The sequence below is a fragment of the Nelumbo lutea genome, chromosome 4, assembly GCF_056320005.1.
Source record: "Nelumbo lutea isolate HS-2025 chromosome 4, American lotus-T2T, whole genome shotgun sequence".
NCBI classification, from domain to species: domain Eukaryota; kingdom Viridiplantae; phylum Streptophyta; class Magnoliopsida; order Proteales; family Nelumbonaceae; genus Nelumbo; species Nelumbo lutea.
This window is the reverse complement of record NC_142687.1, coordinates 90989166-91112049: the sequence shown is the minus strand read 5'-3', so window position 1 is coordinate 91112049 and position 122884 is coordinate 90989166. Positions and strand designations below refer to the sequence as shown.

The following is a 122884-nucleotide window of genomic DNA, read 5'->3' as shown; positions in this document are numbered from 1 at the left end:
TGTTCATTCCAAGTTCATCCATCCAAAAACCACATAGAATATCCTATTCTTATCCATTGTTTCTCAAATTACATAATAGCTTTTATCAAATTATTACTCGACTTTGCTTTGTCATCCCACATTTATTCCAAAATTTCAATATTTTTTTATGTATTTTTATGTAATATATATTTTTTGTACCAATGCACATTGGTCTGCTGCAACTATGGCCACAGTGAAATATTGTGACCTCAAAATAACTCATAAAAAATACTAAGGTTGTGTTTGGTTTGAAGGAAAAAGTAGAGAAAGGCAAAGAAACTTTTACAAACCTTGTATGGGTTTCCCTACCTTTTCCTTCAAACCAAACATAACCTAAAGAGATTCAACTAAAAAGCAATACTAGGTGTCATGAATTTAGAACAAACAAGGATTGTGTTGGTGGTTGCAGAGTTTGTGGTTACCATGCCAGCTTTTATTCACAGGAAGAACTCTTGTTAGTTATAGGAGAAAGTTGAGTTGAGTTTCCTTTGTCATGATGATATAGATGGGAAGAATGACAAAATAAAACAAGAGTCTTCTATATTTTTCTATGGGGAGTGTCTCTCTCTTCTTTCTTTTACATTGTGTTTGGTTTGAAGGAAAAAAGTAGGGAAAGGTAGGGAAACTGTCACAAACCTTGTATAGGTTTCCCTGTCTTTCCCTTCAAACCAAACATGGCCTTAATGTGGCCTAAGCCAAAATCAATTCAACCTTTTAGATAGCCTCCATACAAATGACTTGTGTCATCAAACAGAGAATGGGAAATACAATCGAGACGGTTTGAACACCAAACAGTAGGAGAAGTCTTATTGAGTGGAAGACGTTTAAGTAGACCTATTCATGAGGCGGGCTTGGGCTTAGCTTTTGTCAAAATTTGAGTGGGCCTGTCTTGAAGCCTGAGCCCCAAACAATGTAAAGCCAAGCCCGAAGCCTGGCCCATGAATAGACCTATACGCAAAGCTGTGAATTACTTAATTTATTACTTAATCATTTTTCTTTTTTTAGAAAGCCATTTAAGTGGGAAAATGCATTTGGCAAAATCAATTCAACCTTTTAGATAGCCTCCATACAAATGACTTGTGTCATCAAACAGAGAATGGGAAATACAATCTAGACGGTTTGAACACCAAACAGTAGGAGAAGTCTTATTGAGTGGAAGACGTTCAAGTAGACCTATTCATGAGGCGGGCTTGGGCTTAGCTTTTGTCAAAATTTGAGTGGGCCTGTCTTGAAGCCTGAGCCCCAAACAATGTAAAGCCAAGCCGGAAGCCTGGCCCATGAACAGACCTACACGCAAAGCTGTGAATTACTTAATTTATTACTTAGGCATTTTTCTTTTTTCAGAAAGTCATTTAAGTGGGTAAATGCATTTGGCAAATGTTTTCTGGGAAACGCTTACCTGGGTAAGTGCGTTTATCAGCATTCTTTTATTTCCTAGGTAAAACTAAACAATGACCGTTATATCCATAAAAAATGTCATTATTAAAGGGACAATCTTGTCTCATCATGTGCAAGGAATTTTTCCCACGGGTAGAAAAGTTATTTACCTAAATGGGCGGAGGGTAATACTTATCTAGGTAGTTGTTGTGTTCAAGAATCATTTATTTTCCATGAGACTCACCAATACTAAAAAATAAACTTGGATAAATTGGTCAACTCGACACCCCTGTTTACCAAAATGAAAAATTTCTTACACTACCCCTAAGTTTTAGAATATGGACTAATACTATCCCTACAGTTTGCAAAATCCCTTTAAATTATCCTCAAGTTTTCTGATAGATGACTAAATTTACCCCCACTGTTATGATTCCTTCACATTCCATCAGCATGTGATTGCATGTGATTGTTGTAACTTTTTAAAACCCAATTTTGCCCTCACTGAGAAAACTACATAAACACAGACACAAATTCCGATTATTGGTTTTCAATTTAACTAATATTGCAACTCATGGTTTTCTTGCTAAATAGTAATTATTTCCATTACCACCCAAACATCCACAACCAAACTAATCTTTCTTGTTCTTCCACCATCTCTATCTAAAAATAATTAAAACTATATAGAATAAGAGGACCAAAGGGAAGTTTCCAAATCCCAAAGAATGAAGATGATACAATAGCAACATCCAACGTCTTTCTTTCTACCACTTACATCAACTTATGCAACATTTTCTGAGAAAATAATGTCTTTTTTTTTCCTGTTTGGAAACATTACTACTAGGTAGGATGTTTCCTAGAGAAACAACAACACTTTCTGTTTGGTACTAATGCTCCATGTCTATTTTCAGTACTGGTACTCATTATAGTAAATCGACATCACATCTTCATTGGTAGCAACGAGTTGCAATCTGAGAAAACGCCAAATTTGTCGTTGCTCTAAATCATGCCTTCTCAATTTCCAATGCATGGTTTGGAGCACCATTTTTTTATGGGAAAACGGTTCCAAACAAACAAGCATTTCCTGGAGCACTGTTTTTTCGATGTGACACTAATGTATCACCATTTTCTGGAGCAACGTCATCGATGCTGATGAGGGCAGATTTGGCCCTATAGTGGAATTGTGACACGTGGCACCTCATGCCAACTAAGTATGGCCTCTTGGCAGCTCGCCATAAGCGGCTTGCCACAGGCAGCTCGCCACAAGCAGCTCGCCACAGGTAGCTTGCCTTAAGCAGCTCGCCATAGGCAGCTCGCCACAGGCAGCTTGCCACAGCTCACCATAAGCAGCTTGCCACAGTCAGCTTACCATAAGCAGCTTGCCACAGGCAGCTCACCATAGGCAGCTCGCCACAGGCAGCTCGCCACAGCTCGCCACAGGCAGCTCGCCACAGCTCGCCATAGGCAGCTTGTCACTTGTAGAGAAGCTCGTACAGTAGTATCGCAGGAAGATCTCCTGCCTGACCACCTGGCCTAGACACTGACCCGCCGACTGACACGTGCACTGACCTAACAACCTGGCCCAGATACTGACCCGCCGACTGACACAGGCGCCGCCTTGACAATCTGGCCCAGGCGCCGACCTGACCGTCTGACACAAGCGCCAGCCTGACGACCTCGAGGAGTTCACCACCGTACCCCGGTTTTGACGGGATGTGACGAGTCTTACCGTTTGGAGGCTTTTCACCCACCTAACCCGCGAGGCTCCAATATATAAAGACCTCACCCCCCAAAGGGGAGGGGGATGGAAAAAATGGAGGTAATCCCTACTCTCTAGCTCTCTCATTTCTCCAATATTATCTTCAAAGATCTCTACAATCAGAGTGCTAACTTAAGCATCGGAGAGCCCCCATCGGGAAAATATCACCGGGACCTCTGATTCAGTTCTTGCAAGTCCCTCAGCTCCCGCCGCCTACAAAGAGGAGGAAAAGATGGAGTTCTCACAGGTCCCTCAGCTCCCGCCACCTACAAAGAGGAGGAAAAGATGGAGTTCTCGCAAGTCCCTCAGCTCCCACTGCCTATAAAGGAAAGAAGACCACCTCATGCTGAGGGCAGTCGGGTTGCACCGCACCAGGGAGCTCCACCATTCTCTAAGTCACAGGCCGCCTAGTAGGGAGTTCGCCACCAGGTAGCTCTCCACCAGGCACTTCGCCACCAGGGAGCTCGCCACCAGGTAGTTTGCCACCAGGCAGTTCGCCACCAGGCAGTTCGCCCCCAGGCAGTTCTCCACCAAGCAGTTCGCCACTAGGCAGTTCGCCACCAAGTAGCTCATCACTAAGGCACGTCACCACCGGGTCAAATAATGAGATACTTAGCCAAAAAATTTTTACATCACAAAACATTGGTACGTGGCCATAAACGGTTACATCAGATGCCAAACAGACACTATATATCTTTGGTTCAATTTCCCCTCTCCTTCCTTCTCTCTATGAAACTTATTATAGACAGAGCATGGAGCAAGAGCTCCGGTTGAAACCCCATTCAAATAACAAAAGAGATACTACTACTGCACCCGTTGACGTAGATGGTAGATCAACTTATGCAAACTGAGTGCTTGGATCAGAAATGGTGATTGCATCCCTTGTTTCTGTTTCTTAGGCTCAGTTTGGAAAGAGTACAAAAATAAACATGTACAGTATAAATGCATAAAAAATAACACAAAATACAAGGTTTTTCACTCTACATATCTATATTTGTACGTACTGCTTCCAAACTGAGCCTTACTAAATTTGATGTGCACAAAATGGCGTTTGTAGCATTGTTTTTAGTTTGAAATTTGAGAATAAAAATGGAAGAAAAGCACCATATTTTCATTAGATATGGAAAAAATAGATCATCGTAGTTTCTAGTGCCCAGAGGTTTGTTTTTGTGGGGTTGTTCCTTGATGGGCTCCCAACATCCTAATGACGATGTCAAGATTGGGGGCTCCACCGAGTGCTTCATGGTTCCCAATGGACCTCCGGTTTTGTTATGGACTGTGTTTAATTTGAAAGAAAAAATATGGAAAAGAAAGGAAAGGAAAGGTAGGAAAATCTTTATAAATCCTGTATGGTTTCCTTACCTTTTTCTTTTCTTTCTTTACCTTTTCCTTCAAACCAAACATAACCTAAGGGTTTTAGCTGATGCCATGCCAGTGGAGCATCAATGAGCATAGTTCTTCTTAGGGATTAATCCTCTTGTCCGTCTTCATTTTTTGGGATCCAACAGTTTCTCTTTGATTCCCTCTCTTCATTACCTTAGTTTCTTCAACTGGACACCCAGACACTGTTGTTATCTCTATTTGAAAATTTGAAGAATAATGAAGGGTAAAATAGTCATTTCAGTATTTTTATTAATATTTAACAATGACATCAATTGTTAGAAAACCCAGGGGCTATTTAAGGGACTTTATCTATTTCCCAAAATTTAGGGGTAGTTTAAGAAATTAAAGGTTTCAAAGAAAGATAAAAGTGGCTTAAAAAACAAAAACAAAAACAAAAAGAAAAATAAAGCTCTCAAACACTTATCCTATACGACCCTCATCCCAATCTTATTCTGTTAACCACTGTGGCTCAGTTTGAAAAAAGTACAAATATAAATATGTAGAGTGCAAAACCTTATATTTTGTATTATTTTGTATATATTTGTATTGTACATATTTGCATTTGAAAGAAATACAAATACATATAATAATACAAAATATAAGATTTTACACTACATATTTGTATTTATACTCTTTCCAAACTGAGCCTAATGGTTACCTTGAGGGTTAGAAGAAGTATAGTGATATAGGGCCTCAAATACTAGGTACAGCATGTTATTGTATATTTAAGGGAGCAATAGCAACCAAAGGACAAATTATATGCATCAAGTGCCTATTTGGGAGGCTTTTGGGAATTGGGGTGAGGCTTCTGTGTTTCAATTTGGGCTGCTCCACACAAATGACAGAAATCACATAAGCTGTATTTGGTAAAAATCAGAAAAACCAATGTTGGCATTCTGAATACTAGAAATGCAATTGTACAGTCCAGATCTGCTATTCACAGAGTGCTCGTCACATCGATCTCACAGCATGTTTTAACTGTATGTCAAGAACATCTTCCATACTTGCATGTTATTATTCATGGAAAATGTTCCCAATACACTGAGATGTGACTGTGAGGTTCTTATGAGGAGCGCTCTGTGAGGAGTGGATCCCAATTGGCAACTGTAACCTAAAGCTACTTTTGATAACTTTTCTGGAACACGGGTGCCTAATGACCATGAAATCTCCAATGCAGAAATCACACCAAATGAGCTCCTAATATCACTTTGCCCCAAATCCTAGATATTGCCTTCAGATTTCCATTATTAGAAGGTGCACCAACAGCACCAATTTAGGTGTTATCTAGCCAAGATCACATCTACGCACCACAAATGCCTTATGTACACATCTCAGTGTGCATTGAGAATATCTCCCAAAGTTGTTGGTGGGAGATGTTCTCAATACACAGTTAGGATATACTATGGGGCGCAGATATGAATTCCATCTAGCCTCATCCCTAGATGTTTGTTGTTTGTCATATTTTGCCAGGTGGCTATTGTTTGGCACGCAACATTTTCTTCACATAAAAATTGCCATCCCAAAATTTTAGTTGACACATATCATTGTTTTTAAAACTGACCCAGAGACCGAACTGGTCAGGGGTCCGGTTGTTCATTCGACTTGAATGGTTGGTCCATTCTGACAAAAAAAATTAAAATACTGTCAAAACCATTCAAGCGGTTCAAATGGTAAAACGCCTGGTTCAGCGGTTTACTGACCAAAATTAATGTTTTTTCTTGAGAAAATCTGGTTTTGGGGGGAAACAAAACCGATCACCCGACTGGTTTTTAACTGGTTCCCGGTTTTTTGGTCCGGTCTGATTTTGAAAACAATGCATTAAATGATGGAAAAACATTGCATGGAATAGCATTTAATTTGTTAATTACATTGACGGTAAGATAGCAAATCAAATTAAAGAGTTAAAGAGGGGAATCAATTATTGCATTAATAGATATTTGGATAAGATAATATTTAACGTACTATTTACTTCAAAGGGCATAGTCATGTAAGGAAACCAATGATAACACTAGTGAATTGGATGGGCAAAATAATCTTTCAAAATTCATGACTCAACTAATTGATTAATGTTGGTTGCATTCATGCTCCTATCATTAATAAGTAAAAACAACTTAAATCTTTTATTTTGAATTAAGAGGTGGCAAAATTACCCTTAAGTATTTGGTGTGACAGAGAGAGAGAGAATTGAGGAAAAATTTTTCACGTATTTCACAAATTTTACTAAGAGCTTTCCCTCAACTCTGTTCCTTATTTTTTATTAAATTAAGTATAACTTAAATTTCTCCTATTAAAAGGTTATACGATCTATTTCCGTGGAGGATTAATATTTTAGGTTTTAGCATGTAGTTAATGGGTCAAACAGTTTGACGATCCAATTCAACTATTCAACTCACTCATATTAAAATGCAAAAATAAAAAAGAAAGAAAAATATAGAATGGCTCCGAATTATCTTTAAAGATTAGAATAAATAGAGTTTGTTTCCTTATAAATTTTAGGTGAGTTAAAGGCAGCCCTCTTACCCATGCATGATTTAAATTAGTGGTTTTGAGTTGCATTTTAAAGAATAGAATAAAAACATGGGATAAATGTGCAAAACCACTAAAACATGAGGCACTGATACAAAAAGTCTTTATTTTGCACCTTATTCATGTTGCCTCTATATTACATAAAACTTCATCCTTACCTTGGTCACTATTTTGGTTATGAAAATAATTTTTCGTTTATATTTTGTTGCATGTTCTGGTTATAAAAATTAAATTCAAATACCATATGTCATATATAGTGTTAATATTTATACACGCATGTAATATTTGCTCTTGCAGTAGTAATTATAAGGTCTTGTTCATTTATCCAATAAGTTCACTTACCCATGTTTTTTTATTTACCAAATAAGTAATATAAATATCTTTTTATCCATAAAAAGTTAATGTCAAAATGGGTAAACTTATCTCATTATGTTTTATAATTTTTCTTTTGTGTGGGAAAATAAGACCCTATTTGGTAACATTTCACACGTTCTTGGTGTTTTCACGGAGCAAAAATGCATTTCGTACAAGAAAAAAAAGGTGTTCTTGCATGAGAACAACACCCAAAGAACGCGTTCTTTGGGAGTGAAAAATCGATGCTCCCAAAGAACGCATTCCCAAGGAACGTGCAATTCCCACGACATTAACCCCAATTAACGAACACGTGTTAACGACTCTCACGTGAGAGAAGGGGTATTTTGGGTACTTCACACTAAATGATAGAAAGAAGCCCTAATAAGCATTTTCATTCGATAGTGAATTCCTCCAACTTGTCGCTACAAATCTCAAAGGAAAGAGGGATTCCCTTAGCTCCAACAGAACAGAAAGCGAACGGTAGAAAGCACCAACGACGATTCCGATCAGGAACGCGCCAATAGGAATGTTGTCTCGTCATGTACCTAGTTTTGTATCGTGTGCTCTATTTTAAACTCACCTTTTCTCCGGCCAGATTTGCCTGAAATCATTTTTGCTCCCACCGCGAAGATGAGTTTTAAACAATCTCTAACCAGTGCAATCTGAAATCGTTTTTCTTATATCATTTGGTTTGCATTTGTTATATGTTATGCCGAATGAGTGTAGTTTCTTCTCTAATCCCATTGTTGTGTTTTGTCATGTCTTTTGTTATATGTTGAATATCATCAAGATTGTCCTTTGTTATGTGTTATGAACCTTTGTCCATGTGTTGGATTGTTATGTTTTTTGTTATGTATATTGTTACCAATCTGATACAGGATGAACATTTTAAATTTGAAAAATAAAATAAAATAGATAAAAGAATAAAAGAATTAGCAGATCTATATGAATGAAAACACAGGGAAACTACTACGAATCGACAACTCATATTAAAGAAGCAGGTCTGGTATTCATTGTGTTTCACTATCCAAACTCTATTTTTACTCTTGTAGAACAAAAAATCGTTCTCAAAGAATAATTTGCCAAATGCATTTGCTACTTTTGAAGAGCAACAAATAAAATTTTTATTTTGGAACATGAATTTCTAAAAGAACAAGAATGGAAGAGAACATTGCGAAACAGGGCCTAACTTACCCATTTGAGAGATTGATAAGTTTTACCCAGGTAAATTAGCCTCTCTTTATCGCGGGGCCTAGAAGTTAACGCAAAAAGAATGTTGTAACCCCCTAGGCCTAAATGTAAAACTTGAGCATTGATTATGGGACTGTTTGGTATTATTGGTGTCTAAGGCATGATGCTGCAACATCAGCACCCCATAAAAGTTTTGAGTTCCAATGCTCAATGTTCCAGTTGTTTGGACTTTGGAGATGTTTTGGGTTAAAACATTTCACATAAAAATCTGTGTTAGGGATTGTTTCAAAAAACATCAACACTCTGACCGACAAAGTAATTGACTGTCTTTTTTTTTTTTTGTATTTTAGAAGAAAAATCATTCAGACTGATGTGGTGCTGATATGTATGATAAACACACATTTCTCATCAAATGGGATTTATATTTCAAGTATAAAATGGTGTTTTAACTCAAAACATTATAGAATGAAACACCATCATAGCTCCACAACCTGGTCTACCATTCCGGATTGTATACGGATTGTCGTGCTCAATGGGATGTAATTTCAAGTGAATGAAAACTGCCTTCGTTCTTTAGAAAAAAAAAAAAGAAAAAGAAAAAATGAATGGACACACTTACAAATTTGTTCACTTATATGGTTTCACCCTTTCAAATGTACTATATAGAAATGCAACTTGGTAGGGGTGTCGATTAGATTGGATTTGGTCCAATCCAATCGACCCAGTCCAATGTGAGCCCGTTACAAATGAATCGGCTCTAATTCAATCCAATATAATTTGGACCATTTTGGATCAGTCCAATTCAATGTTCGGACCATCCAATTTGTTCAAATTCATTTTAATTTAGATTGGTTTCAACAAAAACCCGGTCCATTGACACCTATATTCTTATCTTATATCAATGGACCGGATATTGGCTTAATCCAACCAAATCCAATATAAATTTATTACGGACGGACCAGGTCCGGTCCAATCTAATAAATACTTTGGACTGGATTGGTCCAATCCATTGTCTTTTTTATCTGTCCAATCCATCCAAATTGATTTTGGATCATCCAAAATCGGTCCATTGTGAAGGAAGGGTTACGATTTATCATATGGACGGCCGAACTATGCTAGATGATTGGGAGAAATTTCAAAAATTTCCTAATACTTTCAGGAATTGAATTCCCTATGTTTTAAAAAAATTGCATTTTTCATGATCGGTTTTGCACTGAACTGGACCAGATTTGAAACCAACCAAAAAGGGAGATGTATACTTGATACGGATACCACAAATGCAGATCCCAAGGTGGAAGTTCACGCCCAAATCAGTCATAAAACCTGCCTCCACTGAATATGGCACAGTGTACTCCTGAAGTCGATTCAACAACACAATTTTCAACAAAACTACAATCCAACTATTTGGGTCAAACTGGGGAGGTGAGTACGAAATTCCTCTGGATTTTTGTTGCAAAAATCAAAAGAAAATTAATCTCTATCAGTCCCTAAATAGCTATGGTCGAACTAGAGTATCTTGGGAGACAAAAGAATAAGAGATAGCACAATAGAGAGGTGTTATAGTCTAGTTCGCCCTTTTCTTCTTTTATCTCTTTATGCAACATTTCTACTAATCAAATTAGGAGATTATCCAAATTTAATTTGAATCTGAACTCTATTAAGAGATAAAGTCTTATCCTTTCAAGATGATGGGTGCTCCATACCCATTTCTAAACTCAGATTTGCCCCATGTCACATGATAAGTTGTCATGTGACAGCTTAATTAATCATATTAATTATGGGCCTTAGGCCCATAAGCTATAAGGCTCACAACACAAAGGTGTTGCATGGCCAACTTAGGCATGATTTGTATGGCGTGGGACCCCACAATGACCTCACATAAGTCCATAAGGGTCCAGTCTAGCCTTTGTAAAAAAAAAAAAAAAAAGCTTGGCCAAATTCACTGCTAAACACAGTGAACCCCTGAGGACATCATTATGGGATCAAAATGGGCCCAACATTTACACTTAAATGATTATTGAATTCAGCCATCTTATGAAGACCTAATGATAATGGAATTAAGTAAGATAAATTCCATCAGGTAATCAGCTTGTAATGGTCTTTTACACTTAACATCTTGGCCCATAATGATCAAACACTGCATGATAGGGAAGGACCTCTCCCCTAACTGCAAAGTGCAATGTCACACTCTCTACTCGATGGATTTTGGGAATTAAAACATTTTGCAAACATTTTTCATAAAACATATCATATAAATATATTTTGCAAAACCAAATCTCAAACACGATTGAAATCCACTGCCAATAGTTTACATTTCCATCAGAGAGAGTGTAAGTGTTATAATTCACTTTGTTTGACAAAGGGGCCGATCCTATCACTATGATCACCCATTTAAGTGAATTCATATACTGCCCCAACATACCTAAGCTTTGACCCTCAATGGATCTCACTGATTAGCATACCAAAGACAACCCAATCCGACACTTAGTGCAATACTATAATCAAGTCTAGGGGTTATATGTAACTTTTCAGTTTTGAACATCAATCTCCAAGGTGTAGGGCATAACTAGAAAATTGTCCAGGTTCAGTGTTTCAACCAAACACACACTGCATGTGCTTTGGGTCTAACCCTATTAGCTGAGATAAGCTGCCCCAACTTCTTTGGCAACACATCAGTGTTAGCCTTGGTAGGATAAACTCTCCAAGTCTATCCAATGACTGAGAACATTCTAAACTAACACGAGTCTCATAAGTGTATAGTTTAAGGGGTAATTTCACAAAAATATACCAATCTCAACATGATACAATAATGTACTTTTATTCATTTACAATAAATGTATCTATACATATATCCGATTGGAGCTAAGGGCATACACTACCTAACACATTGACACCCTTACAACTTGGCATGGGTCAACCCAAAACCCAACTGGCCCAATCTAATATTATGTTGGGTTAGATTGAGGTTTTTAGAAACTCAACTCAAGTTAGGATGGATTAGGTTAAGATTGAGGCTGCACGAAAATTGTATATAAACACATATTATGTATAAATTACATTTTAATATTTTAAATATTATTTAATATTTATATATTTATTTTTAAGGAATTTAAAAAATAACTTCACATATACAGTATTAAGATTTTATCACGCACTTATGTGATTAAGCTGACCGAATTATTTAAATTGAATGGTCAGGGTTACATTAGGGTTAAGAGTCAGGTTGTCCGACTTAAAGAATTTCAACTACATGGTGCTTGAAGTCGGATTTGGTCCTCACACCTTCCTCACAGCTACAAGGGGCTATGAGGATGGCGTTAGGGCAGTCTTGTGCAGTCTTCTCGATTGGATGTCCTTTTGGTGGGAACAGAGTATAGATAATCCAATGGATGATCTTGGTCTTTTTAGTAAATTTGCTATAATCCTTTGGCATTGTTGGAAGAATAGATGCAAGAAGGCAATAGAGGATAAATCTTTCAACCCAGTTGAAACTATTTCATTGGCCCATGCATAGATTGAAGAGTTGGCTTCACTAAAAAGGAGGGGGAGCATTCTCGCCTCTCAAAACAACCAAATGATCAACAACCATTGTATATGGTCTCCTCCCTCTCACCCATTCTTAAAGATTAATGTCGACGGTGCAAATACAAATTCTTTTTTCTGGGCTTAACATTATCTTGAGAGATCACAATGGAAGTTTTGTGTTTAGTAGAGCCATTTGCATAGAAATGACGGATTCTAACATTACTGAGGCGCGCGCTTTCAGAGCTAGACTCCAAATGGTGAAGGAACTCCACCTCTCTCATATTCATGTTGAAGGAGATGCGCAAAAGATAATAGATATCTTGTTGGACGCCTGTTGAGACATCCCTTGGTGACTTCACGTAGTTATTGCTGATTGCAGGAATCTTTTGCAATAATTTCATTATGTTTTAATCTCCTTTATCCCTGCTACAGGTGGGTTGCCCATATAATTGCAAAATTTTCTTGTCATGTGTGTAGGATCACTACTTGGTCCTTACCTCCTAACTTTCTTATTCCTATAATGGAAGAAGATTTGGTACAATGAATTTAGCCTAATGGTTGTTTCAAAAAAAAATTGACAATTTTCTAATCAAAGCTGCACTCTTGGGTTATATATTCTAATATTAGTTTGGGCTCATTGGATTTAGGGTCAAGTTAGGGTTGACCGGCTATTTTCATGAAAAATCTCTTTTTGGGCCTTAAATTGCAAATTTTAATATTTTTTATAAATAAAAAAATTAAAAAATGAATTAGGAAAACATAAATTAAATATAAAAATACATATAACATATGTACAAAATAATTATATATTATTTATTAATAAAATATATATTTATACACACACACACACACACACACACACATATATATATATATATGTATGTGTATATAAATATATATATGCAACTTAATTACATGTGGGGCGATTTGACCTATTCGACCCGAACGGTCAAACCGATGACCCGTGACCTAGAGGCAAAAACAGTTTGGCCTCCAGGTTGGTTTTTAAAACATTTTGTTTTACTTTTTTGGTCTGATAATTTGAAGAGATGTATCTTGTTGTTGTTCTTCTTCTTAGGGTTATTTTTAGGTTTAGTTTTAGTCCACCGTTCAAGGCCCAAATAGCTAAGATCAGCATTGGGTAATGTCTCTTTATAGGGCTCCCCGAAGATGATATCAATGTTTTTTTTTTCTTTTTTCCTTTTTGTATTTTTAAACATTAAAAAGTAGATTTGAGAATCATATTGAAGAATAGTTTTTTTTTTTGTTTTTTTTTGGGTAGAAAAGAATAGTGATTTGAAGAAAGAGATGGTTGTTGTATAGGCATGGGTCTATTAAAGGTTAAAAGTGATTTAAAAAATGTCAAAATTTCAATGCTATAACTAGTGATAGGTGTTAGGGGTGAGCAAAAAAATCAAAAAACTGAACCGACCAAAACCGAACAAAAAAATTGGTTAAATGAACTAATCGGTTTAGTGTTTTTAAAAAACTAAAGGTACATGTTCATGTTTGGTTAACCAATATAAAAAACCGGTGGTTAACCAAACTGACCGGATACATGTTTTTTTATATATTATATATATATTTTAAATTAATAAATATGCATTATATATAAATATAAATATATATTTATAATATATTATATATTATTTAAAATATAATATTTTATATGTATTTATATTTTTTTATTATATATTTATATATATTTTTATAATAAATATTATAAAAACAAAAAAATCAACGAACTGAATCGACGGTTAATCAACGAGTCAACCGATTAACTGGCTGGTTTTGGTTCGGTTCTGGTTATTGGTTTTCCAAAATCCAGTACTACCGGTTTCGTTCACAAAAAAGGCCCACGGTTTGGTTACCCAAACTGTGAGCACCCCTACTAGGTGTCAATACACACCCAAAAACACACTTGTTAGGTATTAGATTTTCCCGATTGTTAGTTTGAAATTGAGTCAATCATGACATGGTTTCATCATCTCCACCTATAACTAAAGTCTTAGAAAAAGTTTTGGTGGGCAGCAAAGGATCCCCAAAGTATAATGTGGGCCAAGGTTTTTAAAATCGAATTGGATAATGAACCAGTCAGGGGTCCAGTTCCCGGGCTGAACGGTCCGACTGTTCAAACCAAATGGATGGCCCGTTTTAACAAAAAATACAAAATAAAAAATGACCAAAACCATTGGATGATTCGAATACCCGGTCAGTGGTTTGATGACCAAATCAACGGTTTTGACAAAATAACGATTCTGGGGTAAAATGAAACCGGTCATCGGTTTTTCTAGTCTGACCATTTGGTCCGGTCTGGTTTTGAAAAGTGAAAACCATGATGTGGGCGGATCCACCCCAGGGCATAAGTTGAGAGATGACATTATCAAGGATAAAATTTTCCATTACTGATGCATGCCCTATTGCACAGAATCCACAAAGGAAACAATAGTCTGAAAATGGTTAGGCTTGGCCCACATGAGCTTCATTGTCACGATTGTACTTCAAAATGTCATTAAGACCAATCAAGTTATTGCCTATTTATCCTTTGGAATCTTTTTACTCTTCAACGACCAAAGAAATTTTTTATCATCTATATGGACAAAAATGTAGAGTAAAAAGTATACATAATTTTTAAATGAGAAGTAAATAGTTACATTTGTATTTTAAAAGCCCTTTGACACAAATCCATCTGCTTTGGCTTTGGGGGTTTAAAAGTGTTTTGAGTTTTGACCTCAGGTAATAATGTTTTTAGTAGGGCTGTCCACGGTTTGGTTAACTGAACCATGACACTTTTTTGTAAACTGAACCGGTGGTACTGGTTTTTCTAATTCTCCAAACTGAAACCGAATCGGTACCATCAGTTTTAGTTTTTGACCGGTTTGGTTCTTCGGGTTTTTGGTTTTTTATATTTATAATATATATTATACAAATATATGTAAAATATTATATTATAAATAATAAATGATATATAATATATTATAAATATTTGAAAAATATATAATATATAATATATTTATAAATAGATCATTATAAATATAATGTAAGTATATATTTGTATATATAATGAATATATATCTATATTTAATACATAGAAAATATGTGACATATTAAAATTATATATAAAATATACATAAAAATATATATACCGGTCGGTTCGGTTAACCATTGGTTTTTTTGTAGGTTAACCGAAAACCGAACCGGTCCTTTGGTTTTTCAAAAATCCCGAACCGAAACTGAACCGATTGGTTCGATTAACCGCATTTTGTGTTTTGGTTTTCTCAATTCGGTTTGGTTTTTTGGTTTTTTGGTTTTTCATGGACACCCCTAGTTTTTAGAAGCAATTCTTTGCTAGACGCTCAAAATACTTTTTAAAAATGACCTAGAATTGGAATTGTTTTGGCCATTAGTTTTGGGGTCGACAATTCGATTGTCTAGTTTAAATGGATAGTCTATTTTAATAAAAAATAGAAAAATAATTACAATAAAAAAGCGTCCACAAACCATTGAATGGATCAAACAGGCCAACATTTTGATTGCCCAAATCAGCAGATTGTTGATTAATTCAACAGTTTCTGGCCAAAGACTAGGCTTTGGGTAAAATGGAATAAGTTGTTTGAACAATTCTTGGGCTAAATGGTCCAACCATATGGGCTAATGGCGGTTCAAAAACATTGGTCCAAAACTTAAAAGTAAAATCTTATCCAAATGGAGCCCAAGTTTAATGGTATTTGGACAGATTCAGATGTTGACCTAAGATATTTTGATAAATGGATGACGGTTGAAAAGGCAAATACGTGTTTGGCTCCCCACTTTCCATTCAATGTGTAGACTGTAGATAGAAAAAATAGAAAATCCTGAAGGGAAGCAAATCAATCATGAAAGGTTAGGGATGAGAATATTAGACACGGTTCTCTCTTTGTGATCAAGGTTCAAAGTATCGGTACGATACACGTATTGGAAATATTGCATCGGTACTTAGAAACGCCCGAAACCCTTTTTTTTGTTGTTTTTTTTGGGAAGCTAAAAATAGGTTTTTTTTATTAAAAAAAGTTAGGGTTCCGAAACACCTGAAAACAGGCATTTTAGAGCATATCGTTTTCAAAAGATACAATACAATATGCCCAATACGGGGCGTATCATATCAATACTTTAAACCATGCTTACGATTAGAAATCTGAACCATACATGAAAACCCCATTTGACAGATTGGGCTGTTATTTTTATTTATTTATTATTTTGAAGGCAGTTCCTCCCCCTAATCATAATCCCTACAGTGAAGGCATGACAGGATCTATTAAAAGCAAAAAGCATATAAAGACACTTATAATATGGATTCCAACCACACATTGAGAGCATTTCCCCATGAATTTAGCATACAAGTGTCAAAGATGTTACTGATGTGTGACAGGATGCTGCTCTCTTGGTGTGTTGGTACACTTTTTGCTTTCAGCAGTTCCAATCTCAGTGGAGGTGGGGTTAAATCCTAAATCTCCTGAGATCGAATCAGCTCCCCACAATGTCCCACAGCACATTCCTGCTACGTATTGGGAACATCTCCCAATGATGACATCATCATTCCTGGTATTATCATCGGGAGATGTTCCCAATATATGGCGGGGATGTGTTGTGGGATGTTACGGCGGAGATGTTCTCAGCTACAACCAGTAAAACCTTACAAACTATGAAACTAAGCCAATTAGCACCTTTTAGGCTAATGAATTTAGGGAGTTTTCTACAACATGAATGTTTTTGTTTTTATTTGTTTTTTGCAATCATCATATTAGTAAAAAAAGCCATGTTCTTCAACACTGTTTTTTGTTTTTAAAAGCAAAAAAAAATTGAAATAATGGTTTTTAAAACAAAAAAAAATTATAGTATAGAAATTATATGATTTGTGAAATATGACATTAAATAACTAGATGAAAACATGTTTTTGAAATGGGGAATTCAAGAACATATTTTTTATTTCAGTTTTGAAAACAAAAAACACATATACAACCAATAACATATTTTTTATGATTTTGTTTTGAGAAACAATTTATCTGTCTTTCAAACTAGATGGTTTTTATTTGTTTTTGAATCCGACAACAAGAAAAACAATTCATGTTGTTTAGTCGGCCAAAAATTCCCCATTTTACAATAGATTGTAGCCTCGTTTTTTCTTAAAAGTAATTAAAAAAAAAAACATAAAATTTTGAGGGGATGAGAAAAAACGTGAGGAGAGAGAATAAGCTGAAAAAACTGTGTATAGAAACAGATATTATCTGGGTCACACTGGCCCAATTGCAATATTATGCCAACCACTACCAGGTCAGCTAATTAAGAATAATAACACTACTAGGTAGGGTTTCTGATTGGGTCAGCCGGTCAGGCTGGACTAGGGCTACTCGACCCCTCAACCCAATCCTAGCCTAAATTTAAGTCCGACCAAAATTTCTTCAAAACTTGAGCCCAATCAGTAAAATAAAAAGTTCAGGAATGGGTTGAATCGGACTTGGGTTGAAATAGAGGGGAAACCGAGCATCCAAAATCAATCCATGACCTTGAGTAGGGGTGTAATCGAATTCAGTTTTAATCAAATAGGTTCGGTTCGAATTTGTTGAGGCTTGCTTCAAATTTTATGCTAGTTGAGTTTAAATAAAACTTTATTAACTTGAATTCGAACGAAAAAACATTTAGGCTCAGTTTGGGAGGAGTACAAATACAAATATATAAAGTATAAAACCTTATATTTTGTATATATTTGCATTGGTACTCCTTCCGAACTAAGTCTTAGAAGCTCATGAGCTTTGGTTCGACTATGATGCCATTAAAGAAAACTTACAACCAACCCACCGATATCATAAAAGCAGCAATCAATCAGGTGAGTTTTTATCAAAATTCATGAAGGGTTGTGATTGGTTAAAGCATTTTTGGTATATGATTTTTAGGCGAGATTGACTTCCATCATGGTAGAGGTATCAACGGTATTTGAAAATCCGATTTTGAATTTGAGATTTGATATATAATCGAATCGAATTCGAATAATTCGAATATCTAATCGGTTGACTTTGAATATACTATTTATACCGAATAGTTAATCGGATTCGAATTTGGATATCACCCGATTTGATTTGATAAATATTCAAATTCGATCGATTATTTAATTCTTATATATAATATATAAAATATTTAAATGTCTTATACAATTTATATATATAATAATTAAATTATATAAATAATTTGTATATTTATATACTTTATAAAAAAATATTTATTTTATATATTTATTAATTACTTAAAATAATTAATTATTCAAATTCAAATTGAATATTCAAATATTTAATTGGCAAATTCGAATATTAATTTTTAATATCCATCGGATATCAAATCTAATTCAGATTTTGAAATTTTCTAATCAGATTCGAATTCGATCCATTCCCACCCCTACATCATGGCAAACCTGTGCCCACACCGTATTAACAACCTTTTGCAACCATGCGTTAGGAATATCTCCCCATGAAATAAAGCACACAAGTACGAAGATATTCTCAATCATGGTTTTTAAAAATGAACCGGCCAGGGGTCCGATTACTAGTTCGAACGGTCCGACCATTCATCCTAAACGGTCGGCCTGTTCTGACAAAAAATTAAAAAAAATTGGAAAATGATCAAAACCATTCGAACGGTTAACCGACCGGTTCAGCGTTTTGTTGACCAAAATCAACGGTTTTAGAGAAAGAAGCGGTTTTGGGGGAAAACAGAACCAGTGACCGGTTCCCAATTTTTCTGGTCTAACTATTTGATCCGGTCTGGTTTTGAAAACCATGTTCTCAGTGCAAGGCAATAAAGGTTGCTCTAATGGGGTTTGCCTTGACTGAAGCCGAACTCCTTCGGCTGTGTTTGGAAATGATGCAAATGGAATGTAAATCCTAGTTCAGGGTAAATTTGCATTCTATTTCACTTCTAAATGTGTTTGACAGCATTACATTTATGCATTGACAAATGACAGATTAATGCATATTTACATTAATAATATGTAAAAGACCACCAATAAAAAAGAAGTAAATTTACATTCAAGTGGACTTTTGATAAAAAAAAAGCATATGTTTTATTGGAATTCATGTTTGCATCCATTATAGCTAAAAGTTTGTTTGGTAAGAAGGTAAATTTGTCTGTGCAAAACTAACCCAATTTTGCAATTTATATGAACCATTTTACACTCTACATATTTAAATTCACACTTATTTGAATCATTTCCAAATGCAGCCTTTCTAGCATCATAATTTTTTCCATATATCAATATTTCTATTTCTATATCTATCTAAAAAATATAAAGATAATAATGTATTATAAAAATATTATATATATTGATGTGGGTTAGCTTGGCCCAGCCCACTAACGTCCGCTAACGTCAGCAACAATAGGAGGGACAGAGCCAATCACATAACTATTTGGCATACCGTCAGGGCCTGCAGCCTGACCTTGTATGACTCTCATCTGAGGCATTCATCTTCACCTACCACCAGCATGCTCAAGTATAAATAAGAGGTAATTGCCCCTTATAAGGGGCGGGAACAGAGTAACTCACATATCACTCACTCATTTACTTCCTGCACCTACGTTATCTACCTAGCATTAATTCAAGGAGATCTGGTGCATCCAAGGACTCTCCAAGAGCACTTTTGTACTACCCCCTACTTTATACCTCATACTAACTTGAGTGTCGAAGCCTTCGCCTCGGGTATCCACCCCGAGGTCTCTGACACTCTCTATCTTGTAGTGTCCCCGATCACCAAGGACTTCGCCTCGACTTGCAGTCCTCGGCTACCATAGTCCTCAGAAGGAGTACTTCACCTCAGTTTGTTGTCCTCGGCTTCAGTCAACCTCTTTCGAGGCACTGAGGTCTTCGGCTACCGCTCGAAACTCAACGAGTGAATTTACTTGGTTACCCTCGGCCAATCCGCGCGGAAACAATTGGCGTCGTTTGTGGGAACGTGGTTGCTAAGACGACCCCCACTCCAGGATAAACAATAATAACACTCTAGATCCAAAACCCCTTTAAGCTCAGAAGTCATGGTGAGGAGAGCTAGGAACAATCCGAACCTAGTTACGTACAAACTGTTTTAGGCCATCCTCGATCTCTTGGATCGCCTCACCCAACGAATGAAAGAAGTCTACCCCTAAGCAGGAGGTCTCTCTCAAGGCAACCGCCCCGCTGGGGTGTCAAAAGATCAGGGCTGATGTGAGAACATCGAGGTACCGACGCTCGGCCATAGTAATCCGCTGGCTAAACCATTAGAATCGGGCAATAATTGCCTCCCCGACTCACCTCGAAGGAATTTTTGTCCTCCTAGCCAAAGGGAGAGTGTGCCCGCTTAATTCGAAGACAATCATCAATCTTCGGAGAAGCACCACCGCCATCATAAGGAGGCCCCCTAGGACGATGGTGGGCAGTTCGACCGCCCTGGAGTTTGTTCCCGAGGCGAGAGCCAACGCCATCTCACTCCACCTTCCGTCTCAGACCTTAGGGATGTTTTGAATGACCATCATGCCCACAGAAGAGCACACGACCCTGTCTCAAAGTATTCGGGAGTCCGAGATGACACCCATTGGGTTCAAGAAAAGAGCAGGGCCCATGCCCATGCTGACCCAGGGGTTGCCAAGTTGTGAGCCGAGATTGGGGCCATCAAGGAAAAGCTCCACCTGGTGAAGGAGAGACAAGCTGACGCCTCAACCAATCACGGAGACTCCGCCGATCACATGTATGCATTCACCCAGGAAACCATCTCGGAGCCTCTCCCCCCACACTTCAAGGCTTCCACACTGGAGACATATGATGGAAGCACTGACCTCAATGACCACTTGGAGGGTTTCAGGGCGCTCATGATACTGTACGGTTATTCTGACATCTTGATGTGCTGAACCTTCTAAGGCTACCTTCATGGGGGCGCTCGCCGCTGGTTCTCCAGCCTTCCTCCTCAATCAATCAGCTCGTGGGAGCAATTTACAACTCTGTTCCTTGCCTGATTCATCAGTAGCACATGATGCTAGAAGAGTGTAGTCTCTCTGATGTCGCTCAAACAGGAGCCAGGTGAAAGCATGTGGTTTTACATCAACCACTTCAAGAAAGAAGAGCTCGAAGTGTGAAACCACGACCCTATGGTCTCCATGCACGCGGCCATCAACGGACTCTGCCCTGGCTTGGCTCTCAAGTTCTTAGTTGCCAAGACCCCGTCGAAGAATAAACTTGAATTTCTTCAAAAACCCCCCCCAAAAAAAACGTTGCGGCTGAAGAGGCTTTGGCCTAGGATGACCAAGAAAGGGCAGCTGAGCTCAACAACGGATCCCCAGAGAAGAAGAGGAAAGGTGGAGACCAGCGCCACCCTGGCAACAATGGCGGCAAAGACAACAAGAAGCCTGCCACCCTAGCCTACAAGGACTGCATGCCACTCAACTCCATCCACACCCAGATACTGATGCAGATAGGGGAAGAGAAGTTCGTGAAGTGGCCAACGAAACTGAAACGGAACCCCAAGAGGGGGAACCCTACGATGTACTACAAGTACCACCGTGACACCGGGCATGACACCGAGGACTACTAATGAAATATAGTCTCTTATTCGCTAAGGACACCTCAAGTAGTTTGTCAGAGGAGAGGCCGACGCCTCGTCATCCCAACAGCAGCAGTAGCAACAACACCAACCCTAGTAAGTGGCAGGTGTCATCGATGGGGGCATGGCCTCGGGTGGAGCCTCGGCCTTGGCTTGAAAAGCCTACGCCAGGCTGCTCAACATCTAGGAGCCTGCCCCGAAGAAGCAGAAGTACCCGGACGCTCCGTAGAGGCTGAGTTGTCCACATGCCCTCGTCTTCATCGATGAGGACTTAGAGGGGGTTACTGTCCCCCACTATGATGCCCTCGTGGTCACAAACATCATCTCTAATTTTATGGCAAAGATGATCTTAGTGGATAGCGGCTCGTCAACCGATATCAATTTTTACGACACCTATGAGAGAATGAAGCTTGCCAGAGTGACTCCAGCTATATGACGCTCCCCTCGTCGGCTTCTTTGACAGTGTCACCAGGCCAGAAGGAAAGATTACCCTACCCATTAATGGTAGGGACAATGCCACACTAGGTGACTTGGATGCATGAGTTCCTAGTGGTGATGGTTGCCTCTCCCTACAACACGATAATGGGAAGACCAACCCTTCATGCACTAAGGGCAGCCATGTCCTCTTATCATCTAATACTTAAGTTTCCCACTGAGCACGATGTCAATGCTACATGTCGGCGCTAAAAGGAAAGAATAAGGAGGCCTTATCACTAGAGGGCCTCGACCCCCGAGAAGAACCAACGAGCTAAGGACCTCGTCTCGATTCTCCTGGATGAGTTAGCCCTAGAAAGGATAGTCCGCATCGGGTCCAAGCTCCCCCCTAAACGCCTATTTGAACTGGTAAGTTTCCTCAGAACTAACATTGACATCTTTGCTTGGTCCGCCGCTGACATGCCCGGAATTGACCCTTCGGTCATTACTCATAGGCTGAGCGTGGATTCGAGTTCTAAGCCAGTTTGGCAAAAGAAGATGAACCTTGCATCGAAATGATGGAAGGCCATTGGAGAGGAATTTGATAAGCTACTCGACACCGGCTTCATTCGTGAGGTACATTACCCCAACTGGCTGTCTAATGTGGTTTTGGTAAAGAAAGCTAATGGGAAATGGCGGATCTATATTGACTTCATAGACCTTAATCGAGCCTGCCCAAAGGACAATTTTCCTTTGCCGAGGATAGACCACCTCGTCGACGACACTACTGGGTATGAACTACTCAGCTTCATGGATGCCTTCTCTGGGTACAAGCAGATTCAAATGCACCCCGATGCCGAGGAGAAGACATCTTTTATCATTGAGCACGGCACATATTACTACAAAGTAATGCCATTCGGCCTTAAGAATGCAGGGGCCACTTACCAGCGTTTCGTCAACAAGATTTTCAAGAATCAGATGGGAAGGAACATTGATGCCTATGTAGGCTGAAGCCTACGTGGACACATGAAGCTCAACCTAAGCAAGTGTGCCTTCGGGGTTACCTCGGGGAAATTATTAGGCTTTGTCGTCACTCAAAGGGGCATTGAAGCCAACCCAAACAAGGTACATGTCATACCAGACATGGCACCCCCTCGGTCATTAAACGAGACTTAGAGACTCACCGATAGGACAGTTGCCCTCAATTGTTTCATGTCGAAGTTGGTAGACCGCTGCCTTCCCTTCTTCTGCGCCATCAAGAAGTTGAAAGATTTCTAGTGGATGGAAGAGTGCTAGCGTGCCTTCGACGAGCTCAAGCTATACCTCGCGTCACTCCCTCTCCTCGCCTGGCCAGTATTAGGGGAAGCCCTATATTTGTACCTATCAGTCGAAGGTGAGGCCGTCAGCTTGGTCCTAGTGAAAGATGATGGAGTTCAAAGACCTGTAACCTATGTCAGCAAGCTCCTCAGTGACGTTGAGACCTGGTACCCCGAAGTGGAAAATCTAGCTTACGCTCTCGTCACCTTGGCCAGAAAGCTTAGATTGTTCCAAGCCCACTCCATAGTGGTCCTCTCAAAGCAGCCCCTTAAGGCCATCTTCACCAAGCCAGAGACTTCTGGACGCCTGTTTAAGTGGGCAATAGAACTGTCGGAGTTTGACATACAGTATCAGTCGAGGCCCGCGATCAAAGAGCAAGCCTTGGATAACTTTGTAGCAGAAAGCACTTTTAGTAGGCCCCTCGGTCGGGCTCGTGAAGATGAGCTAGAAGAAGCACGATTGGCCGAGGAGGTCCCCCCACGTGAAGACTTTTTGTTGATAGTTCATCCAATGCCAAGGGGAGTGGAGTGGGCCTCATTGTCCTCACCCCTGACAATGTCGTTGTAGAGTATGCACTGAGATTCGAGTTCCTTGCATCCAACAATGAAGCCGAGTACGAAGCCCTCTTTTGGAAGAACATTATTTGCCATTTTGGCCTCCCCCACATGCTGGTCACGAACAACAGAAAATAGCTCGATGACGTTAAATTTTGAGAATGGTGCACCTCCCTCGACATCAGGCAATAGTACACCTCGATGGGCTAACCCCAGACGAATGGCCTGGCCATGGTCACAAATAGAACCATCCTGGTCGAACTAAAGACCAGGTTGGATAGACCTAAAGGCATGTGGGCCGATGAACTACACAGCGCCCTCTAGACATACCGAACCACACCTCGGACAGCAATGGGAGAAACCCCTTTCGGCCTAACCTACGGCATGGAAGCAATGATCCCAACGGAGATTGGCCAACCAATGCTTCGGATCCAAGGGTATACCGCACCCGAGAATGATGAAGCGCTCAGAGCAAACTTAGACCTTTTGGAAGAAACCCGAGAACAAGCACAAATTAGGATGATTGCCTATCAGCAGCGAGTGGCCCGCTACTACAATTCCAGAGTGAAAGAAAGGCATTATAGAGAGGGAGACCTTATCCTCAAGAAATTCATGGTTCCCGAACCTGGAGTAGGGAAGCTGGCCCCCAACTGGGAAGGCCCCTGCCGGATTAAGCAAGCTCTTGGCCCTGACACATTTCGGCTAGAAAACTTAGATGGAAGACCCGTCCCTCGGACGTGGAACTCAGAGAACCTTCAAATGTACTACAGACGAATGTAATTTTTGGATGAAAGTAATGAATGAATGAAGCAAAGTTCTTCTTCACTTCACCTCATCACCTCGGAGCGTGGTGACCCCCTCGGCTATCTACACTTACCGCAAAGAAAGTAACAAGGTAGAGCCCTCGGCCTCCCTTGAGAAAACACTTGGTAAGAACAAGTTAGGGGAGTTGCACCCCGATGGTGCTACTCTATCGTGGCTCTTCATCCACCCAAGTAACATGGTGGTATACTTCAGCCCTATACCTCGGCTAGGGTGCCATGTCTCTTCGGCCTTGCCTGGGATAACACGGGATTTGGAGGCCAGGCAAGCCCCGCCTCGGGCGTATGACTCCACCTCAGCTCTCAATATCCTGACAAGTCGAGATGAGCATGCAACTAAACGAATACTACGACTAAATCATGTGTGCCTTGTGTATCATGGTTTCGACCTTTTGGAGGGGCAAGGACCTCTCACAAAAAGAGAGAGAGAGAGAGAGAGAGAGAGAGAGAGAGAGAAAAGGAAAGAGATAACATGCACGAAACATAGAGACAACATGCACGAAACACAGTATACACAAAAAATGGCTTCATTCACTATTCAATGTTGGTCTTTGTATTGCCTTCAAAAAAAATAAAATAAAAACAACAATAGATAGCAAGTATTATATCAATAGAACAAAAAGGAAGGGGGAAAGTCTACGCCTGTGCCTCGTTATTGGCAAGAGAGGGAACGACGTCTTCGGCTAGTTGGGCCTCAGTAGGAGCATCACGGATCACTTGTAGTCCCTCGACATCAAAGTCTGGCAGCACCAATAGGAGTGCCTTCTTGGTATCTTCAATGCCGTCGAGGTAGGATGATGAAACATACTCTGCCAGTGCATCCAGGTAGTCGGAAGACTTTTTGTACACCTTCACTACCTCCGTCGCTGCCTTCTTTGACTCCTCTACCAAAGCTAGGGCTTTGACGGCTTTCGCCTATGCCTCGACAGCTCTCTTTTCGACCTCGACAGCTCGTCTCTCTGCCACAATGATGATGCTCTCCAACCGCACCCGCTCCATTTGCTCTTTGGAGAGCCCTTGTCGCGCCTCCTTCAGTTGAGCCTCAAGGCGATCCCGAAGCAATTGTTCGTCTAGAAGCGCTTTTCGAAATTTCTGGTGCTTCTCCTCGATGGTGGCAGCTGCCTTTTGGAGCTTCTCCCTTTCCGTTTGGAACTTCTCCTCCACGACCTTCTTCTCCTTCTAGGCCTTGTCGGCACAACTCATGGCTAGCCTTGCTCGGTCCCCTAAACCGATGAAGTGCAGACAGGCTTGCCACAAAACTGATCCGTGAAAGTAAAAATAAAAGTACAGACATAATGAAATATTGAAGAACGTCTACCTCAGCCAAATGATACAAGCCGTCGTCGTAAATGGACTTGGGGTCGCTTTGTAGAAGGTGGTAGCGATCCCTTGGCATGATGGATCCACTAACCAGCTCCTGGCTGACCCCCTTGTTATGGATGTTGTCCCCCTCTCAAAGTTGCCATTGGGGGTGAAAATTCTTACAAGCCCCTTCTGTCCTCTCTGAGAGAGGAGTTTCATTGGGCTCCCTTGATGACGCCAAGGCAGCGCTTTCATGGGGAGAGTCATTTCCTTAGTGACTTCCCTCGGCACCCCCCGAGGCTAACCTCTCTCTCAAAATGACCACCTCCCGTCGATGGAGGACTACAACTAAAGAACCTGGAGAAGACAAGGGAGAGGGGGTTGCAGGAGAGCTCCCTCCCGAGATGTTCGGGAGTTCATGGCACTCGGGACCAAAGTTTGAAAATGACATGTTAAGATTACCTAAAAGAGGGTGGAATGTCCCGAAGAAGGGAAGAAGTAAAAAAGTTTTGGAGACTTGAGAGTTGGGGAGTTGCGTTCATTCGAGAGAAAGAGCGTATAAGTTCAAATAGAGAAGAAAGTCACTGCTAGGGCCCCTATTTAAAGGAAAATGAACGGCCTGGATTTCTTTAAATCCGACGGCTGAAACTAATCCACTCCTACCATCCAATTGTGACGCGGCACCTAGCGCAGACCCTTGGAAAACGAAACGACGCCCAAAGCAACAGTTCAGATCGGTGTGGATCCAACGGACACGGGAGCCCTCTGCTCCTGTGAACCAATCTCACCTTACCTCCTAGTGCATGCCTTCGGAAGGCAAAATGACACTGGGTGGACCACGAAGATCGCCCATGGCAACCCGTCGAACGAACCGAAAGGCCCACTCATCACGGACCACCAGGTGGACTGTCCAATCCGACAAACACAGGACTCTTGGTACGGCCGTCCCCCACATGGTAGCCCTGCTAGCATGATCTGCCCGTGCGGGATATGGGGCACCCCCGCCAAGCCGAGGCATCAACATCGCTCGCGCTTTCAAACTGAAGAGTGGCAGTGCGAATGACGAAGGCATAATGACCACTACTCCCAATGATCGAAGCCGAAACCTCACTTCGATTATTACCCTCATTACGGGCAAAAGTCAAGGCCTCACCTTGGTCTCAGGAGTGGGGGCAAGTGATGTGGGTTAGCTTGGCCCAGCCCACATAGGGCTGGGAGGCCCAATCCACATAGGGCTGGGAGGCCCAGTCCACTAACATCTACTAACGTTGGCGACACTAGGAGGGAGCCCTATTGCCTTCGTATGGAGCCAATCACATAACTGTTTTGCGTACTGCCAGGGCCTGCAGGTTGACCTCATATGGCTCTCAGTCGAGGCGTTCATCTTCACCTATCACCAATATGCTCAAGTATAAATAAGAGGTAACTGCCCCTTATAAGGGGCGGGAACGGAGTAACTCACACATCACTCACGCATTTACTTCATGCACCTACGTTATTTACCTAGCATTAATTCAGGGAAATTTAGTGCATTCGAGGACTCTTCAGGAGCATTTTTATACTCCCCCTGCTTCACACCTCATACTAACTTGAGCATCAGAGACTCCACCTTGAGTATCTACCCCGAGGCCTCTGCTAGTCCCTGTCTTGCAGTATCCCAGACCACTAGGGACTTCACCTCGTCAATCATCGGCTACTATAATTCTCAGAAGGAGTACTTCACCTCGGTTTAATATCCTCGACTTCGGTCAACCTCTTCGGAGGCCCCGAGGTCCTCGACTACCGCTCAAAACTCGATGAATGAATTTACTTGATTGCCCTCGGCCAACCCACGCGACAACACTTAATATATTTATAAAATGTACAAATATACTAATTTTTCAAACTTTCCAACCAAACTTAAACTCGAATTCGAATATAGGTGTATTTTACTCGAACATAGCTAAGACATGCTGAACAATAGGCTTTTTTATATAAAATTTTGCATTATGATTATAATCAATCACCCGACATCATTAATGTGGTAATCAATGTGGATTTTCATCAAAATTCATGGGAGATTTGATTGGTCAATGGCTTCATAATTTTTCGGAGTTCGGCCATGATTAAAATCAACGTTAAGGGTATGTTTAGTTTGTAAAAGGGTATAGAAGGTTTGTAAAGGTTTTCCATCCATTCATCATCTCCAACATGGCCCATCGACTAAAGATATTTCGGTTTTACAATCAACTAGGATGAGCGGAGCGGAATGGTTGGTACATCAAGTTTCTAAGTATGTTATTCATACAAAATTCTCCCCTTCAGAGAATTATCATAACAGAAGCGAATAATTATTATTTTTGGTTGAGAAAGAAATGAATAAAAAATAGGTAAATTATTTATACCTCCCTTACGTTTCGATCAAATACTGAGACATCCCTTTGGGTTTACCAATTTACTTATAACCCCCTCGTCCATGAAACTAGAGGGGTTTTATTAAAAGCACGTTGTTAAAATAAAGTAGGTATTTTACTGAAATACCTTTGTTAATAGAAATATATTTATATATAAACATCAAATACAGTTTTATCATCTAAAATTTTTATTTTATTTTTTCAAAATTTTGTTTTCATCTTTTGTTTTGGAAATTTCACCTTTATATTATGAAAAAAAATTGTTTCATCATATATTTTTTATCCATATTCATTTATATTGTGTAGACTAGGGTAAAGATAAAGTTGACATTCTACAATATATGACTGCATCAAAACCAAAGAAAGTATCTACTTAATAGTATAGATAAATGAAAGAGGGAAAATGGGATATGCTCCTCAAACCCATCTCACATAACATCTGATTGTAACATCTCCCCATGACATACAAGTATGGAAGATGTTCCTCATGTATAACAATAACATCTGAGTGGTGGCTTGGTTGGTACATAAACCGGGTAATTCAGACGAAATATAGTTTCGAGTTCCGCTATTGGCTCTCACCACCTTTGTGAAGAGTTATTAATATTGCTAGAAAAAATATTGTATATGCCAAAGAGAATTGAATTGCAGTTCCCAAAGGCAAGTAATCAATACCAAAAAAAAAAAAGAAGCAAAGAGGGAGGCTAGTAGTCCTCTCACCTTAGTGCTCACAAAGACCACCACCTCCTCTCATTTTTAATACATGTAATTATTTGTTTTTAGTGAAATTATTAAAAATATAAGAAGTAATAATAATGCACCTCTAAGGTCTTGCTTTTTGATCTCTAATTTAATTATTTTTAATCTCTCTCTCTCTCCAATAGTCAATACTTGCAACATCTCTCTCTTGTTAAATCCCTCAGTTTCCTCTTTAAATGGGTTGGGTCGGGTTGAAGGCCAATCCAAGACCGACCCTAAACATGGACCCTGGCTTGATCCAAATTGATGTCAAAAGTCAAAACTCCAAATTGCAAGTCCAAACATATCCAAATTTATATTCAATCCCTTACGTAGTCACATTGTATGGGTTAAAAAAACAAGGGAAAATTGTTTGGTTAATTGACTAACTCTATCTTTAACAATTGACTAATTATTCCCATATTGTTAGGGTTCTGGTGTGTTATATTTTGAAAAAATGATAATAATACCCTTGTCTTCACCCTCGATGCCGGTGTTGGTCGTCTGAAATGTAGGGGTGCCGGTTTTCAGGTTCACCATAGCCTCAGGCCAATACACACTCTTTGGACCCCAAAGCCGGTCATGCCATTGTTGAACTTTGAAGCTGGTGATCATGAGGCCGAAGCTGGTGGCATAGGTTTGGGGGAGTTGGTGTTGGTGGTGCCATCGTCAGGGAGGATAGAAGCAGTCATCTGACTTGGGGGTTTGGGCGCGTGAGGGCACCCCTTTTAATCCCCCTCTCTTCAACCACTACTATGAAGGTGGAGAGGGAGAATGAAGAGGGGAAGGGAGGCGGAGGAAGAAGAAGATCACCGCCGCTCAAGTCACTTCTTGAGGCCTTGCCACAGGAAGGCTTCTCTCTCTATTCTTTTCAATTCTAACGGCCTTCATTTTTTTTAGAATTTAGGTGAGCCTCGTAGTAATTTCGCCTCATAAGAAGATAAATGAGAGGAAGAATAGAGAGCAGAGGTGGATGTCGACGGGCAGGTGTTCTCGTGAACAGAGAGAGCTAGAGGAGCTGAGAGTGAAGCCCTTGTCCACGTCGACAACTTCAAGACGGATGTTGGTGCCTGCGCTAAAAGTGTACTCCACACTTGAGCTACCCAACGAGATGGTGCTAAAAGGGGCGACATTGTTCTTGGGTTTCGAACATTCAACCTTGAGAATAGGCGGCCTGAGAATGACATAGGCAGGGGGAAGAGAGGAAGAAGAAGGGGAGGGAGGGAGAGAGAGAGAGAGATTCGAAAGTTTTGGAACTCGGAGATCTCCAACCTTTTTCTGCCGATCTTGGGAAGCTTGAAATAGGGGCCTTCTCGACCTTCTTCTCCTCTACTGGCTTTTTCTTCTCACTGTCGCACCGTCGTCTAGAAATTGCAACGATAAATGTCGTAGGCGAAGGCGATGATGCTCTGACGATGGTGATCACACGTAAATTGAACTTGACGGCAAAATGGACATTTCACCCCTTCCATCAGTATTTAACGACACTTGGTAATTTTCCGAAATAGTAGGGGTGTACTTAGTCAGTTAAGGTTAGTTGAAAAAAATTATCAAAAAACAACAAAATGATAAAGGGTGGAAAAGTAAATGGGGTAAAGCTGAGGGGGGGTTTCGCCATTTGACTAAAATCTAGGGGTACCTATGCATCATTTATCCTAAAATACAATCTCGGAAAAGTACAAAGAAGAAGAAAGGCGACGGCTTGTCCAGATTCAAATCCAACCTGTATTACTGAGGGAGTTACGACCACAGATTGGTTCGTCCAGAAACTTAACGATCGAACCCACAAAACCCAAATTCTGAATTTTCGAGTCTTTTTGGTTGCCACTCAAACTCTAAAACCTGTAATAATTCTGGTTTTAGAGGGCTTGGGGATGGATAAATTCATATAGTTTTCTGAATCCCTATAAAAAGAGGATAGAATTCGGATCAGAAATTCATTTTCTGAACCGGGTAGATTTCTCTCAGACATGGCTGAGCTTTGTCTCATGGCGTCTTCCATTTACCCTCCTGGACTGTTTCACCAAGAACAGGGATTGTGCAGGGTTTCGAAGGTGACTAGCTCCGTTGAATGCGTCGATTCGATTAGTTGTTTTGTTGATTTGTATGGGTTTTAACCATTTGTGGTTGTTGCTTAATGTTGTGGTTCAAATTCCTGTTTATTGGATTGTTGAGCTTTTGCCTTTGAACTATTGATGGGTGTATTGGTTTTTCCTTTTTGTATTTCTTTGTTCCCTTTCTTTAGAGTTTGTGCTGATTTGCATGATTATGATTCTGGTTTGAATTCTGTATTGATCTGTTACTGGTTTTTACTTTTTTTTTTCTATTTTTATTTGTCTTATGGGGATTTCTTGGCTATGTTTAGGTATATAATTGACAGGTTGGCTTTAGATTCATTATTTACTGAGTGTTTGCGCTGGGAATCTTACGTTGGGAATCTTACAGTGTTTAGGTATTTGTCAGATTTCGAAAGATTGCAGATTTTGTTGCCTCCATTGCTGTGTGAATAGAGGAATTCTAGTCCCACCTGATATGCAAGGTTGATAATCTTCTATGTTATTAGTTAGCAGATTTCTTATTATTTGTTATCAACGTTATTTCCTATCTGCAATTTTTTTTAGCAGTTCTGTATTAGTAACTCTTGACGTACGCAGGAATATTAGCTTCTCTGCTGTCCTCACCGTTTTTTTCCTACTTTTGTCTCCTGAGATACTTATCTTTCATATATCATTTTTTTTTCTACTTTAATTAATCATCTTATTCTCTCTCTCTCTGGGTTACGGTTTTCAAGTGCAATTGTTTGGTTACTCAGTTCCACAGTTCCCTATTGGGTGATGCTTATCTCCTTAAATATTGTATCAGATCTTTCTACTAAACCTCAATCCCATCTATATGGGGTTTGCTTGCCATTTCCCCCATCTGCCAATAATAAACTTTTTCCATCTTTGGTCGGTGCAGGAGTTTCAACCTTTTATACCAAGTCCTGGAACAAGACATGTCTGCGTTCATACAAGACCAATTCAGCCTGAGGATCCATGGAAGCTGACAAGCTGGTTCTCTGAGTCTAACCAATCTGAAAAGCTTGATTTAAGTATTAGGAGGCCTGTGCTTGTTGATGTGCAAGGTTCAAAGCTCATCGTCCCTATCTTTTTTAAGAGTTGAAAATACTGTGAACTCTTTCTTTCACAAACACATACATATATTTAACAATTATCATAATTAATATTTTAATGACATTGTGCTTCTCTATTGGGTTTATTTGATGTTGTGTTATATAAAATGCTTTTATAGTCATGTTTAACCCCTTCTATTTGTTAGCAGACAGTCGCCCTCACTCAGTACTCTTTAGCTTTGGGATTGCTGAACAATGCACAAGACATGAAAAGATATTGCAGTTCCTCTCATCTGGGTCAAGCAAAGCAGAGACAGATGGACTAGATCTTGCCCTATTATCTGATTTGATGGGGCTTCAAATGGCAATTGACTTGCAATCACTCCCATGTCGTGTTGGTTCTTCAGATGGTGATTTTTGTCTATATGAGGTTGGGTCTGATGCTGTTCAGCCTTTCCTTGTACACCCAAGCAAGGAATTCCAGAAGCCTCTCTTGGACTTCATGGGGGATTTAACCCATAGTTCAAAAATTACTGTTAACCCTGATGGCAAAGTCTTACTTACAGGCAGCAGAACTGAGATGAAGGATTTACTTTCTATTGTTGCAGAGTTTTACATGTCAAAGAACTTGACTGAACAGAGGAAACTACCACTGCTTGTACCACACTTTACTAGGTATTTGTCCATTCATGCTGGTTTAAATCCCCCATAGCGCAAGGATCATAATTCTTGGCTACTTCAGTATGCATAGGATGACAATTTTGAAGCTTGTGCAACTTGCAACTCTTTGCATCATACTTGTCAGTGATGATATCCATTGAATACTATTTTGGATTGTCCACCAACTTGTGGATTTTAAAAGATGCAAATGATATCTGTTTGTTCAAATTCAAATTCAAATTATGATCTGAGTTCAACCGTTTATGATTGGATTAAATATGGATCCACCCCTATTTGGTCTGACATGTTCTGATATGATAATATTTAAATATATATGCTTATATCCACTTAAAATTTTCATTTTATCTATTAGGAAAGTTGGTTTGGATGTTGTATCAATGTTATATCTTTACTAAAGAATCATAGATTCAAGAAGACAAGAAGTTTCATATAAGTTATTTTCAATTTGTTCTATTCATTACATACAATTATTACTGGTCATTTTAGTTCATTTTATTAATATATAATATTCTGATCATTTTTAGTTTAATAATGCTATTTAATATCTGAAATCAACCTGAATCTGATGGATAAGATTCCATTAAATCTGAATATTAGAAAAATTATTTTACATCTAGGTATATCTGATTCGATCCTTCTATTTGCAGCCCTCTGGATTTTGTCCTTTAGATCAGTTTGTCCCCTCTTGGATTGAGTATGATTCTGGAGGTTCAATTCTGATTGATTGAACATCTTGTCCATTTAATGCATGGATCTTTTGCCATCAATCTAGTTTTATCTTTTGTATGCCCATTTAGTTCTAGATTTGATGATTGAGATCTTCCAGTTGGTTCAATTTTTGGGCTGTACTCATTGACAATTTGGGACTTGGTCCACTGTTTGATTGGTCTTGATGATGATTTGTTGGGCCACCATAAGAGTAAGTTTGATTTTGATGGGTGTATTTATCTTGGTCAATTGCCATTTTCTTGTAATGATTCTTGACAGTTCATTTATTGTGATACTTCAATGTGAAACTTAGCAACCATTGGACTATCTATTTGTGAATTTCTTTTTTCTCTTGAAAGCCATTCCTTCTTGGAGTTGCATTAACCCGTTCCGCAATACTTGCATCTGGATGTAACTGTCACTGAGAATCATGTATTTGAATGATAAAAAAGTATAGTTACAGAGCTTGAGTCTGCTCCCCCTTCAGAAAAGATGGAGCAATACTTTGTTTTATGTTCAGGTCCCATTGGGCATGGGTATTCTAAAAGGAGAACTGAATGTTATGCTTCAGGGATTAAGATTGGCTAGGTCCTTGAACATCAGAAACCTTGTGGAGGGGGATTCTAGGGTTGTTAAAGAAATAAACTAAGGGCACGTTTGCTTTGTGGGAATAGGGGTCTGAAATTGGAATTGGAATGGGCCATTCTGATTCCAACTGTTTGGTTGGGTGGAGCCGGAATCCCATTCCCATTCCTAGTGGAATGACATTCCCCCATTTGAGGGAATGGCCATTCCCTCCCCCTCCCTTGGGAATGAAATCCCATTCCAGATGATTCCAATTCCCATTCCAATTCCTATCTGGACCAAACAGACTATGGGAATAAACCATTCTGATTCCGATTCTGATTCCAACTTTAACCAAACGGACCCCAAGGTGCCATGGAAATATTGGAACATGACGAAGGAAATCCAGGAATTAGGTAGGGAAAGAATCAGTAGCTGTGAGTGGATACATAAATCATCCAATTATATGACTGATGGTTTACCTAGACCAGGTGTAAACAGGAGTCAACCGTTTTGGTGTCAGCTAAGGGACTTGAATGGTAAAAATCATAGAAATTTAAGGGTGGGGTTAGGTGGCCGATTTAGTAGCCTAAGTGTGTGGTGTTAGTTCTGATTGTAACTGATTCTTTATTCTTTATTAATATTTAATAAATGTTCAGTTATTCCTAAAAAGGTGTTGATGTCAACATTTTCATGACGTAACTGTAGGGATCCAGTTTGTTTTGTACCTCCTGAGAACAACAGGTTCACTGAGTCTGCCTCAACCCTCTCTGGGGATTGTGGAATAGCCGTATGTCTCAAATTTAACTGTAGAGGTCTTTTAATCAGTTTCAGCATCTGTGGTTCCAGTTGTCTTCGTAATCTTCTTGTATTCTTACAGTCAACTGGTGCCATCAAATGCTGTCGGTGTCATCATATACAAATTCTGCCTCAGGAACTATGCTGTTATGATGAGAGACGAGCATCCACTTGTGCTGTTGGGTTCCTGGCCCAGGGGCTCAATGTTATACTTGATTTCTATATGTATCAGGCTGGATTAGCAATTGTGTGCTGGTTTCGTCAGTTCTTTTGTACTTTCTGAGTATTCTATTGGTGTGTAAGATTTTCTCTGTACTAGTTAATTTGGGGCTCCTGCTTTATCATTACATACATGCTATATATATTTATATATATAGTGATGGATAATTAAAAACTTTTATTGAATAACAAGAAAATTTGGAATATTTACAATGTTGTTACAACTCAAGTTGTACATTACAATTGTGCTGAATACAACCTTTCTCTACTCACACCCTGTTTTTCCAATGCATCAGTCAAGTCATGGGTGCTGGAATACACCTTTTAATCGTTCTTGGTATGGAGATTTTCTAGGTTAGGAATTGGATGCTCTTATCCTTGCAGTATTTCTAGACCACAGACTGTATTTTCCTGACTGTGTAAATGTGTTCAATAGATCTTATAGTTCAAATAATTTGATATGGGATCTCAGGTTTATAGAAGAGATCTAGTAGAAACACAATAAATAGGGGTGTTCTTGAAACTCTATCTCTAATTCTCTACTGAATTGCCTAATGTTAGAAGTTCTTTTTGTTGTTTTATAGAAGTCATAGTTTACATGTGTGTGTTTTGTGAATGCTCCCAGAATTAATGGAACTTTCTATTGTTAATGCTTGCAGTTAGTTTTGTTCACAATGAGCACTACTATAAATACTTACTGCCAGTTTCTGTACTGACTTAACATCATCATTTTATTGTCAGACTGGAAAGGAGTGAAACAAAGACTAGTATCCATGGGTCTCCATTGAAGCTAGAAACAGTGACGGTTGCTCCTCTAAAGAGGTATATTTCATTGAAGACTGTGTCACTGATTTTTATTTCTTGTTGCACTCACTGTTTAATTGGGATTATGATTTTCATTGTTAGTACAAATTTTATTGTGAAAAATCCCATATGTTTTTGACTTCTTGTAGTTAAAAAAGTCAATTCTAGTTTTAGTAGTCATACTGAGAATATTACTCACATTTGGTTGATGGTCTCTAGCATGGTTTTCAAAACCGGACCGGACCGGATGGCTGGACCAGAAAATTGGGAACCGGTCACCTGACCGGTTCCGTTTTACCCCAAAACCGCTTTTTGGCCAAAAACCGTTGATTTGGTCAGCGAACTACTGACCCGGGTGGTCGAACCGTTGACCTGGACAATGGTTTTGGGCCTTTTTTGCTTCTATAAATTTTGTTATTTTTTCTGTCAGAGCGGGCCATCCATTCGGACTGGACGGTCGGACCATTTGACCTGGGAAATGGACCCCAGAATGGTTCCCTGTCCAGTCCGGTTTTAAAAACCTTGATCTCTAGCATTTTCTTGACTACCTAGCCAAAATTTATTTGAATACAGCTCTCCTTTCTTTGGGGAACTAGCTTCATAGCAATTTGAAATTTGAACTTGTTATGTTTGGACTGTAATGTGTGGAACATATAATCTTGAAAGAAGCTTCATCTTTCTAATAATGCCTATGCTAATCCATGTACTTATCCCAGGTTTTAGATTTTGAATTTTCTACTCTGTTCTTTGATTCAAGTTATGATTTTATGATGACCAAGGGAAAGGAAAAAGATTGGAGAATTATGGAACCCATGTCTTTACTTCTTTGCCTTCCATGGCAGGAACTAGATGAGCTTTCCCTTTTAGGTGATCTTTACTGGGTTTTAAGTTTTCACTAAATGGCAAGCACCTCAGATCATAACTTGATAATCCTTTTGTCTTGTCCATACACATGTTATCATCAAATAATCTGCTGCTGTGTATTTCATGTGAGGTTTACTGATTGATGAACCCAACCTGTTAAATCTGTGAGCCTCTTGGCTTGGGGAATGAGAATTCCTCTCCACCCTTTTGTTAGTTGTTTTAATTTGAAAATTTCCACCATTTACATTGCTAGCTTTTATGTCTTGATGCGTGAATTTATCTCATGCTCCCTAATAAGATCAACTCTAAATCTTCTTGGAACCAAGATTTCTATTTGTCACATGTAGTTCACGTGGGAATAAAATATGCTTCACTTTTTGGTTAAAATTGTGTTAAATTTTCCGGCTCTCTAAAATGATCTCAGCCCTGAGAAAATCAAGATGAAGCCATCACCAAGGAAGAAACAAAGCAAAAAAGCAGGGAATAAGAGTGATCTCTACCGGAGAAACCATTTCCATGCATGTGAGATCCTTCTATCCCTTGTCCTAAATAGAAGGCAAGGGAAGATGGCAATACTGTCACTGAAGAAATCTGGCTCTGAACTAGCTGGGCTTCTGACCCAATTATCTGCTGGGATTGCTGGAACTGGTCTTGCTGTTCTCTTCTCTGTTGTATGTAAAGTTGTTGGAGGGAGAGTGCCCTTCTGTGCATCGAAGATATTGAACACTGGGTTTGGTTTTGCGCTGGTTTGGCTTTCTTGGGCAGTGAACAGACTGAAAGATACAGTTGTATATATCAGCAAGAACTCACACAAATTGGGGTTGAAAGAGGAGGATATAATGAAGAGAGTGGACAGGAATATGAATGAAATTCTCTTCAGGGCTGTAACTTTAATGACAGTGGCACTGCTAAGACTTGCTTGAGCAAAGAAGGTAGGGGAATAGTTTGAAGGGAAATTAGGTCTTTTCATTCTTTTTCCTGAGCTATAGTTTGGAAAATTTGAGTTGCGGTAGATGACCAAGCTTTGTTTTTCAGGTATGATATACCGAGAGCTGGAAGTAACATACTATAAGTAGAAAGAGCTTTGTAACATACAATAAAGCTTTGTATATGCAATGAGCTAATTATTTTTGCTTACAGCCTCCTGCATGTTTCTCTTCAGCAATTAGCATGTTTGTATTGGGGAAAAAGGTAGCCTAATTGGGTCGTCTCTAGAAGATCCAAAGCTATTTATGATGAGTGGAGTCGTTTGGCTCAATCTCAACTCTATATGGCTGTGTAACCCTCATGTTCACTCCCCATGCCCTAGTCTCCCATTTCTTATGGAATTTCTCACTGGTATACTGATATCAACCTCCAGAGCCTATGAATTTAACTGGACAATTACTTTTTGGGCTTTTCCCGACCTTTTACTAATTCTTCCTCATCTCCTGGATAGTGATGGCAACGGGGAGGGTTTTGTAAATTCTAGACTTTTCCTGTCTCCTTAAACCTCCCAACCATACCTGCTCCAAAACCCATAGCAGTATAGATTTTGAGAATCCAAATGCTACGGCACATGAAAAGGCAAAACCCTCCCTGACTGCTGACTCTACCCTCTTTGCATTCTAAGTAGGATGGTTTTACAACTTGCATCTAACTTTTTATAATTTCTTATTATATATAAGTAATAAATAAATAAAATAATATGAACAAATAACAAAATTTTTAATTATGTAAAAAATACATAAATTATTAATATCATTCACGTAAAATTTAAAATATTATTAAATTCAACACCTAATACATAAATTTTATATACTTTCCAATAATATGTGGGTTGGGGATGATCAGATTAACTTAACACCGCACCTACCCGTACCTGTACAGATTATAGAATCCCAAAACTTGTCTCTGCTCTAAGATAAAAACCCGTCCCATATATATATAGGCATTTACCAACCTAATGATGCTTTATTGAACCAATCCGGTCCAAAATATTTATTAGATTGGAGTGGACCTGATCCGTTCGTAACAAATTTATATTGGAATGGGTTGGATTAAGCCAATATCTGGTCCATTGATATAAAATAAGAATATGTCTCAATGGACCAGGTTTGGGTTGAAACCAATTTAAATCAAAATGAATTTGAATAGATTGGACCGGGTTTGGGTTGAAACCAATCTAAATCAAAATGAATTTGAATAGATTGAACCGACCAGACATTAAATTGGACCGATCTAAATTGGTCCAAAACATTCATTGGGTTGGATTGGACCTGGTCCATTTATAATGGATTCACATTGTACTGGATTGGATTCGACCAAATCCAGTCCAATTGACACCCCTACCCTGAAGGGCCCTTTCTGACTAGAAGAACCTTCCTCGTGTTTGATCCACTGTATCGTCATCACTCGTACACATGGAGGAATAATATGGGCTTGCCAATCCATTAGACGGGCCATGCAAATTGAGTTGGACCAACCAGAGCCTGGCCCACCTAATCTGAACTTCGCCTCTTATACTTTGTCCCTAAAAATCAAAACACCCGATCAGAAATTCAGAATTAAGTTTGTGTTGGGCTCAGACGGGGGGAATTTCCAATCCAGACCATCCATGAGACAAGTCCTATGGAATGACCATATATTATTCACTGCGGCTGCAAATTGAGTTGGACCAATCTGAGCCCGGCCGAACCTTTTACTGGTTTAACTTATCAAATTACGACATTGTATTTCGAGCCAAACCCATCAAACCTTAGCCCCAGGAAAGGACTCAATGTAGCCATGTGGATAATTTTACCCCATAAATCGCTCAGAATGAAAAAAACAGGGGCCATTTTAGATGCCTATTGGGCAAGGTTTTAAAATCATCATTGATTTTTAAAACATCACGGGCTGATCCATTTGAACTGAACTACATGGTTTAACTGAAGGCAACATCGTTAGGACTTAGGACTAGACCTTTTAAGTTTTCTAAATTTCTTATTGAATTTATTGTAGAAAATAATATATATTTTAAAGCATAAAATCTTGATTGAACCTAATTAAACAGGCTGTTTAATTAATTAACTGATCAAAACGTGTTAATTAACCCATGAAAGTGGCATCCATTTGAAGCCTCTCGGCCCAAGTTTCCGTCTTTCAGAGATAAAAATGTTGACTACAAGGCTATCTATGAGTCCAGATCACCTGTAAACAAAACATGTTTCAACCCTCTAAGGCTCTACTAACATAATCTCACACTGCATATCTCCTTCATGACGGGTCCTATTTTTATTGTGTGTTCTAATTTCATGGTGAAACGTGCGGTGTTAGATCAAGTTGATAGAGGGTTGAAACATGTTTTGTTGGCAGAAGATATCAACTTATTTGTCTATTGGCATTGTGCAATTTCAAACAAATTAAATAGATCCCATCAATTAATAATTTATTTTCCCTTTTGATAATAATTAATAAACTTTTAAGGTCACCACCTGTGCATCCTCCATTTGAAGTAAACTTAGGGTGTCTTAAAAAACATTGAGAATTCATTTTGATTCCACGTAGTGATCTGCTGGTCCAATTCGCATATTTGAAGGCTATGTTTGGTTTGAAAGAAAATTAGAGAGAGATAAAGCTGAGGAAAAATTGTTAATGAATTTACAAAATTTCCTAAGAACTTTCCATGAAGTTCGTAATTATAACTAATCAGGATTGCATAAGGTCCGTTACATTTACTTTTTAGGCTGACATTGAGGCCTAGCGATGCATCCTTCCCTAGGGGGTGCTTGGAAGGACGCTTGCATTGCTAAATGTGCTCTTATTTTAGGGCCCATGTGGGGTATGGGAGATGTTTTCAATACACAGTGAGATGTGTCTTTGTGAGGAGTAGATCCCAATTCCCATGTGGGAGGTCTTCAACTAAGTTGCATTGACCAAGCCACTTTGAAGAAGCTACCAAAACTAGTTTCAAGGGAAAGTCATTTCTCAGCTCAATGTAAATGATTTTGGGCTTTCCGGGCTTTTCACCAAATATAACTTCACAACTTTCCTTGTGAGTCCTGGCCAAGGTTCAAAATATCGATACAGGCTGAAATGCCGATTGGGGCATATCAGCTTGTATCTTGGGTCGCTTTTTATTTTTTTATTATTTTTTTCAAACTGATTTGGAGGGATTGGGTTAAGGCCCATCTACCCCTTGAATGGGGTCAGACTCTGAAACACTCTCTATAAGGATGTATCGAGAGGCCATCGATACGATATGTATCAATTCATACAACTCAATACGTGTTGAAATTTTGAACCTTGGTCATATCTTGCACCGTCAGATATGAAAACCCTCTCAAATGGGCACTTGCAAAATTAAACCAGTTGCTCTTAAAAAAACGCCAATGGAATCAGTCAACAATTTGTCATTTGACTTCATAGGCGGCACTAAGTAATGCAAATTGCTCTTGGCTGGATAATAAAAGAAGAGCAATCTGATGAATCATACTGGCTTACCAAATCGTGGAGAAAAGAGGGAGGAGCTGCAGTGGGGTGCCATTCCCACGAAACTGGCGCTGATAGAGTATGTATTTGGGAGAATTTCTGTTTATTAATTAAATATTTGTATTTGATTTGTCTTCAAAACCCAAAAGAATAATAATATCAACCCTTTATGATAAATAGGTGCCATTAAGTATCACATCGGCAGAACAGTGGATAAATGTATGCCCATTGGGGAATTATTAAATGAAGTTCCCCCCAACCGTTCTTGTGCACATAAATTAAAGTCAACTTTGGTGAGTATTAATGTATACAGATTATCATAGTGGGCTAAATGCTGATTTGACAATAATGTAATGACGATTTGATAAATGACTTATAAAACGCCCACAAAACCAAACACAAAAATGATAAAAATAGAAAAATCATAAGTGCATTCTTTTATGGCAATTAATTTTCATTGTCAAGCGGGTCTCACACATTGCATTAGCAAAAGGAATGCTTCAAAATATGAAAGGAAAAATGAAAAATCAAAGCATAGAAACGGTTTTATTGCTTTTGATTCGGTTAGGGGTGTTCATGGTCTGGTGGGTCTTTTTTAAAATCAAACAGGTACCATCAATTTTTACAATTTCCTAAATCGAAACCGAATCAATACCATCGGTTAAGCACCCCTAGGTTTTATTGATTTTTCATTTTTTTTTCGGTTTTTTAAGCACCCCTAGGTTTAGGTTCAGCCATGGAAGCATCAAGCATTGTCAGTTGTAAAACAGAATTGTGCAAGCAGAACAGCACCCGCTTACCAGAATTTTAGCCACGTATCTATAATGTCTTACCTTACTACATAGTGTGGACAAATTTCTCATTTTGGCCCAAAATATGAAGACTTTTGGGATCTGAGTGAATGACTCAGAAGTCAATGTCGACATCTGTAATATGAACATACATGTTAATATATATACAAGTGCTCGTTTGGGGGAATGGACCGGACTTTTGATTAAATCTGATCCGGTCTAATATGAGTCTATTATAGAAGACCAGGTCCAAATTCATTCTGATGAATATTTTAGACCATTTTGGATTGGTCTAATTTAATATATGGACTGTTTTAATTTAGATTGGTTTTAACTCAAACCTGGTCTAGTGATACATGTATTCTTATCTTCTATCAATGGATTAGACATTGTTTCAATCTGATCCAATTCAATATAAATCCATCATGGATGGATCAGGTCCAATCTAATTAATCCAATAAATACTTTGGACCATTAAGTCTGGACTGGTCTAATTCAATATGTTTGTTGGTGTGTCCAATCCATCCAAATTGATTTTCGTTTGGACGGGGTCTAACCCAAAACCGGTCTATTGACCCTCTTAATTGCGGATTTTGGATATGTAAGGTGGACCCCACCTAAAAATCAAATTAGCTGTATTTCAACAAAAATAAAGGCTTGCCCATAAAATCAAGGTTTTCGAACCACTGTTGACTTGGACAGTCAGACCATTTGGCTCAAGAACCGTTCAGGCAACTGGTTCCGTTTTACCCCAAACCCGGTTTTTTGCCAAAAACCATTGGAAAAGCCAACAACTTGTTAACTTGGGTGGTTGAACCATCGACCCGTTCAACAGTTTTTGACCACTTTTTATTTTTAATTTTTTAATTTGTTTATCAGAATGGACCGCCCATTCGAACTGGACGATCGACTTGAAAACCAATGACCAAAACGATTCCATTTGCACGTCGTTTTTTAAAATGTTGCATAAAACTTTTTTGAACCTGTTTGGGAGAGCCTCAACTTTGATGGAGCCGCTTTAAAGAAGTTATTGAAATTAGCTTTACGAGAAAGTTGATTTCTTAGTTGAATTAAAACATATTTGGGCTTTATGAGTTTTTTCACTGAACACAACTTCTATGCTTTCTGTGTGGAGCCCATCTTGTTTAGCGAGAATCGTTATTGCGTTGATTAAGAAACTGTAAGGAAGGTACTAAAATTAGAATTAGCTTCACCGGAAAGTTGATTTATTAGTTGAATTAAAGCATACTTGGGCTTTCCAATTTCTCACCAAACACAAATTATAGACTTTCTATGTGGAGTTATGGGTGTCCAAAAAAATTCGAAAAACCAAAAACCGAACCGATTGATTCAATTTTACTTTGGTATTTTTGAAAAACTGAAGGATCGGTTCGGTTTTTAGTTAACCTTAAAAAAACCAGCAGTTAACCGAATCAACTGACATATATATTTATATGTATATTATATATTTTAAATATATGTCACATATTATCTATATATTATATATAAATATATTATGTATTATATATATTTATAATATATTATATATCATTTATTATTTATAAAATAATATTATACATATATTTATATAATATATTATAAATATAAAAACCAAAAAATCGAAGTTGGTTCAGAGAAATTGAAAAACCGGTAAGACCGATTCGATTTGAAAATAATGTCTATGATTCGGTTAACTGAACTGTGGACACCCCTATGTGGAGCCTTCTTTAGCCAAGAACTGCTGCATGAAAACCCGTTGGAATATTTCTATCAGTAATTTGGCCAATCACTTGAGATATACTGATTGCACTGCTGTATATTGCAAGTTATGTAATCAATCACAAGTAAACACACCAGTGTTAACGTTTCATAAACATGAGATCAAATAAATAGATAACCAACATATACAAGCGGCTTGTATAGTCCATAATAATTATAGGGAGTTTATTGATAATATTCAAATAAATTGGATCATAATCCTTAGACCAATGATTTTGCAAACTAATCTAAGGGACTGTGTTAACAATTGAAGTGGTTGAACCGAATGATTTATTGTTTTTAGGGTCCATTTGGTTTATTGCCTTAATTAGAATCATAGTTGGAATTGAAACCCTTTGGATTTAGAACCATTGGTATATTCCCCAGCCTGTTTAGTTCAGATGGGAATTGGAATTGGTTGGAATGGGATTATTATCCTCAAGGGATAGGAAAGAAATGGCCATTAGAGGTGTTCGTGGGTCGGGTTGGGTCAGTTTGAGTCATTTTATTCAGCCAACCTGACCTAGTTGGTTTACTTATTGACTAAATCGAAACCGACCGACCCTGAAGCAAAACAGACCCAAATATGAAGGGTCGGCTTATCAGTTTAGTTGGTTTTTATATATATTTTAAACTAAAATATCCATTTCTAAATATCTATTTATATTTAAGTTTATTTATTTTTAGTTTTTATGCAAAATCAAAATATATATTTAAATCGATTAGTTTTTTATGCAAAACTGATTTTTTTGTCAATATATATTTAAATTTATACAAAAATGAATTAAATATTATACCATTGTATTATATTTGTATTGGTTTTACTTTTTAGTTTTTATCATAAATAACTAATTTTGTTTTTTTCAAAGTTCAAACAGAACAAAAATAAAATATATCAACATTTAATATATAGGGTAGGGACTGACTAATAATTACTTAAACATATAGGATCGGTTCGGTTTGGTTTGGTATGAAAACTGAAACCAAACCTAGTTGTCGGTTTATTTTCTCATACAAACCGAAACCGACCGGTGGTTTTGAAAAATCGACCAACTCGGGTTGGGTCGGGCTGGTTTGGTCGGTTTGGTTTCGCTTTGAAAACGAACCCAGTTGTCAGTTTATTTTCTCATACAAACTGAAACTGACCGGTGGTTTTGAAAAACCCACCAACTCGGTTTGGGTCGAGCCGGTTTGGTCGATTTGTATGAAAATCGAAACTGAACCTAGTTGTCAGTTTATTTTCTCAGACAAACCGAAATCGACCGATGGTTTTGAAAAACCGACCAACTTGGTTTGGGTCGAGCTGATTTGGTCGGTTTGTATGAAAATCGAAATCGAAACTAGTTGTCGGTTTATTTTCTCATACAAACCGAAACTGACCGGTGGTTTTGAAAAACCGATCAACTTGGGTTGGGTCAACCCAGTTTGGTCGGTTTGATATTTAATGTGAACGCCCCTAATGACCATTTTCTTAAATGGAAGAATGTCATTCTACTAGAATGAATGGGAATTGGATTCCAATTCCTCTCAGCCAAATGATTAGAATCAGAATTGACCATTTCGATTCTGATTGCAGACCCCTATTGCAACAAACCAAATGGACCTTTAGTGAATAAATTATTAAGGACGATCTAGCTGAGGTCAGTCCCCATTATTAATATATTTTTTATGTGGTCTTCATTAAATAAGTGGCTGGCTTATCACTTATGACTTATGTATTCTCTTGTTTCCTCTTTTAGAACAGACTTTTTACATTCCCTCTTTGATCTGGTCAATTTAAAAAAAGGGTGACCCTGTATATGCCAACTCTTTATCAAGTCAACAAGGAGAATACCAAAAGTGTGGATCCTATTCATCTCTTACCTACCAGCCAACAGCTACAACCCACATACTTAGTGTAAAACAGATCAATCAACACCTTAAACCAAGTATTACAATTATAAAAGAAAATATCAAATAAATATCACAATCTGCGTCGAATGGTGTCAATGGATCGGTTTTGGGTTGGACTCCGTCCAAACCAATATCAATTTGAACGGGTTAGATGAACTAATTAATAAAATATATTAAATTGGACCAATCTAAACTTAATGATCTCAGGTATTTATTGAATTGGATTGGACCTAGTTCATTTGTAATGAATTTATATTAGATTGAGTTGGATTGGACTAACTAATATCTTGTCTATTGATAGAAGGATACAAGTGTCAATATGGATCAGGTTTGAATTGGAACTAATCTAAATTAAAACTAATTTGAACAGATTGGACAGTCCAGGCATTGATTTGGGTCAGTCCAAAATGACCCAAAGTATTCATCGGATTAAATTGAACCTGGTCCATCTATAATGGATTCATATTAGATCGGATTGGATTGAACCACCTGGATATATGGGTCATTGACCAAGTAATGGGTTTTTATAAAATAGTGAGTTGGAAGTGGACTCAAACTAATATTGTGATCAGACCACCACAAGTCGGACAAGATGGATCAAATGAGAGGTTGAAAACACTGATGTCTATATACGAATTAGCAAAGTTTTATTTGAAGACACTGCTTCCACAGTGAGTATTGTAAAACACCAAATGGAGAAAGAGTTTGGAGTTTGGACCCAAGTTGTCCATTAAGGGAAGTAACCCGTGACATATATTAGCTTAGCTTATAAACATGGATTATTAGATTTGGTCAGTTTTCTATTCATCACGCGTATTTGGAGTATTATTATTGGTTAACACGTGTACAAGGAGAGAGAGACCACGCAAGGGGAGGGTTAAGCAACTGGTGTATACATACGCAAGACACGTTAGCATCCAAGTTAGAGTTTTTGGGATGACATGGACATTAATTGAAATCCCTTTCAATTTTCTCAACTTAATAGATACTTCATATAAAAATATATGATTAATAAAATCTTAATAATTACAATTAGACCTGTTTAAATTAGAACCCAATCCGGTAATATTATATAATAAAATGATATATATATATATATATATATATATATATATATATATACATTAACATTTTTAATATATTATTAGGGTTCTTAGGACATTATATATAAAAAAATACAGCCAATCAACTAGTATTATTGAAGAAGTGACCAATGAAGTGGTATCTATCAAAATTCATGAAGGGCTTTGATTGGTCAAACATCTTGCAATATAATGTATTTTCAATATCATAGATTTTCCCATTTTATTATTTAATAATATATAAAAATATTACATATTAATAATATATAATAAAATTTGCTTATTCAAACTATTTGAGTTCCGGCTTAGGGCTGTCAATGGGTCGGGTCAGATCCGATAGAACTGGACCGACTTGAGTGGTTCTGATTTCAAAACTTGTCCTGATGGGTCAGTTTCGGTTCTTAAAAAATTTTCGATTACTATCGGGTCAGAGCTAGGTCCACCTTGTCCCAAACCGGTTTGGACCCGACTATATATATATGTATATATGTATACATCAATACATTTATTATTGTTGTTTTATCAGTCTTCTTGTTAGCAGTTTTTATTTTAATTTTTAGCAGGGTTTTCATTGTATTTTAGGTTTTTACAGGGTTTTATTGCATTTTTAGCAAGGGTATTATTAGCATATATATCAAACCCAAGAACCGATCAATTTGGTTCTAGGTCCCGAATTACAGACCCTATAGGGTCTGGGTCAGTTCCAGGTCTATGAATTCTCTTATCGGTTCCAAGACCGATTCTACCTGGTTCCGACTCAAAACCGACCTGTTGACAACCTTACTCCAGTTTAATAAAGAGACAAATCTTCATAGCCCACGTCTAATTACAACGCGACAACCATCAATAAGTCAAAAAATAAAAAATAAAAAAGATCTAAGGCCAAAACCAATAGTTCCAAAATTAGAAATCTCTGAAAATACGGATTCGTATGAATCCACCAGATGTCTTTTTTTTTTAATTTGTAGACCCCGGTCTTATTCTTATATGCTTCTTCCGATACGGAGCCAAAAACCGATATTCCTAGGCGGATATCTTGCTACACAAGATGTCGAGAGAGAAAATTGAATAGAAGAAGGTTTGGTTTTGTGTGACCATCGCTTGCACGGTACAGCCAAGTACAATGGTGGAGACTTAAGGGGCAAGGTGGAGACTGGAGAGCAGCAAACGGCACACTACTGGCGACGACTCTTTGATGGAGAGGATACGCTCGTCCGTCGAGTCTGAGATGTTACGATAAGTCATTTTCGGATTCCAGATCTCTTGAGAATTCTGCCCATGTTTACCTACACAATATCGCAGCCACACAAAGAATATCTCATCCTCCTTTATACTATTATGCAGGACAGATGTTCCTAATTTATAGGGATAGTGTATTGTGGGTGCACGTGGGCAGGAGTTCTGAATATAAAGAGAATAAACCCATCAAAGAAACACACAAATCCATTAGTTTTACCTTACCTGTACCCGTCCATTTCATTAGAGTTCTTGGTATTGTTGGGGCACTTCAGATTGGGGTTAACATCCGCGCCCCACAGTGTGATACAGCAGATTCCAAACCCTGCATTGGTAATATTTCTTAATGATAAGTATGAGATGTACATGTGGGTGTCATCATATGATCCCTCTAAATTGACATGAAAAAAAAAATAAAAATAAAACAAAATATTCCAAATTAATAATCCAATCGCCAATGATTAATAAATTTGTTCATTTCTTCATGTTTTTTTAAACTGTTGCTATCAGAATCAGCAATACTAGAGAAGTAGAGAATCAGGGCTATTTAGGGCCCATTCGGTTCAGGGGAATAAAGGTATGGAATTGGAATGGAGTATTCGATTCTAACTATTTGGTTGAAAGAAATCGATTCTCCCATTTGAGTGAATGGGCATTCCCTACTTCTCTCTCTTGGAAATGAAATCTCATTATTGCTGATTCCACTTTACATTTTTATTTTTATCCGAATTAAATGTGGAAATATAGATGCCGATTCCCATTCCAACTGCAAACCAAATGGACCCTAATTCTCGGAAAGGGGATTGTGATTCCTTATCGGAAGATCGGATTCGTCAGCTTGTAACTTCCCCTTTCCTGTTCTTTGACGTCCATAATCTCCACACATTGCTTTTGGTTAAGGCCACGTGTCACCTCCATGGTCGGAAGGAGGCCATATCACCAAGCAATACTTGTATACAGGGAGAAATTCTGGAGGAAAGATAGCAATCCAAACACAAGAATTGCGTCCAAATTGCCATCAGCCTCAACACGCTAGGCTCAACAGGAGATGAGCAGTGAACTAGGCAATAATTAAATAATTTCAAACATGGTTTTAGTTTATTTGCTTGTTTAACTCAGGAAAATTGAAAAACTAGAGAGAGAGAGAAGTGCAAAAGGGAAAACCCAGATCCCAGAAGCAAGTGTGGAGCTTTCGGTCTTGGTTGAATGAAGCATAAAAGAAGAAAGCTTTTTCAGTCAGGTGGTGGGGTTTGCATTTATCGTACATTTCAAAAAAAAAAAAAAAAAGACATCCCACGCTTTTTACAGCAAAACTTAAACGACAAGGACAAAGAGAGATACACCCAAGCAACAGCAAAGAAATCCACATGCCCAAGTTACATAACCATATGGTCAGATTGAATGAAGATGAGCCAATAACAGAATTCCGCCACCTATTTCAGCAATTAATGACTACAGAGATTCAACTCAACACTACTCCTCTCTTGTATTTCTATCATCTGAGGCAGCTTTAACACAGTACTTGCAACTTCCGGTGGTGTTGAATTGATATTCCGATTCACATCCGACCATTGAGGAACTCCTGAAAAACCCAGAAACATGGACCAGAGCCCACAGTCGATTCAAGGCGATGGAGCCATCCGGGTGCAGATTGCAAACTACCCATCAAGCTCCACCATTTTCGAACCCCACGAGGAATCTCCAACCCCAAGTGCATGGCAACGGAATTCCAGTTCCGTCTCGGCAGGCCATGCCCCTGAGAAGAAGCTGACATTGTTTGCTCTTCGTCTGGCGATTCTTGAAAAAGCGGCCAGCGGTGTAGGAGCCTTAGGTTTCATCTGGGCAACTGTTGTTCTTCTAGGCGGTTTTGCCATTAAAATAGACACCATGGACTTCTGGTTCATCACCACAATACTCCTGATCGAAGGCACCAGAATTTTCAGCCGGAGTCGTGAGCTTGAATGGCAGCACCAGTCTACATGGCGGATAGAAGAAGCTGGGATATATAGTTTCAGGGCATTGAAATCCAGCTCTCACTTCCTTGTTCAAATCGTGACTGCAATTTTCCGGCCAGTCACTGTACTCCGGCCACAGAGCAACCATGATCGACGTGTGAAGGAGGGTACAGACACAGTAAGACCCAGCCATCGGCTTCAAAAGAAAATGCCAACCCGGATATGGGCAGCATCAGATGTCCCTTTGCTTCCATACGCAGGATGGGTTTTTCTGTCACGAAACATTGGTAAGTTGCTCTATTGGCTTCAGCTTTTATCGGCCACAGCCTGCGTGACACTCTCCCTTGTAAGGCTTATTCAGCAGGATTATGGAGACTTCAGTAATGACCCTGACAAGAAGAACCAGAAATCTGCTCTCAATATTTTCTATGGGTTGGCGTTGGCTGAAGCTCTGTTGTTTCTGACGGAGAAAGCTTACTGGGAGTGGAAGGTCATCTACTGTAAGATCTTAGAGGAGGTGAGCACGGAGTGTCGCTTAGGATATTCCGGCATGGTTTCGATCAAAAGGTTCTTCTATGATGCCTATTCGAAATGTATTAATGGCAGCATCTTTGATGGCTTGAAAATGGACCTGGTTTCTTTTGCCATGGAGCTCTTAGCCTCTGGTTCCTCTGATGAGCAGCTGATTGGAGCTAGGATTCTTCAAAAGTTCTCAACCAACCCAGAGTTTTCTAAAGACACACTGCAAAAAATTGGTATATCTATATCGGTAATTGAGAGACTGGTGGAGATGTTGAACTGGAAGGATCCACAGGAAGAAGAGACCAGGCGAGCTGCAGCAGAGATATTGTCAGAATTAGCAGGGCAAAAGCAAAATTCCCTCCGGGTTGCTGGAATTCCTGGTGTTATGGAGTCAATATCATCACTGCTCTACACTGGTCGGAGTTCCAATGGTGCAGCCGATGAAATCTGCCAGAGACATGTAGTCTTGGACCATGAACACTATGAGTTTTCAGCCTTCAGTCACTTTGGTCTTCGTATTCTGAAGAAGCTTGCTCGAGACCATGATAACTGTGGGAAGATAGGGAGCACAAGAGGTCTCCTATCAAAAATTATTGAGTTCACACATGTTGATGAGAGATGGCTGAGGGATGAGCATGTACCGGATTCTCAAATCAGGACAGTGAAGCTTTCCCTACAAGTGGTGAAGAGGCTTGCAATTACCACAGGAAGCACAGGAAAGCTTCTCCGGCGAGAGATCTCGGAGATTGTTTTCACAGTTAGCAACATCAGAGACATTCTACAGTATGGTGAGAAGCAGTCAGAGCTGCAAAAGTTGGGGATAGAAATATTAACTAGTTTGGCCTTTGAGGAGGATGCAACAGAGAGGATTGGAAGCACAGGTGGAATCATTAAAGAACTACTACATATCTTCTTCAAGCAACAAATTCCTACTGGAAAAAGACAGAAGGATGTAAGGGTTGCAGCCGGAGAAGCGGTCGCAATGCTGGCATTGGAGAGCAAGAGAAACTGTCATCGGATATTGAAATTGGGGGTACTACATAAGCTTGTTCTGGCACTGGGGGAACCGGTACTTTGCATACATTCAGCAAGAATTTTGAGGAACCTATGTGCCTACAGTGAACCAGGTTGCTTTCTCCATTTGAAGGGAGTCGCTGCTGCTGCACCCACTGTAAGTTCCAAGGCATTTTGATTATTTAAAACCCAATTTTCCTTGCATTCCAAAATTGAAAATGCATATTCATTGATATTGATGGAAGAACAATGATTTTTTTATCATGTAAAATGGGTTTGCCATCTCTGAATTCAGAATACAAAATAAGATATCCTAAGTTGTCCATCTATCTTACTTACAGGTTCTCAAGGCAATACAGTCATCAGACAAAAAAATACAGGAAGTAATGATTGGACTTGCAGCAGAGGTTTTCAGATTCATGGATTCTCAAGAAGCAGATACAGTGTTTGATCAAACGAGTATCAGAAAGAGCGATTTAGCGCAGGAGCTTGTACAGATTCTGCAATGTTACCAGTATCCCCATATCAGAGTTCCGCGAATGAGGAGGTTTGTCATTGAGTTGGCAATTTGGATGATGAGAGACAGAGAAGAAAGCACTCGCATGTTCAAGCAACTTGGATTGGAAAAGGAGCTTGAGAATGTCATAGAGACAACAGCAGAGATTGAGAACTTCAATATTTTCTCAGGGACTGTTGGCATTAGCCGACACAGCAAGACGATCCACTCACTTGTTGATACTGCACTAGAGTTGCTGGCTGCTGTATAGAAACTGGGTATAGATTAAGTTTGTTGTAGTATTCTCAATGATTTTTTTGATTGATGATGGATATACTTTTATTATGTAAATAAGTGCCAAGCACCCCAAGATATTGGCTAGCATTTGCTACCCATCCCATTCCTCTTTCTCAATGCAGATATTTTCGACAATATCTGTTGTGTTTGTGCCTTGAATTCTTTGGTTGCGACCCACTTCATGACCTATTATGCAAAATTTCATAATGGTTTGTGGTGAATTCTTTGTTTAAATTCTTAAGGCATATTCAGCTTATGGGTCCAACCTGAATATGACATGTTATGTAGTTTAACGGCTTTCTCTTTTACGTAGGCTATAAGCTGAACCACACAACTCTATGTTACTTTGTTTCTTTCTTCTCTTTATCTCTCTTTTTACTTCGTTTTTGTATCATACAAATCTGTATTTATAGGTTTTGCACAACAATATCTTTCTTCAAAGAGAACAATGCTTGAATGAATAAAGAGTGAAAATTCCTGCAAATCAACTCTTCATGAGTGCATTTGCAACTTTGGAGTGGGGGTGTGGCAAGAAGGTATTAAAAATGCCAGAGGTTAGGTCTGTATCCAATCCACCTTTCCCCAAGATTCCAGATTGCCAGAACTAGAATAGCCTTATTGAGGAATTAGTTTTTGATAAGGACAATGGGAAGACATTTGAAAACGAGTTCTGTTCTGGAAGGAGAAAGAGAGATCTAGAGAATCCTTAGGAATTTAAATATAAGAAGGTTTTGTCTGAACATTGCTTGCACGGTATAGAGAAGTTTTGCTACTTGTAAACACAACAATGAAAACTTTAAGGGCAAGGTGGTGATGAGGAAGAGCTTATGACGAACTGATCAATGAAGCTGTTTTGAGTGATAGATGGTTTAGATGAAAAGATAAGTAGACAATTCTGGTTGAAAAACTGAAGGAATATTTAATGAATTATAAAATATTATTTTATAAGCATGGACACTTGGACAACCGATTCCTACTCAAATCAATTTCAAGGAGTAAAAAGGAGAAAAAAAAGTTGTCAAATATCAATCCCAAATTCCAAGCAGTGATCATGAATGGAAAGTTGTTAAGCAGTAAGTGTTAATTAAGAAGCAACTTGTGATAATCAATGATACCCAAACATGAATACAGACACGAGAAATGGGGATACCGCTTTCCATTTTCTTAAATTCTGGACACGGATATGGGTACATGTATCTCATTTTGTCTATTTTTTAAACCTTTGTGTCTTTAAGAAAGCTTATGTCTGCTAAATTTAATGGCCACTGCTTCAATTAAACAAATTGTGGAAAAATCTCAAAGAAATAAGCATATGCACCAATTAAATCAAAACTACCGGGGATAATAAACCCAAGACCTGCATACGATTGGCAAAAATAGAAAAATCAACATGAAAAACACAAAACAGAGAAACTCAAGAATAGTACACATATATTTGTGGTTTGACTTATAACTTACATCTACCCGTAAAGGAGGAGCTGAAATCCATTATATAGAAAACGACAATGGAGATTATAAAATTGGGAAAATTCCCAATTAGTACTCTATGCTTTGGGTCTATTGTCACATTGGTCCCCGAACTTTAAAATGCGACAATTCAATGCCTAAACTTTCAAAACATGACAATCCAGTACTTGCTGTTAACTAGTTGTTAACCAGTCGTTAAGTGACATTTGAAAAAGGTACAAATGTCCTTCCAGTGTCATCTAATTTTCTTTATCAACCATCTAAACATTGACAAAAAATTAACTGTCTCAAATCATTGCCTCTTCTATTCAAGAAAGTTGGGGTCACCAAAATGCCCACTTAAACGTGACCCAAACTTTCTTGGATGGAAAAGACAAAGATTTGGGACTATTAATTTTTTGTCAATGTATAGATAGTTGATAAAGAAAATTAAATAACATTTGAAGGGCATTTGTGTCCTTTTCAAATGCCACTTAACCGTTGGTTAACAACTAATTAAAGGCGGGTACTAGATCATCATGTTTTAAAAGTTTGGATACTTAATTATGCATTTTAAAGTTGGGAGACCAAAATGGCATTAGGCCTAAAGTACAGTGTATTAATTAAAAAATTTCCCTATAAAAATTGTACAAACCCCAATACACTCGAGCTCTCGCTCTCTCTCTACCTCTTTTGCAAGCCTAAAAATTGCATAAGAAAGAAAACCCCTAAAAACAACATAACATAATGCAAATGGATCGGGTCCATACCCCTCTTCTACCACAAACAAAGAATTCAAAGTCACAACATAACAACTACCACTACATCCATCGTTTATCATTTAGGGCATTATAATCATTTTAAACATGAATTTTGTTCAAAAATAAAGAAAAAGAAAAAGAGAATGATGAGAAAAAGGGAAGGCAACCAAAACCCAGAAGGGGATAGTTTTGCCTTGGAATTGGGAGCTTGGTGTAAAGAAGGCTTCTCAATCATGGGCCTTCCACTAACCCATGCTTCTCAAAAAGCAAGACATCCCACTTTCTAAATTAACAGACAAAGGACAAAGAAGGAAACTCCCAAGCAACAACAAGGAAAAGCCTTGCTCAAGTTACAAAAGATAACAAGAAAAACCAACAATAACAAAACTCCACCCTGATTGAGAAATAAATGATGAAATGTCGCTCTCTTCCCATTCTTCCACATTGTAGTCGTGCTACCCAAGCTGATCATCCTCCATTTCCAGTATTTTAGCATCCTTCTATCTATTCTCTCCGCTGCAGAGCTTCAAAACAGTAGCAATCTCAACTTTGCTACTCTTTAATCCAAATGACCTCACTTTCAGTTGGGCAGTTGAGGAGCTCCTCAAAATCAAGCAACATGGGCGAGAACCCACAGTCAGTTCAAACTGGTGGGGCTAACATGGTGCAGACTAGGAACTTCTCCTTGGGTTCCACCATTTTCGAACCTCAAGGGGAAGCTCCTACTCCAACTGGGTGGCAAGAGATGTCTGGTTCCTCAGCAGGTCATGCGCCTGAAAAGAAGTTGATATTATTTGCTCTTTGGCTTGCGACTCTTGAAAAAGCAGCCAGTGGGGTAGGAGCCCTGGCTTTCATCTGGGCAACTGTTGTTCTTCTGGGCGGCTACGCCATCAAACTAGATACCACGGACTTCTGGTTCATCACCACCATACTTTTAATTGAAGGGACCAGAATTTTCAGCCGGAGTCGTGAGCTCAAATGGCAACACCAGTCTACGTCGAGGATTGAAGAAGCTGGGATATATAGTTTCAGGGTGCTGAAATCCAGCTCCCATTTCATTGTTCAAATCACAAAAGCAGTTTTCCGGCCAGTTACTAAAAGCCTGCCACACAGCAGCCATGATCGACGTGTGAAAGAGAGCACTGATACAGAAAGAGCCAGCAATCGGCTTCGAAGGAAAATGCCAACACGGATATGGGCAACATCAGACGTCCCCTTGCTTCCATATGCAGGATGGGTTTTTCTGTCACGAAACATTAGTAAGTTACTCTATTGGCTTCAGCTTATATCGGCTACTGCCTGTGTGATACTGTCCCTTGTGAGACTTATTCAGCAGGACTTCGGAGAATTAAATGATGATCCTGACAAGAGGAACCAGAAATCTGCTCTAAATATTTTCTATGGGTTGGCACTGGCTGAAGCTTCGCTGTTTTTGATGGAGAAGGCATACTGGGAATGGAAGGTCATCTACTGTAAGATATTAGAACAGGTAAATGATGAGTGTGGGTTGGGAGATTCCGGCATGGTTTCGATCAAACGGTTCTTTTATGATGCATATTCGAGATGCATTAATGGCAGCATCTTTGATGGTTTGAAGATGGATCTGGTTTCTTTTGCCATGGAGCTCTTGGCCTCTGATTCCTGTGATGAGCAGCTCATTGGAGCTCGGATTCTTCAAAAGTTCTCAACCAATCAAGATTTTTCCAAAGAAACACTCCAAAAGATTGGCATATCTATATCAGTGATTGAGAGATTGGTTGAGATGTTGAACTGGAAGGACCCTCAAGAAGAAGAAATCAGGCGCTGTGCTGCAGATATCTTGTCAGAACTAGCACAGAAGCAGCAAAACTCCCTTCGAGTTGCTGGAGTTCCTGGTGCTATGGAATCGATATCATCACTGCTTTGTACTTGTCGAAGTTCCAATGGTGAAGTGGATGAAATTTGCCAGAAAAATGTCATATGCGACCAGAAAATTTATGATTTTTCAGCTTTCAATCTTTTGGGCCTTCGCATTCTAAAATGCCTTGCACGAGATCATGATAACTGTGGGAAGATAGGGAGCACAAGAGGCCTCCTGTCGAAAGTTATTGAGTTCACACATGTTGAAGAGAGGTTGCTGAGGGATGAAAGTGTGCCTGATTTTCATGTTAAGACAGTGAAACTATCCCTGCAAGTGGTGAAGATGCTCGCAAGTACCACAGGAAACACAGGAAAAGTTCTTCGGCAGAAGATCTCTGAGATTGTTTTCACTGTCAGCAACATCAGAAATATTCTGCAGTACGGTGGCAAGCAGCCTGAGCTGCGAAGACTGGGAATTGAAATCGTAACTAGTTTGGCCTTCGAAGAGGAAACAGCAGAGAGGATTGGAAGCACTGGTGGAATTATTAAAGAGCTACTCCATATTTTCTTCGAGCAACAGACGCCTATTTTCTCTAAGAAAGAAACTGCAAAAAATCAGAAACATGTCAGGGTTGCAGCTGGAGAAGCACTTGCAATGCTGGCATTGCAGAGCAAGAGCAACTGTCACCAGGTATTGAAGCTGGGAGTGATAAATAAGTTTGTTCTAGCACTGGAGGAACCTGTATTTTGCCTACATTCAGCAAGAATTTTGAAGAACATATGTGCCCATATTGGGCAAGAACCAGATTGCTTACTCCATTTGAAGGAGATCACTGATTCTGCACCCACTGTAAGTTCTCTAACTTTATGTTTAAAACCCTATTTTCCTTGCATTTCAAAATTGAACATAATAATAACGATAGTTCCATGTTTCAATCTGCAAAATGGGTTTTTCATCTGAATATCAAAATTTAACCTAAGATACTTAAATTGTCTACCTTTATCCTTGATAGGTGCTCAAGGCAATAGCATCAGAGAACAACAAAATAAAGGAAGTAATGATTGGACTTGCAGCAGAGATTTTCAGGTTAATGACTTCTGAAGAAGCAGATGGAGTGTTTGATCAAACAAACATCAGAAAGAGCAGTTTAGCCCAGGAGCTTGTGCAGATTCTGCTAAGTTACAAGTATCCCCATATCAGAGTTCCACAAATAAGGAGGTTTATAATTGAGCTGGCAATTTGGATGATTAGAGACAGTGAGGAAAACATGCATATCTTCAAGCAACTTGGAATGGAAGAGGAGCTTCAGAATGTCATAGAGACAACATCAGAGCTTGAGAACTTCAATATTTTCTCAGGGACTGTTGGCCTAAGTCCACATAATACAACAATCCATTCACTTGTTGACACTGCATTAGAATTGCTGGCTGCAGTGTAAAAACTGGGTACAGAGAGTTTATCTCCCCCTTTCCTTTGTACTTAATCTCTATTTTTCTTAATGAAAGTGATTTGTTATTGATCAAAAAGAAAAAAAAAAAAGAAAACTGAATCCATAAACCCAACAATATGTATGTACTTAATCTCCATTTTTTTTTTCAAATACGAAAGTGTTGATGAATAAAGAATGAATTTGCCTGCAGTCTAGCTTTGTATGGGTGCCTTTTCCAGTTTTGGGTTGGGGGCATGGAAAGGGACAAGTACAATTTGCTGTCTAAAAGATTTGCTCTTTCACAGTTGCAGAAATGTAAGTTTTCATCTAGGCCGAGGAACAGTAATCCAAGGTTAACCCCTTATGTTTATCCTTTCACTTGGATGAAGAGAAATAGGAAGACGGGCTTCTATTTGTTAGTGTCCACCAAGATTGTGCGAAGCCCAAAGAGAGTGTCTGGACTCTGAATTGTTATTGTTATTATTGCTTATTATCAAATCGTCTCCCTCACAACTGATGATACAGTCTAGTAACGAAAGTTCATAGAAGAACAGAAGATGGTTGTTTACCAACTCGTCATCAAATATGTGATAAGTGACCAGACAAAGGAATGGTCAACTGAAGCTTAACCTGATTAAACCGAATCCTCAAGCCTGACTCTAACTCAGTCCAACTGGGTAAGCAAAATAGAAAAAGAAATAGTCAAGATATGAACTTGGAAACAACCAAATGAAACACAGCCATTGCACTAACATATTTCAAAACATTACAAGCCCTCTTATTTTCTATGCTTCGATATCAACAGCAAGTATTTTTACAACATTTCTTCATCAACTACTTTTGAAGAAGTTCAGACCCCAACGGTGCATCAACCCATCCATGATATGGTTGTTTGGATTCTTCTGCACTGTCAAGGTGGCCCGTGTTCCATCTGACATGTCAGCTGCATCTTGTTGTGATCTGTCACCTTCTGATGGACACTGGACACTTGCAGAGGTCTCTCTACAGGCAGAAGTCCCTATACTTCCTATATTGATAGAAGATGGAGGTGCCTTGTATTTTGTTCCTGAAGAAGACACACTTGCATCAGGTCCATGTCGTTCATAATCTGAACCATGACTGTCTGTAGCTGATGTGGAACTCTCGTCCATCTTCAAGGGCCTGCAGTTCTTTGAGGTAGAAGAAGCTTCTATGTTGTCCTTTTGTGAACATTCAGGTGAACTGGTGCTTACATTGGGTATTTGTTCCTTTTCAGTAGGAATAGGCTGTCTGACCTCCAAATCCTTCAAAGATTCTATCACTGCTTCCATGATCATCTGCATGTTGGGCATTCGAGTCAAGTGAAATGAAATTCATTAATTATAGGGGCGTGAACACGGACATGCATACATGCATTAAGATAAAAAAAGATGGAAGCTCCGTTATCACTAAATAAATAATTGATTATGGTGATAATATCTAATTGTATTGATTTGGGACTCGGAGATCTTCTAAGATAGTCATTCGCACGGCAAAATGCTTAACTCAACTTGTAAAACTCACCCTTTCTTCATCTTCCACACTGCACGGAAACTCTGCCAAGTTATCAAGTGTGTATTCCACATATTCATCATCATCATCATCATCATCTATTGAGGTTGGAACATGTGGGCCATAGGGATGACCGTTTGAGAGTTCAAAACTAATCAGTCCAGAAGATGATGTGGCATTGTCAAGTTCGCCATCTTTTTGCTGCAATAAAATACGATATTTTAGCATTAGTTATTTTGGAACTTCGAAATAATGGGGCATTAGCACTCTGGCAATAGAGAGGTCAGTGGCCCTGGTGGTAGGGGTGTCAATGGACCGGTTTTGGATTGGACCCCATCCAAACCAAAATCAATTTGGACAGATTGGACAGACCAACAAGACACATTTAATTGGACCAGCCCAGAGACTCCAGACTTAGTGATCCAAAGTATTTATTGGATCGGATTGGACCTGGTCCATCCATAATTTATATTGGATTGGGTTGGATTGAGCCAATATCTGGTCCTTTGATAGAAGATAAGAATATAGGTGTCAATAGACCAGGTTTGGATTGGAATTAATCTAAATTAAAACAAATTTGAACAGATTGGATGGTCCAGGCATTGAATTGGACCAGTCCAAAATGGTCCAAAATATCCATTGGATTGGATTGGACTTCATCCATTTGTAATGGACTCATATTGGACTGGATCGGATTGGACCAAATCCAGTCCAATTGACACCCCTACCAGGCACCAGTTCATCAAATGGTGTGCCAGATTCTCTAGCTAGGCAAGGGGTTAACAGGGAGCAATTGTATTTGGGGTTTATTATTTAGATGTTATTGGGACAAAGATATGAGGTTGAGTAGCTACCGGCCTACCACTAACAATAACCAGAATTTTTAACATCTTGTAAATACTATTCTTTATCCACAATCAACAAAAGTTTCTCACTGTTACCAATAAAAAAGAAAAGCAGCAACGTACCTCCAGTTTAGATTGGTTCTCTTTAGAGGGAATGCCAGAAGGGACCTGAGCAATTTCAAGGAGAACATAAGTTAGTTCAAAGATGTCAGCATCAAAATGAAATATTATACTTTTCACTGCTCAAGGTATTGTAAATCTAACCTAGTCCACTTATTCATCATCATCATTATTGTTATTGTTTTTGCAATTTACAAATAACTATAATTTATAGACGCACACACCAACTGCATCAAACTTGGGCAGTTAAACATGGGTAGAAATCTTAAAGATGCCCAGCCAGTTGACCACCAAACCTATAGAAATACTTACGTGACATATCAGGCTATGAAGGGTATCAGTCCTGTTGGAGAACTAAACCAAATTGGCTGACCCAGTCAAATGGATGTAATCTAGAAGACACAACCAAGTTGAGGACAACTCAACTTCTTGCAAGACAAATGTGAGTTGCAACCATTAAAAACTCTGTTCTTCATGATTAAATGTGCTAGAATTATATTTATGTAGGGGTGTTCACAGGTCAGTTCAGTTCGGTTGGCCTACCGAACCAACCTGGTCAGGTTGGGGAGTTGGTCACCTGAAACTGACACCATTATTGAAAAACGGCCAACTTGGGTTGATCGGTTCAAAAGATTTAAATTTAAAAAAATAAATTTACAATATAAAATATTTTAAACTAGGCAATATTGGAATTTTCCTGTTTTCCCATATTAAAAAAAATAACTTTAAAATATAAAATATTAGCATATCTATGGCTGGGTTGGGTCAGTTTACACATGACCAAACCAAAACCGACCCGACCTCTCAGGTTAGCATAATGGCTGAAACAAAGCAAACTGAAAATACTAGAAAATTGACCAACTTGGGTCAAGTTGGGTTGGGTTGGTCGGTTTGGTCGATTTCATTGGTTTGATGAACAGCCCTACATCTATGACATCATTCTATTAAATTCTTTTGACCCAGATATTCTAATGACTTGACCAGGCACAAACACATTATGTTTCACCGTCGAGACAGCTTTTGATTACTATGATGTGACCTGTTTGTTCAAGGTTTCATGCTTGCACTGCTTCAGGCTGGTTATTCTAAACCTGGATAAGGTCTGAATCTACTTTGGATTATGCATCCTCAAGCACAACATAAACTTATTTTCAGAGTACAAGAATTTATCCCAACCCAGGTTGGCTAATCCACAGACAGTGATACTGATTTTGGTTTTGTTTGGTTTGGTTTGTACAACTGCCAACTAAATTCAGCTATGACCTAATCAACTTCCAAGCTCTAGCCATAAATGATATAATAACAAAATCATTATCTCCTTACAGGAAAAAAATTATGACAAATATAATTTAGCAATAGCCTATCAAAAAGAAAATCTAACATATCAATAAGTTTCTACTTTGTTCATAAGGTATATACATGTACATTTGTAAGCTTTTCACAACCAGAAGATTTCAGCCAATTAAAATTGTAAAACCCATGCTTACAAAAATAGCATTTCATATAATGCATCAAGGAAATTGAAGAGGGTGATAGGTGATTAAATCAATCTAAGCAAAGCCAAAAGGGCAATTAAATCAACCTAGCATCTTTGATAGTTTATTTCAGTCTGTTGGAGTAAATGGAAGAAGAGAAATAGGTGTATTTTTTAGGACAAATACATGTCAAGAAGAAAGTTATTGTTACCTCTTAACACAGAGATTGGATGTTTGCTCATTCAGAATTCAATGGGATTAATAGAGAGGGATTTGGGGATAGGCTCTGGTTAACTGCAGGGTTAATAAATGGGAGTAATTTTGCATTTACGTTATGCAGTTGTTTTGACGTGTGTTTCTGGCTGCACCATGGGGTGAAATTTCTTCACCAGTGCTCTGAATTTTTTTATTTTAATCGAATTTTGCTTTTTAGTATAAAAATAATCAATTTTGCATCATGAAGTTGCATTTTCTGAGAAACAACCATTAAAAATAAGTAATAAGATCAACTTTGTCCTTTTACTAACTCAATGTTGTTAAGTCCATGGATCTAGAAATTCATTTTAGGCATTAGAACTATCTCATGCTCATTGAGGATTAATTTTAGTCATGTATGTAACTTCTAAAATCAGAAGTCATAAGAGTCATAAGAAAATTTTTACCAACCTCAATCCTACTCATAGGCCTTCTGGAACGAAGTTGTCTAATGGCATCTTCTGTGGTGCTTGGCTCTAGTTCCACAACCAATAATGAACAAATAAGAGAATAGAAAAGCTTCTATAAAGAGTGCTGGGCAAAAACAAGAACTTAAAAGAAAAGATACATATGGTTTCTCAGTCATGCCTTTAGATGCTTCTGTATAACCATGACTGTAGTTTGTATATCCTACTCCATGAACTTTATGCCAAATATCCTGTAGATTGAATCATCCATTTTGATTGTGATTGAAACCCAGCATCTAGTAGTTTCAATTAAATAAAATAAAATAACATTCAACCACATGCATTCAGATTCAGTTTACCTCATCATAGTAATCATGAAAAGTCAAGTCATTTCCCTCAGCTTCCTTTGGAGGTTGCAAAACATTATGGAAGAAGATGGTTATAGAATCAAAGTAGAATTGAGGGCGTGGAGAGTTGTGATCTCCCTCAAATTTGATGATATTTTTGTCTCCCTGTTGATTAAAAAGTCAAAAGTCAAGCATATCACAAAAGAATATCTATGAAATATTTAGAAAGAAACCACCAACGTTTCCACTCAAGCATGGGACTGCAAATAAATTTGATAATAGGTTTTACTTTCTTTGTTTATTTGTACTGCAGAAAATGTAAAATAAAACCTGAAACAAAATAAAATAAAACCCAAAGAAAAAATGAACCAAAATCTACAATTTTCTCATTCACACCCATGTATTTGTACTAGTGCCAATGAAATTGTAGTGCAAACAAACATAGTCTCATGGCAGATAAACTAGGAAGCAGAGAACGACTATGACTATTGGCATTTTATGCTTGAGGGATGCCAAGATGGCGTATCATTATTTTGTAAGTTGTAAGTCCAGCTGATTCTTGGGATTATATTTCTCTGGTCATTTACTGCTTTCCTCAAACTATTGGATGCCTTTAGCAGTACTCCATGAGGGATTAAGTAGAAACAAAGAATTGTATGGAGACCAAATACTTTGACCAAATTGTGGGGGACATAGCAGACAGGAATACATCATTTGACAATGTAAACAGGTTAAAAGGGCTGATAGGAAAAAGATTTAGAGGTTTCTTTTCTTTCTTTATTTTATTTTATTTTTGTGTGTGTGTGGAAAGGTTGGAAAGAGGAAAGGAAATGCCATTTAGTTGAATGAAGAAAGGATACTTTTAAAAAGAGCAGGGCGTCCTGGGAATCAGAAATATGAAGCATTTCAACTTGGCACTACTCTGAAAGTGGCACTCGCATTGGCATTTCATTATTGACTGTTGAGACAAACAACTTATGGAGGCAGGTTGGGGTGATCATGAGCTGGGCTGGGCTTACAACTTTAAATATATTAAATACATATAATATTTTGAATTATATATGCCATATTATAAAATTACACAAGCACACACATAATATACATAGTGTGGGCCAAGTCAGGCTAGAAATGATCATCTCTAGAGGCAGATAATTGAAGACAAATCTGGGCTGGGATACAATGAAGTGAGGATTTCTTATAGCTTCTTGTTATGGAAGGGAATAGAAAAATCCTTTTACTGTTTCAGGAAAGGAATAAAATATAAGGTAGGAAAGGGGGGCCAAGTCAGGTTTTGTCTTGACAGGTTATGTGACAGCAGACCCCTAAAGGAATTATACCCCTCACTCTATGTTCAGCTTTTGGAAAGAAATATAATGGAATAGAATCATTTTAGAAGTGAAAAAAATTAATAAGCAACAAAGGAAATGATACTTGCATGGATAATAAGCTGAAAAGAAAATTTCTCAAAAGAAAACAATATCTAAAATACTTACCACATAAGCATCATATATACGATCAGAGTGGTGGGGCGGAATAAAATCATCATCAATGGCATGGCCTATTAAAGCTGGAACAAAGCAATTCTTTGCTACCTGTAGTTAGGAAAGCAAGAATTATTAAAAAGACAAGTTTTGTAAAGAGAAACACAAAATCAAAATAATAAACTCCTCAAAAAAGAAAGGAACATGGGCAGTTCCTTCTGTTTTTCTTCCTCTCCTTTCGTTTTTTAACCAACTCTTCTTGATGCAGGAGCTCAAGAGTCCAAATTGGACTTTTCTGAATACTGTTATATTTTTAGACAGTAGAGGTATTTTGGTTTCTTTTTATATCTTCAGCCCATAAGTTTGGCTTATCTATGCATATGACTATTGAATTTGGAGGTTATTTTCTGCTTGACGTTGGGTGAATGATTCCCAAAGAGCAAGAATTTGTAAGAACCTTGACACTTAGGAATGTTTCCTATTCTATGTTACTCTCTATCCCTTCCAAGTTTTTGGAATTCAGCCACCAACAATCATCACAGACTTGGAAAAAAGTAATTGACAACCATTGTTCAACATCAAATAAAGCAAGGACCAAAGTATCAATAAGCGCCAATACCAAAATTTGGGTATCGGTGCATGTCGATAGACTGAGATTTTTACTTTTCAAAAACCCCAAACCCCTAATATTTTGGTGTATCCATGAGCCTCCATGACCTTGGATACAGATACGATATGCCTAACACAGGCAATATCACATCAATAATTTAATCCTTGAAATAAAGGACTAAATTAGTTTTATGTAGGTCTTGAGAAGTAGAGGGTCTAAGTGATCTGAAGCCCAAGAATAATATCTTTGCAACTGCTTTCCCCCAATTACATCTTGTTTGTTGTACTTGTTTCCAAAAATAATGTCATCCCTTTCCATTCAAAAAGTCCAGAAATTCACTGCAGGGATCAGACACTAAATATTTTCCCTCTCTTATTTAGACTGTCAATATGCTAGTTGGCTAGGGTTTCTGTGGTAGAGTTGGGAAAGACAAAGAAGATGTTTAGGCAGTTCAGGAGTGTCCAATGGTCAATTTCCCAATGTAGGACCATTACCCATATGCTAAATTACCACCACAGAGAGGGAAATAGTTCCTACAGAAAGTCATTAACATCCTTCTATTTATCAGTAAGCTAAATTACTAACAAAGAAACATGTTTTATATTTTACAATACTTTATCTTAAAAAAAAAGCTTACAACTTTTCCCAATACATTTGATCCCTTCCCACCCATTGCTTCCACAAAATTGTTTGCTACCCTTTGCACCCATTGAATCCTACCTCAATGCCTCTTGTTAGCCACTTATTTTTTTTATTCACCAATTTGAAATATCCTTCAATAATAGAATGTTGATGTTCAAACTTCTTGTGCTTTTGCACATCTTCCAATATCGTCGTAATCTCTTGGGAATTTCTTATGCCTATTGGGACCAAGTAGAGATGGGGCTGTCAATGGGCCGGGTCCGACCCAACGGACCCGAACCAGTTGGGCCGATTCTTGTTCCAGGAACAGGAACCAATGGGTTGGTTCCGAGTCCAGATATAGTGTCCCAATTATTATCAGTTCGGAACCGGTTCTACCTAGTTCCAAACCGATTCAGAACTGACCCGAGCTATATACATGTAATATATATAATATATTAAATAAATTATATATATAATATACATATAATATATAGTATAATATTTAATATATACTAAACCTATATATTTATTTATTTATTTATGTATTATAATCGGGTTCATAGGGTCAGGCCCGATTGTGCCGAGAACTGATCGGTTCGGTTCTAGGTCTAAAAATTACAGACCCTATCAGGTCTGATTCGGTTCCAGGTCCTCAATATTTCAAGTCGGGTTTGTTCCGATTCTAACTGGTCCCAGCCCAAACCCAACCCTAGAGGTGTAAATTGGGTCATGCTGCCTACAGTCCAACATGACAGCACATGGGTCATGTTAGGCACGGCACGATTGTGTGAGCCACATGCCTGCAATGGGCCGAGTGCAGCCCATCCGAGAAACTAGCCATTGGGGCCCTTGGGGGCCCCAAACAGCTAGTTTCAGCTTTTTAGGGGGGTTTTACAGAAATACCCCCTTAATCAAAAGCTACAAGCGTATAAACAGCTATATAGGGGAGGGGGTATTTATGTATCTTGGCTTCAGGGGGAGAAAAAGACAATAATGCCCCTCCAATAGCTATATCCTATATAACGGCTAGATTGGGATTTTGGGGCCATTTGGGTAAAGTGATAAATGACTTTATAATGACCAAAATACCCTTCCAACAACTAAAAAATGGCTAGTTTTTAAGGTATTTTGGGTAATTGAATTATTTTCAATTCCTACAAATAGCCCTATCCTTAGTCTCTTCTCATCACACCAATTCAGCAATTCTCTTCTCAATTCTCATACTCTCTTAGTCTCTCATCTCATACAGTCTCATACTGTCATACACTTGGCAATTTAGGAGGAGGCTTTGAGGCTTCAACCATTGAAATCAAGTTGAGATTCTGAACCAATAATCCGGCCATCCAAGTGCAATTAAATTAATTTTTATTTTTTAGAATTAAAAAAAATGGTCGGCTCCTCCTCCCGAAACCAATTCCCCAACATTAAGCTCACTAGCCCGATTTGGAAAATATTTAAAGGGAAAATTCCTTATCACTACCCTAAACTTTAGGGGTTGTCTCAAGTCAGTCCCCGAACTTCAAAATGTGTCTTTGCAGTACCCAAATTTTCAAAATGTGTCTAATAGGCCCTTGTCATTAGTGGTCCATCAGTTACTTTTGAAAATGTCAAAACTACCCTTCTAAAGAAGACATTGTTCATTGTCTTTTGCCTTGAGACTGAGGACAAAAATCATAAATTCATTTTGCAAAGAGAGAAATCATGCCCAATGCAAGCCGATGGCAATCAGTTGAGGCAACCCTTGATCCCCTTCACAGAGAAGATGTACAGGTTCTTGGCACTTGTGTTATCAACACAGTTCACCATTGTCCAATAGACTAAGCAGCATTCGAAAATCGGAACTTGTTGCTGGCCGCAATTAAGCTTATATAAGCATTACTTCCCATAGACCAGCAGACAAGGCGGAATTAATTGGATTAGAAATTGTTTGTAAAGAAACAAAAGACCAATTGTTTTAAATGTTATCAGCATCATTTTGGTCCATGTAAGAGTTCAAGTGAAACCTAGAATCATTTTTTTTTAACCAAACCAAGGAACCTTTTTCAATTATTGTACACATTATGAGTTTTAAGTTGTATTTCGTCATTTCTACTATATCTTGAGGATAGAGAAATAACTAAGTGGCAAAGGAAAAAAGAAGATAAATGGCAATTTGTCATTTGAAACCAAAAGCTTTAGTCTTTAGGTATTCTGAACTAACGAAAGTAACATGGAGACCATACAACACCCTTGAAGGAATTATGACAAAGGCTTCCTGTTTCATGTTGGAAATATTCACTACCACGAGCTCCAAGGTTTCAGACTTCTCGTCCCGAACGAAATTCGTAACATACCCATCGTCTTCATTACCAGCAAAATGGCTTCTCCTTCCGGGTATGAAGCATGACTCTTCGCCGAACCTCTAGTCACCATGCATGAACTTCCTTACATGTCCAGTCTCCAAATCAACCTTGGCAAAATCAGAGCATTTTGGCTATTGCTAGGTAGACATATCGTGTCTTCCGGCCGAGCAGTTGCTTATTGACTTGCCCAGCTTCTAGATTCAACCCTGGCACAATTTCCCAACAACTTGACTCAATGATTGTCAAGTTTAGCTGAATTTCCGACAGCACACTGAGCAGCGCCTCATCATGGTCGCTGAAAACAGAATCTGGAGGAGTCATGTAGGACCCTAGAACCTTGATCAGTATGTCTCAATTGCTAGTTCTCTTCCCAAGAATTCCACAAATGGAAGCAAAAATAGTTGGTGTTAGTGTCGAGTATGTAAGGGTATTTATGTCTTTATGCTTGTGTTTAGGTGCTGATGTGTAAGTTTATGTTAGATTTAATGTCCCTAACTTAAGTAGGGGAATATGTGACTTTTCCATATTATTTTAGTAATATAAAATATATCTGGCCGAATGGGAGAGTTTGCTTTTTCTCTCATTCGAACCAGAATCTTTTCTCCTTGTTTCTCTTCTGCTCTTCTCCTTTCTCTCTTTCTCTCCTCTCTCCTCTCTCTCTTCCTTGATTGTTATCAGTCTAACAAGCAGACCGAACACTAACATGGTATCAGAGCCAAACTGAGCAAATCGGATCTGCCCCGAATTCTGTTATCTGCACACCCAGCCCAGGGTTTTCTCTTGTTTTCTTTGCCATCAGTTAGAGATAAGGGAAAGGGCTGAAAATGAGTGATCACCCTCTTCCCTTGGAGGTTTCTATACCTCCAGTTGTGGTGTTTGTGGTCGGTTGCTGCAGTTTCTAAGAAGCCCTCCCCTAATCGATGAAGAGAAGAGGGTTGATTCGTGTGGTGCAATGGGTGTCTTGTGTGGCCTGATTTCCGGGTGATCAGGTAAGATGTTTTATGCATTTTTTCTTGGTGTGAATCAAATGAGAAATCTATTTCAGACTGTATGGTGAGATTTCCGATTGTAGTGTGCTAGGGTTTGTGCACCCTTCAATGTGATTCGAAAGGGGGGTGTTTGACGAAAGCATGAAAATGTATATCTAAAGTGTGCTCAACAATTGACATTTGTAAAATAAAGAGCTTAAAAATAATATTTTTCCATAATAATTTTGTAAATGTCAATTTTATTATTTGTGCAATTTTTATGCTGAAAGAATTAATAATTGAATGGAGGAAAGCCCAAACATAGGTCCAAGAAACCTAAACCCAAGTTCCATGACCCAAGTATGAGTGTTGATTCGTTTCCCGCTTTACCTGAACAGGGTCCGGTATTTTGGGCATAGCTTTCTCTACAAGTGTCGAAATTCAATGATTCTTGAGACTATGGACAGCTAAGAGATAGGGTTACAATTCATCTGTTGATAACTTCCTCTAAATCAATCTCTATCCAGGCGAAAATTGGGAGATAAGACGCGGATCCGGGCTGAGCAGATTGAGGAGCTTGGCAGCACAATAAAAATGAAAAATCTGACCAAAAAGGGGGACAACTTCTAGAGGTTTTTTTGGCATTATTTCTCAGCCTTTCACAGAAGAAAAGAGGGGAGAATGACGTCCAAGCGCGGCTAAAGCTTCAACAAGGCTAGGGAGGATCTTCGTCGATGAGTTTTACTTGTTATTTTACTTTAATTTCTTGAGAGATTTCAATGTTTAATTTTGTTCTTGAGAGATTTCTTTTATTATTTTGATAAATTCAGAAGTTATATTCTTCAATTTCCATATAAGATTAGTCATGCTCTTTTTATGTGCAATTTGTTAGAAAATAATTGATTGGGTAGATTTATTTTATGGGTTGATCCTTGACTACAATACTGTCAAATCTGATATATTGTCGTTCTTGGGTAGCTTCTAAGAATAGATCATTCTGTTCTTCATCGAAAATTAATTCTCTCGGAACAAACACTTGTGTTCTTGTCGTTGGCTTCAAAGATATTTTCCGATTGTTTGTTTGGGATGTGAAACTTGCAATTGAGTAATAAATAGGAATCAAAGTCGAGATCAGTTAAGCAAATCGATCAAGTGAATCTCGAAGCCTTGTTCATCACAATACTACTTTTCATCTTTTAATCATCATTACTTTTATTCAAATATTTTTGCTCTTCTTTTTATTTTTAGAAAATTATTTTTTCTAGGTTATTCACTCTTAGCGATAACTCCTTTTGTTGGTTTAATCAACTTCTTTGTGGATTCGACACCTAAAGCTATGCTTCAACAACCGCTCAGCCAAGGGTAATAATTTTAGGCGAGACAGTGTTCCTCAAACAGTGTTGTGAAGTTTTAGGCAGTCATGGAGTTCGGTTTGTGGTGTAAAGAGTGCAATTTGCAGCAGTAGTAAGTGCTGAAATCAGTGTATAGTGTGATCTAGTGTGATGGTCCCTACTAACTACCTGAATGTTCAAATGACCTCCATTTAGCTGAATGGAGAAAATTATGTACCTTGGGCCAAATCCGTAAAAGTCTTTCTTAAGGCAAAGAAGAAGGTGAATCACATAAGGGACGAAAAACCTTCCACCGGTTCTCATGAGTATGATGATTGGGAGCAGGCAGATGCACAGATCATCACATGGTTATGGAATAGTATGGAACCCAAGATTAGTGTAAATTTCATGTTCCTTGATACTATCAAAGAAGTGTGGGACCATGCTAAGAAGCTGTATTCGGGTCAAGACAACACAACCAGAGTATATCAGTTGTACCAGGAATACTTTAATCTACAACAGGGTAATCAGAGTCTTGAGGAGTACTATGCTAGTATGAGAAACATTCGTAATGAATTGAATGTTTATCACCCCCTCACTTCTGATGTCAAAATTCAGCAACAACAGAGAGAACAACTTGATGTGACTCGGTTTTTGGTGGGGCTGAAATCTGAATATGAACCAGTGCAGGCTCAGATACTAGGAGGGTCAGCTCTCCCTTCCTTAGAAGAGGTGTTTGCTCTACTCAGGAGGATTTCCATTGGATCTACCGAGAATCCTAATATTTCCGATAGATCAGCCCTAGCAGTATCCAAAGGCTGTGGTGTTAGAGGTGGAGCTCGGGGAGCTTAGTCTGGCTGTAGTGGTAGTAGTGGACCTACATATAACCGTGGTGGTGGTTGTACTGGAGGTCGAGATTCAAGGGGAGCCCATGGCAAAGGACGTAGTTCGGGTCCAAGGAGATGTACACACTATGGTATGGATGGACATACCATTAATTATTGTTATGACTTGCATGGTCCACCTACAACTTGGGGCCAATCATGCCATGACCAGTGACAATAGCTTCAGACAGGAGAGCCATTAAGCCGATCAGGTACCTCCTACATCCATAGATGTTACTGGGAAGGAGATGATGAGTATTCCCCGTGACGAGTATGAGAGGTTAGTACAAGCCACATCTCAGCAGAACATGGCCACTCTCGCACACTCAGGTATGGCTTGTCTGGCATCCACACCCCATCCCTGGATTATTGATTTCGGAGCCTCCGATCACATGACTGGAACTCCATGTGTGTTTTCTTACCTCTCTCATTGCCCAACATCACAATCTGTTACACTTGCTAATGGCTCCACATCCTCCATTTGTGGTGTTGGTAATGTTGACCTAGACCCTGTATCCCTATCCTCAGTTTTGTATGTCCCCAAATTTCCTTTTAATCTTATGTTTGTTAATAAGTTGACCAAGTTTTACCCCTCTTCGTGTGTTTTTTAGGATCTCAAGTCAGGGATGAAGATTGGTGGAGGGCATGAAGCTGGTGAATTGTATTATCTTGATGGTGGTGGAAGTATGTCAACAGCTCTCCAATAGTCCCTCTCTCCTCTCCAGTGGCTATTTCCGAACTCAAAAAGGGTATAAGTGTTATCACCCTAGCTCTCGGCATTCCTTTGTATGTGTTGATGTTACTTTCTTTGAGTCTACTCCATTCTTCTTGGGATCCGGTGATGTTTTTTCTTCCTCATCACCTCCTCCCCTTCCTCTTCCAGTTGTGGACTCTGTTCCCCTTGTTCCCGCAGTGACCAAGTCTTTGCCTCCGGTGCCACCACCTGTTGAACGACCACCGATCCATCACGTGTATACACATTGCCCACGTGTACCGGCACCTCATCCAGTTTCATCATCATCGATAGATCCGACAGTTGTTACCACACCAGCCCCGACCCCAGTATCTAATCTTGATCTTCCCATTGCCTTACGGAAAGGTAAGCGTAGTTGTACCCTTCATCCTATTTCTAATTATGTTTCACTAACTCACCTTTCCACTTCCCATCGCCAGTTTATCTCTTTGTTATCCTTTGTTGTTATACCTAAGGATGTCCAGGAAGCCCTTGCCTCTCCAGGATGGTGTCGTGCGATGGAAGAACTCACAGCTCTGGCTTATAATCATACATGGGAACTCACCACTCTTCCTCCTGGTAAGCAGGTTGTTGGCTATAAGTGGGTTTATACGGTTAAGTACTTATCTGATGGTAGTCTAGAGCAGTTGAAAGCTAGATTGGTTGCCAAAGGGTATTCCCAAACCTATGGTATTGATTACACAGACTTTCTCCCCGGTTGCTAAGATTGGTTCAGTTTGTGTTGTGATTTCTCTTGCTGTGATGTATGATTGGCCCCTCTATCAGCTTGATATCAAGAATGCCTTCTTGCATGGTGATCTACTCGAGGAGGTCTATATGGAGCAACCACCAAGGTTTGTTGCTCAGGGGGAGGATGGTAAGGTGTGCCGACTACTGAAGGCCATTTATGGGTTTAAACAGTCTCCTTGAGCATGGTTTGGCAAATTTAGTGAGGTAGTAAGGAAGTTTGGTATGAAATAGTGCCAAGTTGACCATTCTGTCTTCAGTCATGACTCTCAAGTAGGGAAGATCCTATTAGTGGTGTATGTAGATGATATTGTCATCACCGGGAATGATAAAATGGGCATTGACAGGTTGGAGATCTTTCTGCAGGAACATTTTCAAACAAAGGACCTTGGTAAATTGAAGTATTTCTTGGGGATAGAAGTAGCAAGGTCCAAGCATGGTATTAACTTATCTCAGAGTAAATATGTTCTTGATTTGCTTGAAGAAACAGGTTTGTTAGGTGCTAAACCAGCCGAAACTCCAATGGAAACAAACACTAAGATGAGCAGTGATATGGGTGAAGTGTTTGAAGACCCTGGCAGATACCGGCGGTTGGTAGGTAAACTGAACTACCTAACCATCACTCGGCCAGACATTTCATTCGCAATTAGTGTGGTAAGTCAGTTCATGCAAAAACCTCTGGTTCCACATTGGGATGCGGTTATAAGGATTGTGAGGTATTTAAAGGGGGCTCCTGGTCGCAGTTTGATATATAGAAGTGGTGGAAAACTTGAAATAGAATGATATATTGATGCTGATTGGGCCGGTTTTGTATCTGATAGGAGATCTACCACAGGCTATTGCACTTTTCTTGGGGTAATCTGGTGACATGGAAAAGCAAGAAGCAGACAGTTATGGCAAGAAGCAGTGCAGAGGCAGAACATAGAGCTATGACACATACTACTTGTGAATTAGTGTGGCTAAGGAACCTTCTACAGGAGATGGGATACACTGTTGATACTCCAATGAAGCTCTACTGTGACAATCAGGTTGCAGTTTACATTTCCTCTAATCCGGTGTTTCATGAGAGGACCAAACACATAGAGGTTGACTATCACTTTGTTAGAGAGAAGGTGCTGAGTGGAGTGATAGACACTGCATATGTCAACACACAGAACCAGTGGGCAGATTTGTTTACTAAAGGGTTGAGTCGGGGGAGAGTGGACTACATATGTAACAAGCTGGGATTATATGATATATATTCTCCAGCTTGAGGGGGAGTGTTAGTGTCGAGTATGTAGGGGTATTTCTGTCTTTGTGCTTGTGTTTAGGTGCTGATGTGTAAGTTTATGTTAGATTTAATGTCCCTAACTTAAGTAGGGGCATATGTGACTTTTCCACATTATTTTAGTAATATAAAATACATCTGGCCGAATGGTAGAGTGTGCCTTTTCTCTCATTCGAACCAAAATCTTTTCTCGTTTCTCTTCTGCTCTTCTCCTTTCTCTCTCTCTCCTTCTCTCTTCCTTGACTATTATCAATCTAACAGGCAGACTGAACACTAACAGGTATCTCAATCCAATGAATTCTTTACGCATCTCTATCATACCTCGATAAAATTGCGAATTGAGATGTCTTGTTTGGGTCAAAGACTACCGGGGATCTATCGCGAACCATCTTGGAGAGCTTAAAAACAATTAAAAAACCAAGGGTCATAAAAAAATTTATAAAAAACGCTTATCTGATATGATAAAAGACACTTCATTCAATACAACAACAGTAGCAGCATTGGATGGAGCCAGGAGCGGGCCCCTTTCTCATGCATCATGAAGGGAGTGGGGTTCTCTTCAATCGGGTTGGGAGGATGAAGCCACTCGAGTGGTGGAGGATGTGAAGAACCCATAAATTGAATGGTTGTAATGGTGACGACCTCCTTGGTAGAAAAGGCAGAAGACAACAAACAATGTCTATTTTGGTTCAATCTCAAGGTAGAAGACAATGAACAATGTCTTCTTTTGAAGGGTAGTTTTGACATTTTTAAAAGTTTTAAGTGGCACATGTCATCATGTGATACAGATAACTGATAGACTGTTAATGACAGGCACCTATTAGACACATTCTAAAAGTTTGGGTATTGTAGAGACATGTTTTGAAGTTCGGGGACTGACTTGAGACAATCTTAAAATTCAATGTACTGATCAGGAATTTTTCCATATTTAAAATAGAGGAGGTTGAGGGGAAGGGAAAAAGAGTCGTTTGCCAAAAATGTAGGACTAGCTTTAGCTTTAGTAGAAAGGGTGGTACTGGCCACTTGAGCAAACATTTGCTCTTCCATGAGAAACAAGAAAAAGACATCTACTTCAAAAATTTGATGGATGTTGAGGATAAATTACAAGACAAAGGAGGGCATGACACTACTACACCTGATGAAGCAGATGATTAAAGTCAAGGAGATGGAGTATTTTTTATTTTGTTTAAATTATTTGTTATTTTCTCAACAATGTAATTTTTTATTTTCAATTTGTATTTTTTTATATTTTAAATGAAATAAAGTTCTTATTTTTTTCAATTTGTTGTCCATTTTGTATTTTGGTAAGCATTTTTTTTTTCATTTCTTTGTTAGATTTTTTATTTTTTCAATTTGTTCTCAAAGGAAAGTTAAGTATTTTAATTTTACTTAGCAAAAAAAAAATAAAAAAAAATCAAAATGACAAAAAAAAAACAACAGAAAAACAATCTGGGCCTTTCTGGCCCGGTTTGGCCTGGGCCCAAGGCCCGACCCATAGCCCGCTCGGCATGGCCCAAGCCCACCTAACCCAGACCCACAACACAACACGGCATGGCACGGGCCCATGCAAGCCAGCCCAACACGACCCAATTTACACATCTACTGGACCCATTGATAGCCCCAAGTACAGAGTAATAATGTGGCCCTCTTCATTTCTAAAAACACCACCCACTCCTGAGGGCCCTGGATTTCCCATACTATGACCACCAAAAATTGAGTTTTATAAAACCATTTGCACGTGGTGTCCACACTACACTAGTCAGATCCTCCTTAGACAAAGTCCCTACCACTTTCCCTTCACTTCCTAAATATATCATCAAATGTGCAAGATGAAAAGCTCTCCAAGGATTTGATCCATTGTGTCACCTTTATATCTATGCTTTCTATAACTGCCTCCTTGCTTATTTTCTTTTCATGGAATATTCTTGCATTTCTATCTTCCCAAAACTGTCCAAAAAAGAGCAGCTATAGTACATCTCCACATGACTCTCCCCCTTTTCTTATGCCAAACAAACATTGAAGGAGCAAATAGGTCTTGCACACAATTTGTAGGATTCCACCAACACCCAAAAAGAGGAAAACCAAACCCACATAGAAGAAACAAATGGACAGGAGATTAGTAAATTATAGCAAGTTTCATCATTTGCTTTGCAAGAACAAACCAAGGGGAGAGATAGCATGAGAGTCTCCTTTTCTGTAGCAAGTCACACATGTTAATTTTTCTACGGAAGACCTCCCAAGAAAAAGCAGAAAATGAGTCTACACCAAACCTCATTAACTGGAAATGGCTGCAAAGTAAGATGGGGCTGAGTCAATACCTTAAGGAAAGAAGCACAAGATAAAACAAACCTGTGGGATAGGGAGTCCAAATTCGACCATCAAATTAAGTGGGTCCAAGAACACACTATCTAGGATATGTAAGAGCCCAAGGACAAAAGGAAGTTCCGAATCCCTTATATCCCTTCTAAAACCCAAGTCCCAACCAACACCACTGTTAACTGATAAGGACAGACCCACCCAAATATATTCCCAAAATTTGACTCTATCATCCCTCGTAGTCCTCTCAGCCAGTCCAACATCCCATCTATTTTCCAGTTTCCCATGAATGTTTACCACCACCCTGTGCCACAGTTTATCCCTATCCATTTGTAGTCTCCTCCAAAGCCATTTCTCCAACAATGCCACATCTCTGATCAATAACACATTTCATTAATCAATCAGAAATATTAATTACAAAGAGGGAGATAAACTTTCTTATCTCCCCCAACTGAGGCTTGAGCCCCCATGAATAGGAATTAGAGTTATAATTCAGCCCAGAACATGGATGACCTCGCCACCCCTTGCTTAGCTAACCCATCAGCAAATGAGTTAGCAGATCTCTTCACCCAGATGAACTTAATTTCCATGTCTTTAACCAACCACCTAAGCTTTCTCCTTTCATTGCTGTAATTCCATAACCCAGTATTGTCTTCATTCAGCCACATTTTACAACAATACCATATTTCCCTTTTCAATACTTCTTATTCCCAACCCCCTTGCCTCTTGCATCTACTCACTGCTTTCCCAATTAACCAAGTGATCCTTCTTCCCCTTCCCTAGCCAGCTAGCTCCCAAAAGGTCTGTCATCATTTTTTCAATTTTCTTTCCCACTTTTTGCAGAATCTTAAAGATTGACATGTAGTAAACTGGGAGATTTGCCAAAGCTGACCACATAATGGTAATCCTAGCCCCCAATGAGATACACCCCTTCTTCCATGTAGCTAGCCTCTTTGTAACTCTTTCAATCATTGGGATCCAAAAGCTATGATCTTTTTCCCTATAGATTAGCTTACTAAACAGATCATCTAGGGATGCAAATCAGGTGCCCAACTTGAAGAATTTCAACTACATTGGGCTCAGGTTAGGGTTTGGGCCCATTGAGAATTTGACAAATTCCTAACCCAACCAGACCCAAGTTACACCCCTAACATCAACTATTAGGGTAAGCAAGAAGGGGGAGAGGGGGTCACCCTGTCTAAGCTCTCAACAAGCTAGAAAAAAAATCTACTACTGACCCGTTAACCAAGATTGAGTAATCACAAATCTAGAGGCAGCCCAAGATCCACTTGCACCACTTTTCCCCAAAACTCACTTCTTTTTGGTAAGTAAAGTATCATATTTCCATTAGCTTAAAGATTGGTTACATGAGTATTCCCTGCTGCCTCTCCGAACAAAAAACACATAAACTAAGAATGTTAATACAAAAATTACAGTTGCACCCGGAACAAAGTTTCCCTATTTGTCCCTTGTTTTGCCAAGACAACAGCAAATGCATTAGCTGATCTCCCAGCCCACTGTATTGTTACAGACATATTCCTTGTCAGCCATTTGAATTTCTTTAGCTCATTTTTGTGGCCCCGAGCGACATTCTCTGGATTATTCAACCAGTCCACCACTCTGTCTTAGAGTCCCCTTCAACCAGAAGCTGCTCCACACCCACTCTTTTGCGAGAAGTATTCCTTGTATTGCAGCTAACAATTCTGCCCGGATAGAGTTCCCAACACCTTATGGGCCAGAGTAGAGTAGGACAACCTCTCCAGCCTCATTCCTCAATACACCCCCCAACCCAAAGGGCCCTAGGTTGCCCTGATTACTCCCATCAAAATTCAGCTTCAATGAACCTTGAGGAGGGAGGCCCAGCTTGTCAATACCCGTACCCTTGAGGAGGAACAGCTTGCTACTGATAACCAATTCCTCCAACAGTCAGTAAACGAGAAGTGGTTAAACAATTCCAAGAGAAAATACCAGTCTACCATATTGTATGCTTTCTCAACATCAAGCTTATAGATCAATCCATTAGCAACAAGAATTTGATTTGTAATTTATCCATCCTGTACAAAAAGCACCTTGATTGGCTGAGGTGATGGAAGGAAGGACCTATTTTAGCCTTAAGGAAAGAACCTTCACAACAATTTATAAGGACTAGCCCTAGGTAAGGTATTAGACACTAGTCTCTTCCAATATTCCTCCTAGTCCAATGTCACAAAAAACCTAACTAGTTTAGAGAAAATTGGATCACTTTAGATATTGGACCATGTAAAGCTACAATGAATATCGGGGATCTCCTTGATTTGAAAAGAATTAATAAACTCATTGAACCTCCTCATACTTGTGGTAATTTGTTGCCTAGGGTTATTTGTCTCTTGAGATAGAGAATCTCCCAATTAACTCTTCCTTACACTCCAAACTCTCATTCTTCCATATGGCCAATCTGAAATGCCATTGCCCAGATGACTCTTCTAGAGCTCCACAAACTCCTGATCCATTCGTTATCAATTTTGCCAATTTTGTTTCCTAGATCAGGACAATATCAAGTTTCTATTTTATAACCACTTCCCTAATATCCCCCTCCTCGCACTTCCTAAGCCTCTTATATTCCAATTAATAGTCCTTATTTTAGACACCTTTGTTCCCCATCTTCTCTCCTCCACCTACTCTTCACTTCCCCTTCTCCGTTGTCCTATCTGACTAAATTCCTTATCACAGTCCACATTTAATTTTAATCTTTCCACATCACTCTTTTTTTTCCTTTTTCTTCTTACCTGGAATCCCATCTTCTCTGCAAAATTAGTCACTTATTCATCCCTCTCCCCCCCCCCCCCCTTTCATTTTTTTTTATTCTATCTTTCCTCAAGTGATGCTTTCTTCCTCTATTCCTCTAATAGCATAAATTCTTCTTGCAACCTCTACATATCCTTCAATTCCTTGGCCTTCAACTCCTCTAACAATGTACTTCCTTTCCCCTTCTTCACCAGCTTCCCTTGGATTATTTCCTTCAATCCTTTCCTTCTGAACCATCTCCAAATTCATAGTATTTTTAGTGGGCATTGTTTGGGATGTTGAATCTACAACAGGCAAGGAAGAGTGATTAGTATCCAAAACTCAATTCACACAATTACCACGACTAATAGGTAAGTATGTTGTTAGGGCTAAGTGGGCTCCAAAGCCAAATCCTGAAAATGGGGTTGTTGATGAGCTTCCGTGTGTGCTCTTTACAGGTTTCTATTATTGAAGATAAATTAGTTTTATGATGTTTTCTGAGTAGATGTTCTATGTTAGTTGTTAGATAGGAGGTGGGGACCACAGTAGTTATGTGAGTCCAAACTTTATTATGTTTTTTGAGTGTTATATATGCTGTTTTATGTTTTGCCGCCCTATAAGGGCATAGTTGTCATTGCACTGTTCTATTATTTTAGTATAAATAATAAGTGAAGGGGGCGACCAGATTATTGCTCTCTTTTCTTTCAACTTCTCTTCTTCTCTTCTTCTCCTTCTCTCTTCCTTCTCTCTTCAAGAAACTACTTTCTTTCATATTTTCTAATTCAGCAGATTTCTACTTGGTATCAGAGCATCAGCTAGGGTTTCTTGAAGCATTCTCATGCGGCCCTAGACTACATGAAGTAGTAAAGGGCTGATCGATCTGCTATAGATTGCCTAGTTCTTGGAGTTTTTGGTGGGATCTAGACATCAGGAAGTTGATCTACTATTTGGCATCAAAATCAGGAAGAACTGGAGTACGGGGAAGAGTCCCAGAAAAGTTGGACCCTTTGTTTTTTATCTGATCTTGGGCGCCCACGTATTGTTAATTTTCTTTTGATTTTTTGAAGAGGGCGGTTTGGTTTCTGAAATTTTCTAGGCCTCCCGGAGTCATTGATTCACTTTTCTCTCTGTTGAGAGGCGTGGGGAGGAGAGAGATTTCCCTCCAACTAGGGTTTTCTTCTTCCGGAAGGGTTGGTTTCTGTATGTGTGGTATTAAATTATTTTTTGAAGGTCTCCGATCTATTTTTTTCTTACTGTTGAACTGTTTGAAGTAAAATGGAGAGTTGGAATACCGAGATGAAAACTACTGGTACTGTGGGACTGGGTGTTGGAGGTAGTAGTGAAATTTTTTGGTCTGGGATCATTACTACAGTAAAACTTGATGGTACAAATTATTTGGAGTGGGCACAATCAGCTAAGATGGCTATTGGTGCCCGTGGAAAATTAGGGTATCTCACTGGGGAGGAGAAGAAACCTAATACAGACTCTTCCCGATGGGTGCAAGAGAATTACATGGTAATGTCTTGGCTGTGTAATTCTATGTTACCTCATATTGCAAAACATTTCCTATGGGCTAATACTGCTAAGGAGATTTGGGATGGAGTGACTAAAACCTACTCTCATAAGCAAAATGAAGCCAAAGCCTATCAATTAAGAAATCAGGTGATAAGTATGAAACAGGGAGAAAAACCTCTTGCTGTGTATTTCTCCATGCTGAAAACCCTATGGCAGGAAATAGATCACTTAGAAACTGTGGTATGGGAAAGTGTAAATGATGCAGCAACTTATCACAAACTGGTAGAGAGGAATAGGGTTTTTGAGTTCTTGGCAGGGCTAAACCCTGAATTTGACATTGCTAGGTAGCAGATTCTTTCTAGGGAGGGTGTGACACTCTCTCAGGCTTATTCTTTTGTCTCTAGAGAGGAGAGTAGGAGGAATGTCATGCTGAGACAGTCTGGGATTGACCAGCCGGCTATGGTTGGTACAACAAAACCTAAGCCGAATGGAGACAGGGGGGTAGTGAGAAGATAAGAAGGACTTGGTGTGTGATTATTGCAAGAAGCCTAAGCATACCAAGGACACTTATTGGAAGCTTCATCCAAATCTTATGCCTATTCGGATAAGAAACAAGAAGGAAACTGCAAATGTAGCCACTATAGGAGACCCTTCAGCCCCTCTCTCCCAAACTGATTGGGAATCCATTGCAGTAGCAGCAGTGAGAACAGAATTGGAAAGGTTTGGACAGCTTATGAGTAAGAAAGATTCACTCAGCTCTAGCCTTCCAGATGGACAGCAGAATGCAAGAGCCAACTACACCACTTCCTTTGCACATACAGGTAGTTCATATGCAACTGTGAATCTTGCATCCACTTCAGGTAAGGAGGGACCTCCCCGGATTATAGACTCAGGATCATCTGAGCATATGACTAATGCCCCTACCATTTTCAGTTCCTATCAATTGTGCTCTAGTAGAGACAGAGTCTCTACAGCAGATGGTTCACATATGCCCATTGTTGGGAAGGGGACAGTTAGAGTGACCAATGATATAATCTGTCCTCTATTTTACATGTCCCTAGACTTCATACCAACCTACTGTTTGTTAGTTCTTTGACAAAAAAATTGAATTGTTCTATGACCTTTCTTCCTGGTAATTGTGTTTTGCAGGATTTGGAGTCAAAGAAGATGATTGGGAGTGGTCGTGAGGTGAATGGAGTCTACCTTCTGGATGAGATTCCGAGACATCAGGGCCATCATGTTAGCAGCAGCACTAGTAGTGGGTCAGAGTTAGTAAACCAAATTATGCTTTGGCACAATCGTTTGGGACATCTTTCTTTTAGTTCTTTGAAATGTCTTTTCCCAAAATTGTTTGAGTCTGTTCAATTATCTACTTTGGAGTGTGAGAGTTGTCAGTTAGGAAAGCATTGTAGACAGTCTTTTAAACCAAGTAATAAAAGAAGTACTGCTTTTGATATTGTTCACACTATTGTATGGAGGCCATATCAAACCCCTTCCATGGGAGGATTCCGTTGCTTTCTCTTGTTTGTGGATGATTAGACATGATATTCTTGGATATATTTGATGAGATCACGTAATGAGGTTCCTAACTTAGTACGACAATTCCACCAGATGGTACTCACATAATTTGGAGTGAGAACTAAGGTTTTTAGATCAAATAATGCCAGAGAGTACTTTGAGAAGGACCTAACCACGTATCTCTTAGAACATGGTGTAGTTCATCAAAGCAATTGTGCATATACACCACAACAGAATGGAGTTGCTAAGAGGAAAAATAGACACATTGTGGAGGTGGCAAGGAGTCTTATGATGTGTGCTTCAGTTCCTGTGCAGTTTTGGGGAGATGCAACTCTTACAGCCGTACATGTGATTAACCGTGTTCCTTCATGGACTTTGGGGTTTAAGGTGCCATTTAGCCTCCTTTTTCCAGATGGAGATGTATTTCATATACCTCCGAGGGTTTTTTGTTGTATTTCTTTTGTTCACATTCTTGGCCCTCATCGCTAGAAATTGGATCCTAAGGCCAAGAAATGTGTTTTTCTTGGGTATGCTCAGAACCAAAAGGGATATTGTTGTTATGACCTAGTGTCGAGGAGCAGATTTGTCACAATGGATGTTACCTTTTTTGAATCCACATTCTTCTTCTCGAGTAGTTCTCCTCAGGGGGAGAGTTTTGGGGAGGAGAACTCACAATCTGTTCCTCTTCCTGTTTCTATGGTGCCTCCATCAGTTCAGCTAGCACCTACACCTCCAGTTTCATTACCCGAGCCACTACGGGCAGCCTCACGGCAATATCAGTGCCAGCAGATGATGGTTGACTCCACACATCCTCAACCCACACCACTCTCTGTCAGTCCTTCTGAAACCCCAGATTCGGAAGATACAGTTCCAGGTATTCCTCTTGAGCCTGTTATGTTTTCCGATGATAATGTTTGTCCCTAACACCATTGTTGCAGCTGATCCCACTGACCTTGATCTTCCCATTGCACTTCGTAAGGGGAATAGAAAGTGTACAGTCGACTGCATTTCACACCATCTTTCCTACAGTGCCTTATCACCCTCCTACCGTGCTTTTCTTTCTTCCATGGATTTTGTGTCTATACCCAAGAATGTTACTAAGGCTCTCTCCAAACATGAGTGGAAAACAGCCATGCAAGATGAGATGGATGCTTTGGTCAAAAACCAAACTTGGGAAATAGTTGATCTCCCCCCATACAAGGAGACAGTCGGATGTCGATGGGTATTCACAGTGAAGTATAAGGCCGATGGCAAGATAGAGAGGTACAAGGCAAGGTTGGTAGCAAAAGGGTATACTCAGACCTATGGTGCTGATTATCTGGAAACCTTTGCACCAGTAGCCAAGATGAGTTCAGTTCGTATTCTTTTATCTCTAGCAGCCACCTATTCATGGCCCTTGTTCCAGCTTGATGTCAAAAATGCTTTCCTCAATGGTGACTTACAGGAGGAGGTATATATGGACATTCCAACAAGCTTTTATGAAAATGTTGGTAAAGGAAAGGTGTGCAGACTCAGAAAACCTCTGTATGGATTGAAACAGTCACCTAGGGCTTGGTTTGACAGGTTCAGAGGGGCACTCATCCGTTTTGGATACACATAGACACAGTCTGATCACACCCTCTTTGTGAAGAGGAGAGATGCTTTGGTGTCAATTCTGATTGTGTATGTGGATGATATAGTGGTGACAGGAAATGATCTGGAGGAGATTGATGATCTCAAAAAATCATTGCAGCAAGAATTTGAGATCAAAGATCTTGGTGAGCTAAAATACTTCTTAGGGATTGATGTTGCAAGATCCAAGCATGGGATCTTCATTTCACAGAGAAAGTATGTACTTGACCTACTGCGAGAGATTGGGAAACTGGGGACCAAACCAACGAACACTCCTATTGATTCAAATCACAGAATTAATGGTGTGGATGGTGAATTGGTAAAGGATGTGGGGAGATATCAAAGAATGGTGGGCCGACTGCTATATTTGTGTATGATACGACCAGATATTTCTTATGCTGTCAGTGTTGTGAGTCAGTACATGCATGCACCTCGGGTTCAGCATTGGGAAGCTATTGAGAGAATACTTGCATATCTGAAAAAGCCCTCTGGCAGAGGCATTCTTTTCTCAAATCATGAGAATCTGAAGCTAGAATCCTATACAGATGCAGACTGGGCAGGATGCTTAGATAACAGGAGGTCTACATCAGGAGTGTGTACCTTTGTAGGTGGAAACTTGATCTCTTGAAAGAGTAAGAAGAAAGCGGTTGTGGCAAGGTCAAGTGCAGAGGCTGATTATAGATCCATGGCTCATGGTGTCTCAGAACTTCATTGGGTTAGATCTCTTTTGAGTGAGATTGGGGTGAAAGCAGAGGAACCTATGATGTTATACCGTGACAATCAGGCTGCAATCAATATTGCCCACAATCCAATTCAGCATGATAGGACAAAACACATTGAAGTTGATAGACACTTTATAAGAGAAAGGGTAACAACCGGAGAAGTTTGTTTGCCTTATGTGAGTCTAAACTTTATTATGTTTTTTAGTGTTATATATGTTGTTTTATGTTTTGCCGCCCTATAAGGGCATAGTTGTCTTTGTACTATTCTATTATTTTAGTATAAATAATAAGTGAAGGGGGCGGCCAGATTATTGCTCTCTTTTCTTTCAACTTCTCTTCTTCTCCTTCTCTCTTCCTTCTCTCTTCAAGAAACTACTTTCTTTCATATTTTCTAATTCAGCAGATTTCTACTTCTACAAAAGTCATATCAACCAGACTGCCATTAGTGTTATTGTTCCCCTGTTTTGGTATTTCCTATCTAGGCAACTGGATCTCCTTTTCTGCCTCTTCACATACACCCTGGTAAATTTGATCTCCTTTTCTACTTCTGTTACACCTAATTGTACTCACTTGGCATTCTTCTGCTCTTTTCTTATCCCCTTCTTAATCATCTTCAATAAACAGTTCTATGTTAAAAGTGTCAAAGGAATCTTCATTTACACCGTCATTTAGATCTATACCACCAATAATAGAGAGACCTATGAATTCACACATTTCATTGCATTTACAACAAATCCACTTATCATCTTTTTCTTTGTCAAAATTCCTCCTTTGTCTAGAGTATCCAATAGGATGGTCTTTGCAAGGGATTCACAGTTTTTTTCACGGCACCGGAAGAAAGCTCACCTCTTCCTAGCTCTAGTTCCGCTCACCTCCTCTTTCCAAGTTATGACGTGCACCTCATTGGGCTGCATGACTTGTTTAATATAACATCAAACCCTTGTGTGACACAAACAATTTGATTCGAGTTGATTCAAACTGGCTCACTAAAAGTGGCCATACCTTTTTCCTTCTTCTCTATGCCATCTTCCTACCTATTTGACGCATAACTTGGATGTCTATTCAACCCTTCTACTATTTGAGCGGAGGACTTAAATCAGCCCTTTGATTCACATCCAACGGTTGGAGAATTATAGTATCCTTCAATCTCTGTACCTCATCTTTTCAAGTCCCCTCTTTTGTGAAATTTCCAATCACCTTTTGCCTATCTACTCCCTAGCATCCATGTGGCATCAAGCCCTACCACATCATCACTTTCCTCCTCATGCCCCTCTTTCCACCTGATGAGGAAAACGTGTGAAAGTATTCTATTTTGCATGTTTTTTGTAGTGGGATCCCAAATTGTTGTCTTTGGGTAGCTTTGTTGACAGTTTGAGACCAAAGGTATTTTTATCATTTTATAAGTCAGGCTTTTCGTTAGGGGCAGTTGGGTGCATTTCTGTTGGGTTTTGGTCTCTTGAGTCTTTTCGTAACAAAAGTTATATTTTGAGGGCTCATTTGAAGTTAGTTTTGTTCTCAAGGAGTTGCTTGTGAGAAGGAAATATTCTAGGGGCTTACGTGTAAATATTTTAATTGTCTTGTCCTACAAGCCAGTGGTTCTTATAAAAGAGAAGGGGGTTGTTTCTATAGGGGTCTTTTGGTTCTTTCTCTCTTGTTTGAGCTGTAGTTCAGCCCCAGTTAAGGTTTTCAAGTATTGGGAGCTTGGGTTTTGAAGAGTTGACCCATTTTGGCACCTTCCAATCCCTCCATTGCTGCGTATCCACGTGGGAGGCCAACTTGCTGCCATTGTTACTGTAAAGGAACTGTTCCAAGAGGAGTTTTACTTCAGGTTCAGGTCTGAAATCCCTAAAAATCCAACTTATTTTGTTGTTTTCAGCTTGGTATTTCTTGTGCTTATTGTTGTATACTTGAGGTACTGCATGTAATTTGTCTTTCTATCCACATCAAGTGGTATCAGAGCAAGTTCTTTCCTTGGGTTTGCTTCAAAAATCATTCTTCCTTTTGTTTTTCTATATTATCATGGCCGCAAGGGGTGGATGTGATAGGGGTGGTAGAAGACCACAACATATCACTGTAGAGGTTTCCCAAGAGGCTATAAGAGGACTGCAAGAACAGATTTAACATCTTGCTCAACTTGTAGCTCAAAATGCTGATAGGGATGGTGATGTAGCAAATGATTTGGAGCTAGGAAGAAGAAGACAAGCTCCTAGAGTTGATAAACAACTCGCTAACATTATTAGTGAAGAATCAAGTGAAGACATTGAACAACCTGAAGGTGATCAGCATGGAAGGAATAACAACCCACAGTGGGAAGACCGAATAGTGCAAGCTTTACAATCCAATCAAAGGTCATGGTGTTCAACTTCATATTTCCGAGTTTGATGGTGAGTTGGAACCTGAAGAGCTTCTAGACTGGTTGGACAGCTCTGAAAACTATTTTGATTGGAAAGAAATGAATGAAGAAAGAAAAGTGAAGTAACAGCAAAGATGCGTGGGACAGCCTTAGATTGGTGGGAAAATTACCGAAGGGGCAGAAAAAGGAAGGGGAAAAGAAAGGTTAGTTCCTGGGGAAGAATGAAAGAGAAACTGAAATCCCAATTTTTACCACCAGACTAGGAGCAAACTCTTTACCAAAGGGTGCAGAATTTAAGGCAATGGGAAAAGAGTGTGAAGGAGTACACAAAATAGTTTAATAGATTAACTCTTCGGAGTAATACGTCAGAAACTGAACAGCAAAAGCCAAAAATTTAGTAGATAAATCAATGGTTTGAGGTTACCGATACAAGATCAAGTCAGCCTACATTGTCCATACAAGGTAAATAATGCATATCAGCTAGCTCTAAAGGTTGAAGCTCAATTGAGTCGAAGCTCAGGGTGGAGGCCATTTGCTGTCCAAGGTACATCTTCATCAGTAGGTCGAAGTGTTGGGGCTAGTAGGGGTCATGTGATCAACCAAACACAACCTACAGTCCAAGGGACTTCAAATGCAACAAAGAGCAGTCAAGGGCAGCCTACTATTGGATGTTTTAGGTGCATGGAGTTGGGACATTGTTCAAATGAATGTCCTAAGAGAAGGATTGAAGGGCAAACACATCTAGTTGATGAAGTCACTGATGAACAACAAGATGATATAGACCATGTTGAGGATGGGCAAGTGGTTGAAACTACTGAAGCTAATGCTTTAGAGGAAGAAAACTTGGATGGGGATATTGAGGGTGAAGCTCTAGTGATACGACACTCTATGGTTGCACCTCAAGAACCACTACCAGGGGACTAGTTGAGAAAGAATACCTTTAGAACACGTTGTACAACTAGTGTGAAGTTGCATAACCTGATTATTGACTGTGGAAGTAGTAAGAATCTTGTTTCTTAAGAGATGGTGGATAAATTACAGCTCAAGATTGTTCAACACCCCCGACCATATCGTATTCTATGGTCCAACAATGGAAATGAGATAAGAATTTCTTCTAAATGCCTAGTTAATTTTTCTATTGATAATACATTTGAAGAATCAGTATGGTGTGATGTTGTCCCAATGGATGCATGTCATATTCTCTTGGGCTGCCCATGGCAATATGACCGTAAGACCATTCATTATGGGGACAAGAACACATACAGCTTTGTGAAAGACAATAAGAAGATAATTCTTAAACCAATGCAACTTGATTCATTTCCAAAGAAGGAAACAAAGCCAACCACTACTCTCTTCACCTCAAATAAATTGGCTCAAGAAGATGGGAATTTGGACGTTATTTACGTGCTAGTTACAAAAGAAGTTAGCAAAGAAACACCTGTCCCAGAGTTGGTGAAGAAGCTACTTCATGAGTATGCCGATGTGATGCCTGAAGAATTACCCGATGGCCTTCCTCCCCTAAGAGATGTACAACATCATATAGTAATGCCGGCAGCAGCATTGCCTAACCTACCCCACTATAGAATGAGTCCTAAGGAACATGAGGAGCTCCAAAGACAAGTAACAAAGTTGTTGAAGAAGGGGCTGATCCGTGAGAGCTTAAGCCCATGTGTTGTACCAGCTTTGCTCACACCAAATAAAGATGGTACTTGGTAGTTGGCGTATGTGTGTTGACAGTCATGTCATTAACAAGATTACAATTAAATACAGGTTTCCCATACCCTACCTTGACGACATGTTAGACACATTGGTTGGCTCACAAGTCTTCTCAAAGATAGGTCTGAAGAGTGGATACCATCAAATTCGTATCCGAGAGGGGGATGAGTGGAAGACTGCATTCAAGACTAAGGAAGGTCTTTATGAATGGCTGGTTATGCCATTTGGGTTGTCTAATGCTCCTAGCACCTTTATGACGTTCATGAGCCAAGTTTTAAGGCCGTTTATGGGGAAGTTTGTGGTAGTTTATTTTGATGACATACTCATCCACAGCAAAGATCATGACAGCCACTTAAAACACTTGAGAGCAATCCTAGAAGTCTTGCGACAAAACCAGCTATATATAAATTTGAAGAAGTGTAATTTTATGACAGGTCAGTTGGTGTTTTTGGGGTATGTTGTTTCATCCAAGGGGATTGAGGTGGACCAAGAAAAAGTTAAAGTTGTTCAAGTGTGGCCAACACCAAAGACCTTAACTGAAATTCATAGTTTCCATGGGCTAGCAACATTTTATCGTCGGTTTATAAAGAATTTCAGCACTATTGTGGCACCCATTACTGAATGCTTGAAAGGAGGTGAGTTTACTTGGACTCCCGCAACTGAGAAAAGCTTCCAAGAGCTAAAGATGAGGATGACAAAGGCTCTTATTGGCTTTACCTGATATTAACAAGCTCTTTGAAGTTTAATGTGATGCATCCCATGTTGGGATTGGAGCTGTCCTTAGCCAAGAAGATCGTCCAGTTGCTTACTTTAGTGAGAAACTTAATGATGTTAGGAGGTATTCCACTTATGATGTTGAGTTTTATGCCATTGTGCAAGCGCTAAAGTTTTGGAGGCATCCAACAGGAGTTTGTGTTGTATTCAGACCATGAAGCATTGAAGCACCTTAACTCCCAACAGAAGATAAAGGGAAGACATGCTAAATGTGTTGACTTTCTACAAGAATATAATTTTGTTTTGAAGCATAAGGCTGGACAGAAAAACCGGGTAGCTATTGCTCTTAGTAGGAGAATTCACTTGGTGTCAACAATGTCTACTAATGTTGTGGGATTCAGCTCCATCAAAGATCAATACCAAGATGACCCTTATTTTGGCCTTATTTGTAGAAGCTATACAGCAGGTGACAAGGACATTTGAGCCAAGTTTGTGTGGAATGATGGTTACTTATTCATGGGCAATAGGTTATGTATTCCATCAAAATCCTTGAGGGCACTACTCATTGCTGATTTGCATTGCAAGGAACATTTTGGTGACAAGAAGACACTTGAAATGGTCTCCAAAAGGTACTTTCGGCCAAGGCTACAAAAGGATGTGTTCTATTATGTTGATAGATGTCACAAGTGCCAAACATCTAAGGGGCAGCATCAAAATACAGGTTTGTATCTTCCCTTACCCATACCAGAAGCACCATGGACTGATATTACTATGGATTTTGTGTTGGGGTTGCCAAGAACAGCTAGGGGTAATGACTCTATTTTTGTTGTGGTTGGTCGTTTCTCTAAAATGACCCACTTTATTGGTTGCCAAAAGATTTCCTATGTTTCTCATGTAACTAACTTGTTTTTCAAAGAAGTTGTTTGGTTGCATGGATTGCCAAGATCTATTACATCAGATCGTGACACGAGATTCCTTAGCCACTTCTAGAGAACTTTATGGAAGCGTATGGGTACTACCCTACAATATAGAAGTACATTTCACCCACAAATAGATGGACAAATTGAAGTGGTTAACTGAAGCTTAGGCAACTTGTTGAGGAACCTAGTTGGAGACTACTTAAAGCAATGGGATCTTATCCTACCACAAGCTGAATTTGCCTTCAATGATCCAGTTAATAGATCTACAGGGAAGACTCCTTTTGAGGTTGTGCACGGTCGGTCACCTAAAAGTGTTGTTGATCTAGCTCCTATAACAGAGTTGCAGCGAGTGAGTGATGATGCTAAAGCTTTAGCTGAATCCATTCGATAGATTCAAGAGAATGTACGATAGAAGCTGAAAGAAAGCAACCAAAGGTATAAAGAAGCTAAGGATAAGCATCGCCAGATGAAAGAGTTTCATGAGGGCGATCTAGTCATGGTTTATTTGCAGCCTGAGAGGTTTCCCGTTGGGACCAACCATAAGTTGAAACAGAAAAGATTGGTCAATGTTAAGTGCTGAGACGGTTTGGCGACAATGCATATGAAATTGAGCTACCAACTGATTTGCCATTTCACCCATTTTTAATGTAGCAAACCTCTTTGATTAACATGGGGATCTAGAACCAGTAACAAAGGATGGGTGAGGACAAGCACAAAGGTCAGTAGTTCTAATGAGTTTGAACAAGTAAAGCGTGTAGAAGATGTTCGAGTCACCAACACTCGAAATGGGGCCTATTTTAGGCTCTTGGTCAAATGGAAAGGGAAACCATCAATTGAGAACTCCTGGATTAGTGAAGAGGAGTTTATGAAGTTAAAACATGTGCAAGGCTACTAAAATTGCTGCTCGCATGGGGTCGAGCTCCTTTTAACCCGGTGGGAATGATGAGGCAAAAAAAAAAGTGTGAATGTATTCTGTTTTGCATGTTTTTTGTAGTGGGGTCCCAAATTGTTGTCTTTGGGTAGCTTTGTTGACAGTTTGGGACTAGGGGTATTTTCGTCATTTTATAAGTCAGGTTTTTGGTCAGGAGAAATTGGGTGCATTTCTGTAGGGTTTTGGTCTCTTGGGTCTTTTTGTAACAAAAGTTATCTTTTGAAGGCTCATTTGAAGTTAGTTTTGTTCTTAAGGAGTTGCTTGTGAGAGGAAAATATTCTAGGGGCTTGTGTGTAAATATTTTAACTGGCTTGTCTAACAAGCCAGTGGGTCTTATAAAAGAGAAGGGGGTTGTTTCTATAAGGGTCTTTTGGTTCTTTCTCTCTTGTTTGAGTTGTAACTCAGCCCCAGCTAGGGTTTTCAAGTATTGGGAGCTCGGGTTCTGAGTCGACCCATTTTGGCACCTTCCAATCCCTCCATTGTTGCGTGTCCGCACAGGAGGCCAGCTTGCTGCCATTGTTACTGTAGCAGAACTGTTCCAGGAGTTTTACTTCAAGTTCAGGTCTGAAATCCCTAAAAATTCAACTTATTTTGTTGTTTTCAGCTTGGTATTTCTTGTGCTTATTGCTGTATACTTGAGGTACTGCATGTAATTTGTCTTTCTGTCCACATCACCACCATTGCAATTTAAGAAAGGGATGAAACAATCCACACCTAGAAAACTCAACTGCCAAAGTGGAGCTCAACCATTAGGGGAATCATTTCTGATTTCAAACTTGCTACTTGAACATGTGCCAAATAAAGGCTACTTCTTCATAGCTCACAACCACACCACCACACAAGGAAGCTATTTTTATAAGCAAATTTTCTTACCATAAATGAAAGGGCAGACCAAACATTCTCAAGTTTACCACCCCCTCCATGTCTTGATTTCAAGTTGCATGATAGACTCCGCCTTTCTACAAGAGTGGAAGCTTTTGCTTGGCTGGTTTCTCTAGATAGCATCCTAACACAAGATCATATCAAGAGAAAAGGCCTCCAACTAGCCAGTAGATGTGCTCATTGAGACTTGAGAGTCAAAGGAAGAGGATGTTCTTCACATTTGTTACGTACGTAAGTTTTCATCTTTTGTTTGACGCTTCTTCTTCCATCTCTTTGATAAAGTCATCTGATCTCCAAGATCACCTAGAGTAACCTTGTGCACTGGCCTACTTTGCAAGGAAGTAAAAATGCTAAAATCGTCTGGAGCTGTATTCCTTTTGCTGTTTGTTGGGAACTATGGAAAGAAAGGAATAGAAGGGCCTTTGAAGGAAAAGCTTGTGATAGGTTGGAGATATGTTCAAAGATTGGCTCAAAGCTTATTGATTGGGTATTAATACTATCAGAATTCATAGATGTATCAAGAGACTCTTTGAAGCAAAATTTTGTGAAAAAAAAAAAAAAAAATTGAATGGGGTGGGATCTCTGGTTAGCATGTCTGTATTGTTGTAATAGTTGGAGAGAGCTGTTTTTTATTTCGAGTTATTGGTGATCTCTCTTCACCTTCTTGTATTTCTTGATGTACTCTTTTTTCTTTAGAGAACTTTCTTTTTTATTTACTACCAAAAAAAATATGGATTCCACCCTTCTACTAATGGCAATCCTTCCTTTGTTAATGTTGTCTTTAAAAACCTTTGCTTCGTCTTCTCCGTCTTGCTTGTCAGCTGCAGGTTGTGGCCACCTACTTCTAGGATTTTTCACCACTCGATTCCATTTTCTTCCTTTGTTCCTGGTGCACCTCTAATTCTGTACCCCTCCATTCTTCTTCAGTTCTCCACCATAAACCAGAAACTCTTAATTCACAATTTCACATTGGACACCAGCACCCACCCTGTAGCTCTCCTCCGTTCCAGGAAGCAAACATGCTTTTTTTTTTTTATCAGTAAAAGTGATTTTATTAAGAAAATGATATGAGAAAGCAGACATGCTTCTTCTTCCCTCCAAAGCTTTCAGTTAATCCTACAAATCTCCTTTTACTACTCTTTTCTGTCTACCATGTATTTTCTGTCTTCATTCACCACATTCTTCCATTCACAGGAGTATTGGGTATATTGCACTCCTTCCAATATTCCTTGAAATCACAAAGCCATATTTCCGACTAGAATCACCATTGCTTTCTTCAGTTTCCAAATCTTCAGAGTTATCCCTCTTGTACAGATCTCCTTGAACACATGTTTTTACTTCAAACTTAAGGTTCTTCCTCCATCTGGTCACTGGTAGAAATCCATGCTCCTCCATCTTTCTTCTGAGTGTCATGTATGTTCAACTTAGTTTAATCAGTCTGAAAGCATGCATAAGAAGCTATTTCTAATTTTTTGTGGATATACTGGACTCAAGCACAAAAATAATTTCCGTGGAAGAGCGTGAATATATTGATTTTGCTAGCAGGTTTTGCCTATGAACATAAAATGCTCTCATGTTCATATCAATAATGAAGCACGTGACAGATCTGAAATATCTGAAACAATCTATATATGTTTCACAATGAATTCAGAGTATACATACACATTGCTCCAACGTAATCAGATAAAAATTTAACCAAAACCTAATAAAGTTATAGGAAAGAGTAAAATAAAACCTTAATAGTGTTAAGGTCCATAATGTCAAACTTCGCCTTTTTCTGGATGACTTTCCTCATATATTGGATTGCTAATTTCACCTAGAACAACACAAAAGGGAAAAAGTAGTTATCATGGTCAAAAGAATGGTCTTAATGTTAAAGTTTTAAGGGTACTTCATATATATAGATCAACAACAAGCTTAATATATCAATGGAGCAAAAGTCCATAATCCTAAACTAACAAAAGAATTGTTTTGGGCTCAGTTGTGATTCTTCAACAAGCTTAATATATCAATGGAGCAAAAGTAAATAATCCTAAACTAACAAAAGAATTGTTTTGGGCTCAGTTGTGATTCTTGCTTTTCTTTCCTAGTTTACTTGTAAGATTCAAGGAGGGGCTGCAGCTCGCGCCTCTCCCTGGGATGTTGTATGAACTCACTCTAAATCTGCTTCTGAATTAATAAATTTATTATCATTCATAAAAAAAAATAATCCTAAAATCATTTTTCTATACATATTAGATTTTTAGTATATCTATTTTTAAATTTTTGACAAGTTTGTAAAAAACATAAATAATCTCATTGTTTACAATACAGTTCACGATTTTATTGAGTTCAACATTCTCTACAATTTATGATATGATTATGATTTTCAATATTGAATACATTTACCTATTCTCTCATAAAATTTATAGTTGTTGACAAAGTGAACATATACATTTTCTGTTTCTTCTTTTTTGGTGATAAAGGATGGGGGTACTTTTTTTTTCGCTTGAGAGAGGTAGATATATCAATGTATTAATGTGAAGGCAAAAAGTGAAAACATATTGGGAAGTAGACAAGTGCACAACACACAGCATAGACAAACATCCCTTCCCACACCAAAAATTAATTATGGGGAACATCTGAAAGTATATACATATACATGTATGCCATACGACTGGAATTGGTTGAAATGATCCAAATGCAGCAAAACCAGATTTTTCACTAGCCCTATAACTCCAAGATTTGTATGATCCCAAGCAGGCAGACCTTCTGCCTATTGCCACCTGTCTTCAAGGCCCTTCTCCACCCTAAAAGAAACTACCCTATTTTACACGGATAATTGTACATGCTTAGCATACTGCTATTGGACACAATACCCACCTCATACAACACCATATATTGCATAGACACTTCAAGATATACTCTGAGTTATTTGTATATGTTGGAAATTTAATTAAATTTAGCAAGACATGAGCCTTGAGAAATAATATTTAACTTCAAAAACTAGATACAAAGGCATGATATAAACATATTATATAGGATACCTGTCCCGGTACACTTGTCTGGGATTTTAGGAAATGGGGAGTTCTATACCATTTCCCATATGTGTGTCTGTATCAGTATCCATGTCCAGGTATCAGCTCCATCCACTTACCCCCTTGGTTGATCCAGTTAGTTCCTTAGTCCCTACCTATCCAACTATTTCTTATATTTGACACGGAAATAATACTGGTATAAGTTTGAAATGCAGTCTGCATATGGAAAGCAAGCAGTTTTACATGTTTACGGAAGAAAATAAATCCTGGATAGCAAAGAAGAAAGGGGTTGCCTTACAAAAGAGGATAAGGAACAAAGATGGAAATTGCGCAAACAGTTAGAGGACTATCTTCTTCAAGAGGAAATAAGTTGGAGGCAAAAGTCAAGATGCAATTGGCTGAAAGAGGGGGATAGGAATACCAAGTTTTTTCATGTTGTGGCAAGTGGAAGACGGAGAAAAAAAATTATCTCAAGTCTGAAGATTGAAGGGGTAACAATTTCCAATCAAAGAGAGATTGCAAGGGCATTTGCAGATCATTTTAGGTCTATATTTAGAAGAACCTTAAACACTAGGGTGTGGATTGAGGGGTTGGAATGGCCAACATTGAAGCTAGAAGACAGGGAGTGGCTGGAAAGGAAATTTGACTTGGAAGAGATAAAGGAGGTGGTGTTTTCTATGGATAGATCAAAGGCACCAGGCCCAGATGGTTTTACGATGGTTTTTTATTAGAATTGTTGGGAGATGTTAAAAGATGATCTAAGGCTGGTATTTGATGAATTCCAATACTAGAGGAGTGATTAACCATGGGTTAAATTCCACATTCATTGCCTTGGTACCCAAGAAAAGAAATACAAACCATCCGAAGGACTATAGGCCGATCAACCTAGTTAACAGCCTCTATAAGATCATCACTAAGGTGTTGTCCTTTAGAATTAGAAAGGTGCTCCCAACAATCATAGCAAACAACCAAGGAGCTTTTGTGAAGGGGAGGCAGATAACAGATCAGATACTTATAGCAAATGAGAGCTTGGAGGATTTCAAGAGATCCAAGAAAAAAGGGGTGGCTTGCAAATTGGATTTGGAAAAAGCTTATGACTTGGTTGATTGGTCTTTCCTATTGGAGGTGATGATCAATTTTGGGTTTGGAGATAATTGGTGAAAGTGGATAGTGGGTTGCATTAGGAATTGCCATTACTCCATCTTGGTGAATGGGACAGTGGTGAATTTCTTTCCAGCTTTGAGAGGGATTAGACATGGAGACCCCCTCTCCCCTTTTTTATTTACTTTGGTTGCAGAAGTGTTGGGGAGACTAATTTCCAGAGCATACTCCAGGGATTTAATAAGAGGATGGAGAGTTGGAAGGGAGAACATACCACTCACATAGTTGCAATTTGCAAATGACACAATACTCTTTTGTGAAGGAGGTAATATCGATAGGATCAGAAACCTGAAGTTCACTATACAACTCTTTGAGCAAATGTCAAACCTCAAAGTGAATTTTGAGAAAAGTTGTATAGTTGGAGTTAACATGGGGGAGGGGGAGATATTTGAGTGTGCAGTAGCTAATTGGCCCTTTAACTACCTTGGTTTGCCATTGGGAGATAATCCCCAAAAGGGTGAGTTTTGGGCTCCGGTTGTGGAGAGGTTTGAAAAGAGGCTTGCCAATTGAAAGAAAAATTATTTGTCTCTTGGAGGGAGAATCACTCTAACTAGGCCTACCTTAGCTAACCTTCCTATCTATTTTTTGTCAATCTTTAAGATTTTGGCTAGAGTGGCTAGCAAGCTAGAAAAACTAATGAGAGATTTTCTCTGGGAGTCGGGGGAGGAGAAGGACCATAGGGTTAAGTGGGAGGTGGTGTGTAGGAGTAAGGAGGAGGGAGGCCTAGGTATTGGGAACATAAGGAATAGGAACTTGGCACTATTAGGGAAATGGCTGTGGAGATTCTCATTAGAGAAAGAAAAAGTTTGGGTTAAGATAGTGGGTAGTATTCATGGGGTTGCAGACAATGGATGGGACTCTAGGATTCTGGCAAGGACTACAAGAGCATCTCCCTGGAAAGCCATTCAATCTATTTTTCCCTTATTCTCTCCCTAGATCAAGTATGATTTGCACTCAAGCAACCTCATTAAATTTTGGGAACATGTTTGGGTTGGGGATACTTCTTTAAAAGACAATTTCCGACTCTTTTTGCTATCTCTACCCTTAAAAATGAATCGGTCTCCTTCCTCATACCTTCCAACTCAACTTCTGGGTTCAGTTGGAACTTAGGTTTGAGAAGAGACATCAGGGACACAGAGTTAGGCTGTACTTTATCCTTGTTATCCATCCTTGAAGGGGTCTTCCTAAAGCGAACAAAGGCAGACAGTAGAATTTGGACACTCACTCCCTCGGGTTCCTTCACCTGTGTCTCTTTCTTTAAAGCCCTAATATAACCTTCTTCTGTTGGACTGTCCTTTCTTGTTAAAGAGGTGTGGTGTCAACCTATACCTCCAAAGGTTGGGAGTTTTTTGTTGGGAAGCCTTTCTGGAAAGAGTTAATATAGGTAATTTACTTCAAAGAAAAAGACCTAATAGCTATTTGTCTCTTCACTGGTGTATCCTCTGTAAATCTGATAGTGAGTCTAGATACCATTTACCAATTTCCCGTCAGTTTGCTAAAGTTATTTGGGAATGGCTTACTTCTCTGGGTGCAAGTGGACTCTCTCCTTGAATGTGCAAAGCTTATTCACTTCCATGCCTAACTAGTCAACAAAAAGGGCTAAGACTCTGTGGAGATGTGTTAGGGCTGCAGTTTGTTGGACTGTTTAGGAGGAGAGAAATTCACAGATTTTTTTCAGATAAGGAAAGAAACTTGGAAGTAATTTTGGAGGTTATTCATATTAGGGTGATACAATTGGTTGAAAACTTTGGACTTGTTTGCAGATTTCTCAATTGATGAGTTGATAAGGAAATGGAAGAAGATTGCAGAATCAGCTTCAGCTAAAAAGGCTTCAAGTTCCTACTAGACCCCTCCACCTCATGGTTTTACTAAACTGAATTTCGATGGCAGTAGTATGGGCAATCCAGGGCCATCCGGAATAGGGGGAGTGATAAGAGATGAAAAGGGGAATCTGTTAGCAATGCATTCTGGTCCAGTTGGGGTGGGACATTATTTGAGGGCTGAGATACTAGCAGCCCTTGAAGGGGTAAGGGTCAAGGACATGAATATTAATAAATTGATCATAGAAGGAGATTTTGAAATTGTGGTGAACTGGCTAAAAGAGGACAACTCTAGGCTCTGGAATTACAGCAATGAAAAGATGAAATTTAAGTGGCTGACTAAGGACATTAAAATTCAATGTACATGGGCAAAGAGAAGTGCACATCCATTGGCAGATGGTCTAGCTAGACAAGGGGTGAACAGAAACTCTATGTTTTGAGCTGTGCTGTAATTGCTTTTCATTTTGGGTGTACATTGGTTGTATTCGAAAGTTAAGATTGTTTAGCTCCTTTGCTTTGTAATTTTCAATACTTTAATAAAATTCACTGTTTTTTTTTATGAATGAATATAATTTATTAAAACAGAAATATGAGGCAATACAGTAGACCTAAGAGGAGGCACGAGTTGTTACCTCTTCTAACAAATATTACATCAAACTAAAGCAGAATTGACCAGAATTAACCAGAACTAAAATTACAAAGCAGCCCAAAATAAATGTTCTCTTGAGGCCCCTTGCTTAGCTAACCCATCCACTAAGGTTAATAAAATTCACTGTTATTGATCAAAAAAAAATGTTTACTGAAGAAAATAGATAAAAATATAAAAACTTTTACAGATAAAATAAATAAATGAAGTTGCTATTACAATATATATCATTCAAAAGCTTCTCGAAGATAATATTTACTTACAGTAAACTTGGGCAGACGGAATTTGTAAGTATCCACTAGTTCCATCATCAGGTCAACCAAATCAGAAAATGGGCTGTCAAGGACCATTCCTGCGATGGATGGATCCTCAGCTCCATACATTAAGCTGTGAGTGACAACATACAAGATTAAAAGTTAAAAAAAAAGAAGAAACACCCAGCATACTACTAGAAGCTGAAATGGATGTAACAGGCATGTATATATACATATACGCATATACATGTATATTTGTGCATATGTATGTATTTATGAATCTAGGAGATAGAGAAAGGAAATTAACAAAACACGAAAAGTTGTACATGTTTACAGTTAAAGAAGAATCTTAATAGATAAACCTTGGTATGGCAGTATTTACATCATAAGATAATTTAATATAATAAAAAATGAAACAGGGAAGTAGACACTTAAAGATATTATTTATATAAATAAAAATATAGAAATGTCAGTGACAAAGATATACAAGAGTATGACTTTCCTGAGGTGGATACTTGCTAATCATGCATTCTATTGATAATGCATGAGCAATCCTATTCCTTCTTCATTGACGCATGTAAAAAGTAGTTTCTGTAATTGGTTTACAAGAAAAACCATCTACCTCTCCCAGTTGGCGTCCAAGAAAGAAAAAGGATAGGTACACATTTGAAGGTGTCTCAATCTTTTGACAGCCCTAAATATTCAAATTTATATGCATTACTATGTGAAGTTTATGTAATTACAAAGAGGCACCAAAGGGAGGCAAATAACAGTAAAGTCCCTATTTAGGAACTGACTAGTAAATACAGTTACACTACAAGGTATCAACCCACATTTGGTTCATAGCAACAACCATGGACTTGCAATGTCCAAAAACTGATTTTCTCCCCTACAAGGATGTAGCCTCTTTTGAGAGGTTACATCCTTGTAGAGATTGACGATTTGAATATGGAACTCAACCTATTATTGACTTAATTGACATATTGGATAGAGATTGAAGATGTGAATAACAAGGTTTTGGAGACAGAGTAACGCAGAAGACTTTAGTTTGCAAACACTGTTCAGCCTTGGGTTAGTGGGCAAACTCCGGGACTGAAATGTGTCTTTGTGAAATAATATTGAAGATTGAAAGATCATTGGTGGGTTTCATCCCAAAGATCAAACCTAGAAAGGGAAGAATAATGAAACACAAAACAGAAGAATACTTTATTTCTCATCAAGATCTAACCTCTATGCCCAGCCTTGACATCTTTTTATAGGCTCCTTACCTACTAAGTAGAGCAGCACCAACAGAAAAAGAAACTAGGAAAAATGCATAGAAAAAGGTCATTACACAATATCAACCCCGGCTATCTGGGGTTTTGGGAGGGGTAGACTTGATAAAGTTCTAAGGCCAATCTTCGACTCAAACCTCACTTTCATGCTTGTCGGCCCAAGATTTTACCATTACATGGAGCAATGGCCCCCCAAAAGGCCAATCTTTGGGGGTGGGGGGGGCACCCTTTGGCTTTCTTACATTAAGTGGTTATTCTCAGACTTGAACCTATCTTCTCATGCTTGTCAGCCCAAGATTTTACCATTATACCAAGCAATTGGCTCCTATAGGAACTGCCTAGAAAGGAGAAACTAAAAAACAGAAGTTCAAAAATTAGAAACCCGAAAAAGGAAATTAGAAAATAGGCACCTAGTAAATAAGAAACCTAGAAAATAGATACCGAACAAAAATAGTAGTTGATTCTAATTATTAGTTTCCTAAACAAAATAGAAAACTAATCATTATAGACCTTCTAGAAAAAACAAGGAAACTCACTAATGAAAACTGGCTTTAAAACATAAAAATAGAAACCAACAATTTAAAAACTGTCAATTTGCATATCCGGGTGCATAATTGGTTCCTCCTTTTATATGTTTTAGTAACTTTGAGATGCTGTAGTCTCTCCAGAAATTGATCTCCTGCATCTTCTATTGCTGTAGAAGGTTGAAATCAGGGGGGAGGAGGTTGGAGATGATGTTGTATCAGTTGATCAAGCATTTAAGGTAGACAAGAAAGTTTTTCTTGATAGAGCAATTGACAAAGAAATCGAGGTAGGAAAGAAATTATGGTTGTTATTCTTAGAAGGTGAAGATTGTGCCAGAAAAGTGACAATGGAACTAGAAAGGAGAAACTAAAGAGCCTAAAATCTGGCTACTACAAAGTCCATCAAGTAAGTTGGAGAGAAATTTCACATGAGGATGGATTGGAAAGAGGGTGGAACTTTTTGAGGAGAAAAGGGGATCAAGAGGATCAAAATTTCGCAACCAGCCCATATCGGCAGGGTACCAATATGTTGTTTTCAAGATTTTTTTAAAAAGCGTTTGTTTTAAACATTTATATATTATTTTCATCCCTCCTTTAAATTTTGAAGGAAAAAAAAAAAAAAAAACCATACATACATACATATATACAAGGCAGAAGGTTCAAAGTACTGATACACCCCTTCCGCTGTATCAGGGTGTATCGATATTTTGAAGCGGGATTAATTCGAATTTATAATGGTGGGATATGACATTAGAAGTGCAGAATTAGATTTGCAAGATGGGATTGGATTTTCGTTTGGATTGGAAACTTTTAGGGTTTGATTGGTATTTAGAGGGAAATTTGTGCTTCATGTCTGAGAATTAGCATTTTCTTGTGATGGGAACTTTTTTTTTTTTTTTGAAAGTTTTGTGATGGGATTTTTGGTGGTAGGGGAAGAGGAAACAAAGGTTTTTCTTGCACTTTCTATAGGTTTCTTTTGGACATTATTAGGTCTGAGAAGGCGTATTGATAGGTTTGTGAGGTGGAGTACTGTTTACTGGACTTTCTCTCAATGATGCCTCATCACCTGAGGTTTTATCTTGCTAGTTAACCTTTTTTTTTATCAGCAACACAAAAATTGATGTGAACTAAAAGACACTACATTCTAAATTTTTTTGCATGCATGGGTGATGAATGGCAAGCAAAAAACCTGGTTACAGCACCCATCGAACGACCCCACAGACCAATACAAGATACATTCCCTTCTGAACGCAAATAATTGACCACAGCCTTCAGATCATCCTTCTGGAAAATATGTCAGATTACATTAAAAAATAAGGGAAGGAGATCATTAAATTATCTATTTACAGTAGAGAGAAATAATGAGTAGTTGTTTGGAAAAAAAAAATCATGTTTTAAAATGGGGATAGATTGGAAAGAGGGTGGAACTTAGCACGCACTTCATTCCATCCCAGAGTGACATGCTCTCCTTCTGAGAGTCCAGATCCTGAAAAGTCAAGGGTGAAAACTGTAATACATGAGGGAAGCAAAATTATAGCAGCTTCACTGGCATCTGCTCTGCAACCACTGAGAAAAAGCAACATATGCTGCAAGTCAGTAAACAAATTTAGCATAGGAGGCTGACATTTGTTTAGATGATAAGCGGCTTAGGATCCATGAGAGATGCAACTTAATAGAGGAAAAGAAAGGAAAACTATAAGTAGATTTTAAATATTGATATAATTAAAGAACATGTAGCTTTAGAAGTTCTTTTCAAATGGTGAGGACCATATATTTCCAAAGACTAACCCTTAGATCTAACGAAAAGATGACCAAAATACACCATTTATGAATGCAAGACTCTGGGGACATCTTGAATACACATTGTTTTGATTTACAACTATGCCACATAGTGGATACTACAAGGTACTTCTCAGGACCCTAAAGACTAGACGTGGTGCAATCAGGTGATAGTCCAGAATGCTTTTCTATATAAAGGGTTATCAGGATTCAGCACCTTTTTTCCCATTGCTCTTGGATCTTTTCCCCTCTACTGAGATGCTTTCACCATCATATACTCATTTTTCAGTAAAGCTTTTGTTTATCAATTACAACAAGAAGTATAGAAAGCCCTTCAGCTCCAATAAAAAGGATCAAGGGCTGCACAGGCCCCTAGTCAAGAAAAGGGGCCATTATGTAAAAAATAGAAAAATACCAAAGAGATGCTGAAAGTGGCAGCACAATCCCAGTACAAGTCATTCCTCTTGATGTAAGATAAGAAGGTCCTGCACGAAAATAAGGATAAACAGATTTTGCACCTTTAATCAAGGAACCACTCAACTTAGCCAAGCCTTGTACTTGATTTTTGAGAAAACACTCAACACAATTCCCAGCAATACAAGCTGAAGAAGATAAATAAAATGGACAACATTTTAATGTGTTACATGGGGAACTAAAATGACTTTAATACAACATAAGAACCCTTCTCATCCTATCTCACTCATTACAAAACCCAATATTCACTGAGCTTTCCCTTTTTGATGCTAAACAAAAAAATATATATTATTAAAATGAAAATGATTACAATCTACATCAAGTAGAGAAAAATAGACAAAATAACAACCCCAACAATACAATAGACAAATAAAACACTAAAAAGTCCCATCTTCAGCAATTTCTAGCACTTATCAAAGATCAACCCCAAATGAAGATCAAGATACATCTTGAAATTCAGGATGTACCAATAGCTAGTCCAGAATATGAGAATCAATATCAGCTAACATCCACTGACTTGACCCACCTAGGAAGCATTTTAACAGAAGATGAATAGTCACTCTTTCGCTGGACTTACAGTTTCAAGCCTGCTGGGACGAACCCATTAAATCTGGGAGTGGTTGATACGGGCCTGACAGTGATGAGTGATCTCTCCTCATCAATGATGACAAAATCTCCATGGCCCATTAAAACTATCTGTCCCCACCTATCAGATAACAATATAATAGCCTCTCATGGCTTGTAGACCTATTCTTCACTATCTAAAGCCTTGCGCTCTACATCAAACTCCCAGAGAAATCCTTGTAAATCCTTGGGGCTTAGACCTGTCCCTCTAATGATTAGGGCCTAGGGAAACTTTCCATTGCAAACTTAATACTTGTGAGATGGTTCAAAGGAGGAGACTTTCCTGCTGCCTTTCACCTTATGTGTGTTTGCTCTGTTCTGAATGTGAGGAATCAGCTTATCATCTACAAATTAAGCATTTATGAGGTGAAAGACAGAAATTTGGCGTTCTCTTTTAAAGCACCCCACAAGTGTGAATTTGTTGATGAAGTACCAGATTCTCTCCTCATAGACAGTCTATTCAGCAAGACCTCCCCTTGCTCTCCTATAGACAAATGAAGCTTAACTATGATAGCTATTTTTATGTAAACTGGGCCCACCCAAAGTGAAGGGAGCTTATAGGAGCAGGAGTGAGGAGGTGATTGTGGCTTTCTTAGTTCCTATTTACAATGGGGAGTCCATATAGTAGAGACTATGGCACTTCTACAGGGGCATAGACTGGGCTCTGATTGGGTTTGCACAGAGTTGATATTGAGGGTGACTCTCCAGTTGTCATAGGTTGCATACTTGTGTTGTCTAATGCTCCATTACATTTACTGTATTTAATTAGGATGGGCCTTGGCACAACAATTGGGTTGCCCCATTGTGACCTGGGTGACCAGGGTTCAAATCTTGGAGAAACAGCCTCTCTGTGTATCTGCAGGGGTAAGGCTGTGTACAAGTGTCCCTCCCAGACTCCACATTGACGGAAGCCTCGTGCATTAGGCCACCCTTCAATTAGGGAGGCCAAAACTTTGGCATCCAGAATAAAGAGCTGGTTTTAAATGGATTCCTAGGTTGATGAACCCCCACAACAATAGTCTAACCAGAGGAGTCAGAAAGAATACATTGCACTTATTTCTTGTTTCTATTTTTATTTGGTTGGGGGCACTAACCCGGATTAGTTGTTCCATCATATTGCATTTTTGTTATTGATGATGTGTGTATTGGATTCTATGCCTTTACCTTCCTTTCCCACAGTCTATTGAGGATCAGGAATAGGGATGCAACTGTGCAAGTCAGGTGCCCAATTTGAAGAATTTATGCTGGGTTGGGTCAAGGCCCTCAGGCCAGATCCCTTCAAATTTTAAAAATGCTCAACTGCATAAATTACATTCCTAATTAGAAAGTATACTTTTATCTTACCCCTCCATTGGCAGACTCTTTTGATCTTGTTACTTATCAAAAAAAATGATATCCATTTCAGGGGAGCACAGTGTGGGTCCAAATGCTATGCAAAGTAAACAGAGAGGGTTCCCATTTCACATAGCACCAGACAATGCCAAGCTGGGAAGAAAAACAAAATGCAGGAATAAGTGATCAGAAGATTCCTTTTTCCAACTTGCACCATGAGCATAAATGAGAAGATAGGATCTTGTAACCTTCGTGTTTTCTCTAGAGCAAATCACATGCATTCACTTTCCCAAGCAAAACAATCCCTAAAAATACTTTCAAATTAGGAGGATCCTAACAAGACAAATCATTTTTTTTCCTAAATAGTGGGATCCAGTTTATACTTCATAGTTCCTAGTTTCCTACTAATCTAGCATATAGACAAATGGGAGAAAATCTATACATTTAAATATTACCATTTGGCCTAACCAACATGGACCTCAGATTTGTATATGTTATATGGTAAACTCATTGTTTAAATGTTCTAAATGTACATGGTAAAACATCTAATGCCAGCATGAAAGGCCTTAAAACATATGATACATCATTCTACTGACCTATTTCCATGGCAGTATATCACACATGGAAGCGCCTTTCCTTCAGGAATAACATCAGGCACATAATGGCTACACTGAAGAACATTTCCCCGACTGTTAGTAACCTGCAGCATTTTAAAATCCATCTAGTGTAAGATAGGTTCACTTGAAACCTTTAAGTACACACATACACACACACACACACACACACACACACAGAAGGTTCAACATACGACTAAGGTATGGATAAGGATATTCAATAAAGTCAGCTTGATACATTGACTATCATAGTTTTGGGTAAAACTAATCTAAATAGCTTTGCATATAAAGAGCTTTTTTCAACTAAAGACAGGTTCCTAGAAATTGTAACAAGGTCTTACTGTCCACTGGATTTTTCACGTCCCTTTTTTCTATTTTTATTGTTAGCAATTGAAGCATTATTAATTTTGATAAAAGAATGGTATGAATACAATCCTTTACTCATATCTTTACTTAGATAGCATTTTCCTCTAATTTCTCTTGCCCTTCAGCATGAAGTCAACATTCTTCCACAACCCCCAACTGTTGAACCCATCAGAAATAGATACTAAAAAAAATCCCAAGGAACAATTCAATCATCAACTCAGGCCATGTTTGGTTCATTTTCCGTAGCCTCATTCTTTTAATTCTTTCTGATTCTGGAAAAGAATGGGCAAGAATGAATGAGATACAGGTATTTGGATATTCATTTCTTGCCACAGAACTCATTCTTCCCAGAATGAAATTTGGGCTTCGGCAAAAATTTGTGGCACAAAAATTTTTCGTGCCCTACCAATTCTTCTTTTTTTTTTTTTTGTTCAAGCTCGAGTAGCTCGAGTCCTCTCGACTTTCACTGAACCCTCGCTCTCTGTACAAGGGCCTCGCTCCTCTCTCTCTCTCTGTAGAAGGTAAATCCTCACCCATCTCTCTCTGTACGAGAGGTAAACCCTCGTCCCTCTCTCTCTCTGTACGAGGTAAACCACAGTCATGACTCTGTGGCTTTTATATATTTCTTTTTTTTCTTTTCATTTATCTATTTATTTCTGTCTTCTGAAACAAACTCCATGTTAACTAGAAAAAAAGAATGGTGGTCAATGATTCTCCTTATTGTGGGTCCCTAGTTTACATGAATATTAAGTTTATGCTTGGTCTTTTATATACATTTAGGTCTTTTTTTTTATCAGTATATACATTTAGGTCTTCCTGCCACAAGCTGATGATCACCATGGGTAATGGCACTGATCTGTCTAAGTCTAACCCACTCTCGTTAACTTAAGCTAGCTAGGTAGCTTACTAGGTTGGTAGATAAAAAGAAATCCAAAAGTTAACCATTTTAATAATTCTGAAGTGCATTTCAAATCATTTCTACAGGGAATTGAAGAGAAGACAAAGAAGTTCAATTCTCACGTCAAACCACTCGCAATGAAATTCAATAAGAGAAGTTCGAGTGACACAACAGGTTAAAATTAGAGACCTTAGGATAAGTTTGAAGTGTGCACTATTGGTTCATGATGGATGGGTGCAACAAAAGATGCCGAATGTGTAACACCCAATGCTTGTTATAAAGGTGACCCACTAAGTTGAGGATACTAATAATTGCCCCTTAGTTGGCATATTTGCGCTTATGGGATCATCCCATGCTCAATTGTACTATTGTTGACTGATATGGAAATGGAATTTTGGTGCAAATGGGCCTGCTCTGAATATGCCAAAGCCAAATGATTTTTTTCAAATTTAATCTTGTTTTTAAGAGGTTGAATGATGGGGTTTGGTTATCTTTCATATCTTTGCTACTGCAATTAGGTCAGAGTTAGGTTTGGGTAGGAAAATTCCAACCAGATTCAGTCCAGTCATCAACTAGTATCCATCGTCGTCAGTCTAATCCCTAAGCAGGGTTTTTGGATAAATCAGATGGGTCAACAGAAAATGGCAAAATTAAGCCAAACTAATCATTTATCAACTGGTTTCATACTGACCCATTGGAAGGACCCAGTTGACATATAAAAAAGGAGTCCATTTTTTATAAAAAAAAAACAATAAGATAATTAATACCTTCAAGTTTAAAGCCCAAATTTAGGCTTCGTGCTTAGGACTTAAAACTTTAAAAGTGTTTTAGCTTTTAGATGGCTATTTTCTTCAGTTTGAAAAGTAAATTTCACAGGAAATAATTCAGAAACTCCTGAATAGTGGTGAAATGACTGAATGGAAAAGAGGAATTTTCTTGCAGCCATCGGTGAAGGACAAAAGTAGAAATTAAGTACAGACAACCAGGCATAGCTGACCTCATTCCATAAAACAGAAACTTGGATTTGTAGAGATGGGTCCTTACTTTCACTTTGAGACAAAAATAGTTGAGATAGATGACTGCTCTCTGCTGTTTCCCTCACCCTCAGTGATAAAATGGCTGTAATACATCCAATCTGTGATGGGTTTATACACTTTTAACAATCAGCAGATTCTATTATGGGAATGGTAGATGAAAACCTGTTGTGGGAATGACAGATTCTAAAACATAAACCAGGGTCTTTTGGTCTTAATTGGATTAATGAGTGTTTGTTATCATAAAATCCCTAATCTATGTTTGCCATTTTGGGTCTGCAGGTTGGCACAACCCAACACGACCCATATATATTGTTTATATATATATATATATATATATATATATATATAGGTCTTAATTGGATTAATGAGTGTTTGTTATCATAAAATCCCTAATCTATGTTTGCCATTTTGGGTCTGCAGGTTGGCACAACCCAACACGACCCATATATATTGTTTATATATATATATATATATATATATATATATATATATATATATATATATATATATATATATATATATCCATATATATAATATTATATATTTTATATAAATATAATATATTATATAATTATATAATTATATAATTATATATATATATATCAATTTTTTTAAATAAATAGCTTTGGCCTGGTCCATGGCCCAAGGCTTGGCCCACGGGCCTGCCCGGCCCACGGTACGGCATGGGCCTGCACGGGCTTGGGCTGTGGGACAGGCTGGGCCGACCCCCCAAGTTATCCCAGGGGAGGACAGCATGGCACAACCCGCACTTTATGTGGACCCAGCATGGCACATTTTACACCTCTAACCCTTATATTATTATTTTGATTAACAAAAAAAATGAATGAGAATGAAATTTGTAACCAAACATGTTACAAATTTTACTCTCATTCTTGCCGTAAAAAAATTCATTTTTTGGGAAAAAAACGTTTAGTTCGTAGCAATATTTTCTCATTCTTCCCATTTTTACTCATTTTTTCCATCTTGGAATTTCATCTTGGGTAAGAATGAGAAAGAATGAGAATTGAACCAAACATGGCTTCAGTTACTAGCAGTCTTTCAGTTAATATGGATAATCCAGTTCCAAAATAAATTGGATAAAAGATTAAATCAAATTGTGAATCATATTATAAATGTTAAGAACATTTATCTTCTTTAGAAAAATTTCCACAAATTATGCATATAGAAGTGATTTTACTCCCTTTAATCCATATCTAACTTATATGTGCTCAATACAGTGGATTTTACCATGTACACTTTAAACTTGAGATGATATAATAAAATTTGACATGAAAGTCAACTAACCTACGTACATTGGCTATTTAACCTACACATGATTGAAAAAGAACTTGCTTGGGTTTCTAAATAGGTCTTAAGTAACCTATCTTATTTTAACAAAGGTTTAAAGTTGTCAATCACAGCCTCAGGTTTCTTTAATGTTCTGTAAGAAAGAAGAGAACAGCGAGAAGAGAGAGAGAGAGAGAGAGAGAGAGAGAGAGAGAGAGAGGGGGGGCAAATAAGAGGGAAGAGGGAAGAAGAGAAGAGAAGGTTGGGAGAAAAACAGTTTGTGGGTATCAATGGGAGACATCTGCCCCTAATTGGACAGCAGCAATAAAAACAAAAGAACCAAAAAAACAATGATAATAAACAAGACCAGGCCCATACTAGGGCCATATGAACACTTTGAATCACTTATTTCTGCACTCCCCCTCAAGCTGAGCATAGATGTCAATCACACCCGGCTTGCCAAGTGTCTACTGTAGTGAGGTCATAGGAAGTCTTTTAGTGAAGATATCTGCCCATTGCTATCTGTCTTGACAAAAGGAATACAGACATCGCCTGAAACTACCTTCTCCCTAAGAAAGTGTCAGTTAACCTCTATACGCTTAGTTCTGTCATGTTGGACTGGGTTACCTCTTATGTATAATGTTGATGCCAGCCTTCTTATTACCATACAACAACAAGGGCACCTGGACAGGAATGTCCAACTCCTCCAACAAGGATTGTGGCCACAAAACCTCTGACAGACCATGAGCTATCTGCTAGGTCGAATTTGAGTAACTCATTCAAGTGCATTCCTAGAAATGTAAACATCCTGGATGATGCATTAGAGCTAGACCAGTTAAAGAGTTCTTGGATTGGGGAAAGCAGGGCCACAAATTGCTTTGTAGTTTTTAATGTGGTATATTGATAATTCTGATATGTACTAGGCAAGCCATGCTGGCTTTGTACCTATTGGCCTGATACTCTTTGTGTAGTTTTTTTTATATTAATGAAATACTGTTATTTATCAAAAGAAAAACATAAACCTGAATGCTTTAATGATGAAGATGATGATGATGATTATAACAATAACAAAAACAACAACAACAACAACAACAATATAGCTATAATAATAAATCAGCATTAGTATTATTAACAAAACCAAGTTATGTGAGAAGAAAAAATGAACAAAAAAATGAGGAAGAGGATGCATAGAGGTTCTAAGTACTACTTAAACAAAACAGAAAAAGAAAATCTTATATGTTAAGATTTATGAAAGCAAAGGAAAGCAAATACTTGACATTCTTAAGAAGATAAACAACCACTACCTGCAGGTCTTTTCTGTGAAACCTCTGTCCTTGTAATGTAAATTCTTGCTCCAATAAGTCATTTTTTGGATTATAATCAGCTCTGCATACCAAAAAACAGTCCCACATCACTAAAAAGAATTTATGAGCATGGTTTAATATATATATATATATATATATATATAATTCCTAATATTTCTATGACATATTTCCACTTCCACTTCCACAGGTAATGACATGAAATAATATTGGAAAATATCTGAACATATTCCTTAGTACATTAGAACCTTTATATTGTACTTCTCACAAAGTTTTACTTTGTCAGTTACTTTTTTTTTTTTTTTGTGATAAGTACGACCGTCAATTACATTCAATGTAAGTCTTTCAATTAACATGGAGATAGATATTATTGAAATAATTTCTTGGATAGGATCAAGAATGAAGTCATCCATCGGAACCTAAGAGCAGCTCTAATAGGTGATAAAATGAGAGAGAGTAGACTAAGATGGTTCGGTCACATACATAGAAGACCACCAACAGCTCCAGTTAGAAGTGATTTGTTACAAGTGGAAGGGGATAGAAGAACTAGGGGTAGACCAAAAAGGACATCAGTAGAAGTAGTAAGAAATGATTTAAGCACTAAAAATTTTAACAGTGAATATGGCTTCAAATAGAACAGATTGGCAAACCAGAATTCGTGTAACCAACCCCATATAGTTGGCATAAGGCATGGATGATGATGATTCTATCATCTTCAAGTCCAGTATTTTTTTCAAGTTTATTACTATAGATGACTCTTTCTTTCTTATTTACTTCTATAAAATATTTTTAATTATAACTAATTAATAAAATGCAGCTAATGTTTTAATGCTTTTAAACTCTTATAAAAAGGATAAACGATATAATACCCTAGGAAGCATATTTATATGTAAATCATAACCTTGTTATAATAAACAAAGCATAATAAATTACTATTTATAACTAAAATATCAACAGCATTTATTCTATAACAATCCAGGTACAATTCCCATTGGACAGCCTCTTGCCATACAGCTTTTTCTTTTGCATATTAATGAAAGGTTATACTTTACCTTGTCTCAAAAAAACATGTATTATAAAATAATTCTTAAACCCTTAAATTGATAAAGTGGAGGAAGAGACCATCTTGAAATGGTGCAACCATTTTTATCACTCTTAAAAGAGTACGTCCTTTTACAATTTCAAAAGTATTAATAGATTTTTTTTTTTTTGAGAAAAAGGGTAACTTTATTCTAAAGAGACAAAGAGTATATGAGAAGATGTACAAGCAGAGGCTAAACGTTCTAAGAGTTACACAGGAAGAGAGCTAAAATTTTAACAATATATACACAAAATTTCCAATATTTCCAAGATATTTCCTATTTTAAGTAGTCAACATTTCCATTAGAAATTTAGAACTGACACTTTAAACCTTGTTTATAAGGGAAGATGTTGAAAGAAAACACTCTGCTATAAATCATAATGGTAAGAAAAATTGAATCATTTCCAAGTTTAATATCCATATGATAATCCTCATGTCTATAATAGAAATGTACCATTTTTTATCAGTAATGGGAATTTCATTAAGAAAATTAAATTGAGAAACAGTACAGAAACTGAGTAGCCTCGGCTACCCCACTAGTATTTAAACTTTGCCACCTATCAACTTTTGATTTTCAGCCTTACAACTGAGCCCAAAAACAATGTTCCCTTTAACCCCTTGAGAACAGAATTGGCCTAGCAGCAACTATCATCTCATTCTAGTCAATCTCTGATTCCTCTATGCAAAAGTAATTGAAGAAAAATAACCTGCAAAAGTAGTTCTTGAGGTTCCAACGAGGTTCTCAAAATAGTTTGATCATGAAGAACTTGGTCATATAGTATAGGCCATATCACCAGAAGTCAAAAAGTCAGTTTATCAAATGGCATGTACAGCTTCAGTGCTAACTAGTAAGACCTCTCAATGGATATAAATCATTGGATATCAACCATCAAGCTAAAAAACCTTCAATGTTGGAAAATAAAAACCTATTCAGGGACCTCATCTAACTCAAAGAACCATCATTGAACCTAAAAGCTTAAACTGTTGAGGCCCCTAAATAGGTTTTTATTCTCTAACATGCCCCTTCACGAGAAAGCCCATCAGGCTTGAACCATGGGCAAGCATAGGTCCACCCATATCTTGTGCTGAAACTTAATTCATTATAATAGGGGCAGTGAGGATAATTGAACACTAGAGCACTTAGTCAAACAGGCTTTGCTACCATCTTAAGGAAACCATTGAACCTAAAAAATTAAGTGTTAGGTGAGGTCCCTGAATACATTTTTTTTCTCTAACATTCAGCATCCATCTTCAGGCCCTTCAAATATTATGATGTGCAAATTTTAGCTAATAATGCAATAGGCCAATGGAAATTCTGAATTGGTCTGACTTATAAGCATGCAACTAACTCTGAGCCACAAAACCAAGGGGCTTTGGATCATTTATTTATTTATTTATTTATATACTATTTGAATTATCAAGTTTTCAACTCTAGCTACCTTGAAAAACTCACTCCAAATTCCAAATAGGTAGGCAGGTCAAATAAAACCAGGATTACCGTTGCATCCTTTGAGGCAACATTTTAAGAGGTTTAGAAGTCCCACCCTGAACTGAATATTAAGAAAGCTCCCAAGTTAAATTACTAAATGTTCAGACTTGCAGAAACCACGAATGCCCAGTAGAAATAACAAATAAACAACATAAAAATCCATCTAATTCTAGTATCCAATTCCACCTTCCTAAAAGGGACACATATTCCTTGAGTTTTGTTGATTAAACGCACACATACATGAAAACTCAATTGGAAAAGGTACAGAAATGAAAAAGAGATCCAAATTCAGCTACCCGCATCAGAAACCTAAAATAGAAACTGCGATGAGAAATAAGAAAACGAACTAGAAAGTCGGTTTCCGCAAAACAAAATATTAGAAATTTAGAATTTTCCAATCACCTAAGAAACCATATCAAAATTTCACTCCAAAAAGCATTAAAACAAATAAGAAATTAAAAAAAAAAAGACTAAATGATGCACACGGTTTAAATTTCAACATCTGTAATCTAAGCCCTCCAAAGAAAATACCACTGAAACCTTCCAAGTTTACATAATATCTCAATATTACCAATTAAACAACGAAAATTAAAGCAAATACGGTTAAAGTTCACCTTCATGGTACCTACTAAACCAAAAAGGAAATAATCTAAAACAAACAACGAGGCCCATAAACAAGCTATATCAAAATCATGTAGAGACAAAACACACTACCAGAAAGGTTCACTAAGTGTAGCAAAAAAACGAGAAAATTCAAGGTTGAGCAGTTACCTCGGAGGGCGAATGATGAAGTTGACAAGCTGTTCCATCGATTAAGATAAGAAAATCAGAAAGTTTTTTCTATTTGCAGTTCAGAACCTCAGATTCATAGCTTTGTTTGAATTCCAAAAGAGAAAGAGAAAGAGAAAGAGAGAAAAAAAAACAATCGAACCCCTCGATGGACGATGATTTCTTAAAAGAATAAGAAGAGAACTCGTCTTCGGCTTTGTTCCCCCATCTGAAGAAAAAGCTTCTTTTTCTTGTCAAACAACTAAACGAAACAGCCTTCTTTCTCTCTCTCTCTCTCTCTCTGTACTTACACACGCGGGTGACCTCGGGCAACGGGCTTCGCACGTGTCTCTTCGCTTCCGGGAACGAAGACCTCTGTGGGTTCCACCAATCATTACAATATTTTAAGATGCTTCGTAAGTTCGTAGATACATTCCCTACAGTGCGAATCCTCTACGCAAGCCGAGGACATCTGGCCCTGACATGGTGTGTCGTGATTGGCCCTCTATTACGAGTAGAACTGCAGAGCTTCGAACTCTGTTCCCCCATGCCGTCTACCGTTTACGTTCCACTTGTCCAAACGGATCTTTGAATAGAATCGGATTCAGATAGATTGAAATTTGATTCCTTTATATATTTGGATTCGCATCGAATCTTACACGTCGGATTTATATCGGATTCGCATTGCAAAGGGATATTGTAGATATTGAATTGTATTAACAAATTAATTTAAAAAGCGCATTTCAAACAAAATTAATTTAAATGATAATCAAAATATTATATATCATTAATAAAATAAATTAAAAATTTTTTATACTGTATATTAATGAAAAAGGGCATCATACTACGGCTTTGACCAATCAAAATCCCAGTGAATTTTGATAAATATCACCTTATTGGTTATCACTTATGTTATCCATTGATTAGTTATAACTTTTTCCAATATCATAATTTCTATTTTATAAAAACACAATATTTAAAACATTTTACTAATAATTTTATACTATATAAAGTGAATATTTACGTTGGGATGCATAGATATATAGTTAATATTTACATGCACACATACATATCACGTGATTTTACACAAAAGAATATAAATTTTAAGGCTCAGTTTGAAAGGAATATAAAAATACAAATATGTAGAATGCAAATGCATACAAAATAATAAAAAATACAAGGTTTTGCACTTTGTACATTTGTATTTGTACTCCTTCCAAACTAAGCTTAAGGTTGTATTTGGTTGCAACACAAATATATTTGCACTGATGTAAAACTATAACATTGCAAATGATTTGAGTGTAAATCTGACTTATTTTTTGTTTCAAATTTTAACTTGCTTTGTTTGAATATTGCAGTACAAAATAAGTAAATTAAGATGTGAAACAAATAAAGTAAAACCCAAAACAAAATTAAATGATAATTTGCATTTTTTTTCATTTGCACTCCCATACATTTGTATTAAAACAAAAAAAAAATTGCACAGCAACCAAACGCAACCTAAATGTATAATCATATATAATTAAGTAAAATTGAATTCAAACAAACAAATAGGTTCCATCTGAAAATAATTCAAACAAATAAGTACGGTTCAAGAAAAATAATTGTATTTGTATTTTTTCTCTTTCCAAACGGAGCTGAATGAAAAACATCAGCTTCGTGGATAGCAGCCAATAAACCGGTCGACCCGTCCACGGACCACGGACTGGCTCAATCACAGGCCGAGATTTTCATTGTTAATTTCTATAGTTACCGCTTACCAGTGTCTAGTTATTATTCTCTCATTATCAAATCAAAATATTATTTATTAAATATTCATTTGCTAAATTAGCCCCTGTTTGACCCCGAATCTCACTGTCCTTGACCCCAGGCCCGGGCAAGAACAATCCTACAGGCTACATCCAATCCTCTAATGAGAATGTTTCACGTACAACCTGTAAAAAAAGGACCTCACCAATTGCAGTGGACCTGGTACCGTTCCTGCTGGTAAAGTTACACGTTCTCAGATTCCTTTGACGAACCCGTTACCCGATCTACAAGTGGGAGCCACTTGCAGTGCCTCCACGTGGCAATTTGATAATTCGATAATTCAACCAATCCGTTATATATAAAAAAAAATGCATGTAGTAAAAAAGCGCGCCTCATACCGACTTTAGAGACAGTTACAGCATCTCCTGTCCGTACATCGAGAATTTCTCCCATACTTGTATTTATGGGGAATATGTCATTAGATGAGATGTTGTATTTATGGGGAAGATGTTATTAGATGAGATGTGGCTGTTGTGTTGAGCCGCGCGTTGTGTTGAGCAGATCCCAATTCGTTGGGGGTAGATCTTTTAGCCATCGACATTGTCCCAGAATGTCTAATGTGCCTTTCCTCTGTTTGGTGCTAGTCACCCTCGTTGGACAAAGTGAACATGCTTATATTATTTGACACTTGTTCCATGATTCATGCAATGACTCGTGCAGTCATGCTTGGTCCCTATATCGTTTGTTTTGGTTCAACGGTTCAACCAGCTGGCAGTAGCGGGTCTGATTTAAGGGCCGTTTGGTAATGGTATGGGTAAAGCTGAATTTAATAATCCATTGTTTTTCTGTGGGTAAAATAATTAAATAAAAGAAAAGTATTCAATATCGTCTCACTCTTTGCTTTCATCCATTAAGGATCTCACTTTTCCTTTCTTTTTTTTAGCTGTTTTTCTCATCATGTCCTCTTTAATGATGTTGTAAGTGTGCATGCGCTTTGCACGTGACAATTTTAAATGATGATAATGGTAATAACAATGGCATCATGGGTTGATCCATCTGACTTGTATGGTTGAATATTGTTGAATTGCTTACTTGCCACATGAACAAAAGAAGATTTCGTTTTTGGGTCATTGTTTTTAAAAATGAGTTTTATATTATTAAAATTTTTGGATATAGATCTAATTGATATAGTTTATTTATGAGAAAAAAAATACCTTAAATAGAGAGAAAACAAGATCTAATATCGGATACCTTAAATAAAGAGAAAACAACATCTAATATCCCATATGAAGGTGGAAATGACACCATTTTTTTAAAATATTAAAAGAAATGCACATTGTATTTTAAGAAAATTAGGAAGCTTGACAACAATTTTCTTTTGTCACTTGTTTACAACTCTCAACCTCTCACTAAACCTACTCATATTATACCTTAAAAGGTTGGACTTCTTAATGAATGTTGTATATTAGAGAGCCCTCTGGTTGTAGAACTATAAATGAATTACATTCAAATTGGATTGAGAAAAATCCAAATCCAATCCAATTATTGAAAGCTTGCATCCAAATCTGATGCGCTATTGAAAACTTGTATTTCAATCCAATATGAAATCCAATCGGATTTGGTTTTAATTCAACTTTGAATTCATTTATAAAATAAAATAAAAAACGTTAATTATTTTTCAACTTTTATACATAATAAATTAATATAAATATAACATATTGAATTCATTATATATATTCATATATAATATAATTTATAAAAAATAGATTTTTATTATTTTGAATATAATTTATATAAATTTTATATATTAAAACCAATAAATATTACAATATAATCATATGGGCAAATTTTCTCAATTTACCCCTGAGGTTTAGGAAATTGGCTAACTATAGCCCTACTATTTTAGTGTTGTCTAAAAGTACTCATATTGTTTCTAACAATTGCCGACATCATTAAATCGTAATAAAATATCAAATTTACCCTGCAATGTTTCTCAAATTTTCAAAATAAAACCCAACTACTAAAAAAACTTTTTCAGCCACCATCAGGCATGTAAACATATTGAATTTGAATTGAATCAAGCTATATCTGAACTCGAAACCAATTATAATGAACAATATTCGAATTCGATTCGATATCCGACATATATCAAATATTTCAATTCGAATTCAAATTCGACCGCTTACTTGACTTTTCAAATATGAATCCGACTATATTCAAATCCGATTCAACTAACTATTTTACAATAGACAAATTTTGAAATTTAACTAATTCTAAACTTCTAATTTTCCTCTAATACATGATTCTAGTTTTCTTGTTTATTTATAATTAAACCCCACAAAATTTGGTAAAAGGGATATTATATAGTTTTCTTCTCATTTGAGAATCAATAAACCAATAAACCATTTAGGAACAATATTATCTAGATCATAACTAGAAACCAATAAACATTTAAGCTGAAAAATCTGGCTCATAACCAAAAACCAATAAATCATTATCTAAATCACTGTCAGAAATAACTAATCTATTCTTTCTCATTAGAATAGGAAAATGAATAAACCAATTCCTAAATTTGTAATCTATTTTATCTCATTTAAGCTGAAAAGTCTAGCTCATAACCAAAAACCAATAAATCATTATCTAAACCACTATCAAATTTCAAAATCTTTATTTTATTCTATCTCATTAGAATAGGAAAATGAATAAACCAATTGGTAAATTTGTAACCTATTCTATCTCATTTAAGCTAAAAAGTCTAGCTCATAACCAGAAACCAATAAACCAATAAATCATTATCTAAATCACTGTCATAAATTTGTAATCTATTTTATCTCATTAGAAATTTAGAATAGGAAAATAAGCTGAAAAATCTAGATCATAAACCAATAAACCAATAAACGTTCAATCTCACAATCTGTAATCTATGAAAACCAATTTACTGTGAGAAAAGAGGCAAGGGATTGAGATGGAGATCATGGGTTCCCGACAGTGGGCCAAGTGTGAGTGTGTGACGACGGCAGTCGTAGGTTCTCGGTGGTGCGAATGCGATGGCAATGAGCAGTGTTGGCCAGTGATGCTGAACTATTGCAGCACAATGGTCGATAATGCTTGACAGTTGAGGGCCTTGAGCAGCAACGATGGAGACAGTAGTGGCTGGTGATAGGTGCTCGACTACAGCGCTATCAATGATGGTGGTTTCTCGGGCGATGGCGATACTAAGTCAGTGAGTCGGGACTCGAAATATGAGACTGAGAGATAGAGGAAAGATGAGAGACGATTGACGAGAGAGTATAGGCGGAGTAGCAGAGGATGAGGGGCGATGATCGATGATGGTGGTTGCTTGGGTGGTGTTCGACGACGGCGAAGGGAGGGACAGAGGGTTAGGGTTTGAAACTTGAAAGATGGAGAGTGGAGACTAGAGAGAGGTAAGGTTCAAAAGTTGAAACTTGGATTTCGAATGTTCTCACTTCTCATTTCTCATTTTCTCAATGAAATTATTTTTTATTTCCTTAACTTTTTTAATTATATATAATATATATATATATATATAATCATTTCGAATATTTATCGATCGGATCAATAAAATGGTATTCGAATTCGACCGAATATCTTATTCAAATTATCTGAATCCGATTCAATTATGTTAAATCTAAGATTCGAATTCAAATTTTCAAATACCGTTTACAGGCCTAACCACCATAGCTGCTGGGTATGCAGCATCCTATCGGAAATCCTCATTGGTTTTGTTGGTGGCCAGATTCCTAGTCCAGCTATGAGAAAGCTCGTGGGTGACATTTGTGCGCCACCAACATCACCCTTAATCACAGTAGACTACTGAACCTGTAATAAAGGAAACCTCCTACTAAAGTACTCATTTGTTGAATAAAAAACGAAAACTTGTGAAAAAGATGGCATTAGCAACACGGTGGATTCTTGAACCTGTGATAAAGGAAACCCTCCCACTACAATACTCCTCATTCTTCTTTAGAAAAGATGGCCTTCAATAAACTTATCTGGCGATAGATTCTTGAACCGAATTCAGGTTCAACTGAATATTAAAAGAGAAGCCCAATATTGAATCTAGACTCATATTTGAATAGGGTAGCCCAATATTGAATACTATGTTTTGTTTGTTCTGCTGTACAGCTATAACTAGATAAAATTAGGCAAAGGCAATGGGATCTTATTCCATCGTTGATTTTGGAATAAGATTCCATCTTCTTTGGCAATGTGATTTTGGATTTTGTGGCCTTTTATCTCTTCACCTATAATACTGTAAATTTCTTACCTGAAACTATATTAAATATGGAAGAAAACCAATTCAAAAAAACGATTCTTCTTCTACTCATTAATCTCAATGACCTCCAGTGGTTTGCAAGCTTATATCACTGAATTTTCAGATGATTGCTTGCCTTGCGGTACTGTCCATCTGTTTTAACGTGTCTATCTGTTCTCCTCCTTTAAGTGAGTCTTTTGGGTGAGGGCAAATGAAAGTAGTCACATGTGCCGGTTACAGATATTTCTAGGTTTTTAGGCAAGGTTTTTAAAACTGAATCGAACAATGAACTGGTCAGGGGTCCGGTTTCTGGCTCGGTCTGACCGTTCAAACCGAATAAATGGCCTGTTTTAATAAAAATAAAAAATTAAAATCATTGAACGGTTTGAATGGTTCGATCACCCGAGTCAGTACTGATCAAATCAATAGTTTTTTGGCAAAATAACGATTCTGAGATAAAAGGGTTTCTGGTTTTTTCAGTCCAACCATCCTGTCCGGTCCGATTTTTTGAAATTGAGATCGGACAATGCAAATAGGTCCCGTTCACATATCACATGTGACGAGTTCAAATCAGCACCCACCAGATTACCCCACAACGTCCCACAGAATATCCTCGCCGTATATTGTGAATATCTTTCGATTATGACATCATCATTTCTGATATTATCATCGGGAAATGTTCCCAATACATGGCTTGAATGTGCTGTGGGACGTTGTGATGAACAATCCTGTGTGTGTGTGGGGTGACACCATCTAAGAAGTGAACCCCTGTGGGGTCCAAAATTCACGTGACAAAGTATCCAAAAAAGAGAAATACTTTACATGGCATGGCCTAATAAAACGGGACAACGGTTTCTTTGCTTCTTGCCCCTCTTGGGTAAATGATGAAGGCCTAAGGTCCAAGGAGGACATGCACATCACATGATAGAGCAGAAGTTAGGGAACGCAACAAGCGCACAAACAGCTGGATAACCTACGGTTGCATTGGTCGGGTCTTGTCCTGGTAAAGGTAATCGGGTCCTAACCCGATAAGTAAATATGTTTCCAACCACACCCTACTGGGTATTGCGACTACCAGTCTTACTCAATAGGATCTAATCAATTATAATTGGGACACATAATGCAAATCCAGACCTTATATATTTGGGCGAGTTTAGCTTGGGTCTGTCAGATTTGTCGCTACCCATTGACAATAGGGGTGTAAATTGAGCTGAATTAGGTCAATCGTAACTAGAGATGAGTAAGAAAAATCGAAAATTATTGAAATTGAACCGAAAATATAATTCAGTTTTAAAAATAGGCCCATTGTTCGATTAACAGAACAATGAGCCCCCCTAACCCTAACACAAACTCAAATAGTTGAACCCCCAATTCAAGATGGGTTTGTTAGACCTGGGGTTGGTTTTGGTTGTTCAAATTTCTTTATTTCTTTTACCAGGTGTTCTTATTTCCTATCAAGGGTTGAGGTTAATTATGGCTGTATTTGGCTCGTGGACGTTTATTGAAAAATGCCACTATATCAATGCCACATATGTATCGGCATTTATTGCATATGAAACAATATAAGGCAACCTTTTTGTTATAAATGATAGTAAATTTAAATATTTTGATTTTTGTGCATGAAGAATTTGGGGAAAACGTCAAATTCTTGAAACTGGCCAATTCTGATTCCACAGCCCAACTCCACTAATACTACCGGTCTGCCATCCAATCCACATCGGTGCTTGTCACCGCCGATCGGGGACTGACAAAAATGGGTTCCAACCTCTATTAGTTCCGCCTTTCTTTATTCGCTTTTCTCTCTCTGTCGCTCTTCTGGTTCACTCTAGGCTGAATCTTGATCCTTCAGATTTCGATGCTCACTCTCTTGTCCACAAAGACTTGGGTGGTTTCAACGGTCAACCCTACTTACCATCACAAGAATTGTCTTGGAATAGCAGCAGCTCGATGGATTCCTTTCTCTTGCAATCGGTCGACTTATGGAACTCAGAGAGCTCTCTCTCCCCGACAATCACCTCGTTGACAAAAATTCCTTAAAAAACCATTGATTGCCGGAAATTGCAAATCCTAAACCTGCGAAACAACTGCTTTTCTAGCAGAATTCCATTAGAATTCTCCTCGCTCGTAAGCCTCTGATCCCTTGATCTATTTTCAAATAGCTTTTCGGGCGATCTGTCCAACATTAAAAGTAGTGGCTGTTGCTCCGTCGAGACCCAGGTTTTTATGTGAATAGCAGCGACAATAAGTTTTTTAATTTAGGGGTAGTAGCATATAAGGGCGACTTTTGGGGTTTAATATCAACAAAAATAATATATTTAAAAAAAATTCAAAAATGGATTAATTTTTAAAAAGTAATATCAATAAAAGGCAAAAGTATTGTTCATCATCTTCTTCTTGCCATTTATTCATCAGAGCCGCCGCTCACTGTCATCCGCCACCACCCGCCACCGCCGTCCGATTCCGCTCGTCGCCGCCTTCGCCCACCTCCACCTCCACTTCCGGCAACGTTGCTGGAAGTGGCCGAAGGCAGAGGTGGCGGTGGCGACGGCGCTAGTGGTTTCTCTGTCCAACGCCGCCACCTCTGCCTCTGGCAACGTTGCCAGAGATGGGTGGAGACAGAGGTGGCGGTGGCGGCGAACAGAGGAATGACCACCAGCATTGTCGTCGCCACCTCTGGCAACGTTGCCAGAGGAGGAAGTGGGCGGAGGCAGGCGGCAGACAGCAGTGGCGGGTGGTGGTGGAAGGTGGCTCTAATGAACAAATGGCGAGAAGAAGATGATGAAAAGTATTTTTGCCCTTTATTAATATTATTTTTAAAAAATTAACTCATTTTTGAATTTTTTTTAAATATATTACTTTTATTGATATTAAACCCCAAAAGTTGTCCTTATATGCTATTACCCCTTTAATTTACACCTTAAACAATCAAATATAATCAGTGTAAATTTTCAAAATCAATCGATTTATATTTTTTCATCGTATAAAATTTGAATTTATACCTCAAACAAATAAAATTTTAATAAATAATGATAAAAGCCTATTCGGACTTTTGTAGTTAGTCAACTTGTATGTGTCCTTTCTTTATCTAATTAATTAGATCATAGCCATTAGTGAGAAATTAATCAGCCCCACTTCTAAATGAAAATAATATTGATAACAATGAGTAATGCAAGTCTGA

General features: G+C 38.3%; 5 protein-coding genes across 8 annotated transcripts; 4 read left to right on the top strand and 1 right to left on the bottom strand.

Annotated features, from left to right (window-relative positions):
- The first annotated feature begins 24362 nt into the window (after positions 1–24362).
- LOC148861763 (uncharacterized) lies at positions 24363–24791 on the top strand. Its single transcript, XM_088985068.1, has one exon. The coding sequence runs from the start codon at positions 24363–24365 to the stop codon at positions 24789–24791; it is 429 nt and encodes a 142-aa protein (XP_088841194.1).
- A 5509-nt stretch (positions 24792–30300) lies between these two features.
- On the top strand, positions 30301–38154 carry LOC148861762 (uncharacterized). 2 transcript variants are annotated; one of them, XM_088986126.1, is made up of 6 exons: positions 30974–31319; positions 32224–32389; positions 32587–33052; positions 36089–36169; positions 37440–37947; positions 38051–38154. In XM_088986126.1, exons 1-5 carry the CDS (start codon positions 31236–31238, stop codon positions 37936–37938), a joined length of 1296 nt encoding a protein of 431 aa, XP_088842252.1. In that variant the 5' UTR covers positions 30974–31235; the 3' UTR covers positions 37939–37947; positions 38051–38154. The 2 variants fall into 2 exon arrangements, with proteins under 2 accessions (XP_088842251.1, XP_088842252.1); XM_088986125.1 differs by having other exon boundaries at positions 30301–31319; positions 37440–38154.
- Positions 38155–49524: 11370 nt separating this feature from the next.
- Positions 49525–52646, top strand: LOC148861761 (uncharacterized). Its single transcript, XM_088982661.1, has 2 exons — positions 49525–51875; positions 52060–52646. Exons 1-2 carry the CDS (start codon positions 49827–49829, stop codon positions 52483–52485), a joined length of 2475 nt encoding a protein of 824 aa, XP_088838787.1. The 5' UTR covers positions 49525–49826; the 3' UTR covers positions 52486–52646.
- A 2489-nt stretch (positions 52647–55135) lies between these two features.
- LOC148861760 (uncharacterized) lies at positions 55136–58195 on the top strand. Its single transcript, XM_088983119.1, has 2 exons — positions 55136–57407; positions 57571–58195. The coding sequence occupies exons 1-2, from the start codon at positions 55287–55289 to the stop codon at positions 57994–57996; spliced, it is 2547 nt and encodes an 848-aa protein (XP_088839245.1). The 5' UTR covers positions 55136–55286; the 3' UTR covers positions 57997–58195.
- A 502-nt stretch (positions 58196–58697) lies between these two features.
- On the bottom strand, positions 58698–113965 carry LOC148861759 (uncharacterized). 3 transcript variants are annotated; one of them, XM_088985501.1, is made up of 15 exons: positions 113685–113960; positions 110326–110407; positions 105416–105519; positions 102805–102874; positions 102050–102176; positions 101800–101894; positions 98822–98945; positions 93650–93730; positions 64460–64558; positions 62979–63131; positions 62801–62870; positions 62624–62688; positions 60486–60530; positions 59530–59718; positions 58698–59303 (listed from the first exon to the last, which is right to left on the bottom strand). In XM_088985501.1, the coding sequence occupies exons 3-15, from the start codon at positions 105423–105425 to the stop codon at positions 58818–58820; spliced, it is 1614 nt and encodes a 537-aa protein (XP_088841627.1). In that variant the 5' UTR covers positions 105426–105519; positions 110326–110407; positions 113685–113960; the 3' UTR covers positions 58698–58817. The 3 variants fall into 3 exon arrangements, with proteins under 3 accessions (XP_088841627.1, XP_088841626.1, XP_088841629.1); XM_088985500.1 differs by lacking the exon at positions 102805–102874 and having other exon boundaries at positions 113685–113965; XM_088985503.1 differs by lacking the exons at positions 101800–101894; positions 102050–102176; positions 102805–102874 and having other exon boundaries at positions 113685–113961.
- Positions 113966–122884: the final 8919 nt, after the last annotated feature.

Bases quoted from the DNA above. Each gene is read 5' to 3' on its own strand.
- LOC148861763 (XM_088985068.1), top strand. From the start codon at position 24,363: ATGGGAGAAACCCCTTTCGGCCTAACCTACGGCATGGAAGCAATGATC.
- LOC148861762 (XM_088986125.1), top strand. From the start codon at position 31,236: ATGGCTGAGCTTTGTCTCATGGCGTCTTCCATTTACCCTCCTGGACTG. The intron at 32,390-32,586 runs GTTCAAAGCTCA...ATTTGTTAGCAG, and splicing joins TGTGCTTGTTGATGTGCAAG to ACAGTCGCCCTCACTCAGTA. The intron at 36,170-37,439 runs GTATATTTCATT...AAATGATCTCAG, and splicing joins ACGGTTGCTCCTCTAAAGAG to CCCTGAGAAAATCAAGATGA.
- LOC148861761 (XM_088982661.1), top strand. From the start codon at position 49,827: ATGGACCAGAGCCCACAGTCGATTCAAGGCGATGGAGCCATCCGGGTG. The intron at 51,876-52,059 runs GTAAGTTCCAAG...TCTTACTTACAG, and splicing joins TCGCTGCTGCTGCACCCACT to GTTCTCAAGGCAATACAGTC.
- LOC148861760 (XM_088983119.1), top strand. From the start codon at position 55,287: ATGACCTCACTTTCAGTTGGGCAGTTGAGGAGCTCCTCAAAATCAAGC. The intron at 57,408-57,570 runs GTAAGTTCTCTA...TATCCTTGATAG, and splicing joins TCACTGATTCTGCACCCACT to GTGCTCAAGGCAATAGCATC.
- LOC148861759 (XM_088985500.1), bottom strand. From the start codon at position 113,722: ATGGAACAGCTTGTCAACTTCATCATTCGCCCTCCGAG. The intron at 102,177-105,415 runs GTCAGTAGAATG...GCTTTTTCTCAG, and splicing joins ATATACTGCCATGGAAATAG to TGGTTGCAGAGCAGATGCCA. The intron at 98,946-101,799 runs GTTTTTTGCTTG...TGTCACTCACAG, and splicing joins TCGATGGGTGCTGTAACCAG to CTTAATGTATGGAGCTGAGG.